This window comes from Triticum aestivum, chromosome 3B (assembly GCF_018294505.1).
Source record: "Triticum aestivum cultivar Chinese Spring chromosome 3B, IWGSC CS RefSeq v2.1, whole genome shotgun sequence".
In the NCBI taxonomy this organism is placed as follows: Eukaryota; Viridiplantae; Streptophyta; class Magnoliopsida; order Poales; family Poaceae; genus Triticum; species Triticum aestivum.
This window is the reverse complement of record NC_057801.1, coordinates 648,879,831-649,024,009: the sequence shown is the minus strand read 5'-3', so window position 1 is coordinate 649,024,009 and position 144,179 is coordinate 648,879,831.

Here is a 144,179-nt window from a genome sequence, read left to right as displayed (position 1 = left end):
ACCATTGATATTAAGGTCATGTTACATGCCTAAAGAGAAAAAGAAAAAAGTTTACATAAGGGAAAGTCTAACACAGGGCCTAAAAATAATAGTTAAAAAACTCCAGTGGTGCCTTGTCGCATGTCTGCGCCGTTTCTCCTTAGTAATAAGTATTTGATGGTTGGGAAATGCTAACCTTAAAAGGATCTCCTGAAACAACCATATAGTAGGTAGGCCTCTTGATGAACATGTAGTGGAAAAAGGTACATGTAGTCTAAATGGAGTCAAGTCGTAGTATGGACCTTTTCTGTAGTGTGCCTCCGGCGCCGCCCAAGGTATTTTTAGTGCATAGTTATGCATGCATGGTACGTAAGCTGTAACCTTATGGGGCAGTTGGCGGAGGCTGAACTGCTAATCAAGGTCTGGATCCATTGATTTATCGCAATTATGCACGGACCGGACTCGTTTAGACATGTCATTGGCTTTATTGCCCGATGAACTATTCGGCTTGATAAGGCCGTCATACACCTCTGCTTCAAGGGCCGCGATGTGCTCTTCAGTACGGTGGGAGTGCTCCATATTTCCATTGACTATAATAACGACCCGAGGTCCAGGCATCTTAAGCTTCAAGTAAGGGTAGTGCAGGACTGCATTAAAGCGGGCGAAAGCAGTTCGTCCGAGCAGTGCGTGATAGCTACTGCAAAAAGGGGCGATGTTGAAGAATAAATATTCACTACTGAAGTTGTCTGGGGAGCCGAATACTACCTCCAGTGTCAGTGAGCCCGTGCAACGGGCCTCCACGCCCGGTATCACACCTTTAAAGGTAGTGTTACTAGGCTTGATTCTTGATGGGTCAATGCCCATCTTGCGGACAGTGTCTTGATAGATCAAGTTGAGACTACTGTCCCCGTCCATAAGGACTCCAGTAAGATGGTATCCGTTAATAATTGGATCAAGTACCAAGGCGGCCAAACCCCCATGACAGATACTGGTTGGGTGATCTGTGTGATCAAAAGTGATCGGATAGGCTGACCATGGGTTAAACTTGGGGGAGACAGGCTCTATAGCATAGACGTCCCTTAGTGCGTGCTTGCGCTCCCTTTTGGGGATGTGGGTGACATAGATCATGTTCACTGTTTTTATCTCGGGGGGAAACTGCTTCTGACCTCGGTGTTCGGCTGGCGGGGCTCATCATCGTCTTCACTTGGAGGTCCCTTTCCCTTGTGTTCGGTATTTATCCTACTGGCCTATTTGAAAACCCAAAAATTCCTATTGGTGTGGTTAGTAGGCTTATCGGGTGTGCCATGAATCTGGCAAGGCCTCTCAAGGATTTTATCCAAGTTAGATGGACCGTCCTTCTTGCCTTTAAAAGGTTTCTTCCGCTGACCGGATTTAGAACCACTAAATCCGGCATTGACTGCCGTATCATCTGTGTCGTCATTGTTGTTCTGACGTTTGTTTTTATTGCGGCGAGGTTTACCATTGCCATCCTTGGCCTCCGAAGTGCCGGGTCTCCTGAGCTATTGCCTCTACGAGCCAACCAGCTATCCTCACCCATGCAGAAGCAGGTCATAAGTGTAGTTAAGGCTGCCATGGTCTTCAGATTTTCATGTCCGAGTGTTGGGTGAGCCATTCGTCCCGGATGCTATGTTTGAAGGCCGCTAAGGCTTCGGCGTTCAGAAAATCCACGATCTAGTTCTTTTTTAATAAGGAATAGATTCCAAAGCTTGCGAGCTGATTCACCTGGTTGCTGGATTATGTGACTCAAGTCGTCAGCATCCGGTGGCCGGACATAAGTGCCCTGAAAGTTGGCCCGAAAAGCATCTTCAAAATCTTCCCAGGTTCCAATGGAGTTTTCTAGGAGGCTATTCAGCCAGTGCCATGCTGGTCCTTTTAGCTTTAGAGGAAGATATTTAATGGCATGGAGGTCGTCTTCGCGAGCCATGTGAATGTGGAGAAGAAAATCTTCAATCCAGACGGCCGGATCCGTCGTTCCATTGTACTGTTTGATGTTTACGGGTTTAAACCATTCCGGAAATTGGTGCTGCATTACCTCATCAGTGAAACATAAAGGGTGTCCAACCCCTCTGTATCACGCAATATAGCGGCGGAGGTCGGCTGACATATGAGTTCAGTTCTGATCCCGAGTATAGTAATGGTCGTCACGCCGGGCTTCATAGCCGTTATCTCGCGCCAGCGCACGACCTCTTAATATGTAGATTGATCTAGTCTAGCCAGCTTTATTGGCCAGGTCACATTGCAAGTCATATGTGTATCCCGCAACTGCAGTTTCCCTGCCTTTTCGGCGAGGGGGTGTGGGCTGGTGTTCGACTTGATATGCCGCATTATCCCATCCATGTGGAGGTTGCTTCGTCGTCAAATTGTGGCAGCAGCTTTCCCTTGGGGTAACTTTTTGTAGGTCACTCGCTGCCGTACTCCCCGGTGGCCAGGACCTTGGTCCACCTTTCATTGAGTGTATCTTGTTCAGCGTTGAGCTGCTGCTGCTTCTTTTTCAGGCTCCGCGCTGTGGCGATGAGCTGTCGCTTGAAGCGTTCCTATTCGAGGGGTTCCTCTGGGACGGTAAAGTCTTCGTCACCGAGTCTAACATCCTCTTTGGAGTCTGGCATATAGTTGCTGTCTTTCGAATCTTCATGATCGGCGTGTTCGGGACTGTACTGACCCTCTTCCCTTTCATCCTGTTCGGATGTGGGCTCGATGGGGTATTCGGGATCTTCGACATCATCTGGAGTCTCATTGTCTCCGGTGCCGGTATTACTATCATTCGCCCGACGCGATCGTGAGCGGCACTGCTGACCCCGACGCTTTGGTGGTTTATCGACAGGTTTGTTCTCCTCAGGGTTCTAATTATCCTCGTCGTCCTTTTTATTAGGAGTGTCCACCATGTATATATCATAGGTTCAAGTGGCCGTCCAACGCCTTGTGACGGGTGGGACTTGGCTCGGTTCGGCGTCGGCATCGTCGTCCATACCGTCGATGTCTTCGGATGCTTAGTCCAGCATGTCAGTTAATTCCTCGACGGTGGCTATTAAGTGGGTGGTGGGTGGGGCATAAAATTCCCCGCTCTCAACCCCCAAGTCGAGCTGGGTACAATTCGGAGGCAAAGCCTTTGTGATGGCGAGAGACTGCATTAATCCCAATGCTTCATCTAGGAGCGTAATCTGGACTGGAAACTGTGGATTTGCATGGGTGAGTTTAGAATGGGACACCTGATCGGACCCAATGAGCGCAGACCTCGACAGTTCGGGGTTATCATCCAAAGGCAAGTCCAAGATTGCATTTGGGTCTTCGGTCGGGAGCTCCATGAGGGGAAGGAGTCCAGCGGGGCTAACGCTCCCATCTTCGGACGATAGGACCCGCCCCGGATCTAAGGCTGGGGCAGGTATGAGTGTTGACCCCTGAACCGGATCTGATCGGGGATCCGAAACTCCTTCTTGATGGGGACACAGAGTGGCAGCCGAGGCCACGAACCCCTCGAAGATTAGATCACCTCGGATGTCAGCGATGTAGTTCAGGTTTCCAAACCTGATATGGTCACTGGGGGTGCAACTGTCGACCTGCTCGAGGCAGCCGATCGAGTTGGCACGAAGCACGAAGCCACCAAACACAAAGACTTTTCCGGGGAGAAAGGTTTCCCTAGACGCGATATCATTGTTGATGAAGAGGCGAGCCATCAATCCTTCTGTCGAAGATACAGCGGAGCTCTCAGTGAAAGCAACAATGTCGGTGTCAAAACTGGCAAATCTCGGGTTGGGGGGCCAAGCTATATGTCTGCGGATTGATGGTAACTATGATCAAAAGGACACGGTGTTTACCCAGGTTTAGGCCTTCTTAATGGAGGTAAAACCCTACTCATGCTTGATTATATTCGAAGGGTGTAGGAGTTACAAGAGTTGATCTATCACAAGATCGTATTGGCTAACCCTAGATTGGCTAGCCTAGTAATGTTATGATCCTGCCTTAGATCTAACCCTTTGGTTTATATAGACACCAAAGGGGCTCAGGGTTGTTCAAAGTCGGTTTAACAGAAAGGAAGTAGCATATCCAGACACCTAAACTTGACATCCATGTATACGGGAGTCCCTACCGGACACAGGAGGTGATCTTCTGTCTTATATCTTGACGGCCCATCAGTCCGGCCCATATCCAATAGACCGGATGCCAGTGGACCCCTTAGTCAAAGACTCCCTCACCTGCGCACTAGACTGCTGGCATGCCTACCGTCATTTCACATAGCTACTCGCACGCCTCCCAATTACACTGCAGCGAGCATCCCTTCGTCAATTCACACACCTACATGCACGCCTCCTGGTCTGCCTGCGCGATGGACTTCTCTCATGCGTCCCGTCAACTCATGGCTGCTCGCATGACACACGGGGCATGGCGGCACGTATATTGTTTTTCTATTTGGATGTTTAATGATGTCGCTTTATTGCTTAGCCGAAGCATGTCACGTATCCATTGTTGGTCTAACGCTCACGGTTCGCATAAATAATTTGTTTGGGATATTGGTTCCCAATTATTAATAATCTCCCGTTTGTAATTAGATAAAGATTACATCAAAACTGGTCTCAAATTTGACAAAAAAAGTACAATGCCACTTTGTATTGGTGTCCATATGACAACACGATAAGTTTCATGAACTTCAAATAAGTTTTAGATGTACTAGAATTTAAAAATCAAGATTCTCAATGTTTGATATTTGTTGCACGTGGAGTAAACATGCACCCAGTGAGACACATGTGTTTTTGCAATCCATTTAGGTGCACTGTCATGTGTGCATGTAGCTCAAATTTGATTTTTGCACATTATACCCATAGAAAATCAATCAGTTAATGTACTAAAACGTCTTAATGATCTCTGTTTTTTCGAAATTAGAACGCCCTTCCTTTTGTAACATAAGTTCACCATGGGATAATTAATTTAACATGGATCGTAGTTGCGGTGGATTCATGGTGTGGGTGTGGGTGTGTGCGTCTGGGGGGTGGCGGGTGGCTCGCAGTACACTACAAGTTGTGAGCCACCATGTGGGTTGGGCGTTTTGTTAGGCAGGATGGTGCCACATCAGAGTCGTGAATTCGTTATTTAAAACATTATACAACCCTTTCATACATACATGTTTTTGGCCACATGCAGTCGATGGTTGTCCTACACGACACTCGATAATCGCATGTGACGCTTTCTGTGGGCCCGCGAGGTCATCGTCCATCACTTTGATGAAAAGTCAGTAGTGAGGTTAATTTGACCAGCAAGGTAGAATCTTTTTTGTTTGTGTTATAGTGGTATATAGTACGTGTCGAAGAGGTGGAGGGGACTAACATATATACTATACATACGCGTCCGTGAACAAGTACACCTCACTCAGTGTTGGGACTTTTCGATTTCCGAGGCACGTGCCACATCAAAATTGCGAAATTGGCTATTCAAACATCCCACAACACCACTTTGGGACATATGCATGCAGGCAGTGGTTATCCTAGTTAGGACACTCACATGTGACACTTCCATCTGTGGGCCCATGAGGCCATCGTCGATGCATGCATCACTTTGACCTACATCGGGAGAGGTTAATTAATTTCACCATCGATGATGATTCTTTTGGGGTTGTATTACAGTAGGAGCATATATATGTGTCGAAGAGGGGGAAGGGGACCATCATATGTAGTACGCTTCATGAACCTCACTCTACGTGGGTGCATGGAATACGGTTTTTGAGGCATGTCGCGCCTCAAAGTTGTGCATTTTGGATATTCACCATATATATGTTTGGCCCACATGCAAAGCGATGATGGTTGTCCTCTCGCACCCACTTAAGCGGTTATCAGCAATATTGATGCTTTCCATCTGTGGGCCTGCTTGGTCCATCACTACTTTTTGCCTGACAATGAGAGAGGTTAATTTGACTTAGGAGGGGATTATTTTTTTTCTTGTAAGACGGTATATATATAGGTCATGCCATGGGATGACATGCATGATACAATTTGAGCACACACGCATGCATGTGTATGCATGAATCCCTCCCATCAAGTCGAAGTGGCTCGTACAACGACACGTCATGAACCGATCTTGCTCAGTGTGGGGAGTGTACGATTTTCGATGCACGCGCCACATCAATGTTGTGAAATGGTATTCAAACATGCATGCATCCATCACCTTCATACATATGCATATAGTGGTTGTCTTCAAACGGTACACTCCCTCGCATGGTTATTGGCGACAAGCCTAGATATTCATGGGCCCGCGTGGACATCCATGATCACCTTGACCGACAACAAGATAGGTTACCATGGCGGATTTTTCATTTGGTTTGTGTTATCGTAGTATAGGTCATGGTGAGATTCATACCAAATTAAGTTTGAGCGCACATACTATGCATGCATGCACGCATGAATCCCCGTTGTCCGCTTGAAGTGTGGTGTAACATACATATGCATCATCAACCTAACCCTCACTCGGTGTGGGGATTTCTAGTTCGAAATCACGGTGCCACATCAAAGTTGTTCCATTGTGTACTAAAAACACACCTCTCCATACATATGTTTGTGCCACACGCATGCAGTGGTTGTCTTCGGGGACTAGCTACTTGCGTGATTATTGACGGCCAACACTTTGGCCAACAACAAGAGAGAGGTTGTACGACCAAGGTGGATTATTCTGGGTCCATTTTATGATCCATCCTGGTGAGATGCCTCTCTGGCCCGCCGACTGAAAGTGTGTGTGTGGGGGGGGGGGCTGCTACTTCGCACTTTGCTAGGTGAACCTCGGTTGGGGGGGGATGCATTCATAGCTTAGGATTCCCTTCATGCTGACACAAGGGTGGGCTGCTAGCTACTTCACACTTTGCCAGGTGAACCTCGGTTGGGGGGCATGCATTCATAGCTTAGGATTCCCTTCGTGCCAACACGAGGGAGGGGGCTGCTAGCTACTTCGCACTTTGCTAGGTGAACCTCTATTGCGGGGGCATGCATTCATAGCTTAGGATTCCTTTTGTGCTGACACGAGGGGGGTGGGGGCAAGCAATACCGTGCGCTTTGCGAGATAGGTGCCACATCGAAGTTGCATTTGGTATTTGAAAATCAGACCACCCTTTGCATACATAAAGTTGGTCCACATGCAAGTGTGTTCGTGTTCTGACCCTCTCCCGCGTCATTTTTCACAAAGTTTATGAACATAGACAAGTCGGATGACGCAAAAGACACGGTACACTCAAACTAACCATGTGCATTGGGATCCACGAGGCTTCCCCTCTCGAAAATATCTACCCGTCTGCAGCTTTTTTCTGTTTGATAAGACACGATTATTGTGTTTCGACCGTGTGTGATGTTTCTTGTTCCCAATCCTGCCTGCATCCCTTGAAAATATCTGCCTGCATCCCTTGAAAATATCTGCCCGCCTCAAGGTTTTTTCTGTTTCATAACACACAGTTCTTATCTCCGGACCGTGTGCGATGCACCAACATAAAAAAATTCAATAGCCCCGGCATTTCACTCCTGCGTTTAACTCTCGCGTAGTAAAATTTTCAATACCCGCTTCATTTTCTCAAACACCCCCCCCATCCACACATACACACACACACACACCAAAACCTCTTCCGGCGCGTGCACACACACACACACACCCTCCCTCAGAAACCCTAGCAAGGTCCCTGCCGCCGCCACCGCCTGTCAACATCTGCCGGTTTACCTGTGCAGCTTACCCACCGATCTCTATACGCAGGCCGCCCTCAGTTTCTTAGATGATGCCTGCCAAACTCCCCCTTTCCCACATATCCCCATCCCCATCTATCAGTGTTCGAGGAACGGGGGTCCCCAGACTTGCCTGCTTGCGGCCTGCGGTGTGGCTCGAGTGGTGGCCCAGTACGGCCCACCTTCATCTGCTCAAGCTCAAGACCCTCGCGAGGGTCCAAGCCTTGCGGGGCGGACGACAGAAGGCTTCCTCAGGAGCGGCCTCGCGAGGCAGGCTCGCAAGGAGGCGAAGAGATCAAGGCAGGGGTACCTCGCGATGTGCCCATGACGCAAGCCATGACGATCGAGGCCAGTCAGGCGCTAGGCGGGTGCCGGCCTATGCAATGTCCTTGTTTCCTCTTTGGTGCAAAGGGGGCAAGCACAGACCAAGGTATCAGGCAAAGGCTACCATTTCGGTGCAACAAGACCAAGACCAGCAGAGCGGCAGGACGGAGGTCACCATGGAGCCCAAGACGGCGTCATCGCCGGTGCCTTTGGCAGTCGAAGACCAACTTTAGTCAGGATAAGTTGTACTAGATGCTCCCCTTCAAAATGGCCGTTATTGGCGCCCTTCCCGCTCAATATTTGGGAAGAGGACCAGGGCCTCTATATATAGGGCTAGCCACCAAAGGATAAGGAAGATGTTGAGTTCATCCACACAACCACAAGAACGCCCCTCGCGAGGCTGTTCTTCCTCTGTACTGTTCATCATCAGCCCCTGAGGCAATCCACGCACCAGACACTGGAGTAGGGTATTACTCCACAATGGTGGCCTGAACCAGTATAAACTTTGCGTCCCTTGTGTTGTTCATCGTGTAACTTCGATTCTCAGCGAGGTGTTAGGACGTGGATTGGTAGGGGAAAGATCTTTGCGCGCACCCCAGAGTTCGAACCTTAAGGGTTTTGCCGGAACCCCACATTTTACATTTGGCGTGCCAGGTAGGGGTGCACCGGAATCTTTCCTCCGCCGTCCCGTGTTAGATCGTTCGTCGCATCCATGGTCGACGCCCGTCGAGCTCGTGTCGAGCGTCGGGCTGCTCTCGCCGCCCACGTCGCCCAGACGGCTCCCGTAGGCGGGCCTCCCCGTCGTTCTCCGTCGCCGCGGCCCACGCCCCCACCGGCCTGGCAGGGAACGAGCAGCAGGCATCATCGCTGCATCCCTTGGTGCGGCGTGAAGGCCGCACCGCCACCCCGTCGCTGACTCCAGCTGGCTCACGGTCGCATGCCCATTGCGCTCCCACGGACGCGCACGCGGTGCTGCTCCTGGGGCGCGAGCTCGTGCACTACCGTCCCGTCGGCAACCTCTACGAAGAATGGCTCGCTCGCATCACCAAGCTCGTCAGCACCGCAGGGGGCTCTCCTGCGTCGACCCTCTTGCTGCCTCGCCCCCCCGTCCTGTGCGGGTAATGTAGTTCCGGAGGTGCCTCCGCTGCCTCCTCCCGAAGAAGGTGCCCTGGCTCCAAGGCGGCCTCTGGACGGGACCCACCATGTCCGGTGCCCGCGCGGCAAGAAGGGAGCTGCCAAGAAATCCCTTGTCCCCAAGAAGGCGCTCGCGTGCTCCCTGTACCGGTGTGCCATGATCGCATTCCAGTGCCAGCGCGTCAAGACCCCGTGCTGCCCCTGGCGGCGGCACACGGGGACCCCCAGGAGCAAGCCCCGCTTTAGCAAAGGGCTCCGGTGGTCACCCTAGGCTGCCACGCCTTCACTACCGAGCTACCCAGTGTCGCCTAGCCAGGCAAGTTCAAGCTAGATCTGCCTCACCGCTATGACGGTACTGCCAACCCCACGGAGTTCCTCCAGCTTTACGAACTGGGCATCGAAGTGACTAACGGAGACATAAAAGTCATGGTGAACTGGTTTCCCATGGCGCTCAAGGATGGTGCCCGCACCTGGCTCTTGAACCTGACTCCCGGCACGATCTCCTCTTGGGATGAGATGTGCACCCGCTTCATCGCCAACTTCCAGGGCACCCGCGGTCGTCCCCCAGTCATGAGTGACTTGCGCCACATCAAGCAGCAACCCAGAGAGACCCGACAGAAGTACATCCAGCGCTTCAACAACGCTCGCCTCAAGATTCCCAAGGTGACTGAGGAGGCCATCATCTCAGCCTTCTCTGTCGGCATCCGTGACGGTGTTCGTGACCCTTTAGAAGACATGTGCACGTCTCTGGAGCTGTTCAACCAGGCGACCAAGTGCACAAGGGCTGAGGAGGTACACCTCTCCCTTCTCGAGCTCTCGGCCACAGACCCTGAAGAGAAGAAGTCCAAGGCTAAGGATGTGAAGCGCAAGGGAGCAGTTGTGCTCGCAGCGGATCCAGAAACCAAGCATGGCAGGGACCAACCAGAGTCGTCCAAGAGTAGCCGGTACTGCGTGTACCACGACCTCCATACCCACAACACCAACGAATGCCAAGAGCTCAGGGGTGTGCGAGAAGGGCGTGCCAGCCAACGCCCCGAGCGTGGCGATCGGGGCTATGGTCGAGGTGGAGGACGATGGGAAAACCGTGGCCCTCGCCAATGGTGGCGTGACCGGCCTCATGAGGAACGCTGGCAAGACCAGCCTCGCGAGGGGGCTTGGAGGGATCCGCCTCGTGAGGATCGCCCGCAAGGCAAAGCAGGCCTTCCTCCTCTACCACCACCACCAAGGAGGAATGAAGACCAGCATCAGGACGAGGGGGCTGGGGGCTTCCAGGAGCCGCGCGCTATCGCTTGCATCTTGGGCGGCGCACAAGCCCCGACCTCTCAACGCATCTTCAAGCAGTTTGCTCGCGAGGTGAATGCAGTCCTCCCAAAGCTCGAGGCCTCGCGCCCTCTCAGGTGGTCCACGTGTGCCATCACGTTCAGCTCAGCGGATCAACTCAAGTGTGCAGCGACAGCTGGGGTCCTCCCAATGCTCTATTCCCCAGTTATCAGTACTGTGCAGGTCACGAGGACCCTCATCAATGGCGGCGTAGGGCTCAACATTCTGTCTGTTGAGACATTCAACAATCTCCAAGTGCCATATGATCAGCTTCAGCCAACCAAGCCCTTCTCAGGAGTCACTGATGGTTCCACCACCCCGATAGGGCAGGTCTGCCTCCCTGTCACCTTTGTACAGTGCAAGAACTACCATACCGAGCTCATCGACTTCGATGTTGCCCACATTCGCCTGCCGTATAATGCCATCCTCGAGTATCCAGCCCTGCCAAGTTCATGGCAGTGACTCACCATGGCTACAATGTCCTCAAGATGCTGGGAAGTGGCAGAGTCATCACAGTCCCCTGTGAGGAGAAAGATGCAGTGTTCTCTCTCGAGCGTGCCTTCCAAGCCGCATTAATCGAGGACCCAGATCGCAAGAGCGAGAACCTTCCCGAGGCAGTTCCCAAGAAGAAGAAGACATCACCTGGCCTGAGGCCTCAGGAGGCAGGCACCTCTGGTGGCAAGGCGCCAGGATCCGCGCCCGTCCAAGGGGCGCCTCCCTCTGTCGCATAGGAAGGCGCGCCCGGCGCCCTCCTCGGGCAAGGCTCGGGGGCTTTCTCCTGGAAGGCCATTGACTTTGCCAAGATCACGAGGGAGGTGCTCGGGCACCACGTGGAGGCGTGCTTCATGGCACGTTTCCCTCAGGAAGGCACGAGGCAAGGAGGGCCCAACCCTCAGGAGTTCATCAGCAAGGTCGCTCAGGAGCTACAGGAATCGAGAGTCATGCGCGGCAACCGCCGCCTGCCCGGTGTAGCTCCCCATCCGAGCGAGGATGGCGGGCTGCGCGTCTGCATCGACTACCTAGGGATTAATCGAGTGGCGTCTCAAGAGTGTTTATGGCCTTCGCGCGTGGGATGTTGCGAGGGTCCGCCCCACAGCTACGTTCACATGACTTTCGGCCTGTCGAACGTGGCTACTGCTCACTAGTGTCTTATGCGAAGCATTCTAGAAGGTTAGAGGCCAGGCATTGCGTGGTCCTGGCAGAGGTGGAGATGGTCCTCGAGGGGCCACCCGGGCCCCCAGGGCCTCCTGAGGCTCAGGGTTCCGAGGGCTCATGAGGACTGGCTTCTTCACCGTGCATCCTCAGCTACTCCAACATCCCTTTGTCTTCAATGATACCAGGTGACATCTTCCAAGTTCCATTTCAGCTGGGAGCGCCCCCAGGGCTGCATTACTCCCAGGTCGCGTGGCTCTGTCCCTGTGGCATGTATCTCTTTTGCTTATGTCCTTAGCTTACCTTGTTGGGGGCGCCCCTCGGGCTGCATCATCCCCCAAGACGCTCGGGCCTGACCCAGTGGCATGTATCTTTCTCGCATCTATCTAAGTTGGTTTGCTCTTTCATGCTCAACCTACCTGTGGTAATCACCTGCTCGATTGACACCAACCTTTGGAGCTGCTCGTTCTGGCATGACGCTTGTGCATGGGTCCGCACCTTCAACTTCGACAAACCTGAGTGGCTGAGCTCTGGCCACGGCAGCCCCGCAAGGCGCCACCTCACTAGGCTCTCAGTGCCCTCATTACTCCCTCGGAGCAACCAGTGGCTGGCCGGCAATCGTAATGGCAATCCTTGTTTTCCTTGTGATTGGTTTACAGGGCCTCTCTAAGGAATAACGTCGGGGGAGGCCTTCGTGAGCTCTCTCTCTCTCTCTCTCACGCGCGAACCGCTTGCGCGTTAAAGGGGGGCACCTGAGCATCACGACTCATGGGCTCTTACTGGCTTTCTAGCCCTCACCCTCCGGCCTTGTCCACGGCATCGCGACCTGGCATACCAGTGGCGGCTGAGCTCACTCGAGGGCCGGGACCTGAGGACGTAGCGCACGAAGGAGAGTGCAGGGGAGAGGGAAGGAGCTCACGAGGGCCTGACCCGGCAACTTCCCAGCAACTTCCCAGCTGTCGACGCGCAGGACTGGCGCCGCGCCAAGCGACGGCTCCAAGCTCCTGAGATAAGTCACGCCCCTGGAACGGCTAGTTAGGGCAACACCAAATCTTCACTCAATGCGGATCTATCACGGTGATGTTTCCTTCCTTTCTCGCCTAGCGGCGGCTGCTTGAGCGCTAAAGGGGACCTCCTGAGCATCGCGCCTCGGGGGCTCTTACTGGACCTCGAGCCGCTCACCTCCTGGCCTTGACCACGACATCGCGACCTGACATACCAGCGACGGCTGAAGCCTGCCGGGGGACCAGGACCTGTCAGCGTAGAGCACCAAGCCCTCGTGAGGTTAGAAAGGAGGAACCAAGCTGAGACATGACAAGCATGTCGCACTGCTTCACGATAAGGATTATATTAATGAAAGACATTACAGACGCTTTACATGCCCCCTCGGGGTATTTCCTTGATTCCTCGCAGGAAGCAAAAGGTGCAAATCCTAAGGAGCCCTAATTGCAGGTGCATCTATGGAGACGCCATCATCAACAGTGGGCCGCTAGGGGCCGGCGCTAGCCTCTTCCAAATCAGCTGTGTCGGCTACCTGGCGCACCAGCCCTACTCCGGGCGCGACGTGAGCTTGGGGGCTCATAGCTATCGTCGCTTGTCTCCGGAGTCACGAGAAGCTCGGGAGAATCGCTGGACCCCCCCGGCATCCCCACTGCTGCCAGAGGAGCTCCTGGGGAATTGGGTGGCAGGCTTGGCCCTCGCCGCTCCGGAGCCCCAGCCGCTGTCCCTGGGACAGCACTCCAGTCGGCGTCCTTCTGTGTCGAAGACCTTGAAGAGCATCAAGGAGGCGCCATCATATTCGAGATGAATCATGAGGGCGCCCTCCGTTCGGCAGACCCGCGCGATCTCACCCCAGCCTCGGGTCATGTAGACCTTGCCCGGAGCGAAAACCTCAACCTCTGCTCCGGTCGCAGGGGTACCGCAGTCGGCGTGCTGCAACCAGAGCTCAGGAGTCCCCCTTGGCGGCATTTCAAAGGCGAAGAAAGAAGGGAGGTGAATCCAAGAGCTTGGAGGCATGGCAGCCTGAAGCACGAGTTCACGAGGGGAGTCCGTGGCGTGGACTCCGGGGAGACGGTGCTTGTTGCTGTGATCGATCAACGTCGCCAGCGGCGCGGGCGGCGCCGCTCGACGTCTTCTTCCCCAGGGCCCTCGTCCTGGGCGTACAAGGGTAGCAGAAACCCCGGCGGAGTCCGCTCGTACCAAGGTCTCGACATCTCCTGCCGAGCGACCTCATCGTGGAACCGGGGACTGGCCGCTTCTTCGGCGGGAGCGAGATGAGCCCCTCTCGGGGAGCCTTTCCTTTCTCTTCGGCTGAGAACCTCCGGATCAGCGCCATTGGCGTCAAGATGGAGGAGGAGCAAGGAAGAAGAAGAGGAGCAAGAAGAGATGGACTGCGAGGGCTCATGCCCCCTGTACTTATAGTCCGGAGGAGGCCAACCGTTGGCCTCCACGATCGCATGTAATCTTGACTCATTTTTGTGTGCTGGACTTGTCAAGTTAAGCAGTTGTCGAGGCTTCATGGGGAAGGAGAGACGCCCATGTCCAATCAACCGCCACGCGGCGCCCAAGGCCGCAAGATGTTGGGGCCCGTGGTGCTCCGCACTTGCCCCTTCGCTTCTCTACTAAGCCAAGTCCAAGCGCACCTTGGGCCCGGGGGCTACTGTCGGCGTTCTGGGAACGGGGGTCCCCAGACTTGCCTGCCTGCGGCCTGCGGTGTGGCTCGAGTGGTGGCCTAGTATGGCCCACCTTCATCTGCTCAAGCTCAATACTCTCGCGAGGGTCCAAGCCTCGCGGGGCGGACGACAGAAGGCTTCCTCAGGAGCGGCCTCGCGAGGCAGGCTCGCGAGGAGGCGGAGAGATCAAGGCAGGGGTACCTCACGAGGTGCCCATGACGCAAGCCATGGCGATCGAGGCCAGGCGGGCGCCAGGCAAGCACCAGCCTGTGCAGTGTCCTTGTGTCCTTTTTAGTACTAAGGGGGCAAGCACAGACCAAGGCATCAGGCAAAGGCTACCATTTCAGCACAACGAGACCAAGACTATCAGAGCGTCTGGACGGAGTTCACTATGGAGCCCAAGACAGCGTCATCGCCAGTGCCTTTGGCAGTCGAAGACCAGCTTTAGTCAAGATAAGTTGTACTAGATGTTCCCCTTCAAAATGGCCGTTGTTGGCGCTCTTCCCACTCAATATTTGGGAAGAGGACCAGGGCCTCTATATATAGGGCTAGCCACCAAAGGATAAGTAAGAGGTTGAGTTCATCCACACCACCACAAGAACGCCCCTCGCGAGGCTGTTCTTCCTCTGTACTGTTCATCATCAGCCCCTGAGGCAATCCACACACCACACACTAGAGTAGGGTATTACACCACAATGGTGGCCTGAACCAGTATAAACCTTGTGTCCCTTGTGTTGTTCATCATGTAGCTTCGATTCTCAGCGAGGCGTTAGGACGTGGATCGGTAGGGGAAAGATCTTCGCGCACACCCCAGAGTTCAAACCTTAAGGGTTTTGCCAGAACCCCACATCCGACACCATCCCCCACTCCAGAGCGTCGCAGCCTAAGCCCGGCTACGTTTCCCATGGAGCTCGAGGAGCGACTGGCCCAAAAGAGGTGTATTGCGGTCTCTTCGCCCGACATCGCCGAGGAAGCTGACGACCATTACTGGTCGCAGACACTCAATTAGTGGGCTAGAGTATGTGGGTATGTCGCGGACGCCGGCTATGACATCAAGGTCATCATTAGCGACGCCCTGAGGTGTTGGGGAACATAATAATTCAAAAATAAATCCTATGGTCATGCAAGATCTATCTAGGAGATGCATAGCGACGAGACGGGAGAGTGTGTCCACATACCCTCGTAGACCGAAGGCGGAAGCGTTTAGTAATGTGGTTGATGTAGTCGAATGTCTTCACGATCCAACCGATCCAAGTACCGAAGGTACGACACCTCCGTGTTCAGCACACGTTCAACACGATGACGTCCCTCGAGCCCTTGATCCAGTTGGGGGCGAGGGAGAGTTCCGTCAGCACAATGGTGTGGTGACGATGTTGATGATGTTACCGGCGCAGGGCTTTGCCTAAGCACTGCGACAATATGACCGAGGTGTTAAACTGTGGAGGGGGCACCGCACACGAATAAGAGAACAACTGTTGTGCTTTGGGGTGCCCCCTACCCCTGTATATAAAGGAGGGAGGAGGAGGAGGCCGGCCTAGGAGGGGCGCGCCTATAGGGGGAGTCCAACTAGGATTCCCAATCCTAGTTGGAGTCCCCTTCCATTACCAAGAGAGGAAGAGAGGGAAAGAGGTGGAAAGGTAGAAGGAAAGAGCGGGGGGGCTCCTAGTCCAATTTGGACCAGCCAAGGGGGGGCGCGGCCACCCTGCGAACCTCCTCTCCTTTCCACTAAAGCCCAATAAGGCCCATTACTTCCCCCCCCCCGGGGGGGGGGGGGGTTGGTAACCTCCTAGTACTCCAAAAAATGCCCGAACCTTTCCGGTGTCCGAACATAGCCTTCCAATATATCAATCTTTATGTCTCAACCATTTCGAGACTCCTCGTCATGTCTGTGATCTCATCCGGGACTCCGAACAAACTTTGGTCATCAAAAACACATAATTAATAATACAAATCGTCATCGGACATTAAGCGTGCGGACCCTACGGGTTCGAGAACTATGTAGACATAATCGAGACACATCTCTGATCAATAACCAATAGCGGAACCTGGATGCTCATATTGGCTCCTACATAATCTACGAAGATCTTTATCAGTCAAACAGCATAACAACATACGTTGTTCCCTTTGTAGACAGTATATTACTTGCCCAAGATTCGATCGTCGGTATCATCATACCTAGTTCAATCTCGTTATCGGCAAGTCTCTTTACTCGTTCGGTAATGCTTCATCCCGCAACTAACTCATTATTCACATTTCTTGCAAGTCTTATAGTGATGAGCATTACCGAGAGGGCCCAGAGATACCTCTCTGAAACACGGAGTGACAAATCCTAATCTCGATCTATGCCAACCAGACAAACACCTTCGGAGAGACCTGTAGAGCATCTTCATAATCACCCAGTTACATTGCAATGTTTGATAGCACACAAGGTGTTCCTCCGGTATTTGGCAGTTGCATAATCTCATAGTCAGTGGAACATGTATAAGTCATGAAGAAAGCAGTAGAAATGAAACTGTAACGATCGTAATGCTTAACTAACAGATGGGTCTTGTCCATCACATCATTCTTCTAATGATGGGATCCCGTTCATCAAATAACAACAAATGTCTATGGTTAGTAAACATAACCATCTTTGATTAACAAGCTAGTCAAGTAGAGGCATACTAGGGACACTTTGTTTTGTCTATGCATTCACACATGTACTAAGTTTCCGGTTAATACAATTCTAGCATGAATAATAAACATTTATCATGATATAAGGAAATATAAATAACAACTTTATTATTACCTCTAGGGCATATTTCCTTCAGTCTCCCACTTGCACTAGAGTCAATAATCTAGTTCACACCGCCATGTGATTTAACACCAATAGTTCACATCTGTATATGATTAACATCCATAGTTCACATCGCCATGTGACCAACAACCAAAATGGTTTACTAGAGTCAATAATCTAGTTCACATCGCTATGTGATTAACACCCAAAGAGTACTAAGGTGTGATCATGTTTTGCTTGTGAGAGAAGTTTAGTCAATGGCTCTGCTAAATTCGGAGCCGTATGTATTTTGCAAATTTTCTATGTATGCAATGCTCTGCATGGAGCTACTCTAGCTAATTGCTCTCACTTTCAATATGTATCCAGATTGAGACTCAGAGTCATCTAGATTGGTGTAAAGCTTACATCGACATAACTCTTTACGACAAACTCTTTATCACCTCCATAACCGAGAAATACTTCCTTAGTCCTCTTAGGTAACTAAGGATAACTTTTGACTCCTATACAGTGATCCACTCCTGGATCACTATCGTACCCCCTTGCCAAACTCATAGCAAGTCACACAACTAGTCTGGTATATAGCATGACATACTTTATAGAACCTATGACTGAGGCATAGGGAATGACTTTCATTCTCTTTCTATTTGCATCTGTGGTCGGTCTTTGAGTCTTACTCAACTTTATACCTTGTAATACAGGCAAGAACCCTTTCTTTGACTGATCCATTTTGAACTTCTTCAAAACTTTATCAAGGTACGTGCTTTATTAAAGTCCAATTAAGCGTCATGATCTATCTCTATAGGTCTGGATGCCTAATATGTAAGAAGCTTCAACGAGGTCATTCATTGACAAACTCTTATTCAAGTATCCTTTTATGCTATCCAGAAATTCTATATCATTTCCAATCAATAATATGTCATCCACATATAATATTAGAAATGCTATAGAGCTCCCACTCACTTTCTTGTAAAGACAGGTTTCTCCAAAAGTATGTATAAAACCATATGCTTTGATCACACTATCAAAGCATTTATTCCAACTCTGAGAGGCTTGCACTAGTCCATAAATGGATCACTGGAGCTTGCACACTTTGTTAGCACCCTTTGGTTCGACAAAACCTTCTGGTTGCATCATATACAACTCTTGTTCAAGAAATCCATTAAGGAAAGCAGTTTTGACATCCATCTGCCAAATTTCATAATCATAAAATGCAGCAATTGTTAACATGATTCGTACAGACTTAAGCATCGCTATGGGTGAGAAGGTCTCATCGTAGTCAACTCCTTGAACTTTTCGAAAACCTTTCGCAACAAGTCGAGCTTTGTAAACAGTAACATTACCATTAGTGTCGATCTTCTTCTTGAAGATCCATTTATTTTCTATGGCTTGCCGATCATCGGGCAAGTCCACCAAAGTCCACACTTTGTTCTCATACATGGATCCCATCTCAGATTTCATGGCCTCCAGCCATTTTGCGGAATCTGGGATCATCATCTCTTCCTCATAGTTCGTAGGTTCATCATGGTCTTGTAACATGACTTCCAAAATAGGATTACCATACCACTCTTGTGCGGACTGTACTCTGGAAGACCTACAAGGTTCGGTAGTAACTTGATCTGAAGTTTCATGATCATCATCATTAGCTTCCTCACTAATTAGTGTAGGAATCACTAGAACTGATTTCTGTGATGAACTACTTTCCAATTTGGTAGAAGGTACAATTGCCTCATCAAGTTCTACTTTCCTCCCACTCACTTCTTTCAAGAGAAACTCCTTCTCTAGAAAGGATCCATTCTTAGCAACGTATATCTTGCCTTCGGATCTGTCATAGAAAGTGTACCCAATAGTTTCCTTTGGGTATCCTATGAAGATTCACTTCTCCGCTTTGGGCTCGAGCTTATCAGGTTGAAACTTTTTCACATAAGCATCGTAGTCCCAAACTTTAAGAAACGTCAGCTTAGGTTTCTTGCCAAACAATAGTTCATATGGTGTCGTCTCAACGGATTTTGACTGTGCCCTATTTAAAGTGAATGCAGCTGTCTCTAATGCATAACCCCAAAACGGTAGTGATAAATCGATAAGAGACATCATAGATCGCACCATATCCAATAAAGGGCGGTTAGGACATTCGGAAACACCATTACGCGGTGGTGTTCCAGTGGCGTGAGATGTGAAACTATTCCACGTTGTTTTAAATGAACGCCAAACTTAACTCAAATATTCTCCTCCACAATCAGATCATAGATACTTTTATTTTCTTGTTACGATGATTCTCCATTTTGCTCTAAAATTCATTGAACTTTTCAAATGTTTCAGACTTGTGTTTTATTAAGTAGATATACCCATATCTACTTAAATCATCTGTGAAGGTCAGAAAATAACGATACCCACCACGAGCATCAACACTCATTGGACCACATACATCAGTATGTATTATTTCCAATAAGTCACTAGATAGTTCCATTGTTCTGAAGAATGGAGTATTAGTCATCTTGCCCATAAGGCACGGTTCGCAATTATCAAATGATTCATAATCAAGTGATTCCAAAACACTAGTAGAAAAAGGGTCAAATCTGAGACACATTAGTACCAGTTTGCATTTGAGCCGGCACTAATGTGTCCATTAGTGTCGGTTCAAATGGCTAGGCGGGAGGAGTTCTTTACTACCGGTTCATTGCGAATCTGTTGTACCAATTCGTGGCACGAACCGGTATTAAAGATGCTGGGGCCCGACCATCACCTTTAGTACCGGTTCGTGGCACGAACTGGTAGTAAAGAGGTTGTGGCAGGCTATTTTAGTCCCACCTCGCTCCCCTAGCAAGATTTTTACCACCTTAAATATGTTACTTCTCAAACTATCACAAGCATTTGGTCTTCATTGAACTCTATGTGTATAATTTGTGGACTCAATATGAGTCTTCACCAGTTTCTAAACCGTTGAGGACTCATATTGACAATTCAGATTGTACACAAAAAGATCATTGATAATCAATGTATTTTTTATGTATATTTTTACATGTTTACGCCCTCACTCTCTCCACTCACTCGGTCTCCCCCTTAATCCCGGCCGCCACTCACTTCAAAACTAGACGCACTCATCTATTACACGGGCACTTCATTTTTTTTAACTTATTTGAACTCCAGACTTTTTTGAGTCGGCATTATGCAACATTCGAAGCGACGTCATCAATTTCCAACACGTTCTGACATCATTTGCTGTTTTTCAGTCACCACTTTGTTTAAATCAGAGCTAAATGACCGTGAATTTGAAAATTACTACAAAACAAACTCTAAAAATGTTGAAGGTATCATCATTTCACCCGCATAGCATGTGCGAAAGAGTAGAGAAGGTCAAGGCAAAACTGGACGCACTTCGTGTACAAACTGGACAATCTCTTTCGGAGTATCAGTGTTTTGGACGAGAACTCATCTGTTACAAGGGCACTTCATTTTTCTAAACTTATTTGAACTCCAGACTTTTTTTGAGCCGGCATTATGCAGCATTTGAAGCGACGTCATCAATTTGCAACACGTTCTGACATCATTTGCTGTTTTTTAGTCATTTACCAATTTGTTAAGAGAGCTAAATGACCGTGAAACAGTAAATCACAACAAAATGAACTCTGAAATGTTGAAACTTGGCATGGTATCCTCATTTCACCCCCATAGCATGTGCGAAGGAGTAGAGAGGGTCACGGCAAAAACTGGACGCACTTCGTGTACAAACTGGACAATCTCTTTCGGAGTATCAGGGTTTTGGACCAGAACTCATCTATTATACGGACACTTCATTTTTTTAAACTTACTTGAACTCCAGACTTTTTTGAGCCGGCATTATGCAGCAATTGAAGCGACGTCATCAACTTGTTTAGAGAGCTAAATGACCGTGAAACAGTAAATCAGAACAAAATGAACTCTGAAAATGTTGAAACTTGGCATGGTATCATCATTTCACCCCCATAGCATGTGCGAAGGAGTAGAGAGGGTCACGGCAAAAACTGGACGCACTTCATGTACAAACTGGACAATCTCTTTAGGAGTATCAAGGTTTCGGACCAGAACTCATTTGTTACACGGGCACTTCATTTTTTTAAACTTATTTGAACTCCAGACTTTTTTTGAGCCGGCATTATGCAGCATTCGAAGCGACGTCATCAATTTGTTTAGATAGCTAAACGACCGTGAAATTGAAAATCACTCCAAAATGAAGCATTATGCAGCATTGAAAGCAACTAAAGCAAAAATATTCACAAAGAAACTAAATACAGCAAGAAAACTACTCAGAAATAAATAGAAGAAAAAAATAAAGCAGAAAACAAATAACTATATAAAAAAATTACGCAAAAATAAATAGAAAAAAATAAATAATGCAGAAAAGAAAAAACTATATAAAGCAAAAATATTCACAAAGAAACTAAATACAGCAAAAAAAAACTACTCAGAAATAAATAGAAGAAAAAATAAAGCAGAAAAGAAAAAACTATATAAAAAAATTATTCAAAAATAAATAGAAGAAAATAAATAATGCAGAAAAGAAAAAACTATATAAAGCAAAAATATTCACAAAGAAACTAAATACAGCAAAAAAATACTCAGAAATAAATAGAAGAAACAAATAAAGCAGAAAAGAAAAAACTATATAAAAATTACTCAAAAATAATTAATGGAGAAAAGAAAAAAACTATATAAAAAATAGTTGGGGCGCTGCTCGGTGGACCTGCCAGACCTAGGTTCTGCAAATTCAGGCCTAGAAGGGCCGGCAGGCTCACAGGGCATCGCGCCCTAGTTAGGCCTAGAAGCCTGCTACATAGAGGAGTTCGAAAGAGCAGCCGTGGCTGGGTTCATAAACCAGTGCGGCTGCCATTCGCTCGGCGAGGTGGGACTAAACATAGTGCACCACGGGTGGCAGCGCACAATCATTAGTACCGGTTGGTGGCTCCAACCGGTACTAATGGGTTGGCCTTTAGTACCGGTTGGTGTAATGCACCGGTACTAAAGGTGCTCATTTTCCCGCCTTTTGGCTGGGCCAAAATTGGCCTTTAGTACCAGTTGGTGGCTCCAACCGGTATTAAAGGCCCCTCCTATATATATGGCACTTACGAAAAATCAGTTCCATATCGACCACTTCTTCTCCACTCGCGTGACATCGCCGCCACCGCCGCACCGTCGACCTCGCCGCCCCGCCGCCCTCGCCGCACCCGCCGCCCGTCGTCGCCGTCTCGCGCCGTCGTCGCCGTATCGCCCCGTACTATGTCGCGTCGCGATCGCCCCCGGCCCGCCGCCCGTCGTCCCGCTGTCCCCGTCGCCGCCCGTACGCCGCCACCCCCGTCGCCGCCCATAGACCGCCGCCCCCGGCCCACTCGTACCCACACATACACACATAGACACACACACACATAGACACACACACACACACAACACACACATATGTACACACGCACACACACACACACAGTACTACACACACATATTTTTTTACTTATTTTCTGTTTTCTATTGTTTAGTTTAATGTTATATGAATTAGATAGAAAAGTTGTTAGCTAGATGAATATATATGACTAGTTTATTTTTAGTAAATGCTTAGTTGAACTAGTTGAATTAATATAACTAGTTTATTTTTAGTAAGAAAATTTAGGTATATGAGATTATTTGAACTAGTTGAATTAATATAACTAGTTTATTTTTAGTAAATGCTTAGTCGAACTAGTTGAGTTAATATAACTAGTTTATCTTTAGTAAGAAAAATTTAGGTATATGAGATTATTTGAACTAGTTGAATTAATATAACTAGTTTATTTTTAGTAACTGCTTAGTTGAACTAGTTGAATTAATATAACTAGTTTATTTTTAGTAAGAAAATTTAGGTATATGAGATTATTTGAACTAGTTGAATTAATATAACTAGTTTATTTTTAGTAAGAAAATTTAGGTATATGAGATTATTTGAACTAGTTGAATTAATAGAACTAGTTTATTTTTAGTAAATGCTTAGTTGAACTAGTTGAATTAATATAACTAGTTTATTTTTAGTAAGAAAATTTCGGTATATGAGATTATTTGAACTAGTTGAATTAATATAACTAGTTTATTTTTAGTAAATGCTTAGTTGAGCTAGTTGAATTAATATAACTACTTTATTTTTCGTAAATGCTTAGTTGAACTAGTTGAATTAATAGAACTAGTTTATTTTTAGTAAGAAAATTTAGGTATATGAGATTTTAATAGAACTAGTTTATTTTAGTAAGAAAATTAATAGAACTAGTTTATTTTTAGTAAATGCTTAGTTGAATTAGTTGAATTAACAGAACTAGTTGAATTAATAGAAGTAGTTGAATTAGTTAAATTAATTGAATTAGTAAGTGTTTAGTGTTTCACCTATATGAACATAGGAAATGTCGTCTGACGACGAAAAAGATTTCATTATGTGCGAATACTGTGAAGACCAACGTAGCCTGTGCGACAGAAATTTCCTTGTTGATGATAGGCGATTCAGCATCAAGCTGGATGAGACCTTCAAATTCGATACAGTAAGTCACAACGTCAAGTCTTTTTTTGTAATTAAGCATGACTTATATATGCTTCATTCGCTTCAGCTTATAATTTTTAATTTTCACTATTCTACTAGCGCATCCCCTGCCATGCAAGAATTTTTTTCTTGGACAAGATAGGTTTCAATGCTATGGAAACTATGGAGGTAAAGAGAGTTTACCTGAAAACTGAGCATGGTTATACTTTCAACGTCAAAGTATACAATGCAGACACGCACACCTATTTTGAATGCAAAACTTGGCAAGCACTATGCAAGGCTTATGCATTTGAGCCTGATATGGTTATCACCTTTGATATTTGTCCGAAAGATGATATTGAAGGTAATAGAGACATCTGGGTCAATGTGCAGATGCCTCCAGTTCTACCATTATGTGTGTTCTTATCAACTATATTTTTGTTTTTGATATTGCTTATTAAAAAATAATTGACAACTAATTTCTATTGACAACTTATTTCCATTCAAGAAAACATGTCCGGCGCTTAGTAGAAAGGACCTACTACTGTCCCGGAGCTGAACTCAACTGCGAGGAGATCAGTCATTATGTTTCATGGATTGAAGATCTTCATACTGTCAAGACAAATTTTCTTCCTGCACTTAGAAATGTTAGTACTCAAAACGTGCGACCAATAGTGATCGTATTGAACTACGGTCACATCTGTTTAGGAATGTTGGTAAGATTTTTACTATTTGTCCTCAATGTATCTTTTGCATACATAATTTTTTTGCTAAACTTTCATTGCTAAGTATATTAATTAAGTACTATACGATGTTCTTCAAAAGGGACTCCCGATGACAGTTGTGCCTTAGGGGATCAAGACTAAAGGTTGCATGTCAATTGTTAGCTTACGACCAAGATATCCTACATTGCACATGAGTGCATTCAGGATTTCTAGATGCGATGAATGCTTAATAGTGAAAGATTGGAGAAAATTTTCACGATCGCAGAGAAGTACTAGGGGGCAGCAATGAGAAGCGCAACCCACGATTAGGAGACAAGTTCATCTGCATGCTCCAGTATGATGAATCAGGAGAGCTATACATGTTCTATGCTATTTTACCTGAGAGAGAGAGAGAGAGCAGCAGGAGTGATTTAGCTAGTTCATGCTCTTAGTACTTGTCCTCTCATGTCCATGTTCTTCGTCCTGAACTTAATCTCAAAGAGTAATTTGCTTTTGTGGTGTTATGAATGCTTATAATATCTCATGACCATCATGTTGAACTTGATGATATTTTTGCTTCTGGTACAAGTGAATGTTTCTTCTTTAAGCTAGTGTTGGTGGTGATTAGATAGCGGTAATGACTATGATGATTAAATAGTGATAATGACGACAACGATGATTTTTAGCTAGCTAGCTAGAGTATATATAATCATGTTGATGATATGATGCAAGAGTTTTTATATTAATATGATGATGATGATGATGAGTTATTTATCATTTAATGAAAGAAACCGCAGATTAGTTTCACCTAGTTGGATCCTAGCTAACACTACAAAAAAATACACTTCTGTGATGATACGTGTTTGTCACAGTAGGTCGCGTTTTTTGTCATGCATGTACATCCATGACAAATTTATGACAGAATCAAGATAGTCATACCTGTGCTTTCGTAGAAGTGTTCCATGACATTAGCAAAATTATCAGCACGGAAGTGTCCACTTCCATGACGATAAATCGCGCGTCATAGAAGTTCTTTTTTCAAGGGTGACCGACACATGGCATCCACCGTAACAGAACGTGTTAAGCTATCGGGTCGGGTTTTGGATCCGATAACCCGTTAACAGCCCCGACCAATGGGGATTTTCCATGTGTAAAATCATCATTGGGTGGAGGAAACACGTGTCGGCTCACTGTTGGGACAGATGTCATCCCCTCATTGGACCGAAGGCGCCTATGATACGGCGACATGTGGCACGGCCCAATAGAGGCCCAGTCTTGTGAAAAGGCCGGCCCGTTTGACTTGGTCAAAAGGTGGTGGGCCGGCCCAACAAAAGCCTGTTAACGGCCTGTTCGCATATATACCATTTACAGCCCGCTAACCCAGGGCCCGTTACACCCTATCCGAATTAGGCCCAGTAGCGTCGTATGGTACGTCCAATACGATTCAACCCGTTTTAACTTCCAGCCCATGTGTGGCCCATGACTTCTTTCGGCCCATATGAGGACCTTTGTAACTCTTGGCCCATTAACGACCCATGGTGAAACTGGCCCATAATGAATAGTGAATCACTTTATACCCACTAACGGCCCGTTATTCCATTGGGCCGTTTCCAGCCCAAGTTATCTTTCGGCCTTCTCAGGGCCCATTGATTCTTGGGCTCATTTGCTGCATTCGGTTACATACGGCCCGTTACTGTCATTTTCTGCTTGTGGGCCAAATTCAGCCCGTCGTTACAATCGGCCCGTTTGTGGACCGTTAATACGTTTCGCCGTTTTCATGTCAAAAAAACCCGTTGGGCTATTTTCATAGAGTTATCAAATACGGCCTATTAACGGCCCGTTATGGTCCATGAATAGTATGGCCCATGATTGGCGAAATGATGATATGCCCCATAGAAGGCCCATGGATCCTACGGCCCGTATGAGGCCCATGGATAGTACGGCCCATAGAAGGCCCATGGATCATACGACCCATAGAAGGCCCATGGACCCTATTGCCCGTAGAAGGCCCATGGACCCTAAGGCCCGTATAGAAGGCCCATGGATCCTATGGCCTGTATAGAAGGCCAATGGATCCTACGGCCGGACGAAGGCCCATGGATTATACGGCCTACAGGAGGCCCATGGTTACAACAGTACGTGTGTTGCCGTGATTATTTTGGCCTAGTTACCAAAAATAGGCTATTGTGGCCACTAGAAAAAAACAAAAAAAAACTGCAATGACTACAAGCAAACAACTAAACAAGACAATAAGGAAATAAATAAGCAAGCAATTAACGCTAGCCTATTACCCCTATTACACATATTAGATCCACTGGGCATCAAAGTTCGCCACCAGTGCAAATATAGGGAACAAAGCAGCACATTACATACACTGGCAATCAAAATTGGCCACCAGTGCAAATAAACGCGGCAGCAAAACAAGAGCATAACTGAAACAACTTCAGAAGAGCTCAAGAAACGTTATCCTGGGTATCCACCATGCTTGCAATAAGCTTAGCAAGCTGATTAGCTTTGTCCTATTTGGTGCTAAAATCCTCCAACGCTTTCTGTTGCACCAGAAAGTATGCATCTGAATGCTCCTGGGACTTCCGTAGTCCTTCCGCTTCTTGTCGTAGCATAGCTGATCGATGTCTTTCAGCTTGTAGTTGAGACTCAACAAACCGAACTGATTCATACAGTGAGTTTGAATAGCTTGTGCAAGCGGTAGTGGCCAGTAACTCGAACACTAAACCAAGACAGGACTTTGGGGTTGTCTCGCTGTCTTCAAGATAGTCTTCCTTAGCTATTTTATCAGCTTTGTTGGAGACCAACAAGGATGTGTCACTATCCTGAACCTTATCTGCATTACTTCCTTTACCATTGCTTAATAAGGCACTCTTCCCCAATATTCTGTCAGCATTCTAAAAGAAGAAACAAGCAGACACATAACAAGTTTAGCATGTACTAGTATATGAAACTCATTTCGGTGAACCAGTTCAGTAGTAAGGTGGACATGATTAAACTACCAAGTCTTCTATTGCCAAGTACTAGTACATAATAAAAGCATCAAACAAACATATATCTATGTCCTATGGTCACTGCATTGTCTTGCCAAATCAAAATAGAGACACGGTTCAAATCATATCAGTTCAAGACAAAGCAGCAGTGAAAGAATACAAAGCGTGGGAAACTACACGGCACAACAAGATTTCAGATGGGTACCACGGGTCTACATGTACAACAACACTATTGGCTTGTTGTGATGCTAGTAATGTGCATGATATGAAAGTCAACTGCATACACAATTGAAATTGAAATCAACAGGGCTATTGATAAGAGCAAACTTGTTAAAGAAACATCCATGAACATACCTGCTGTGCCATTGGAGTTTCGATTGGATCCTTCAATTTAAAAATAAGTTTGTATGAGTAAATACAGTGATACAAGAGCAAAGCAATCATAGTTAAAAAAGGTGCGCCTAAGCGAGCGCTTAAGCGCGCCTAGGCTCTAGGCGTTGGCAAAATGCATTGCGGATAACTATGCATAATCTATGCATAACTGCACATAAGCATGCACTTTGGTCAGTAAAGTGCAAGGCGGTGGAAAAATGCACAATTAACGCCTAGCGCTTTTTTGAACTATGATAGCAATGGAATCTTAAATTAGAAAAGTTGTTCTTCATGTTTAGGCACTTGTTCTACATGAACGGAGTACAGTAAGATGCAAGAATATAATACTTAAAAATAGAAAATGAGCTCATAGACCTTACCACATTCTTGGTTCGGGACCAGTACAGAACAAGGCGTTCCCAGTCATCGTCCAGTAAATGTGTCTTAGGAGAATGTAAGGGAATTTGATGAGTTTCTTTGCCGGTGAAGTACGTTTTCTTCAGGTAATTCCGATTCTGCCACCAAGCATTCTTGAAGATAGCAGAGGTATTAGCACAGGTTACCTCATCCTGAGTTTCCAAATCGGTCCTTCTCTATAGAGAAAATGGGAAAATTTGTTGTATTATAACCATCATGGAGGTAGGATGTATGGGACGAAGCAAAGTAATTGCCATGAATAACATTACTTACACATAACTCCTGGACAAACACCTGCAACTGGCATTTTCCTTCATCTGTAGTATAATATTTCCAAGATGGGAAGATACACACGTATGATTTAACAACATCAAATGCGATAGATGCTAAACTACGACTAGCTGGTTGTGCTTCGTCCACAGGAATAGGCGTACTAACTGGTGGAGTTGGGGTTCGCCGTGATAGTATTGGCCCTTTGGGCAATGGAGCTGCCTTACTAACTGCTCTTGTTTGGGAGCTCTGTGGTGGAGATGGTGCTGTGTCAACAGGAACTAGGTTACTATCGGCTGGGGTTGGGGTTAGATTGGGTGAAGCTAGTTCTCTATCCATCGCAGTAGGGGTACAATCTGCGAGAGTTTGGGTTATGTGTGGTAGGGATGGTTCTTGTGCATGTAAAACCGGGGTGCTATCTCCACCAAGAGGTAGCACTGTTTTATTTGAAGACCGTGTTTTTAGTCCGCTAGATACTGGCATCACTCGCTCCAATTAAAATGGCTGATAAACAGGAAACATACTTGAATGTATAGACATTGTATGAGAGACAGATGCAATAGATAGTGTGGAAAAAAGAGGGCATAAAATAATTCACATGTATATTGTTTAACTAAAATGGATGGCATGACATAATTTCACATATATGATATCTATCTAAACTGGATAGCATAGCATAACATAATTCAAAGATATGATGAATAACTAAACAGGATCGCATGACATAATTCACCTACATGTTATCTAAGTAATCATGATCGCATCATTTAATTCACATATGTGATTTATATGCTAAACAGAGGGCATTCGATATGATGTCTGAACTAAGAACATGGTGTTGAATATTGTGTATATGATGTCTAAACTATGCAATGCAAGACACCGTATGCATGATATGAGCAGTATAACCATGCCAAGTTAGAGCATACACCTGAGTGGGGGAATAGGACTGGTCATCTATCTCTGAATCCATCTCTGAGGATCTATCGGGACCCAACAAGAGATCTGCTTCGACAGGTAGCACTGACTGCTCTGAAGGCCTTGTTTTCACTCCAGATTTTTCCATCTCCCACCCAAATGGCTGATTCACGGGAATAGTAGTTTAATGTACAAACATTGTCGACAAATGGAAATGTAATGAAGAAAAGGATGGGCAAGATATCATTAAAATATATGATGCCTGGTTAAACAGGATGGCATTGCACATTTCACATATATTATGGCTAGCTAAAAGACATGAGACTGCATAATTCCCATATATGATATAGAAACTAAACACGTGGCATTACAGAACATGTCTAAACTAAGCAGATGACATATATGATGTCAAAAGTAGGCACTGCAAGGCAACATATGCATGATATGACTAACATAATCATGCCAAGGTAGAGCAAACACCTTGGGGGGTAAATAGGAGTGGTCAGCGGCGTCTGAAACCGCCTCAGAACAGATATCTTCCTTTGGATTACAATCTGGAGAGGGGTGGGGAGGGTTTGCCATTGAACCCACCATGGAGCGATGTCTGCATGACATTATATTGCCGCACAAAACTCTTCTCTTTTTCTCTACATGTTCAGCATGACTATGTACAATATCTGACATGCATACGAAAAAATATGGTGAGATTATGTAAGGAGAGCATGCAGAAATTTAGAGTGATGGTAACAACCAGTGGATCAATGTTTTTCTGTTGAACCAAAATAGCCCTAATGGATCGACGTGAATGTATAGTAATAAGTGATGCAACAAGTGTACAACCTCTTTGTCGTAGCCTTGTCAACCTCAGCATCATTGGGTTGGTCGCTGAAGCAGTTGAGGCAGAGGTGGCTGTCGGAGGTGTGGAGGAAGATCTGAGGAATCTGTAGACGGCGTCCAGGGCACTGCTCTGTTGTGATGGATCATTCTGTCATTGGAGCAGCTCCGGTGAGCCGTAAGACGTCAAGGCTGAAGCAGCACAAGACAGACATCGTCAATCTCAAGTGGGATTCTAATAGCATCTCCAGTAGATGATGTAAAATGGATGTAAAATTAACATCACCAAAAACCACCTGACTACAACAGATGAGGTAAAAACTGTTGACTCTGAACTTAACTGTCAAAACTGAAATTTACTGTGGAATCTGAATGCTACTGTCGAAACTGAACGCAATGGTAGCAGAGAGGCACTTGACATGTAGTTTAGGGAGGGCCTGCAGTTCATCTTCAACCTGCACCCCCGTGAGCCGCCGGCAACCACCGGCCGAACCGCCGGCCCCAGCGCCGCCTCGCCGCTCCGAAACAACTCGCCACCGCTGCCCCGGCCAGCCCTCTAGGCCCCCGCCCCCACCCTAAACCCTAAGATAGATAGTAGGGTACCTCTCCGGCGATCCCTCGTCCCCGCTGCGAGTGGTTCTTCCTCAACTCCGGCGAGCCCCCCCCCCAACCCCTGAAAATGGACTGACCCAAAAGTCGATTCAGTCGACTGAAGTGTGGCTTAATCAGAGCAGAGCAGCAGCACGAGCGAGGGGGAGAGTAGCAGCAGCAGCTGGGCGAGCGAGCAATGGAGCGAGAGCCGGAACAGCAGCAGCAGCGCGAGCAAGCGAGCGAGAGCCGAAGCAGTAGCAGCAGATCCGGTTGGCATGGACGCCGCCGCCAAAGGGGCCTCGCACTGGGGGAGAGCCGCCATGGAGATGTCACCCGTGGTGCCGTCTTCAAGGTAGCCGCTCCAAGGGGATGCTGGATGGAGCACCCTTGGCGCCGGGAGGTCGGGTTAAGGAGAAGGTACGATGCAATGAGTGTACAACCTCTTTAGTGGCACCGAGTAGGCCTCGTCTTCGTCCGAGGAGTCGGTGAGGATGCTGCGGTTCCGGTGGAGCAGGTTAAGGCGGTGCTGTGGGGATGGAGCAGCTGCGATAGATGAGGCGATCGTCGGAGAAGCTCCTTGGAGGTGGAGGACGGGACGACTGAACCGGCGGGACGGCGAGATGGACGACAGATGCTCATCCGGGGAGGTGGACGAGGGACGTCGAGCTGTTGCGGTGGATGACGTCATCGAGGAAGAGGCTCCGGCTGGGCAGCGGTGATGTGGCGGATGAAGGAGGGTGGGGTTTCGTGGCTGGAGCGGAGAGGTTATGGCAGCCTGGGGTTTCGAATGGCGAAAAGGGGGTGATGGGAGGGGGTGAAGCATGACTTAGGGACGCGCTTGTCCAAAATGTAGGGTGTGTTACAAAAGTACCCCCCACCGGTTTGAACTAGCGTCCCTTCCGACTCAGGGTTAGAAGGGGGATTTTGCGTGTCGGGATTTGGCAGCTGGAGGGAGTTTTCACGCGCATTGTAATTTCGGGATAGCAAGGCGCGGGTTGTGAAGGCGCCAGTTTTGAGAGCACGATATCTGAATTTTCGGGATATAACAAGACGCGGGTTGAATTTTAGGGACAAGCCTAACGTGTAGTAATATTGTACTTGTACGTACCAAATCAATTCACACTTCCCTCAACCAAAAAGAAAACAAAAAAAACTATTCACACCACACAAAGAGAGTCTTGCCCCGTTTTACTATACAAATGCTATTCAAAGCTACTCCCTCCTTCCATCTATATAGGGCCTAATGCGTTTTTAGATGCTAACTTTGAACAAATATTAGAGCAATGATATATGACATGCAACCTACACAAAGCACACCGTTAAATTCGTCTGTGAAAGGTTCTTTCAATGATATAATTTTCATATTGTGCATGTCATGTACTATTAATCTTGTCAATAGTCAAAGGCGGTCTTAAAAATCTCATTACAACCTATATAGATGGAAGGAGGGAGTATGAATCCATGTTATGTCCGATTAAATTTTTTCACTTACTGTATAATGCATGTAACCTACTCATACCAACATTTTAGTGCATTCCAAATGTCTATACTACCACTGCAATTTGAACTAAATTTGATTTCGTTTCTCTATTTCAATAAGAATCTACAATCATGATTGTTGCCAACTTCAACCATCATAGTTTCCTTGCTATCCGCCAGATATAAATCGGGCGGCCTATAATGTAGGATGGCAGGCACACCGTCATCAACAACTCCATTTTTTATAAGAGTAGAGATAAAATATATTAAATGTAGTATAACATGTTCATAACCACACCATGTGTATCACCGTTATATATATTCACACATGCGTCGGTTTAAAACACTATGATAAATTCTTCAAATATCTGAATTCGCTTTTTATAATTAAGTATATATGATCTCTATTCGTCTTTTACACCCACACAACCCTCTTATCTTTATAGCTAGTGCTAACTTTCTCTTGTGCATGCACACGCCCGCATCCCTCTCACCCCCTCAGCATTCTCTAGCTCCATCGCGCAAATTCGTCTTTTCACTTTAGGTCGTTCACCCACGGTGTGTGTAGGCCCCCCAGCTCCTTCTATACGGCACACATCGATCGATATGCCTCTCTAGCCAGGTGTGCCTAGCACAAACACAAGCTTCCCCTCTTCTCTTGTCACCGTCCATGCCTCACTCCCACCACTCTTTTCATTGTTCTCGTACTCGCACACTCCTCCTCCCTCGATATAGTATGCCTCTTGTACTATCTCCTACATGAATCCCTCTCTCTCTCTATCGTTCTCCTCGTGCCTCATTTGCTTCTAACACACACATGCATGTATACCGATCGATCTCCCAACATATACCTAGATCGACTTTAACTACACCCCCCATCGACCGACGTAACTCACTAGTTATGTCTCTCCTTTCTCTAACAAAGGGTTATTGATCTTCCTATGTAGTTAAGTCTGCTTACCACATCCACATCGTCCCCCCTCATCATTCGTGCATGCCTCCTGACCCGTCTCTCACACGCATGTGCACAGACAACAAGCATCCATCTCCTCTCTTATTGATATTGCGGGCGTGCCCCCTGTCTGTCTAGCAAGCCTATCCCACCATTTGTTAGAAGCAACTCCACTACCACCCCCTCCAACACTCTAGCTCTGTCTCTCTCTCCCAACCTTATTCCTCTCCTGCACATATGCATGGATGCCGATCGATCTCCCTTAATACATGAGGCAGATCGATCTCCTTAATACATGTGGTAGGCCTCTCTCCTCCTCCACACATATACCAGCCATTGTACCTCTATAGTTAATTGGGCCTCCCTCTTCCCCCACCACACACTGATAGTCGAGCGCTGCAGGTAAGTATCCATGCCATAGAGACAAACTGCACATGTCCCCTCTCACGTTCCAGTAGGCCAGCCACTCTATATCTTTGACATGGGCACACACAAATTCGATGGCACTCTTTATCGATCATGCGCGCGCGCACACACACACATCATCCCTCTCTTCGATTATATGGACACCTCAAGCTGATGATACCTCCACTCTCTTCTCGTGGATTGCCCCCTCTATATATATGTTATATCCAGGACTCTATTTCACACACATTGCATATGTTACATTTTTTGATTGACCCCCCGCCCCCCAAAAAACTCTCAAGAACCCACACACTATATCTCTATAGGTTTGTATCTCTCTCACACAACCCCATGTAGGTGGTGTATGTATACAAGAAGAGAATGGGTGCACCATGCACGTACTCACGCTTTGTGCCCAGCCACACCTGTGTGGGTACACGATGGCGCTCATTTCTTTACGAAATGGAAGCCCACGTGCTAATTTGAACGCCTGTAGTGGTTGTTTACCTAGGTAGGTCGTGTACCATGCATGCATGAAACAAAGTTCGACTTGACGCATTGCCGCGTTATTTTTAAATAAAGTTATAGCGCTCAATGACACGTACACAGAGTATAAAATGATTTTTATGGAGAAAAAGGTAGTCCGCTCACTATATACAATGGAGCGTGCCTGACTGGTTTGTCGCTCTTCAGAGTATCTCACACATGGATGTGGTGGCCTCTCTTTCTCTCACCGTTGGTCACTAATCCAGCCGCATCCCGTCCGCCGGGGGAAAGGGAGTGCGGTGGCCTCTCTCTCTCACCGTTGGTCACTGATCCGGCCGCATCCCGTCCGCCGGGGAAAGGGAGGAAGTGTATCGTTTCTCCGTTTGACGGTGCCGAGGCAGCACGTCCCGATCTGCAGTACACGCTGTTCTCTCTGACCAAGCTCCGGTGCAGCAGGGCGTACGCCACCTGCTCACAGATTCCGCCCGTCGCCGCTCACCTAGTTACATCCCGACGACCTCCAGGTATCCCCTCCGGCCTTGCTCCACTGCCCGTCTTTCCACGTTGCTGCATGTGGATCTTCCATAGTTCTTTGCCCAAAATGTAGCTCGTCTGGCGTACTTTCCATATTGCATTCTCGTCCTCACCCCGTTTTAGACAAGCACAACCGTGTTGTTATCTTCCCTTAGGATCAGGAATATGCTTATTTTTTGTCGTTGCATGTGTCATCAACTGTTATTGGCCAGTAATTGTTTCCTTTCTACCTCTTTTTTGCAAACAGGGCTATCCATTTCACCTCGTTGCTATTGTGACATTTTGGTGAACTGCACAAATCACTTTTTTCTTAAGAGTGTTTTGTGCAGTTGTACTAAAATGTCACACGGGCAACGTCTGTACATTTCAGTGCGACTGCACAAAGGGAGATTGGTTTTGCTCTATCCTCCTCATCTAACTCCGAGCCTAATCTTCTCCAACTAGTTATTCTTAAGAGAGACCGCAAAGGTGACCGGCTTCTATTTGTCTGTTTATTGTTTCATCAGTAGTCCTCTATTATCGTAATCACACTTAATATCTTTGGAACAGGGATGCTCAACTCTATTTTAGTGGAACTGCACAAAATGATCAGAATGTTGCATGCTCCAGACAGCTACTTTTTTCCCAACATGCCTTGTTGATTTAGACAGAGCTGGGGGTCGTTTCTGCCAATGAAAGCATGGATCAATTTTAATTTAACACCTTCTCACAACTCTGTTTTCAGTTGTGATGTAATTATTAGCTCTGATCAGCTAATAATTGACATGCATTATCAAGGAAGTTAGTTTTTTATTGTTTCCCAAAGAGCATCGATGGCAAGACACGTGAAACAAAAGCTGAAAGCTCACACCATTGTACAATTTCATGTCGCTGGAAAATTATTTGTATAGTATGTCAATTATGTAAACAAATGATGGAAGCTTGATAGCATTGCCAAAAGCCTCTTCATCATCTGGGTCCATGTGCCATGCACAAAATTATACTCCTTCGTTCCTAAATATTTGTCTTTTTACAAATTTCAAATGGGCATATTTTAGAGTGTAGATTCACTCATTTTGCTTCGTATGTGTACTCCCTCCGTTCCTAAATATTCTATTCGTCTTTCTAGAGATTTCAACAAGTGACTACATACGGAGCAAAATGAGTGAATCTACACTCTAAAATATGTCTATATACATCCGTACGTGCCAGTCCATTTGAAATCTCTAAAAAGACAAATATTTGAGTAGTCACTCGTTGAAATCTCTAGAAAGAAAAATACTCTGGAGTATATTTAAGAACCGAGGTGGTAGTGCACAACCGCATGGGAGACTCAGCCCGATTGTTGCACTGCATTAATAGTGAGTAATGAGCAGTCAAATCATAAGCCCCGCCTTTCCCACTATAAGTTGCTCTGAAGAAGCAACCATCAATACGCTCTTCTTTGAATCCGCTCATACTACTCCATCTGTCACTGTTTATACAGCGTGCTTCAGAAAAAAGAAAACAAATCTGTGGCACCAAGGCGACTAGCGATCGGCCTGAAAAATAGCATTGGTAGTTATAGTACGGCGTCTATTACTAGAGGAATAATGCGTACACACATGCATGCAGTGCTTCCACCCCGGGTACACACATGCATGCACGTACTCCACTCCGTAGTAGTACAGAGTACATGGAGAGAAAAGTGTGGACTTGATTGCGGTTACGACACCCTAATTAATTGAGCATTAAACCAAACGCATCTAAAGTCTCTCTGGTGCTGGAAATGCATTGAGAGAAATGCATCATAATGGAGCGTGCCCGGTAAACTGTGACGGAGGGAGGAGTAGTATGAAGGTGCAAAACCAAGTACGCGTATGGCCAGTCGGTCAATGCATCTCCTCTTGGCATATCACTGACATGTGGGACAGGAGTGTGAGCAAATCGATCTCAATTGACGGCAAAGAGCCAACCCGCCGTTCCTTGAGAGAGACGAGGAGCTAGAACACACAGATGGGCTCGCACGGATGCCAAGATATATTCGAGCATGGTTCATTGATCGATATCGTTCATTACATGTTGGGCTGCCATTTTCCTTCCTTCTCCGGAATAAATGTGTACTTTATCAGAGATAAAAAAAATAAGAGTACAGACGCTCCACCATGCGGTTCTAGTAGTAGTACTACTCGTACTACTGTGCTTGGCTCTTCACCTCTTCGTGAAGTCGAACAATGATGGTACTCCGCATGTTGCGTACTACAGTGTATGCCTCTGACAATCTGACACCGAATGGACTGATGCATGTCCACCGAGGGTAGGTTGCATTAGTCAAAAGGCGTAAGCGAGCTTCACCTTGTCCTGCAAGCTTCTCCTCGTTCTGTGAGTTGACGGGACACACCAAAAAGTAGTGCTAGTCCATACTCCCTCCTTTCCGGTTAATATGGCTTAATCTTTTTTGCAGGTAAATGAGAGAGCTTTATTCATATATAAGCATTCTTAGGACGATCATCCAAGACACTGGTCGTTGGACTTCATAATATGCTCATTGCGCTCAATATATATATTTTTTGGTGTTTATACGGTCACTAGCTCACCCTGACTGAGTGTGTGTGTGCATGCACGTGTAGGTTGAGCACTTGAGCATGACCGTGTGTGTTCCGTCGTGTGCTCGGACATGCATGATTAGGGCGTCGCGCCCGTTTTTGTGTCCATGTGTACGTGTGACTGTTGCATACACGTAGGGGGAGTACGTGTAGGGGCCACTAACGAGCAGTCAAATCACACAGTAAGTTAGTCGGAAGAAGGAACCGTCATTTCACTCTTGAATGACACGTACGCAATATAAAATGGTTGATATAGAGAGAAAAATAAAACCACTATATATACACTAGCAGGAGCCTAAGCTACAAGCCTGCTTGCTTAGGTTGCTCTCTTCACAAGCATAGAACGATGGGCCTGATCCTGCAGCTGGGGGAAGGGGACAATGTTCTGTGTAGACGCGGTCGACATCGGCGAGGGAGAAAACCCACAGTCGGTGCATCCCAATCGGGGGTCACCGCGGTATGGGCTGATGCCGCGTCCCAACCGCCCTTCTAGCTACAGCCCAACGTCCCATGTATAGTCCATCTTCCTTTTGGAGTCGGCTTGCTCCACTGTCGTAGCTCGATCTCCATGTCGATCTTTCTCTACTTCTACCGGCTTCTACTTGTGATGAGTTTATGTCTCATGAACTAGTTCCAGTACTATTATTCTAATCACACTTCTTCAACATCTTTGCCATCAAGGATGCTCAGGTCGATTTTAGTGGAACTGCACAAAAGCATCATATGATCCGAGGGTGCCAGCCATCTTTCCTTCGATAGGGTCTACCTGGCCAGGAAATTAAATCATGTTTAGGGTTTAGGGTTTAAGTCGTAGTGACCCCATCAGTAGTTTTTCTTTCGTACACACTCTCACAACTTTTTTTCTTTAGTTGTGAAGTAAATATTGCCTATGATCTATGAATCATTGAGATACATCAGCATGCGTGTTAGTTTTCCTTTGTATTTGATGGAATGTTGTAACGGGGCAACCTTGGAATAGGAATGAAAATGGAGTGGAAAGTTTCCGTTTTTCCGGAGAAAAAATGGAAACGGAGAGAAACCAACGTTTTGTTTTGTTGGATCGTGCCATCGAGCAAAACAAATGTTCAAATCACGCCTGTCGTGTTCGTGTCTCACCCTCCTCCATGGCTCGACCCCACATGGTCGCTCGGCATGCCACTCACCACAAACCGAGTAGTATATGATAACTTTCCCGCCTACTTGTCGATGGACCGCGCCATGGAGTACTAGCACTACTAGAAGAGATTGACGAGTTGGGGGAGGACAGCTAGGTGTAGCACGAACTCCCAAGAACTTTTTACATGCATGTTGTAGCCGGCTATTGCGACCTTTGAACGCAGAGCACCCGCGTGCACCCGGAAGCGGCGCGGGCGACGCTCTCTCGGCCGGCGCGCTGCTTCAATGCTGGCGCTAGTGAGAGGTCCCGTTCGCTCTGGCCGGGCATGAATGCGGCACTGACCATTTCGGGTGGGAAGCACGCACGGGTGATGAAGAGGGTTCGTGTTGGTCAAGACCGGCCGTGGCAGCAGTCCGGACGTGCGCAAACAAGAGATGTTGTACGTTAATATTGCTGCATATATAATTAACAACGTAAATAATGTGCCAGTTGGACAAATATGATTGGAGATGTGTCACGACCGGTTTTTCAATAAAATACTTATTGATAAATCGATCTCTTGATCCCAGTATAGGAAGAGTTATCCTTACTGGTAGACAAATACTTGAATACAGAAGACCAGTAGCATCAAATATATTACAGGGTTGAGCTGAGGTTGCTCAACAATTTATTACAAACACGCCAATATTGTACATAAGGGCAGTTATGAAACAGGGGTAAGGTGACATGCTACTAGCTCGAGATAAAAGTGGTGGTGGATAACTTGACTCCTAAACTGGCAGCTCATCGAGCGTCGAGGAGAGGCTCGATGAATTTATTTCTGGGGTAGCGGAAGCGGGTATAATATAGTGACCAAATCCAGGATCGCACGGGACTGATTGGGACTCCTCTAGGCGTCGGACTCGCTATCGAACTCTTCATCCATGAGATCGCCTTCATCAACATCTGGCCAAATCAACAAGCCAGGTGAGTACTTTGAAAGTACTCGCAAGACAGTTCAGACAAAAGATATAACAAATGCATGCATGAATGCGTCATGAACAAAAATAATAATGCTCATTCAAATAATAAATATTTGCACAACATGATAAGTAAAAAGGAAGTCGGGCGGTAGTCCTCCCGAAATCCCAACAAACAACTGATGACCGATTGGGTGTCTGGAGCGACACCTCGAAAGGTAAACAAATAAATAATCATGCCGCAGTCGGGCGTCTAAGCGACACCACATAAAGGGCTTATATTGAAAAGTAAATGACCAGCGTGCCACAGTCGGACGTCTGAGCGACATCACAGAAAGGGCTTAATCAAAAGTAAATAACAAGAGTGCCACAATCGGACGTCTAAGCGACATCGCAGAAAGGGCTTATCTCGAAAGTAAATAGCAAGTGTGCCACAGTCGGAAGTCTGAGCGACATCACAGAAAGGGCTTATATTAAATGTAAATAACAAGTGTGCCATAGTCGGACGTCTGAGCGACATCGCAGAAAAGGCTTATATCAAAAGTAACTAACAAGTGTGCCACAGTCGGACGTCTGAGCGACATCGCAGAAAGGGCTTATATCAAAAGTAAATAACAGGTTAGTCCATCCACAAGAATAAATTTTTAACCGGACTTAACACTCATGTGGTTCACCGGAGTGTTGTCACTGGGACTGATAATTGACAAGATAAGATGAACACAGTACTTGGACATGTACAAGATGATTCAAAGGATTTTTGACTCTGCAGAGTTTGTACTAATTGCCCACAGCCAACTGATTTCCGTAGTCACGAAGGACTAGTTCCGTTTACAGTATTTCGGTAGAAACACATCTAACCAGTACACACCCATTCCACCTCACGATGCCAGGAATCACCCTAGACAACGTCCAAGAAAAACTTTGAGACAGGGAGGTCACAACCTCGAATAGCATGGGATCAAATTTCTATACGCGCGCTCTAAGGGGTGCCCCCCTCTCGGTCCCAACCGGAAACACCCATGCCCCCTGACCGGATGACGGGCTTTAATCCAGGGCCATGGAACCCTCATCACGGCCTCTCTATTTGGTGTGTACAAGGAAAGCGGTTTGCAACTTACTAAGCCATATTCCTTGCGGAAAACATATGGTAGTACAGGAAGGAAAACGAATGGGAACGTGACTTGATTCACGTTGATACTGAAGTCAAATGGTCTTGCATAAGACTGGCATGCTACAACACTGCCATCTTACCCATTCTCATGCCATCACATGGCCATGCAAACTTATATCCAACAACGTATGGATTTCTGAAACTCACTTGCCTCATCTTTGCACGAAATATAACATTTAACGAAATGCTCATAAACATGCCAAGAAACTAATAAATGCAAACATGCAACAACCACTCATCATATCAAAAGTTCAAACATGCTTGCCTGGTTCGGAGTAGTCGGAGTCTAACTTGGCGAAGTTTGCGGCTCCGTCACCTCCTCCGGTATCTACGGTATAAGAAAACATACATACTTACCGTAATTACCGCGAGTGCACAGAAAAGTGTTCCAAATATTTTTCAAATAAATATGAAAATAAACTAGACAGAAAAATAAAGATGGCAGGAAAATAATCAATCAAAAATCAGTTTCTATTTAAAAGTTATAAAGGTTTTAAGTCCAGGGACTCATCTATAATGAAACAGAAAGTTTCCAAGGGCCAACTTAGAAAAACAGAAAACGGTTCGAAAAAAGAGAAATCACTGACGAGGGGACCCACCCGTCAGGTTTGAAATTTCAAAGGGGGAAAACAGAGCTCGTCGGCGCCCGAGAGCTGCGGTGGTCGCCGGCGGCGATCCACGGCGAGTTAGGATGATCGGAGAGTACCTACGTGCTCAGGGTGTCCTTCCGCGTCAGTGGGTGGTGGTGGTGGTCATTGGCGAGCACCACGTCAACGACGGTCCTTGCTCCGGTGGACGGCGGCTCGGGTGGAGTTGGATCTCGTCGGGGAGGGCTGTAGAGGTCAAATTGAAGCCGGGGTTAGGTCACTGGGTTCCCTAGGAGACTACTGACAAGGTTAGGGCGGCGAGGGTGGCCTCACCGGAGTGGATCGAGCTGGTGGCCGAGGCGGATCGGGGCGGCCGGAGTTGGGGGAGGATACCTCCTCGATGTCCTCCTAGTGGCTTGGCGGGGTACTGGTGAGGTGCAGTGGTGGTGCGTGCTCGAGAACGAGCTCGGGACTCCTTTTGATAGGCGATCCGAGGCGGTGGCCGAGAACTGGGATCTCCGGTGATGGTTACGGCGACGCAGTGCCTGGTCGGGGTGCTTAGGGGGTTGGGCATCAACATGGAGGTCTACGGGTTCCGTATAGAGGCTAACCCAGGTTGGATTTGGCACGCAAGGTTGGTTTCGACAGAACGGGGCGGCGCAGGCCCGTCGACGGCAGAGGGCACGCCCTGTGCTTGCTGGGCCACGGCGACGGTGCTGCGGAGGGCTAGGGAGCATTGGGCGGTGCAGAACGGCGTAGCGAGCCAGTGCTGGCTCCGTTTGCCGCCATAGGTGGCTCTGCCACCGCAAAAGCTGCCGGCATCGGCAATGCTCGCCGCCACCGACACCTGCGTCCGTCCAAGAGGGCGTGCGGTGCTCTGGCCAGGGAGAAGGGGCCGTGCACAAAGCGCCAGGGTGCACGGGTGATCGGTGACAAGTCACTGACGAAAACGACACTGCAGATAACTCCGAATCTGAATTTTTACTGAAAGTGCACTGGAACAGTGCCGGCCAAGTGTTTTATGAAATGATTCGAGCATGAGAAAATTTTATCTGGGGCTGATATTTGGTGTGGTGGTCTCTCAAAGCACCTGGGGGCTGCCTGAATTTTTGTGATTTTTGGAGAAAGGAAAATATGAATTTCATCAAACATGATGAATCTGGTCCAAACTTGCAGAGGTTGAAAGTTGAAAATTTTGAAAAGAGGAAGAGTGGATCTTGATGGGTCCAGGTTGTGGATGCTAAGGACTATCCAGAGGAGTTGGTTTGAGATTAAAACTCAAAGAAAATCAGGCACTTCCTTTGTAAAGCATCTAGGCTTAGAATAAATGACAGAATTGTTTTGGGGAGAAAAATAAATGGAATAAAATCCAAAAATGGATTTAACTTGTTGGGACAGAATGTTTGGATTGCCCCAAAGTGGAGGGAGGGGTTTGGGAGGATTTACCACATGAGGCATGGTAAAACCAAGGATGGTTCAAACCAAAAGAGTAGCTCCAAAATCCTTAGGGTTTCTTTTTTAAAAGCAAATAAATTCCAAGAAATGTTTTTGAGAAGGGAAACTCATAAGAAAGGTTTTTAATAACCAAAAACCAGGGTTGCAGAAGATACAAAAAGTCAAAGCCTTGCCAAGGGGAAAAGTTTTGAGATAGAGAGGTTTTAGGAAGGATTTTAAGTGACCTCCTTCAAACCAAGCAAGGTTTTTGTTGAAAACTTTTAAAAAATTTTGGAGTGTCACAACACCTACCCCCTTAGGAAAAATCTTATCCCCGAGATCTCAGCTGATCCTCAAACAAGCGTGGGTGGTCTGTCCGAAGAAAATCCTCTCTTTCCCAAGTTGCTTCATTCTCGGTGTGATTGCTCCACTGAACTCTGAAAAACTTGATGATTTTTTGTCGGGTCCTCCTTTCAGACTCCTCTAATATTTTTATTGGACGTTCCCGGTAGGTGAGGTCTGGTTGCACGTCATTGTTTTCATGGGATACTTGCTTCTCTGGGTTGCTCACGTACTTCCTCAACTGCGAGATGTGGAACACGTCATGGACATCGGATAATTCTTCGGGTAAGTCTAGCTGGTAGGCTACCGTGCCTCTTCGGGCCACTATACAGAATGGTCCGATGAACCTTGGTGCTAGCTTTCCCTTAACCTTGAATCGTTGCAGGCCCCTCATAGGAGATACTCGTAGGTACACAAACTCTCCGGGTTCAAAACTGATTCCCCGATGCTTTCGATCATAATAACTCTTTTGTCGACTTTGAGCTGTCTTGAGTCGATCCCTAATCATCTTAACCTTTTCCTCAGCCTCCTTCACTATATCTGGGCCGAAGATATGGTTGTCTCCGGTTTCTGACCAATTTAGTGGTGTACGACATCTTCGCCCATACAGAGCTTCAAATGGTGCCATTTGTAGGCTGGCCTGGTAGCTATTGTTGTATGCGAACTCTGCGTATGGTAAGCTTTCTTCCCAATTGGTCCCATAGGTGAGGACACATGCTCTCAGCATGTCTTCTAGAATTTGGTTTACGCGTTCTGTCTGTCCATCGGTCTGGGGGTGGTATGCGGTACTGAATGCTAGTTGAGTACCTAGTGCCTGTTGGAGGTGATCCCAAAACCTAGAGACGAATTGTGTCCCTTTGTCAGATATTATAGTCTTAGGGACTCCATGCAGGCAGACGATACGGGCAAGATAAAGCCGTGCAAGCTTCTGAGTGGTGTGAGTTGACTTCACCGGTATAAAATGTGCCACCTTAGTTAGTCTGTCGGTGATGACCCATATGGCGTCATTTCCGTGTCATGACCGAGGTGGCCCAACAATAAAATCCATTCCAATCTCGTCCCATTTCCACTCGGGTATCTTATTTGGCTGTAATAGTCCGGCTGGTTTCTGGTGCTCGGCCTTGATGCGTTGACAAGAATCACAACATGCAATGAATGTGGCTATGTCCCTTTTCATACCGTGCCACCAAAATTTTTCCTGAAGGTCCTTGTACATTTTTGTTCCTCCAGGATGGATTGAATACGGAGCGGTGTGGCCTTCAGCTAGAATTTGTTGTTTGAGGGCCTCGACATTTGGAACGCAAAGCCTATCTCCGTACCACAATATTCCTTGCTCGTCTATGACAAATTCTGAGGCCCTGCCCAAACTCGCTTTTCTTTTTATGCCTTCAATGTTGGGGTGTCCCCTCCTTAATCTTTTCAATCAGGGTAGGTTGTATTTCCAAATTCAACACACTGCCTTCGGTGACCATTATTAGGTTGAGTTTGGCAAATTCCTGCTGAAATTCTGGTCTCAAATTTGGTATACTGTCGTTGCCCGAGCTGGGGTTCCGACTAAGGGCATCTGCCACTACATTTGCTTTTCCTGGATGATAGTGGATTCCAACATCATAATCCTTCACTAATTCCAACCAGCGTCATTACCGTAAATTGAGTTCCGGCTGTGTGAAAATATACTTGAGGCTCTTATGGTCTGTGTATATTTCACAACGATTTCCAAGTAGAAAGTGTCTCCATTCTTTGAGTGCGTGGATGACTGCTGCCAACTCCAGGTCATGAGTACGATAATATTCTTCATGCTTGCGAAGTTGTCTGGAGGCATACGCAACTACCTTGCCTTCTTGCAACAATACGCATCCGAGGCCCTTCCGGGATGCGTCACAATACACCTCAAAATTCTTGTGTATGTCTGGCACAATTAATACTGGTGCCGTGGTTAATTTCCTTTTTAGTTCTTGGAAGCTTTTCTCACAAGCTTCCGTCCATTCAAACTTCTTGTCTTTCTTGAGTTACTGCGTCATTGGATTTGCTATGGTGGAGAATCCTTCAATAAATCTTTGGTAGTATCCTGCCATTCCCAAGAAACTTCGTACGTCCGTTACGCTGGCTGGTGGTTTCCAGCCAAGTATGGCCTTGACCTTTTCCGGGTCTACTGCAATACCTTCTTGGGTCAGTACATGGCCCAGAAAACCCACCTGTCTTAGCCAAAATTCACATTTGCTGAACTTGGCATACAGTTGATGTTTCCTGAGTTCTCCTAGTACAATTCTGAGATGTTCAGCGTGCTCTTCTGGTGTCTTGGAGTATATCAGAATATCATCGATGAATACCACAACAAACTTGTCCATAAACTTCATAAATACTTTGTTCATGAGGTGAACAAAATATGCGGGGGCGTTTGTTAGTCCAAACGGCATTACTCTGAACTCATACAGTCCATATCTGGAGGTGAAGGCTGTCTTGGGGATATCTTCTGTTCGCACTTTTAATTGATGGTATCCCGACCTTAAGTCAATTTTTGAGAAGACTTTGGCCTGAGCGAGCTGATCAAATAAATCATTTATCCGTGGCATTGGGTATTTGTTCTTGATTGTGACCATGTTAAGTGCTTGATAGTCTATACACAATCTCAGTGTCCCATCCTTTTTCTTGGCAAATAAAATTGGTGAACCCCAAGGTGAGGAACTGGCTCGTATGTATCCTTTGTCCAACAATTCTTTTATTTGCTTCTTCAATTCTACCAACTCGGATGGTGCCATTCTGTATGGTTTCTTGTAAATGGGAGCGGTTCCGGGTGCTAGCTCAATGCTGAATTCTATCTCTCGGTCTGGTGGCATGCCTGGTAGTTCTTCGGGAAATACGTCTGGAAATTCACACACTACTGGAACCTTGCTTAACTCAGAAATGTCCACCTTGTTTAACCTCGGTTGCCGAGATATTTGTCTTTCTTTGGCTGAAACCTTTATTGTCTTCCCGTGATGGTGGGTGAGAATTACGGTCCGGTTGAAGCAGTCAATAAAACCTTTGTTGGTGGTTAACCAATCCATCCCTAGGATGACATCCAGTCCTTTATTTTCCAATACAATAAGGTTGGCGTAAAACTTCAATCCTTCAAATTCAATAACCACACCTTGGCAGTAACTCTGGGTCACTTGCTTAATCCCAGGGGACTTGATGATCATGGATTTTTCCAAGGGAAGCATCGAAAAATTATTTTGCAAAGCAAATCTCTTCGAAATGAACGAGTGAGAAGCTCCAGAATCAAACAAAACCGTGGCAGGTATTGTGTTGAGAGGGAACGTACCGAGTACGATATCCGGGGCATTTTGTGCTTCCTCTTTGGCCACGTGGTTCAGATGACCCTTCATGTGGTTGTTATTGGGGTTGAAATTGTTTCGCTTGGGCGCTGAATTATTGTCACTATTGTTTGGCTTTGGGGTTGAGTTCCTTGGCTTGGGGCACTGATTGGCATAGTGCCCTTCTTCTCCACAAGCGTAGCAAGTAACGCCTGGGCGATATGTGAACTCCTTGTCCCTTGCATGGAAATTCTTGATTGGGTGTGAATTATTCGTCGTGGGTTTGTGTGTCCCACCTTTCTGAAAATCCGTCTTGCTTCGGTGGTTTCGAGCCTGAGTAGTCTGGTCCCTTTTGCGTTTGCGGAAATCCTCCAAGCTGCGCCGCTCATTTTCCAAGGTAATCTCCTTATCCACCAGTGTCTTGAAATCTAGGAAAGTGTGCACAACCAACTGGCATCTAAGCGCGGGTGCCAGGCCTTCCAAGAATTTTTCCATCTTCTTGCTTTCAGTCATACGCTCTTCGTTGGCGTAGCGAGACAGCAGAGTAAACTGGCTGTTGTATTCTGACACCGTCATGGTCCTTTGTTTGAGGTCATCAAATTCTCTCTTCTTGATATTCATAACACTTTTAGGAATGTGTGCCCCACGAAAACCTTCTTTGAATTCCTCCCAGGTTATTTCATTTTCGTTGGGGTGCATGTGTAGGAAATTTTCCCACCAGGATGCAGCTGCTCCAGTGAGATAGTGTGGTGCATATACTACTTTCTCACGGTCTGAACACTGTGCAATAATTAATTTTCTTTCCATGTCTCGAAGCCAGTCGTCGGCCTCAAGAGGTTTGTCAGTATGAGAAAATGTTGGGGGACGCGTCTTCTGTAGCTCAGACAACTTGCATTGTTGTTGATACTGTCCACGGTGATTTCCCATATTGATGACTTGGTTCATCATTTCCTGATGTTGTTGATGACTCTGTTCATAAAGGCGACATACTTGGGTAAATGTTGTTTCACTGTCCTATTGACTTGACTGCCCCTGTGTGAAATTGTTGTTTGGTGGTGTGCCATAATTTTCCTCTGGCGGAATTGGCATGGAGCGCGTCCAAGGACGAGACATCTTTCACTCTGGGGATGTATTTCGTAAAACTCGTAAGAAGAGAAATTGAGTCGCAACAGTCAATATATTCACAAATACGGAAATTTTAAAAGCTCCAGGATTTTTCAAGAAAAATAAACGATTGCGCACGGAGAAGGACTATTGCATATCTTACACGCAAGCAGTAATTATACAATACATCACTCAGGATATGCGTACACATTCCTGACATGTTATTTAGGCTAGTGCACTTCTCCAGACCCTACATGATGCGCAATCAAACTACTTCCCACAACCTATGTACATATAAACATATAGTACAAGTCGGTACATCGCATGGCGGCTAAGCGTACTCAGTCAAAGATGGTGAGGATCTCCCTTGGCCTGCCGAGGGTGAGGCACAGTGAGGCTGGGGACTCAACTTCCTCCTCGCCAATAGGCTCCAGACATGAAGTGTTGCGCTGAGCTGATGGAGCGGGCACCATAGGTGGAGTAACACGAATAGGAGTGGGCGCAATAGGTCGTGCAGAACGAACTGGAGTGGGTGCAATGACTTGGTTGAACTCCTCGGTGGTAGGCAGGCGACGAGCAGTGGCAAGAATAGTAGGTGAATGGGATGCCGAGGACGAGATGAAAGTCAGCGGTGGAGCGGTGTGCAGGAGCTCCCTCCTGTTGGCGGCACAGCCATGGGCTGAGTCCATGCGGGCAGGTACAAGGTCGTCCACCATGCTGTCGAAGGCTGCCTCCAGAGCTCGGAGGTACTCGACAAGCATCTCAAAGGCCTCGTCTCGCTCTCCTCTGGGACAAGCGAATGAGTAATGACAGGTGTATGGCACGTGGCATGGAAGGTAGCGGTAGAGACGAGTCTTCATTGAAGGAAGAACATCCCGGAGACGAGCTATCGCCTCACGGGCAGCCATCTGCATAGCATGCCTCTCCGTAGGCATGGCTCTCCCCAAGAACCGGAAGCGGAGTAACTCAACACGCCCTCCCTTGAATTGCACCGCGGCCTGGTGCATGGTCAGACTGTCGTTGATCATGTGTGGGTAGAGTGTGAAGACTGGGCGCACTGATGGCCCCATCACGACCTGGACGATGAAGGAGAGGAGCTTGACGAACCCCTCAGGCACGTTGGCGAACACCTGTGACTCACAGTCGTTGCCAGCCATCTACAAAAGTAGGCGAAAATTCTGAATGGTCAGATCATAAATTTATGCTGACTGTCAGAAAATGACTACATTTGTAAAAATATGAATGAACTCTACTATGATAATAACCGATTAGCGATCGCACCTAGTGGTTTCCTACAGTCAGCCTGGCTCTGGTACCAAGTTTGTCACGACCGGTTTTTCAATAAAATACTTATTGAGAAATCGATCTCTTGATTCCCAGTATAGGAAGAGTTATCCTTACTGGTAGACAAATACTTGAATACAGAAGACCAGTAGCATCAAATATATTACAGGGTTGAGCTGAGGTTGCTCAACAATTTATTACAAACACGCCAATATTGTACATAAGGGCGGTTATGACACAGGGGTGTGGTGACATGCTACTAGCTCGAGATAAAAGTGGTGGTGGATAACTTGACTCCTAAACTGGTAGCTCATCGAGCGTCGAGGTGAGGCTCGATGAATTTATTTCTGGGGTAGCGGAAGCAGAAATAATACAGTGACCAAATCCAGGATCGCACGGGACTGACTGGGACTCCTCTAGGCGTCGGACTCGCTATCGAACTCTTCATCCATGAGATCGCCTTCATCAACATCTGGCCAAATCAACAAGCCAGGTGAGTACTTTGAAAGTGCTCGCAAGACAGTTCGGACAAAAGATATAACAAATGCATGCATGAATGCGTCATGAGCAAAAATAATAATGCTCATTCAAATAATAAATATTTGCACGACATGATAAGTAAAAAGGAAGTCGGGCGGTAGTCCTCCCGAAATCCAACAAACAACTGAAGACCGATCGGGTGTCTGGAGCGACGCCTCGAAAGGTAAACAAATAAATAATCATGCCGCAGTCGTGTGCCTAAGCGACACCACATAAAGGGCTTTTATTTAAAAGTAAATGACCAGCGTGCCATAGTCGGACGTCTGAGGCGACATCACAAAAAGGGCTTAATCAAAGGTAAATAACAAGAGTGCCACAATCGGACGTCTGAGCGACATCGCAGAAAGGGCTTATCTCGAAAGTAAATAACAAGTGTGCCACAGTCGGACGCCTGAGCGACATCATAGAAAGGGCTTATATCAAATGTAAATAACAAGTGTGCCACAGTCGGACGTCTGAGCGACATCGCAGAAAGGGCTTGTATCAAAAGTAAATAACAAGTGTGCCACAGTCGGATGTCTGAGCGACATCGCAGAAAGGGCTTATACCAAAAGTAAATAACAGGTTAGTCCATCCACAAGAATAAACTTTTTATCGGACTTAACACTCATGTGGTTCACCGGAGTGTTGTCACTGGGACTGATAATTGACAAGATAAGATGAACACAGTACTTGGACATGTACAAGATGATTCAAAGGATTTTTGACTCTGCAGAGTTTCTACTAATTGCCCGCAGCCAACGGATTTCCGTAGTCACGAAGGACTAGTTCCATTTATGGTATTTCGGTAGAAACACATCTAACCAGTACACACCCATTCCACCTCACGATGCCAGGAATCACCCTAGACAACGTTCAAGAAAAACTTTGAGACGGGGAGGTCACAACCTCGAATAGCATGGGATCAAATTTCTATACGCGCGCTCTAAGGGGTGCCCCCCTCTCGGTCCCAACCGGAAACACCCATGCCCCCTGACCGGATGACGGGCTTTAATCCAGGGCCATGGAACCCTCATCACGGCCTCTCTATTTGGTGTGTACCAAGAAAGCGGTTTTCAACTGACTAAGCCATATTCCTTGCGGAAAACATATGGTAGTACAGGAAGGAAAACGAATGGGAACGTGACTTGATTCACGTTGATACTGAAGTCAAATGGTCTGGCATAAGACTGGCATGCTACAACACTGCCATCTTACCCATTCTCATGCCATCACATGGCCATGCAAACTTATATCCAACAACGTATGGATTTCCGAAACTCACTTGCCTCATCTTTGCATGAAATATAACATTTAACGAAATGCTCATAAACATGCCATGAAACTACTAAATGCAAACATGCAACAACCACTCATCATACCAAAAGTTCAAACATGCTTGCCTGGTTCGGAGTAGTCGGAGTCTAACTTGGCGAAGTTCGCGGCTCCGTCACCTCCTCCGGTATCTACGGTATAAGAAAATACGTACTTATCGTAAATACCGCGAGTGCACAGAAAAGTGTTCCAAATATTTTTCAAATAAATATGACAAAAAACTAGACAGAAAAATAAAGATGACAGAAAAATAATCAATCAAAAATCAGTTTCTGTTTAAAAGTTATAAAGGTTTTAAGTCCAGGGACTCATCTGTAATGAAACAGAAAGTTTCCAGGGGCCAACTTAGAAAAACATAAAACGGTACGAAAAAAGAGAAATCACTGACGAGGGGACCCACCCGTCAGGTTTGAAATTTCAAAGGGGGAAAACAGAGCTCGTCGGCGCCCGAGAGCTGCGGTGGTCGCCAGCGGCGATCCACGGCGAGTTAGGATGATCGGAGAGTACCTACGTGCTCAGGGTGTCCTTCCGCGTTGGTGGGTGGTGGTGGTGGTCGTCGGCGAGCACCACGTCGATGGTGGTCCTTGCTCCGGCGGACGGCGGCTCGGGTGGAGTTGGATCTCATCAGGGAGGGCTGCGGAGGTCAATATGAAGCCGGGGTTAGGTCACTGGGTTCCCTAGGAGACTACTGACAAGGTTAGGGCGGCGAGGGTGGCCTCACCGGAGTGGATCGAGCTGGTGGCCGAGGCGGATCAGGGCGGCCGGAGTTGGGGGAGGAGACCTCCTCGATGTCCTCCTAGTGGCTTGGCGGGGTACTGGTGAGGTGCAGTGGTGGTGCGTGCTCGAGAACGAGCTCGGGACTCCTTTTGATAGGCGATCCGAGGCGGTGGCCGAGAACTGGGATCTCCGGCGATGGTTACGGCGGCGCAGTGCTTGGTCGGGGTGCTTAGGGGGTTGGGCATCAACGTGGAGGTCTACGGGTTCCGTTTAGAGGCTAACCCAGGTTGGATTTGGCGCGCAAGGTTGGTTTCGACAGAACGGGGCGGCGCAGGCCCGTCGGCGGCAGAGGGCGCGCCCTGTGCTTGCCGGGCCACGGCGACGGTGCTGCGGGGTGCGCTGGCATGCATGAGGCCACGCGGAGGGCTAGGGAGTGTTGGGCGGCGCAGAACAGCGTAGCGAGCCGGTGCTGGCTCCGTTTGCCGCCACGGGTGGCTCTGCCACCGCAAAAGCTGCCGGCGTCGGTGATGCTCACCGCCACCGACACCTGCGTCCGTCCAAGAGGGCGTGCGGTGCTCTGGCCAGGGAGAAGGGGTCGTGCGCAAAGCGCCAGGGTGCACGGGTGATCGGTGACAAGTCACTGACGAAAACGACACCGCAGATAACTCTGAATCTGAATTTTTACTAAAAGTGCACAGGAACAGTGTCAGCCAAGTGTTTGATGAAATGATTCGAGCATGAGAAAATTTTATCTGGGGTTGATCTTTGGTGTGGTGGTCTCTCAAAGCACCTGGGGGCTGCCTGAATTTTTGTGGAATTTTTGGAGAAAGGAAAATATGAATTTCACCAAACATGATGAATCTGGTCCAAATTTGCAGAGGTTGAAACTTGAAAATTTTGAAAAGAGGAAGAGTGGATCTTGATGGGTCCAGGTTGTGGGTGCTAAGGACTATCCAGAGGAGTTGGTTTGAGATCAAAACTCAAAGAAAATCAGGCACTTCCTTTGTAAAGCATCTAGGCTTAGAATAAATGACAGAATTGTTTTGGGGAGAAAAATAAATGGAATAAAGTCCAAAAATGGATTTAACTTGTTGGGACAGAATGTTTGGATTGCCCCAAAGTGGAGGGTGGGGTTTGGGAGGATTTACCACATGAGGCATGGTAAAACCAAGGATGGTTCAAAACAAAAGAGTAGCTCCAAAATCCTTAGGGTTTCTTTTTTTAAAAGAAAATAAATTCCAAGAAATGTTTTTGAGAAGGGAAACTCGTAAGAAAGGTTTTTAGTAACCAAAAACCAGGGTTGTAGAACATACAAAAAGTCAAAGCCTTGCCAAGGGGAAAAGTTTTGAGAGAGAGAGATTTTAGGAAGGATTTTAAATGACCTCCTTCAAACCAAGCTATGTTTTTGTTGAAAACTTTAAAAAAAAATTGGAGTGTCACAAGATGGAGATGAAAATGGAATTTTATGTAGTAAACATGGATATGCATGTCTATGTCTATGTGTGTGTGCGCGACGACTCTCGCGACCTAGAAGCGGGGGCGTGTGTTTGATCGAGTTTTCTTTCTTGGTACGTTAGAAAATCAGTTTGTCTAATTCACATCTAGATGTTATTTAAGGATATCACATAATCTCCCACAAGTATATAATGTACAGCAACAAGAAACAAAAAAAACTAGGGCAAACAAATAGACCACAAACAGAGTGGACATCAACTTAGATGTGACATAACTATGTCACATCTAGATGTGTCCTAGACAGACCCTTAAAAAAGTGTCCGCCAGTTTTTGTTTCTTTTTTCCGGGAACGCGCGTATTCTATTTAAAACCACTGCCTTCTAGGTGAGTAAGTCATCTTAGGTTGTGCACCATGACCAAGGAGGAGGGGAAAGCGAGAGACATTAATGTTTATTTGCTAATTAATAGCATTGCATGCAATGAACTAACCATGGCATGTCGTGTTTGTAGTCTCAACTCATTAAAAGCATGCACACCCGTCATCTTTTATTGGTTGATATGTCAAGAAACAAGAAACGAGGTAGAAGTTAATGCATCGCGCCTAAGTGTTTTGGGATTATTTGGTTTTCATAAGATGACTTACACACCTAGACAGAGGGATTCCACTAGGTAGATAAGTCTTTGTAGAGATTCCACTAGGTGAACTACATATGGAACAAAATGAATGAATCTACACTTAAAATGCATCTATATACATCTGCATGTGGTCCATGGTGAAATCTCTACAAAGACTTATATTCAGGAACGGAGGAAGTACTAGTATAGTACGTACTGTAATTTATCAGCGAGATAAATTTGTACAATGCTATGAAGCTTCCAGCTTCTGTTACATGTATCTTGCGTCCAAGGTTACCCGTTGCAACATTTCATCAAATACAAAGGAGACTAACATGGATGCTATTGCATCTCAATGATTGACAAATCATAGCCAACATGTACTCCCTCCGTTCCAAAATAAGTGTCTCAACTTTATGCAAACTTTAGTACAAAGTTGTACTACTACTAAAGTTGACACTTATTTTGGAACAGAGGCAGCTAAAGAAAAAAAACGATCCATGCGGTCCCTAGCCCTTGAACCGTAAACCCTAACCAGGCTTAAATTTGCTGGCAACGTGGAGCTACCCAAGAAATGAAGTTTGCAACCTTTTGACCATTGGATCATTTTGTATAGTTTCACCAAAATCGAGATGAGCATCCCTGTGGCAAAGAAATTGAAGAAGCATGATTCGAATAAGACTACTAGGACTAGTTGATTCAAAAATACAGTACGTAGAAGCCAGTAGAGGTATGTGCGGGGCAAAGAAGTAGAGAAATATCCACAGGGAGTGATGTGGGCAGCTGGAGCAATGGTGCAAGCCGGCTGTAAAGGGAGTTGTACTTGAGGAACGTAGCTCAACCTTGAGGAGGGCGGCGGGAGGCGGCAACTGCCCACGTCCCAGCAGTGAGCAAGGGACGAAGGCAACCTCACCGGCTTTGTGAGAGAGAACGGCGGGGACCCCTGATCGGGACGTGCCGACAGTGGGTTTTCGCCGTCGGCGATGGCGACCGCATCTACACTAAGCATCCACCCCTTCCCCCAGCGGACATGATCCACCGGGATGTTAGAGATGTGGCCACAGTCGTTTTGTGCGAGAGAGTGTGAAGAGAGCAACCCCAGCAAGCAACCGTGTTGGCTGGCCCGTTCTGACTATGTATATAGTGGAGCGGTTTCCTTTTCTCTCCATATGAACCTATCATATTGCGTACGTGCCACTGAAGAAAAAAAATTTATTTATAAATGACGCGGCACCTACTACTCGTTCTCCTATAACCTTGCGCTTGGCATCTCCAAAATATTAACCTTGCGATTGGCTCTTCGCCTCTTCGGGAAGTCGGGCAATAATGGTAGTGCAGTATATATCGTTCTAGCTATATTAGACCAAATGAATTGCTGCACGTCCACCACGTGGGCGAGGGTCGAGGGGCGAGGGAGAGTGCTACATACGGAGCAAAATCAGTGAATCTACACTCTAAAATATGTCTATATACATCATTGTTTGGAGTATGTACTAGTAGTTCATATTGAAATCTACTAAAGGACATATATATTCCAAACAATATGATATAATCTCTATAACCAAGGTATTAGTAGGGACGAGGAGTAAACGGAGGGAGTAGTAAATTTTTCTCCTCGTCCTGCGAGCCACCGCGCGCATGGGCGAAGGAGCGGGCATAAGGCGGAGCAAGCTTCACCTCATCCTGCGAGCCACTGCGCCCGTGGGCGGGGGAGACGGCGTACTAAGCAAGCTTCTCCTCGTTCTGCGAGTTGACGGGACACATCAAAATTACTCCGGTGTATAGAGCTTTGCCTCTAAGGTAGGCCCCACATGGTTTGCCTCTTTTTTTAATTTAACATAACGCGTCAAGTCGCAGTTTGGTTGTTCACCCGTGGTAGACGATCCTCCCTCCACCAAGTGTACAACCAGTACACGTGCCAAATTACCACGTGGGCTGCCTTTTTCGTACAGAAATGAGCTCCACCGTGTACCCGCGTGGGCGTGGTTGGGAAAGGGACAGGAGTACGTGCGCCGTGCATGCACCTCTTCTCTTCGTGCATGTCCCCCACCTACGTGGGTGTGTGTCAGAGATACAAACCGCGTTCGTGAGTGTTTTTTGTTTTGGGGTGGGGGTGGGGGTGGGGTGGGGGTTGATTTCGTGAATTATTTGTGGTAATACGTGTCGATGACATCTCAAACAAAATTTTGCATGCAATGTGTGTGAAATGGAGGCCTATCCTTATCATATATAGAGGGTCGGGCAATCCATGAGAAGAGAGGGAGGGGTCATAGCTATCGATAGAGTCGAAGAGAGGATCAAGTGGGTGGGTGCGAGATTGGTGAAGAGAGCCATCGAAATTGTGTGTGTGTGTGTGTGCAACTCAAAGATATAAGGCGATTGGCCCTCTTATTTGATAGAGTTTCTCGCGTCTCGCTCTCTCACCCTCTCCATATCAAAACAAGATGATAGTGTCCACCCTATCTCTCTCCTCACCGGTGGTCACAGATCCGGCCAAATCCCGTCCGCTGTGGGAGATGAGGAGGTGCAGCGTTGATGTTGTCGCCGTCGGCGACGGAGGAAGCCGATGCGCACCGTCCTCTCGGAGCCGGCGCTGGCGCGGACGAAGATCCTCCATGCCCTTGTTCGCTGCCGTCGTGTGGGCAGATCCCGCGCGCCCGCCTAAACGACATCTCGCACACCTGAGGTATAACTTCTTGTACTGGTCCAGCTCCCCAGGTCGCTGCGTGCGGGTTTTCTTCTATGCGACTACTCCCCAGCTCCCCATGCATAGTAGCTAGGGTTCGTCGGCTGGTCCAATGTGACCTACTAGTAGTACTATTATAGAGGAAATGCCACTCGAAAAGTTGTCCTGATTTATGCCTTGGTGGAGGTATACATGTTGTTTCGAAAAAAAGTACATGGTGGTTGTGCGGGCATTGTCCATATGGTGGTAGTACTATCACTTGTTAAATGAAGAAATGCTTTTTTTCTCGGGTATCCTGGTTTAGTTCCCATCAAGATAATTATGATGCTTCTGTTTGTTGGTTTACTTTTCATTAATTCTTATTGACAATTGAGATGTCGTTGCTAACCGTTTTTTATATTTTTGGAAACAGCGATGCGTGTGTCCATACCCGGGCATGTCTTCCTCAATTTTAGTGGAACTACACAAAATTGGATGGCCATTGTTGTTCCGCCTCACTGTGCTCTACCATGTGGTTCTTCCTTCCTCGAGCTTGATTACTAATAAGAAACAGAACACAGTGAGGATTCATCGAACTTCATAGGTGCCTCACCCAAACTTGATGCCAAATGGATGATGCATCACCATGATGACCTATCGATGCCCATGGTTGCGCCTCATGGTTGCGTCAGCTTGTGAAGCTGATCAATTTTCAATGAAAAACAAGTTGTCTTCCATTAGTGCTCTTTGCTTGCTACGCACAAAGATGATATCCTTCGTCAGTTCACCTTGGTTGCGTTGGAGACGCAGTCGTCTTTCACGTTGGTGCAATTTTATCACACAATTGGCTATGAACCAAATGTTTCCTCGAAGAAGGATCGACATTGGTACCAAGAGCATAAGTTTTGTATTGATTTCTAAGCCTTCTCAAAACTTTGTCTCTAGCTCCCCTGTAATTTTATTTGTCCAGCTATTAACTTTGATTTAAAAAATGGCGTGGACTAAAAACCCGGATGGATGTAGTAGCCCTCCATTTTTATTTACTCCGCATATTAGATTTGACTGAAGTCAAACTTTGTAATACTCTCAAACCTTTCCGATAATTGAAATTAAAATTCTTTATTTGTACACACTCTCACACGTTTCTGATAATTTGGCGCATGTGTGGTTGTTCACTTAAGGGAGGGTAGTGTACCACACGTGAAGGACAGGAAGTGCGACCAGAACGCGTGGGCGTGGATCGTTAGTTCATCGGAAGTAGTAGTACTAGTTTTCTTCACTGTACATTAAATAAAGAGTTTCGTTTCATACTTACACAATTTAAAATGATTGTTATGGAGAGAATAATAAAACTACTCCACTATATATTAGTAGTATACACGAGAGTACTATATGGACGCAGCTTCATTGACTTAGTGCACCTGCCTTTGGGTTTATGACAGGTGGGCCCAAAATGTGGCTGGTTCACCTGTCATACAGCCAAAAGCAGGTGCATTGAAGGCACCGGAGCTCAGTTCGTACTACAGTAGTATATATATAAGCGGGAGCCTCAGCGCTTGTTCACTAGGGTTCGCACTCTCCACACGCTCGCCGCACTAAATATATGTTACACGCTGGAGGCTCAGCGTTCATTTGCTAGGGTTTGCTATATTCATAGTCTCTCACCCTCTCTTCACCAGATCTAAACAAGACTGTGTTGGCCTCTTGTCTCTCTCTCCCCCCTCACAGCTGGTGAAGGAGGCGTCCGTATCCCGTCGCACCGGGAAGGGGAGGAGGTGCAGCGTTCACTCTATCGCCTTCGGCGAGGGAGGCAATCCACTGCCGGCTACGCTGTTCTCTTTCACCCAGCGCCTGTGCGGGAGGGCCACCGACCCCTTCTTCCTCGATGTCGTACGTAGTGTGGGCAGATCCAGCCTCCCGCCGCACGCCTTGCCACATCCCGACGACCCTAAGGTATAAGTTTCTTTGAAACCGTCGTTGCTCTAGCTGCATGTGGACCTTTTTCGATCTGTAGTCGAATCTAGGTCTTGGTTCAAAGAGGAAAGAAGGGTGCGCTGGGCTGGAGCAAGAATCTAGGACGTGGTTCAATGAGGAAAGGAGGGGCGGAAAGTAGTATAGACTGGCTATCCAGTCACTTTGTAGGTCTAAAAGGGAAAAGGGGGGTGACACTGTACACACATCTGTAAGGAACCGATCTCTTTGTTGAAAAGGGAAAGAAACTAGGGGGTCGGGTAGTTTGTGCAGGACTAGATTTGCTGCCCTCACATAGGAAAAAAGTTCAAAGAGAACAAATATGTGACCAACGCATATATGCTGCTTGGCTACATACTCTACATCACCCATTTATACGTGTGGACGCACATGGTGCTGGCATGTCCATACAGCTATTTTGCTGTTGTTAATCTAAGAATGCCGCCAGAAAATTGAAGCAATGCCACTGTTAAAAGTAAATTATATTTTTTAACGAATGTTGTTTCAAGAGAATGTCTCTGTTAATATGAATCAATGCAACCGTTTTAGAAATGCTACTATCCTACTTTGTTTTCCATCCAAGATAAGTTAGATGCTTCTTTCTGTCACCGTTTGTTTCATCCTCCTTTATCTGCAAGTAATTGTTTCCTTTTTTGCCTCTGTTAAAACAGGGGTATCTATACAACTTGTTGCTATTGAGACATTTTGCTTCGCTACGTGAAACACTTTGCTTGATTTTAGTGCAACTACACAAAACGAGATTGGATTTCCTATTCGCTCTGGTAGATTCGTATTTTATAATGGCCGTGTCATGAAAGGTCAGTACAGGCCTTCATCCAAATGATTGTGCAGTGTGCTTTGAGATGTTGTACTACTTGTATTGGTACTGTTTTAAATAAATGTTGAATTGAAGCTATTGTATTGATGTCTTTTCCCATTAAGTGGTGAACAAAAATGGGACCAACCCAGACATGATGCTTGTTGCTTTGTTACAACAAACTCTGCATCACCCCCTTTATAAGTAGATGGAAGCACATACTATTGTTGCGGCCACTCTCCCCTGTAACTGTTTATGCTTTTTGTTAATCTAATGTCACTGGTAAAATTAAGCAATGCCACTCTCAGAATTAATTAACTACTAAATCTTAGTTCGAAACTGCAACACTTGTTAGGAATGGTACTATCCTGCTTTGCAGTTCTTTCTACATGTTTAACCAAGGTATTGTTAAGATAATATCTCTATTAAAATGAATCAGTTGCATTGTTTTAGGAATGGTACTTTTCTGGTTTGTCGTTCTTTATACATGTTGAAACAAGGCATTGTTAAGATAATGTCTCAGTCAATATGAATGAATCACACTGATGGAGAATTGCTACTCTCCTGCTTTGTTTCCCATTAAGATAAAGTAGATCGGTAGATGCTTTTCTTCTGGGAGTACAAGTCATCAACCGTTATTTTTCAGTAATTGTTTCCCTTATACCTATTGTTGCTTACAGGGATATCAAAATTAAAGCTCGGTTTTATTCCGACTTCGATTTTAGTTGAACTGCACAAAAGGAGCAAATGTGTCCAAGGAAAACTGCTGCATTACTGGGTCCAGTTGGTCATTCCACTTTGCAGAAAGAAGCAGTCACTGTTTGCGCTACATTACAGAAGGAATGACCGAGAAGCTTTACAGAGTATTATTAGACACCGGTGACATGACTAGTTTGCAGAGACCATTGACAATTTAAGAAGCTACGACAGGACTCCACGATCATAGGCATTACATATTTTGAATGGGAAAAGCTTGTCAAAGTTTAATCATTGATGTTAGCAAGAAGACGTTAGTTTAATATATTGGAATTGGAAAACCTTGTCAAAATTTGCTCATTAATGTTAGCCAGAAGACATGCATTTGATATCTTTGAGTGGGACGCCCTTGCTGTGAGCAGCATCGAGTGTTTTTTCCAATTCTTGGGTTCAGTTTAGAAGTAAATAGTTACTCTGCTGAGATATTCCTGTGTTAAGAGTTTGTTCTGAATATTGTCTATGTAATGCCAGGCCTTGTGTTTGATTGCAAAGTTGAGGTTGGAATGTTGTGGCATGCGGCATCACGAGCTATCCACCGTGCCTCCTGAGAATAATCCGTTGTATTATTTTGCATGTCGATCTAATGCCAATGATTTGCTTGTTAAGAAGATCATCCTCTTCTGTTGTTTCCGTGCTTAAGAAGTTCATCGTCTGATGTTTCATTCATAGCCTATACGACAAGTTGGGTAGGTTAGACATGAAACTATATGATCTTCCAACCAACTCATGACATTAGGCCGTGATTGGATCGTTGTTTATCGACCAAAACCGCTTGTAAAACTGACGCTTATAAATTAAAGCAGATGGTCTCGGGCGAAGGCGCTTGGTTGGTCGATTTCGACTAGTAAAATATCAGAAGTACTTCACACACGATAAGAACGTTGAACGACACTCGGACGATTGCTAATCCAGCCGTTAGCTGTTGTTTCAGCCTTGCTTATGGATGGCACGATACGCATGTCGTGCATGTATCGTCTGGTAATGTCGTCCATATAACAGTGCTCACAAAATATACACTGGTCTCTCAAATTACAAGCGTAACCCGCCGATTTTACTTACAGACCTTGGTCCCTCGGTTTTATTACGCCTGTATTTTACGTGTTGTTTCCGATGACGAGTAAATTACACTTGTGTATGTTAATACAGGTTTGAAATAAACCAGAGCTCCCAAGAGCGGCCTTACCGTTTTATGCCGTCTCAGTTTCTCGAAGGTGCTCATAGGTGTCTGATGATCCCGGCTTCCTGAATGAGCAGTGGGTGCTGTATCAGACCATCCGTAGGGCCCGCGAGGCCCTCTTTGTTGTCCTTCGAGTTGTGGCACTCGCCGTGGCGCCGAGCATTGTTAACATCGTCAACGAACATGAGGATTCAGGAGATGACTTTATTTTGAATGGATGACACTAGGGACCCACTAGGGCCATAGCCGTACGTACGCAAGTGCCTCGTTATTATGTACAACAATTTTTTTTTTGCTTTCTCCTAGTTTCCTGACATCATGGTCCCACACCATTGTCAACATATGTAGTCAATATAAACGAGAGAATTGCACAAGGTGCGGCAGACAGCTGGGACCAAGCAGCTCGAGCAGTATTTGTGTTTTTGAGGCGTGAGCACTGCAGAGTTTTTCTTGGCGATGATTTTGTTGTTGTTCAGAGGAGAGCAGGGTATTAACTGGGCGGGCTATGGCCCGTCTAGCCCAGGCCAGATATCCAGCCCAGATACTAATTTTTTCCAGATGAAAATGGCTAGCCCAGCTATATGTCTTTTTGAGGAATACCCAGGCAAGGTCAACTTGTTATTCTCCGCCCCGCTGGGCTGCAAATCTTTCCTAGGAGGGATGCATTAGGCTTAACAGGAAAATGGGCTTTAAAAAATAATAAATGGGATGTAATTATAAAAATTGGGCAGTAACTATAAAAAATGCACCAAACACGAAATTAGTTTATAAAATATTATTTATGGATTTTGAAAATCTTAAATTTTCATTGTTGCGCGCGCAATGTTTCATTGGATTTTTACGTAATACAAATTTATATTTAATCTAACTAGAAATTTTGGGATAAAAATATTTCGGATCCCATCAAAATGTGGGAAATTTTATTGAATTCTGTCTTCAACGGTTGGTTGAAATTATTAATCGTTGTCCTAGCTAGAAAATGGGATGTACTTTTAACAAACTATAAATGGGTTGTTATAAATTCCATTAGAATTCAAGAATGGGTTGTACATTCTTACAAAACGCAAATGGGCTATAAGTTCTCTGCCACACACTTGTGGTCCTACTAAGTGAAGTGTCCCCTAAAAAATAAGTTGACGTGTATGCAAGGCTTTGTCAACTTATTATAGTCAACACACGGTTCTAGCAGCAGTGGCCGTTGGATGTCTATCCAACGGATGTCGTGCTTCTTCTTCAATCTCGGATATTCTTAGCTTCGGCCGCCCAAAAAATGATTCCTCCCCCTGACATTTGGGGCGCACCGTTTTGGAGGCTGACCTGTGGGCCTACTAAGTTGGAGCGTACCAAGGGCTTTGTCAACTTAGTCAATAATAAATGATTCTAACTTCAGTGACCGTACGATGTCCATCCAACGGCCGTAGTGCTTCTTCAACCTCTGGTCTTCTTGGTCCAGCCGCCCAAAGCAGCGCCGGTCGTGCCACCTGCTCCTGCCTCCCGTGGCTGGCTGTGCTGCCGCGGAGGCCTCACCGCCCCCATACTACTCCCACCGTTGGCCAGTCCATCCCTCCACTCACCCACACCCCATGTTATTCTGTGGCGATGGCAGCCTCACACCGCAGCCGAACCAGTGAGCCCTCATACTCCTCTCCGCGCGGGCTTCCACTGCTGCATCTTCCCCGGCTCCGCGTCGTCCCCTTCCTAGGCCTCGCCGTCGTCCACCGCCCTGGCGCTCTCGGCGCGGCGTGGTCAACATGGTCAACGACCGACTTCCATCGGAAGAGTACTGTACGTGGAGAGGCTGACAGCTGGGTCCACGGCAGCCGCAAGGAAGTGCCTCCTTATTACGTGCAAAATAATTATTACTCCACCTTACAGCAGGCACCCACCGGACGGGCCACCTTATTTCGTGAAAAAACCATTTCCCCCCTGACTGCTGGGACCCACCGGACAGGCCACCGTATTTCGCAAAAAAAATGCCCCGCCCCCCCGCTGTTGCAACCTCTTGAGCACTGCGTTGGATTTCCCCAAAGAGGAGAGGATGATGCAGTAAAGTAGCATAAGTATTTCCCTCAATTTTTGAGAACCAAGGTATCAATCCAGTAGGAGATCACGCACGAGTCCCTCGTACCTACACAAAATGATAACTACTCGCGACCAACGCGATTAGGGGTTGTCAATCCCTTCACTGTTACTTACGAGGGTGAGATCTGATAGAGATGATAGATAATATTTTTGGTATTTTTGATATAGAGATGCAAAGTGAAAAGTAAAAAGCAAAGTAAGAACAAAGCAAAAAATAAAGTAATGGAGATTGATATGATGAGAATAGACCCGGGGGCCATAGGTTTCACTAGTGGCTTCTCTCAAGAGCATAAGTATTCTACGGTGGGTGAACAAACTACTGTTGAGCAATTGACAAAATTGAGCATAATTATGAGTATATCTAGGTATGATCATGTGTATAGGCATCACGTCCGAGACAAGTAGATCGAAATGATTATGCATCTACTACTATTACTCCACTCATCGACCGCTATCCAGCATGCATTTAGAGTATTAAGTTAAAAATAGAGTAACGCCTTAAGCAAGATGACATGATGTAGAGGGATAAATTCATGCAATATGATAAAAACCCCATCTTGTTATCCTCGATGGCAACAATACAATACGTGCTTTGCAACCCTTTCTGTCACTGGGTAAGGACACCGCAAGATCGAACCCAAAGCTAAACACTTCTCCCGTTGCAAGAACTACCAATCTAGTTGGCCAAACCAAATGGATAATTCGAAGAGACTTGCAAAGATAACTCAATCATACATAAAAGAATTCAGAGAAGATTCAAATATTATTCATAGATAAGCTGGATCATAAACCCACAACTCATCGGTCTCAACAAACACACCGCAAAAAAGAAGATTACATCGAATAGATCTCCACAAGAGAGGGGGAGAACATTGTATTGAGATCCAAAAAGAGAGAAGAACCCATCTAGCTACTAGCTACAGACCCGAAGGTCTGAAGTAAACTACTCACACTTCATCAGAGAGGTTATGCTGTTGACGTAGAAGCCCTCCGTGGTATATGCCCCCTCCGGTGGATCTCCGGAATAGGCCCCAAGATGGGATCTCGTGGATACAGAAAGTTGCGGCGGTGGAATTAGGATTTTGGCTCCGTATTTGATATGTCGGGGGTACGTAGGTATATATAGGAGGAAGGAGTACATCGGTGGAGCAACAGGGGGCCCACGAGGTAGGGGGCGCGCTCTAGGGGGGGCACCCCCCACCCTCATGACCTCCTCGGTTGTTCCTTGGAGCAGGGTCCAAGTCTCCTAGATCACGTTCGGTGAGAAAATAACGTTCCCGAAGGTTTCATTCCGTTTGGACAACATTTGATATTCTGTTTCTTCGAAATACTGAAATAGGCAAAAAACAGCAATTCTGGGTTGGCCCTCCGGTTAATTGGTTAGTCCCAAAAATAATATAAAAGTGGAAAATAAAGCCCAATATAGTCCAAAACAGTAGATAAAGTAGCATGGAGCAATCAAAAATTATAGATACATTGGAGACGTATCAAGCATCCCCAAGCTTAATTACTGCCCGTCCTCGAGTAGGTAAATGATAAAAAAGAATTTTTGATGCGGAGTGATACTTTGGCATAGTTTCAATGTAAATCTTCTTAATTGTGGTATGAATATTCAGATCCGAAAGATTCAAGACAAAAGTTCATATTGTCATAAAAGTAATAATACTTCAAGCATACTAATCAAAGCAATCATGTCTTCTCAAAATAACATGGCTAAAGAAAGTCATCCCTACAAAATCATATAGTCTGGCTGTTGCTCTATCTTCATCACACAAAGTATTTAATCATGCACAACCCCAATGACAAGCCAAGCAATTGTTTCATACTTCAGTAATCTCAAACTTTTTCAACTTTCACACAATACATGAGCGTGAGCCATGGACATAGCACTATAGGTGGAATAGAATGGTGGTTGTGGAGAAGACAAAAAGGAGAAGATAGTCTAAAATCAAATAGGCGTATCAACAGGCTATGGAGATACCCATCAATAGATAACAATGTGAGTGAGTAGGGATAGCCATGCAACGGATGCACTAGAGCTATAAATATATGAAAGCTCAACAAAAGAAACTAAGTGGATTGCATCCAACTTGCTTGCTCACGAAGACCTAGGGCACTTTTGAGGAAGCCCATCATTGGAATATACAAGCCAAGTTCTATCATGAAAAATTCCCACTAGTATATGAAAGTGACAACATATGAGACTCTCTATCATGAAGACCATGGTGCTACTTTGAAGCACAACTGTGGTAAAAGGATAGTAGCATTGTCCCTTCTCTCTTTTTCTCTCATATTTTTCTATTTGGGCCTTTTCTTTTTTTATGGCCTTTTTTTCGTCCAGAGTCTCATCCCGGCTTATGAGGGAATCATAGTCTCCATCATCCTTTCCTCACTGGGACAATGCTCTAATAATGATGATCATCACACTTTTATTTTTCTTACAACTCAACAATTACAACTCTATACTTAGAACAAAATATGACTCTATATGAATGCCTCTGGCAGTATACCGGGATATGCAATGAATCAAGAGCGACATGTATGAAAGTTATGAAGGTGGCCTTGCCACAAATACAATGTCAACTACATTTCATGCAAAAAGCAATATGACAAAAGTAATGTGTGTCATATGAACGGAACGGTGGAAAGTTGCATGGCAATATATCTCGGAATGGCTATGGAAATGCCATGATAGGTAGGTATGGTGGCTGTTTTGAGGAAGGTATACGGTAGGTGTATGATACCGGCGAAAAGTGCACGGTATTAGAGAGGCTAGCAATGGTGGAAGGGTGAGAGTGCGTATAATCCATGGACTCAACATTAATCAAAAGAACTCATGCACTTGTTGCAAAAATTTAGAAGTCATCAAAAACCAAAGCACTACACGCATACTCCTAGGGGGATAGATTGGTAGGAAAGGACCATCGCTCGTCCCCGACCGCCACTCATAAGGAAGACAATCAATAAATAAAATTGTGCTCCAACTTCATCACAAAGCGGTTCACCATACGTGCATGCTACGGGAATCACAAACTTCAACACAAGCATTCTTTAAATTCAGAATCACCCCAGCTAGCATTGCTTTGATATTATCACCTCCATATCTCAAAACAATTATCAAGCATCAAACTTATCTTAGTATTCAACGCACTCAAAAGAAAGTTTCACATATCATGAATACCAAGTATATTATCTTTAAGCAAATTACCATGCTATTAACAACTCTCAAAATAATCTAAGTGAAGCACTAGAGATCAATAGTTTCTTTAAAACAAATCCACCACCATGCTCTAAAAGATCTAAGTGAAGCACCAGAGCAAAAATTATCACGCTCAAAAAGGTATAAGTGAAGCACTATGAGCAAAACTATCAAGCTCAAAAGATATAAGTGAAGCACATAGAGTATTCTAGCAAATTCCAAATCATGTATGGCTCTCTCAAAAGTTGTGTACAGCAACGATGATGGTGGTAAATTAACAAGCAAATACGCAAACAATATAAGACGCTCCAACCAAAACACATAACATGTGGTGAATAAAAATATAGCTCCAAGTAAATTACCGATGGAAGTAGACGAAAGAGGGGATGCCTTCCGGGGCATCCCCAAGCTTTGACTTTTTGGTGTCCTTGGATTATCTTGGGGGTGCCATGGGCATCTCCAAGCTTAGGCTCTTTCCACTCCTTGTTCCATAATGCATCAAAAGAATTCACCCAAAACTTGAAAACTTCACAACACAAAACTCAATAGAAATCTCGTGAGCTCCATTAGTGAAAGAAAACAAAAGACTACTTTAAGGTACTGTAATGAACTCATTCTTTATTTATATTGGTGTTAAACCTACTGTATTCCAACTTCCTTATGTGTCAGATTTCGGGTTCCGGCAGACCCACTAGATTCGAACACTGGGGTGCGCGCGGAGATTTCGCCCTCTGTCTACCTGCACCTCTCCGCCTCTCTATGATCTAAGCAATCAAAGGAACAACACAAGAGACACATAGTTTATACTGGTTCAGGCCACCATTGTGGTGTAATACCCTACTCCAGTGTGTGGTGTGGTGGATTGCCTCTTGGGCTGATGATGACCAATACAAGGAAGAACAACCTCACAAGGGTCTGTTCTTGGCTGGTGCGATGAACTTCTAGGGAGAGTTCAGTCGCTCTCTGGATCGATTTCTAGATGCCTCTACCTTGTGGGTGGCTAGTCCTATTTATAGGCAAAGGCCCTGGGCCTCTTCCCAAATATTGAGCGGGAAGGGCGCCAACAATTGGCCATTTTGAGGCGCCCCCAGTCTTCATTGCCCACGCAGGGCGGGGCGTGGTGCACCGAGAAGGACGGCGCAGGGGAGCCCCCTGCAGTGCGAACGAGCTCGGCGACGCGGTCGAGCCACTCTTCGTAGACGCCGTCGATGAGCGCAGCTCGAGCCTCCATGGCCGCGCGGGGCGCGCGGGACAAAGAACCAGCCGGGGCGAGCGAGGGAGTAGAAGTGTGGCCATCTCGCCTCATGGATGGATGCTGGGATGATGCATGCTGCTCGTTCCCCGCCGGGCCGATGGCAGCATTGACGGCAGGCGACGGGGAACAGTGGGGGTGGCCGCCGACGGGGCCGTCTGGGCGACGCGGGAAGCGAGAGTGGCTCGACGCTCGGTGCGGGACCGACGAGCGTCTGACATGGACGCAATGGTCGGTGAAGAACAGGGCAGTGGAAGACGAATTCGGGCGCACCCCTACCTGGCGCGCCAAATGTCGGATTTCGGGTTCCGGCAGACCCACTAGATTCGAACACTGGGTGCACGCGGAGATTTCTTCCTCTGTCTACCTGAACCTCTCCGCCTTGCTATGATCTAAGCAATCAAAGGAGCAACACAAGAGACACAGAGTTTATACTGGTTCAGGCCACCATTGTGGTGTAATACCCTACTCCAGTGTGTGGTGTGGTGGATTGCCTCTTGGGCTAATGATGAACAATACAAGGAAGAACAACCTCGCGAGGGTCTGTTCTTCACTGGTGCGATGAACTTCTAGGGGGAGTTCAGTCGCTCTCTGGATCGATTTCTAGATGCCTCTACCTTGTGGGTGGCTAGTCCTATTTATAGGCAAAGGCCCTGGTCCTCTTCCCAAATATTGAGCGGGAAGGGCGCCAACAATTGGCCATTTTGAAGGGGAACATCTAGTACACTTATCCTGACTAAAGTTGGTCCTCGCCTGTCAAAGGCTCTGGTGGTGACGCCAGCTTGGGCTCCACGATGACCTTCATCCTGCCGTTCTGCTGGTCTTGGTATTGTTGCACCGAAATGGCTGCCTTTGCTTGATACTCTCGCTTGTGCTTGCTCCCTTAGCACCAAAGAGGAAAGGAGGACAATGCGCGGGCTGGCACCCGCCTGGCGCCCTCGGTCGTCATTGCTTGCGTCATGGGAACCTCGCGGGGTACCCCGCCTTGATCTCTCCGCCTCCTCGCGGGCCATCCTGACGAGGCCGTGCCTGAGGAAGCTTACTGTCGTCCGCCCCGCGAGGCTTGGCCCCTCGCGAGGGTCTTGAGCTCGTGCTGATGAAGATGGGCCATGCTGGCCGTCCCTTGAGCCACGCCACAGGCCGCAGGCAGGCAAGTCTGGGGAGCCCCGTTCCCAGAACGCCGACAGTAGCCCCCGGGCCCAAGGCGCGCCCGGACTTGGCTAAGCAGAGAGCCGAAGGGGCAAGTGCGAAGCGCCACGGGCCCTAACAGCCTGCGGCCTCGGGCGCCGCGTGGTGGTTGGTTGGACATGGGTGCCTCAGCAACTGCGTGAATCGACAAAAGAGCGGCATCTTCCTAGGCTTTGCTTCCCTTGCTTCCTCCGGTCATTGCCCAGATCCCCTTTCTTGCGCCCTTCCTTTCTGCCTCTGAAATCTTTAGATCTACCTCGACCGCGCGCCCTAGCAAGACATGGCGCCTCGCCAGACCCCGGCCGAATCTTGGTACTCGCCAGCCTTGGACTTGCCGAACGTGTCGGAGGCGAGCCTTGCCCGGATGCGCCGGATGGTGGCGGCGCAAGGCATCGACGGGTCGAAGGTGTTCAAGGCCAGGTCCGCCCTTCCAAGCCCGAGGGAGCACCTTCTATCCACTCTTCGTAAGCGCCATTGCTGCCAGTCTGGTGCCTCCCTTTTCTGAGTTTTTCTTCTCTGTCCTCCACCATTATGACCTGCAAGCTCTGCATCTCCACCCCAACTCTGTTCTTCTTCTGGCGATCTACGCCTACTATTGTGAGGCTCACGTCGGAGTGCAACCCTCAGTGGCCTTGCTGCGCCACTACTTCTCCCTCCGGACCTCTCGTGCACCATCTTTGCGTGTGCGAGCTTTGTCGCTTATGGCGGCTCCAACGCCATCTCGAAGCCCAGGAAGAGGATTGAGGGATTCAGGAGTAAGTGGGTCATGGTAGATGCTGGGCGCATCCACCCTCGGCTGACCCTGCCCAGGGAGCAGCCCACGAGCTCCGATGATTGGTCTCGCGCAGAACTTGTGGACCCCCGCGCGAAGCCGGTGTTGGAGAAGATGGACGCGGATCTGAGGCCGGGGAACATGGCCACGGCGAAGCTGACTGGTGCGTCGCTCCTGAGGGAGTTCCTGGAGCACCAGGTGGCCCCGCTTAGCAAGTACTCTCTCCCGCTGTGGAGGCCCCACCTGAGCCCCGAGGTCTTGGCCGACGAAAATCTGGCCGTGGTCCTCCAATCTTTGGTCGGAGGAGACGTGGCAAGGCTGGAGGGCACCCCTGTACCCTTGTTTCTTCGAGATGATTGGGAGAAGGTGGTGGACTCCATGCCCGTCTTCAATAGGGACGGGCCCGTGCCCACGGAGGCTCCCGAGGACCCGGCGGCGCAGGCGACGGTGAACGTGTCCTCCAGCGACTCCAGCGAAGATGAGGAAGAAGAGGAGCGGGAAGGTGGGCCTGACTCCGAGGCTACCGACGGGGAGTCGAGAGCGCCCCTCCCACGGCGCAGGTCCCGCGCTCTCCGCCTCTTGCCGAGCAACAACGAGGATTACGGCGAGCGGGGCGGCGAGAGCTTGACCCCGATCCGGAAGAAGTACAGGACTGGGCTGGTCCCCCTCGGGTCTGCCCCGGCTCCGAGGCGATCCGCAGACGTCCCCCCTGCTGCCGAGCCTCTCGAGGCTGATCCCAACAACCGGCTCTCGGGCTTCAAGTACGGCCGGAGGTTGCTAGAGCTCGTGAGCGGTGACTAGTAAGTTCTTGATTCTTGTTTTATTCCTTGCTTTGTCGTTGAGGCTTGATGTCTATATCTCTTGGCTAGGCTGGCGCCTGCGGCAAAAAAACTGAAGGGGGCTCCTAAGGTTCCGTCCGGGGCAGCGCCTCTGCCCACGAAAGAAGGTGGCTGCAAGGCACGGGCCTCTCCTGCCCGGTCGTCCTCGCGAGGCCTGGTGGAGCTGGCTGGGGCGAGCTCAGCCCCCATGGATCAAGCGACTCCTGAGGTATCCTTGCCTGATGCCATCGCCATAGCTGTTGGGGCGCAGCAGGTCCTGCCTCAAGATGTTGTGGTTACGCTGCCGTCCTCCCCTCCTACTCCACCAACTGCTGTCTCTCTGACTCCTTCCACCGTCCTGGATCGCGCTGCTTCCGAACTGGACCGACTGCGGCAAGATCTTCTGGGCGCCGACCCTCGCTTGGTGGCCGGGCGCTTGGAGCTGGCTTCTGGCTGGATTCACTCTGACGCTTCGATTCGAGCGGCGCTGGTTCAGGCCTCGATGGCCTGCGACGAGGAGAAGGAGACCGTCCTTGGGGCGAAGGCCGCTCGCGATGCCGCCTTGGGGGAGGCGGCTGATGCCCGAGGTCGCTGCAAGGCGCTGGAGAGCGAACTGTAGGGTCCGCGTGACAAGCTTGCCGAGGAGGTCCGCATCCTCCAAGAGAAGGAAGAAGACATGAAGGCTCGCGAGGCGGCCATCAAGGACCGAGACGCCAAGCTTAACAAGCGCCGTGACTGCCTGGGCGCACTGGAGCAGGAGTTGGAGGCGCGGAAGGTCGAACTGGATGGCAAGGCGCAGGTCCTTGCCAAGGACTGCGAGGCCTTCACGGAGATGGAAGTGAAGGCTTGCGTCTTGCTGAAGTCGCTTTAGGACAGCGGCCTGGAAAGCCCGCTGGCCAGCGCCAAGGCCGACCCCGCCAAGCTGCTTGCCTTCTTGGTCCGTGCTCTTGAAGATGTCAACCTTGGCCTTGGACCTACGGCTGAGGATGAGGCACGTGTCCTGTCTTCTGCAGCACTGACGCTGGTCCAATGTGACCTACTAGTAGTACTATTATAGAGGAAATGCCACTCGAAAAGTTGTCCTGATTTATGCCTCGGTGGAGGTATACATGTTGTTTCGAAAAAAAGTACATGGTGGTTGTGCGGGCATTGTCCATATGGTGGTAGTACTATCACTTGTTAAATGAGAAATGCTTTTTTTCTCGGGTATCCTGGTTTAGTTCCCATCAAGATAATTATGATGCTTCTGTTTGTTGGTTTACTTTTCATTAATTCTTATTGACAATTGAGATGTCGTTGCTAACCGTTTTTTATATTTTTGGAAACAGCGATGCGTGTGTCCATACCCGGGCATGTCTTCCTCAATTTTAGTGGAACTACACAAAATTGGATGGCCATTGTTGTTCCGCCTCACTGTGCTCTACCATGTGGTTCTTCCTTCCTCGAGCTTGATTACTAATAAGAAACAGAACACAGTGAGGATTCATCGAACTTCATAGGTGCCTCACCCAAACTTGATGCCAAATGGATGATGCATCACCATGATGACCTATCGATGCCCATGGTTGCGCCTCATGGTTGCGTCAGCTTGTGAAGCTGATCGATTTTCAATGAAAAACAAGTTGTCTTCCATTAGTGCTCTTTGCTTGCTACGCACAAAGATGATATCCTTCATCAGTTCACCTTGGTTGCGTTGGAGACGCAGTCGTCTTTCACGTTGGTGCAATTTTATCACACAATTGGCTATGAACCAAATGTTTCCTCGAAGAAGGATCGACATTGGTACCAAGAGCATAAGTTTTGTATTGATTTCTAAGCCTTCTCACAACTTTGTCTCTAGCTCCCCTGTAATTTTATTTGTCCAGCTATTAACTTTGATTTAAAAAATGGCGTGGACTAAAAACCCGGATGGATGTAGTAGCCCTCCATTTTTATTTACTCCGCATATTAGATTTGACTGAAGTCAAACTTTGTAATACTCTCAAACCTTTTCGATAATTGAAATTAAAATTCTTTATTTGTACACACTCTCACACGTTTCTGATAATTTGGCGCATGTGTGGTTGTTCACTTAAGGGAGGGTAGTGTACCACACGTGAAGGACAGGAAGTGCGACCAGAACGCGTGGGCGTGGATCGTTAGTTCATCGGAAGTAGTAGTACTAGTTTTCTTCACTGTACATTAAATAAAGAGTTTCGTTTCATACTTACACAATTTAAAATGATTGTTATGGAGAGAATAATAAAACTACTCCACTATATATTAGTAGTATACACGAGAGTACTATATGGACGCAGCTTCATTGACTTAGTGCACCTGCCTTTGGGTTTATGACAGGTGGGCCCAAAATGTGGCTGGCTCACCTATCATACAGCCAAAAGCAGGTGCATTGAAGGCACCGGAGCTCAGTCCGTACTACAGTAGTATATATATAAGCGGGAGCCTCAGCGCTTGTTCACTAGGGTTCGCACTCTCCACACGCTCGCCGCACTAAATATATGTTACACGCTGGAGGCTCAGCGTTCATTTGCTAGGGTTTGCTATATTCATAGTCTCTCACCCTCTCTTCACCAGATCTAAACAAGACTGTGTTGGCCTCTTGTCTCTCTCTCCCCCCTCACAGCTGGTGAAGGAGGCGTCCGTATCCCGTCGCACCGGGAAGGGGAGGAGGTGCAGCGTTCACTCTATCGCCTTCGGCGAGGGAGGCAATCCACTGCCGGCTACGCTGTTCTCTTTCACCCAGCGCCTGTGCGGGAGGGCCACCGACCCCTTCTTCCTCGATGTCGTACGTAGTGTGGGCAGATCCAGCCTCCCGCCGCACGCCTTGCCACATCCCGACGACCCTAAGGTATAAGTTTCTTTGAAACCGTCGTTGCTCTAGCTGCATGTGGACCTTTTTCGATCTGTAGTCGAATCTAGGTCTTGGTTCAAAGAGGAAAGAAGGGTGCGCTGGGCTGGAGCAAGAATCTAGGACGTGGTTCAATGAGGAAAGGAGGGGCGGAAAGTAGTATAGACTGGCTATCCAGTCACTTTGTAGGTCTAAAAGGGAAAAGGGGGGTGACACTGTACACACATCTGTAAGGAACCGATCTCTTTGTTGAAAAGGGAAAGAAACTGGGGGGTCGGGTAGTTTGTGCAGGACTAGATTTGCTGCCCTCACATAGGAAAAAAGTTCAAAGAGAACAAATATGTGACCAACGCATATATGCTGCTTGGCTACATACTCTACATCACCCATTTATACGTGTGGACGCACATGGTGCTGGCATGTCCATACAACTATTTTGCTGTTGTTAATCTAAGAATGCCGCCAGAAAATTGAAGCAATGCCACTGTTAAAAGTAAATTATATTTTTTAACGAATGTTGTTTCAAGAGAATGTCTCTGTTAATATGAATCAATGCAACCATTTTAGAAATGCCACTATCCTACTTTGTTTTCCATCCAAGATAAGTTAGATGCTTCTTTCTGTCACCGTTTGTTTCATCCTCCTTTATCTGCAAGTAATTGTTTCCTTTTTTGCCTCTGTTAAAACAGGGGTATCTATACAACTTGTTGCTATTGAGACATTTTGCTTCGCTACGTGAAACACTTTGCTTGATTTCAGTGCAACTACACAAAACGAGATTGGATTTCCTATTCGCTCTGGTAGATTCGTATTTTATAATGGTCGTGTCATGAAAGGTCAGTACAGGCCTTCATCCAAATGATTGTGCAGTGTGCTTTGAGATGTTGTACTACTTGTATTGGTACTGTTTTAAATAAATGTTGAATTGAAGCTATTGTATTGCTGTCTTTTCCCATTAAGTGGTGAACAAAAATGGGACCAACCCAGACATGATGCTTGTTGCTTTGTTACAACAAACTCTGCATCACCCCCTTTATAAGTAGATGGAAGCACATACTATTGTTGCGGCCACTCTCCCCTGTAACTGTTTATGCTTTTTGTTAATCTAATGTCGCTGGTAAAATTAAGCAATGCCACTCTCAGAATTAATTAACTACTAAATCTTAGTTCAAAACTGCAACACTTGTTAGGAATGGTACTATCCTGCTTTGCAGTTCTTTCTACATGTTTAACCAAGGTATTGTTAAGATAATGTCTCTATTAAAATGAATCAGTTGCATTGTTTTAGGAATGATACTTTTCTGGTTTGTCGTTCTTTATACATGTTGAAACAAGGCATTGTTAAGATAATGTCTCAGTCAATATGAATGAATCACACTGATGGAGAATTGCTACTCTCCTACTTTGTTTCCCATTAAGATAAAGTAGATCGGTAGATGCTTTTCTTCTGGGAGTACAAGTCATCAACCATTATTTTTCAGTAATTGTTTCCCTTATACCTATTGTTGCTTACAGGGATATCAAAATTAAAGCTCGGTTTTATTCCGACTTCGATTTTAGTTGAACTGCACAAAAGGAGCAAATGTGTCCAAGGAAAACTGCTGCATTACTGGGTCCAGTTGGTCATTCCACTTTGCAGAAAGAAGCAGTCACTGTTTGCGCTACATTACAGAAGGAATGACCGAGAAGCTTTACAGAGTATTATTAGACACCGGTGACATGACTAGTCTGCAGAGACCATTGACAATTTAAGAAGCTACGACAGGACTCCACGATCATAGGCATTACATATTTTGAATGGGAAAAGCTTGTCAAAGTTTAATCATTGATGTTAGCAAGAAGACGTTAGTTTAATATATTGGAATTGGAAAACCTTGTCAAAATTTGCTCATTGATGTTAGCCAGAAGACATGCATTTGATATCTTTGAGTGGGACGCCCTTGCTGTGAGCAGCATCGAGTGTTTTTTCCAATTCTTGGGTTCAGTTTAGAAGTAAATAGTTACTCTACTGAGATATTCCTGTGTTAAGAGTTTGTTCTGAATATTGTCTATGTAATGCCAGGCCTTGTGTTTGATTGCAAAGTTGAGGTTGGAATGTTGTGGCATGCGGCATCACGAGCTATCCACCGTGCCTCCTGAGAATAATGCGTTGTATTATTTTGCATGTCGATCTAATGCCAATGATTTGCTTGTTAAGAAGATGATCCTCTTCTGTTGTTTCCGTGCTTAAGAAGTTCATCGTCTGATGTTTCATTCATAGCCTATACGACAAGTTGGGTAGGTTAGACGTGAAACTATATGATCTTCCAACCAACTCATGACATTAGGCCATGATTGGATCGTTGTTTATCGACCAAAACCGCTTGTAAAACTGACGCTTATAAATTAAAGCAGATGGTCTCGGGCGAAGGCGCTTGGTTGGTCGATTTCGACTAGTAAAATATCAGAAGTACTTCACACACGATAAGAACGCTGAACGACACTCGGACGATTGCTAATCCAGCCGTTAGCTGTTGTTTCAGCCTTGCTTATGGATGGCACGATACGCATGTCGTGCATGTATCGTCTGGTAATGTCGTCCATATAACAGTGCTCACAAAATATACACTGGTCTCTCAAATTACAAGCGTAACCCACCGGTTTTACTTACAGACCTTGGGCCCTCGGTTTTATTACGCCTGTATTTTACGTGTTGTTTCCGATGACAAGTAAATTACACTTGTGTATGTTAATACAGGTTTGAAATAAACTAGAGCTCCCAAGAGCGGCCTTACCGTTTTATGCCGTCTCAGTTTCTCGAAGGTGCTCATAGGTGTCCGATGATCCTGGTTTCCTGAATGAGCAGTGGGCGCTGTATCAGACCATCCGTAGGGCCCGCGAGGCCCTCTTTGTTGTCCTTCGAGTTGTGGCGCTCGCCGTGGCGCCGAGCATTGTTAACATCATCAACGAACATGAGGATTCAGGAGATGACTTTATTTTGAATGGATGACACTAGGGACCCACTAGGGCCATAGCCGTACGTACGCAAGTGCCTCGTTATTATGTACAACTATATTTTTTTTGCTTTCTCCTAGTTTCCTGACATCATGGTCCCACACCATTGTCAACATATGTAGTCAATATAAATGAGAGAATTGCACAAGGTGCGGCAGACAGCTGGGACCAAGCAGCTCGAGCAGTATTTGTGTTTTTGAGGCGTGAGCACTGCAGAGTTTTTCTTGGCGATGATTTTGTTGTTGTTCAGAGGAGAGCAGGGTATTAACTGGGCGGGCTGTGGCCCGTCTAGCCCAGGCCAGATATCCAGCCCAGATACTAATTTTTTCTAGATGAAAATGGCTAGCCCAGCTATATGTCTTTTTGAGGAATACCCAGGCAAGGTCAACTTGTTATTCTCCGCCCGGCTGGGCTGCAAATCTTTCCTAGGAGGGATGCATTAGGCTTAACAGGAAAATGGGCTTTAAAAAATAATAAATGGGATGTAATTATAAAAATTGGGCAGTAACTATAAAAAATGCACCAAACACGAAATTAGTTTATAAAATATTATTTATGGATTTTGAAAATCTTAAATTTTCATTGTTGCGCGCGCAATGTTTCATTGGATTTTTACGTAATACAAATTTATATTTAATCTAACTAGAAATTTCGGGATAAAAATATTTCGGATCCCATCAAAATGTGGGAAATTTTATTGAATTCTGTCTTCAACGGTTGGTTGAAATTATTAATCGTTGTCCTAGCTAGAAAATGGGATGTACTTTTAACAAACTGTAAATGGGTTGTTATAAATTCCATTAGAATTCAAGAATGGGTTGTACATTCTTACAAAACGCAAATGGGCTATAAGTTCTCTGCCACACACTTGTGGGCCTACTAAGTGAAGTGTCCCCTTAAAAAATAAGTTGACATGTATGCAAGGCTTTGTCAACTTATTATAGTCAACACACGGTTCTAGCAGCAGTGGCCGTTGGATGTCTATCCAACGGATGTCGTGCTTCTTCTTCAATCTCGGATATTCTTAGCTTCGGCCGCCCAAAAAATGATTCCTCCCCCTGACATTTGGGGCGCACCGTTTTGGAGGCTGACCTGTGGGCCTACTAAGTTGGAGCGTACCAAGGGCTTTGTCAACTTAGTCAATAATAAATGATTCTAACTTCAGTGACCGTACGATGTCCATCCAACGGCCGTAGTGCTTCTTCAACCTCTGGTCTTCTTGGTCCAGCCGCCCAAAGCAGCGCCGGTCGTGCCACCTGCTCCTGCCTCCCGTGGCCGGCTGTGCTGCCGCGGAGGCCTCACCGCCCCCATACTACTCCCACCGTTGGCCAGTCCATCCCTCCACTCACCCACACCCCATGTTATTCTGTGGCGATGGCAGCCTCACACCGCAGCCGAACCAGTGAACCCTCATACTCCTCTCCGCGCGGGCTTCCACTGCTGCGTCTTCCTCGGCTCCGCGTCGTCCCCTTCCTAGGCCTCGCCGTCGTCCACCACCCTGGTGCTCTCGGCGCGGCGTGGTCAACATGGTCAACGACCGACTTCCATCGGAAGAGTACTGTACATGGAGAGGCTGACAGCTGGGTCCACGGCAGCCGCAAGGAAGTGCCTCTTTATTACGTGCAAAATAATTATTACTCCACCTTACAGCAGGCACCCACCGGACGGGCCACCTTATTTCGTGAAAAAACCATTTCCCCCCTGACTGCTGGGACCCACCGGACAGGCCACCGTATTTCGCAAAAAAAATGCCCCCCCCCCGCTGTTGCAACCTCTTGAGCACTGCGTTGGATTTCCCCGAAGAGGAGAGGATGATGCGGTAAAGTAGCATAAGTATTTCCCTCAGTTTTTGAGAACCAAGGTATCAATCCAGTAGGAGATCACGCACGAGTCCCTCGTACCTACACAAAATGATAACTACTCGCGACCAACGCGATTAGGGGTTGTCAATCCCTTCACTGTTACTTACGAGGGTGAGATCTGATAGAGATGATAGATAATATTTTTGGTATTTTTGATATAGAGATGCAAAGTGAAAAGTAAAAAGCAAAGTAAGAACAAAGCAAAAAATAAAGTAATGGAGATTGATATGATGAGAATAGACCCGGGGGCCATAGGTTTCACTAGTGGCTTCTCTCAAGAGCATAAGTATTCTACGGTGAGTGAACAAATTACTGTTGAGCAATTGACAGAATTGAGCATAATTATGAGTATATCTAGGTATGATCATGTGTATAGGCATCACGTCCGAGACAAGTAGATCGAAATGATTATGCATCTACTACTATTACTCCACTCATCGACCGCTATCCAGCATGCATTTAGAGTATTAAGTTAAAAATAGAGTAACACCTTAAGCAAGATGACATGATGTAGAGGGATAAATTCATGCAATATGATAAAAACCCCATCTTGTTATCCTCGATGGCAACAATACAATACGTGCTTTGCAACCCTTTCTGTCACTGGGTAAGGACACCGCAAGATCGAACCCAAAGCTAAACACTTCTCCCATTGCAAGAACTACCAATCTAGTTGGCCAAACCAAACGGATAATTCGAAGAGACTTGCAAAGATAACTCAATCATACATAAAAGAATTCAGAGAAGATTCAAATATTATTCATAGATAAGCTGGATCATAAACCCACAACTCATCAGTCTCAACAAACACACTGCAAAAAAGAAGATTACATCGAATAGATCTGCACAAGAGAGGGGGAGAACATTGTATTGAGATCCAAAAAGAGAGAAGAACCCATCTAGCTACTAGCTACGGACCCGAAGGTCTGAAGTAAACTACTCACACTTCATCAGAGAGGTTATGCTGTTGATGTAGAAGCCCTCCGTGGTATATGCCCCCTCCGGTGGATCTCCGGAACAGGCCCCAAGATGGGATCTCGTGGATACAGAAAGTTGCGGTGGTGGAATTAGGATTTTGGCTCCGTATTTGATATGTCGGGGGTACGTAGGTATATATAGGAGGAAGGAGTACATCGGTGGAGCAACAGGGGGCCCACGAGGTAGGGGGCGCGCTCTAGGGGGGGCACCCCCCACCCTCGTGACCTCCTCGGTTGTTCCTTGGAGCAGGGTCCAAGTCTCCTAGATCACGTTCGGTGAGAAAATCACGTTCCCGAAGGTTTCATTCCGTTTGGACAACATTTGATATTCTGTTTCTTCGAAATACTGAAATAGGCGAAAAACAGCAATTCTGGGCTGGCCCTCCGGTTAATTGGTTAGTCCCAAAAATAATATGAAAGTGGAAAATAAAGCCCAATATAGTCCAAAACAGTAGATAAAGTAGCATGGAGCAATAAAAAATTATAGATACATTGGAGACGTATCAAGCATCCCCAAGCTTAATTACTGCCCGTCCTCGAGTAGGTAAATGATAAAAAAGAATTTTTGATGCAGAGTGGGACTTTGGCATAATTTCAATGTAAATCTTCTTAATTGTGGTTAATTTCAATGTAAACAATTGCTTGATTACTAATCAAAGCAATCATGTCTTCTCAAAATAACATGGCTAAAGAAAGTCATCCCTACAAAATCATATAGTCTGGCTGTTGCTCTATCTTCATCATACAAAGTATTTAATCATGCACAACCCCAATGACAAGCCAAGCAATTGTTTCATACTTTAGTAATCTCAAACTTTTTCAACTTTCACACAATACATGAGCGTGAGCCATGGACATAGCACTATAGGTGGAATAGAATGGTGGTTGTGGAGAAGACAAAAAGGAGAAGATAGTCTAAAATCAAATAGGCGTATCAACAGGCTATGGAGATACCCATTAATAGATAACAATGTGAGTGAGCAAGGATAGCCATGCAACGGATGCACTAGAGCTATAAATATATGAAAGCTCAACAAAAGAAACTAAGTGGATTGCATCCAACTTGCTTGCTCACGAAGACCTAGGGCACTTTTGAGGAAGCCCATCATTGGAATATACAAGCCAAGTTCTATCATGAAAAATTCCCACTAGTATATGAAAGTGACAACATATGAGACTCTCTATCATGAAGACCATGGTGCTACTTTGAAGCACAACTGTGGTAAAAGGATAGTAGCATTGTCCCTTCTCTCTTTTTCTCTCATATTTTTCTATTTGGGCCTTTTCTTTTTTATGGCCTTTTTTTCGTCCCGGCTTATGAGGGAATCATAGTCTCCATCATCCTTTCCTCACTAGGACAATGCTCTAATAATGATGATCATCACACTTTTATTTTTCTTACAACTCAACAATTACAACTCTATACTTAGAACAAAATATGACTCTATATGAATGCCTCTGGCAGTATACCGGGATATGCAATGAATCAAGAGCGACATGTATGAAAGTTATGAAGGTGGCCTTGCCACAAATACAATGTCAACTACATTTCATGCAAAAAGCAATATGACAAAAGTAATGTGTGTCATATGAACGGAACGGTGGAAAGTTGCATGGCAATATATCTCGGAATGGCTATGGAAATGCCATGATAGGTAGGTATGGTAGCTGTTTTGAGGAAGGTATATGGTAGGTGTATGATACCGGTGAAAAGTGCACGGTATTAGAGAGGCTAGCAATGGTGGAAGAGTGAGAGTGCGTATAATCCATGGACTCAACATTAATCAAAAGAACTCATGCACTTGTTGCAAAAATTTAGAAGTCATCAAAAACCAAAGCACTACACGCATACTCCTAGGGGGATAGATTGGTAGGAAAGGACCATCGCTCGTCCCCGACCGCCACTCATAAGGAAGACAATCAATAAATAAAATTGTGCTCCAACTTCATCACAAAGCGGTTCACCATACGTGCATGCTACGGGAATCACAAACTTCAACACAAGCATTCTTTAAATTCATAATCACCCTAGCTAGCATTGCTTTGATATTATCACCTCCATATCTCAAAACAATTATCAAGCATCAAACTTATCTTAGTATTCAACGCACTCAAAAGAAAGTTTCACATATCATGAATACCAAGTATATTATCTTTAAGCAAATTGCCATGCTATTAACAACTCTCAAAATAATCTAAGTGAAGCACTAGAGATCAATAGTTTCTTTAAAACAAATCCACCACCATGCTCTAAAATATCTAAGTGAAGCACCAGAGCAAAAATTATCACGCTCAAAAAGGTATAAGTGAAGCACTATGAGCAAAACTATCAAGCTCAAAAGATATAAGTGAAGCACATAGAGTATTCTAGCAAATTCCAAATCATGTACGGCTCTCTCAAAAGTTGTGTACAGCAACGATGATGGTGGTAAATTAACAAGCAAATACGCAAACAATATAAGACGCTCCAAGCAAAACACATAACATGTGGTGAATAAAAATATAGCTCCAAGTAAATTACCGATGGAAGTAGACGAAAGAGGGGATGCCTTCCGGGGCATCCCCAAGCTTTGACTTTTTGGTGTCCTTGGATTATCTTGGGGGTGCCATGGGCATCTCCAAGCTTAGGCTCTTTCCACTCCTTGTTCCATAATGCATCAAAAGAATTCACCCAAAACTTGAAAACTTCACAACACAAAACTCAATAGAAATCTCGTGAGCTCCATTAGTGAAAGAAAACAAAAGACTACTTTAAGGTACTGTAATGAACTCATTCTTTATTTATATTGGTGTTAAACCTACTGTATTCCAACTTCCTTATGTGTCAGATTTTGGGTTCCGGCAGACCCACTAGATTCGAACACTGGGGTGCGCGCGGAGATTTCGCCCTCTGTCTACCTGCACCTCTCCGCCTCTCTATGATCTAAGCAATCAAAGGAACAACACAAGAGACACATAGTTTATACTGGTTCAGGCCACCATTGTGGTGTAATACCCTACTCCAGTGTGTGGTGTGGTGGATTGCCTCTTGGGCTGATGATGACCAATACAAGGAAGAACAGCCTCGCAAGGGTCTGTTCTTGGCTGGTGCAATGAACTTCTAGGGAGAGTTCAGTCGCTCTCTGGATCGATTTCTAGATGCCTCTACCTTGTGGGTGGCTAGTCCTATTTATAGGCAAAGGCCCTGGGCCTCTTCCCAAATATTGAGCGGGAAGGGCGCCAACAATTGGCCATTTTGAGGCGCCCCCAAGATTCATTGCCCGCGCAGGGCGGGGCGCGGTGCACCGAGAAGGACGGCGCAGGGGAGCCCCCTGCAGCGCGAATGAGCTCGGCGACGCGGTCGAGCCACTCTTCGTAGACGCCGTCGATGAGCGCAGCTCGAGCCTCCATGGCTGCGCGGGGCGCGCGGGACGAAGAACCAGCCGGGGCGAGCGAGGGAGTAGAAGTGCGGCCATCTCGCCTCATGGATGGATGCTGGGATGATGCATGCTGCTTGTTCCCCGCCGGGCCGGTGGCAGCGCTGACGGCAGGCGACGGGGAACGGTGGGGGTGGCCGCCGATGGGGGCCGTCTGGGCGATGCGGGAAGCGAGAGTGGCTCGGCGCTCAGCGCGGGCCCGACGAGCGTCTGACATGGACGCGATGGTTGGTGAAGAACAGGGCAGCGGAAGACGAATTCCGGCGCACCCCTACCTGTTGCGCCAAATGTCGGATTTCGGGTTCCGGTAGACCCACTAGATTCGAACACTGGGGTGCACGCGGAGATTTCTTCCTCTGTCTACCTGCACCTCTCCGCCTTGCTATGATCTAAGCAATCAAAGGAGCAACACAAGAGACACAGAGTTTATACTGGTTCAGGCCACCATTGTGGTGTAATACCCTACTCTAGTGTGTGGTGTGGTGGATTGCCTCTTGGGCTGATGATGAACAATACAAGGAAGAACAACCTCGCGAGGGTCTGTTCTTCGCTGGTGCGATGAACTTCTAGGGGGAGTTCAGTCGCTCTCTGGATCGATTTCTAGATGCCTCTACCTTGTGGGTGGCTAGTCCTATTTATAGGCAAAGGCCCTGATCCTCTTCCCAAATATTGAGCGGGAAGGGCGCCAACAATAGGCCATTTTGAAGGGGAACATCTAGTACACTTATCCTGACTAAAGTTGGTCCTCGCCTGCCAAAGGCTTTGGTGGTGACGCCAGCTTGGGCTCCACGATGACCTTCATCCTGCCGTTCTGCTGGTCCTGGTATTGTTGCACCGAAATGGCTGCCTTTGCTTGATACTCTCGCTTGCGCTTGCTCCCTTAGCACCAAAGAGGAAAGGAGGACAATGCGCGGGCTGGCACCCGCCTGGCGCCCTCGATCGTCATTGCTTGCGTCATGGGAACCTCGCGGGGTACCCCGCCTTGATCTCTCCGCCTCCTCGCGAGCCATCCTGACGAGGCCGTGCCTGAGGAAGCTTACTGTCGTCCGCCCAGCGAGGCTTGGCCCCTCGCGAGGGTCTTGAGCTCGTGCTGATGAAGATGGGCCATGCTGGCCGTCCCTTGAGCCACGCCACAGGCCGCAGGCAGGCAAGTCTGGGGACCCCTGTTCCCAAAACGCCGACAGTAGCCCCCGGGCCCAAGGCGCGCCCGGACTTGGCTAAGCAGAGAGCCGAAGGGTCAAGTGCGAAGCGCCACGGGCCCTAACAGCTTGTGGCCTCGGGCGCCGCGTGGCGGTTGGTTGGACATGGGTGCCTCAGCAACTGCGCGAATCGACAAAAGAGCGGCATCTTCCTAGGCTTTGCTTCCCTTGCTTCCTCCGGTCATTGCCCAGATCCCCTTTCTTGCGCCCTTCCTTTCTGCCTCTGAAATCTTTAGATCTACCTCGACCGCGCGCCCTAGCAAGACATGGCGCCTCGCCAGACCCCGGCCGAATCTTGGTACTCGCCTGCCTTGGACTTGCCGAACGTGTCGGAGGCGAGCCTTGCTCGGATGCGCCGGATGGTGGCGGCGCAAGGCATCGACGGGTCGAAGGTGTTCAAGGCCAGGTCCGCCCTTCCTGAAGCCCGAGGGAGCACCTTCTATCCACTCTTCGTAAGCGCCATTGCTGCTGGTCTGGTGCCTCCCTTTTCTGAGTTTTTCTTCTCTGTCCTCCGCCATTATGACCTGCAAGCTCTGCATCTCCACCCCAACTCTGTTCTTCTTCTGGCGATCTTCGCCTACTATTGTGAGGCTCACGTCGGAGTGCAACCCTCAGTGGCCTTGCTGCGCCACTACTTCTCCCTCCGGACCTCTCGTGCGCCATCTTCGCGTGTGCGAGCTTTGTCGCTTATGGCGGCTCCAACGCCATCTCGAAGCCCGGGAAGAGGATTGAGGGATTCAGGAGTAAGTGGGTCATGGTAGATGCTGGGCGCATCCACCCTCGGCTGATCCTGCCCAGGGAGCAGCCCACAAGCTCCGATGATTGGTCTCGCGCAGAACTTGTGGACCCCCGCGCGAAGCCGGTGTTGGAGAAGATGGACGCGGATCTGAGGCCGGGGAACATGGCGACGGCGAAGCTGACTGGTGCGTCGCTCCTGAGGGAGTTCCTGGAGCACCAGGTGGCCCCGCTTAGCAAGTACTCTCTCCCGCTGTGGAGGCCCCACCTGAGCCCCGAGGTCTTGGCTGACGAAAATCTGGCCATGGTCCTCCAATCTTTGGTCGGAGGAGACGTGGCAAGGCTGGAGGGCGCCCCTGTACCCTTGTTTCTTCGAGATGATTGGGAGAAGGTGGTGGACTCCATGCCCGTCTTCAATAGGGACGGGCCCGTGCCCACGGAGGCTCCCGAGGACCCGGCGGCGCAGCCGACGGTGAACGTGTCCTCCAGCGACTCCAGCGAAGAGGAGGAAGAAGAGGAGCGGGAAGGTGGGCCTGACTCCGAGGCTACCGACGGGGAGTCGAGAGCACCCCTCCCACGGCGCAGGTCCCGCGCTCTACGCCTCTTGCCGAGCGACAACGAGGATGATGGCGAGCGGGGCGGCGAGAGCTTGACCCCCATCGGGAAGAAGTATAGGACTGGGCTGGTCCCCCTCCGGTCTGCCTCGGTTCTGAGGCGATCCACAGACGTGCCCCCTGCTGCCGAGCCTCTCGAGGCTGATCCCAGCAACCGGCTCTCGGGCTTCAAGTACGGCCGGAGGTTGCTAGAGCTCGTGAGCGGTGACTAGTAAGTTCTTGATTCTTGTTTTATTCCTTGCTTTGTCGTTGAGGATTGATGTCTATATCTCTTGGCTAGGCTGGCGCCTGCGGCAAAAAAACTGAAGGGGGCTCCTAAGGTTCCGTCCGGGGCAGCGCCTCTGCCCACGAAAGAAGGTGGCTGCAAGGCACGGGCCTCTCCTGCCCGGTCGTCCTCAGGAGGCCTGGTGGAGCTGGCTGGGGCGAGCTCAGCCCCCATGGATCAAGCGACTCCTGAGGTATCCTTGCCTGATGCCATCGCCACAGCTGTTGGGGCGCAGCAGGTCCTGCCTCAAGATGTTGTGGTTACGCTGCCGTCCTCCCCTCCTACTCCACCAACTGCTGTCTCTCTGACTCCTTCCACCGTCCTGGATCGCGCTGCTTCCGAACTGGACCGACTGCGGCAAGATCTTCTGGGCGCCGACCCTCGCTTGGTGGCCGGGCGCTTGGAGCTGGCTTCTGGCTGGATTCACTCTAACGCTTCGATTCGAGCGGCGCTGGTTCAGGCCTCGATGGCCTGCGACGAGGAGAAGGAGACCGTCCTTGGGGCGAAGGCCGCTCGCGATGCCGCCTTGGGGGAGGCGGCTGATGCCCGAGGTCGCTGCAAGGCGCTGGAGAGCGAACTGCAGGGTCTGCGTGACAAGCTTGCCGAGGAGGTCCGCATCCGCCAAGAGAAGGAAGAAGACATGAAGGCTCGCGAGGCGGCCATCAAGGACCGAGACACCAAGCTTAACAAGCGCCGTGACTGCCTGGGCGCACTGGAGCAGGAGTTGGAGGCGCGGAAGGTCGAACTGGATGGCAAGGCGCAGGTCCTTGCCAAGGACTGCGAGGCCTTCACGGAGATGGAGGTGAAGGCTTGCGTCTTGCTGAAGTCGCTTTAGGACAGCGGCCTGGAAAGCCCGCTGGCCGGCGCCAAGGACGGCCCCGCCAAGCTGCTTGCCTTCTTGGTCCGTTCTCTTGAAGATCTCAACCTTGGCCTTGGACCTACGGCTGAGGACGAGGCACGTGTCCTGTCTTCTGCAGCACTGATGCGGGTCCTTATCCACGTCTACCTTCACGATCCGAACGTCGACCTCGACAGCCTGCTGGAGACAGCAAGCGGCAAGCTTGCCGCTGCCGCTGCTGAGGCCGTGAAGGGTCGTGCGGAGGCCGTGTTGTCGAAGTTCTGGGCCTTCAGCACCAAGCCGAAGAAAGGCGCTGCCGGTCCTGCGGCTCCACGAGGCGAACCCGCTCTGCGCAGCTCCACCGCCAACAAATGACTCCGTCGTGGCTACTGTCCTGCTTTCAGCTTCTGCAACATGCATCATGCCTCGGGGAGGCGTTTAAACTTGTGTTTGGTGTCATGATAACGGTTATGGACTGGGTGGTAGCGCAGGAGCTCGTTTGCCGCGATGAGCGCAGCTCGAGCCTCCATGGCCGCGCGGGGCGCGCGGGACGAAGAACCAGCCCGGGCGAGCGAGGGAGTAGCAATGCAGCCATCTCGCCTCATGGATGGATGCTGGGACGATGCTTTCTGCTCATTCCCCGCCGGACCAGTGGTAGCGTTGACGGCAGGCGACGGGGAACGGCGGGGGTGGCCGCCGACGGGGGCCGTCTGGGCGACGCGGGAAGCGAGAGTGGCTCGGCGCTCGGCGCGGGCCCGACGAGCGTCTGACATGGACGCGATGGTCGGTGAAGAACAGGGCAGCGGAAGACGAATTCCGGCGCACCCCTACCTGGCGTGCCAAATGTCGGATTTCGGGTTCCGGTAGACCCACTAGATTCGAACACTAGGGTGCGCGCGGAGATTTCGTCCTTTGTCTACCTGCACCTCTCTGCCTCGCTATGATGTAAGCAATCAAAGGAGCAACACAAGAGACACAGAGTTTATACTGGTTCAGGCCACCATTGTGGTGTAATACCCTACTCCAGTGTGTGGTGCGGTGGATTGCCTCTTGGGCTGATGATGAACAATACAAGGAAGAACAGCCTCGCGAGGGTCTGTTCTTCGCTGGTGCGATGAACTTCTAGGGGGAGTTCAGTCGCTCTCTGGATCGATTTCTAGATGCCTCTACCTTGTGGGTGGCTAGTCCTATTTATAGGCAAAGGCCCTGGGCCTCTTCCCAAATATTGAGCGGGAAGGGCGCCAACAATTGGCCATTTTGAAGGGGAACATCTAGTACACTTATCCTGACCTTGGTCCTCGCCTGCCAAAGGCTCTGGTGGTGACGCCGGCTTGGGCTCCACGATGACCTTCATCCTATCGTTCTACTGGTCTTGGTCTTGTTGCGCCCAAATGGCTGCCTTTGCTTGATACTCTCGCCTGCGCTTGCTCCCTTAGCACCAAAGAGGAAAGGAGGACACTGCGTGGGCTGGCGCCCGCCTGGCACCCTTGGTCGTCATGGCTTGTGTCATGGGCACCTCGTGAGGTACCCCGCCTTGATCTCTCCGCCTCCTCGTGAGCCAGCCTGACGAGGCCGTGCCTGAGGAAGCTTCCGGTCGTCCGCCCCGCGAGGCTTGGCCCCTCGCGAGGGTCTTGAGCTCATGCTGATGAAGATGGGCCATGCTGGGCCGTCCCTTGAGCCACGCCGCAGGCCGCAGGCAGGCAAGTCTGGGGACCCCCGTTCCCATAACGCCGACATTATGGTTTATAAACTAATTTAATAGCCATAGATGCATTGAAATAAGAAAGCAACACACGAAAAACAGAATCTGTCAAAAACAGAACAGTCTGTAGCAATCTGTAAGTAACACAAACTTCTGGAACTCTAAAAATTCTACCAAAATAGGAAGTACTGGAAAATGTGTTTATTGATCAGCAGCAAAAAGAATCAATGCAAAAGCACATTTCTGTGATTTATTGAATTTTTTCTCATGAGCGCAAAGTTTCTGTTTTTCAGCAGAATCAAATCAACTATCATCGTAGGTTATCCTATAGGTTCTACTTGGCACAAACACTAATTAAAACATAAAACCACATCTAAATAGAGGCTAGATGGATTATTTATTCCTAAACAGAAGCAAAAACAAAAAACAACAAATAAAATTGGGTTGCCTCCCAACAAGCGCTATCGTTTAACGCCCCTAGCTAGGCATAAAAGCAAGGATAGATCTAGGTTTTGCCATCTTTGGTAGGAAATTCTTCAATGAGGCATCTATCTTTCTTAGAAATTTCTTTCTTTCTAGTAATTATCAAATTCTTAGGTACAAGATCGAAAGATCCATTCATAGAAAATCGTTCCTTAATGATGGCAAAAAGATTGGGATGAACACTTATAGATTTAAGATCCGCAGTTTCCTTACTAGATGATTCACCCTTACTCTTAGGAACATAAGTAAGCTTAGGTTTTTTAGTAGACGAACTTGGAGTGTTTTGTACAGAAGAAAAAGCGGTCCCCAAGTTGGTAATGATACCCTCAAGTTTATCGATTCTTGTGGAATCTAGATTTATTTTCTCGTTAACTATGGGTTCTTTTTCTTTAATATTTTTCAAAGTGGTTCCTACCTTAGATCCATATTGAGTAAGTTGATTGTGGATCTTCTTATCAAGATTTTTAATTGATTCAATTGTAGCAACTTTATTCTCAATAATTTCAAGTCTTTGCATAACATGCTCCGAAGTTAACATAGTTCCATTAATCAAAGGAGGTGGTGAGCCAAATAAATCTATTAAAGCATTGTAAGAATCAAAAGTATGGCTACCCAATAAATTCCCTCCGGTAATGGTATCAAGGATATATCTAAACCAAGGATTAGCACCTACATAAAAATTACGAAGAAGAACTGAAGTAGATTGCTTCCTGGTAGATCTATTTTGAGCGTTGCAAATTCTATACCAAGCGTCTTTTAGATTTTCTCCCTCCCTTTGCTTAAAATTTAAAACTTCATTCTCGGGAGATAACGGAGAAGGTAAGAGACTAGTCATAGTGACAAGGTGAACGAACTAACACACGAGCAAACAAAAAGGAAAACGAGAAAAAGGCGAAAGGGAAAGAGAGGAGGAGATTGGCAAAGAGAGGGCGAATAAAACAGCAAGGGTGAAGTGGGGGAGAGGAAAACGAGAGGCAAATAATGTAATGCGAGAGATAGGGATTGTGATGGGTACTTGGTATGGTTGACTTTTGTGCAAACTCCCCGGCAACGGCGCTAGAAATTCTTCTTGCTACCTCTTGAGCACTGCGTTGGATTTCCCCGAAGAGGAGAGGATGATGCAGTAAAGTAGCGTAAGTAATTCCCTCAGTTTTTGAGAACCAAGGTATTAATCCAGTAGGAGATCATGCACGAGTCCCTCGTACCTACATAAAACGATAGCTACTCGCAACCAACGCGATTAGGGGTTGTCAATCCCTTCACGATCACTTACGAGGGTGAGATCTGATAGAGATGATAGATAATATTTTTGGTATTTTTGATATAGAGATGCAATGTGAAAAGTAAAAAGCAAAGTAAGAACAAAGCCAATAATAAAGTAATGGAGATTGATATGATGAGAATAGACCCGGGGGCCATAGGTTTCACCAGTGGCTTCTCTCAAGAGCATAAGTATTCTACGGTGGGTGAACAAATTACTATTGAGCAATTGACAGAATTGAGCATAATTATGAGTATATATAGGTATGATCATGTGTATAGGCATCACGTTCGAGACAAGTAGATCGAAACGATTTTGCATCTACTACTATTACTGCACTCATCGACTGCTATCCAGCATGCATCTAGAGTATTAAGTTAAAAACAGAGTAACGCCTTAAGCAAGATGACATGATGTAGAGGGATAAATTCATGCAATATGATAAAAACCCCATCTTGTTATGCTCGATGGCAACAATACAATACGTGCCTTGCAACCCTTTCTGTCACTGGGTAAGGACACCGCAAGATCAAACCCAAAGCTAAACACTTCTCCCATTGCAAGAACTACCAATCTAGTTGGCCAAACGAAACGGATAATTCGAAGAGACTGGCAAAGATAACTCAATCATACATAAAAGAATTCAGAGAAGATTCAAATATTATTCATAGATAAGTGGGATCATAAACCCACAATTCATCGGTCTCAACAAACACACCGCAAAAAAGAAGATTACATCGAATAGATCTCCACAAGAGAGGGGGAGAACATTGTATTGAGATCCAAAAAGAGAGAACAAGCGATCTAGCTACTAGCTATGGACCCGAAGGTCTGAAGTAAACTACTCACACTTCATCGGAGAGGCTATGGTGTTGATGTAGAAGCCCTCCGTGGTGTATGCCCCCTCCGGCGGAGCTCCGGAATAGGCCCCAAGATGGGATCTCGTGGATACAGAAAGTTGCGGCGGTGGAATTAGGTTTTTGGCACCGTATTTGATCTGTCGGGGGTACGTAGGTATATATAGGAGGAAGGAGTACGTCAGTGGAGCAACAGGGGGCCCACGAGGTAGGGGGCACGCCCTAGGGGGCGCGCCCCCCACCCTCGTGACCTCCTCGGTTGTTCCTTGGAGCAGGGTCCAAGTCTCCTGGATCACGTTCGGTGAGAAAATCACGTTCCCGAAAGTTTCATTCAGTTTGGACTCCGTTTGATATTCTGTTTCTTCGAAATACTGAAATAGGCAAAAAACAGCAATTCCGGGCTGGGCCTCCGGTTAATAGGTTAGTCCCGAAAATAATATAAAAGTGGAAAATAAAGCCCAATATAGTCCAAAATAGTAGATAAAGTAGCATGGAGCAATCAAAAATTATAGATACGTTGGAGACGTATCAGCTGTCAAATCGGACCCACAGGAAGTGCCTCGTTACTATGCATAAAAAGTTGAATACTCCCCCTGCTAGCTAGGACCCACCTTGGTGGGAGGCTGACTTGTGGGCCTACTAAGTTTATGGGGCGGAGGGTTTGTCAACTTAGTCAATATGAACGATTCTAGCTCCAATGACCGTACGATGTCCATCCAATGGCCGTAGTGCTTCTTCAACCTCTGGTCTTCTTGCTCCAGCCGCCCAAAGCAGCGCCAGTCGTGCCGCCTGCTCCTACCTCCCATGGCCGGCTGTGCTGCCGCGGAGGCCTCACCGCCCCCTACTATTCCCACCGCTGGCCAGGCCCTGCAGCAACGGCAGCCTCACACTAGAGTCGAACGAGTGAACCCTCATACTCCTCTCCACGTGGGCATCCACTGGCGCGTCTTCACCGGCTCTGCGTCGTCCCCTTCCTAGGCCTCGCCATCGTCCACCGCCCTGGTGCTCTTGGCGCGGGGTGGTCAACATGGTCAAGGAACAACTTCCATCGGACGTGGACTTTACGTGGAGAGGCTGACAGCTAGGTCCACGGCCGCAGCAAGGAAGTGCCTCCTTATTACGCGGAAAATAATGATTCCTCCACCTGACAGCAGGGACCCACAGGACGGGGCACCGTATTTCGTGAAAAAAACGTTTCCCCCCTGACTGCTGGGACCCACCAGCTACACCTTCGCACGCAAGGAAGTGCGTCCGGGCAAAAAAAAATGATTTGCCCCCCTGACTGCTGGGACCCACCAACTACATCTTCGCACGCTAGGAAGCGCGTCCGGGCAAAAAAAAATCGCCCCCCTGACTGCTTGGACCCACCAGCTACATCTTCACCGGCAAGGAAGTGCCTCACAGTCGGGACTCACCTGGTCGAAGCGTACGTAGCGTTGTCATTCTGGTCGCGAACGTGTACGTACATATATACTGGTGGATGTAGAGGCGCGCACGTGTCATAGTAGAGGTGCACACGTGTCATAGTAGACGCGCGCACATAGCATGTACACGTACGTAGAGCAGCCAGGGTGCAAGAAAGAAAATACGGCCACATATGTGTACATACGGGCGGGGTCTCGAACGCCTACTTGCGCATATATACGTATGGCCAGGGCTCATGTACATTGGCTGGGTCGGAACAGAGAAACAACGTCGTTGTCATGTTCATGGGGAGCCAACCGGCTGGGTCGGAACGGAATGCATGGTCGTGTTCATCGGGAGGGCTTGGACGGAACAGGCGATGGAAACGAGGCCTGGCGTAGCGCAGAACGGAGGAAACGGCCTTGTGTTCGACCGGCCACGTTCGAAACGGGATTCTGTTCATCGGGAGGGGTCTGGCGTACCGCAAAATGGAGGAAACGGACCTCCTACAGTCGAAACGGGGGTCTTGTTGATCGGGAGGGGTGTGGCGTACCGCAAAACGGACGAAACGAACCTCCTACGGTCGAAACGGGGGTCCTGTTGATCGAGAGGAGTGTGGCATACCGCAAAACGGACAAAACGGACTTGTGTTGGAGCGCTGGTCGAAATGGGGGTCCTGTTCATCGGGAGGGGTGTGGCATACCGCAAAATGGGACTCCAAGGGATACTGTTCATCTCCACCGTCGACCTCCTCCAGCCTCCACGGGCTACTATTCATAGACCGTCGACCTCCTCCAGCCTCCACCTGCGACTGTTCATCCATGGGATCCTTTTCATCCAGCCTCCACCGCGCGCTACTCCATCGGCTACTATTCAACCACCCCTCTCCACGGGCTCCTGTTCAACCACCCCTCCACAGGCTACTGTTCATCCACCCCTCCACAGTCTACTGTTCATCCAGCCCTCCAAACCACGGGGTCCTGTTCATCCAGAGGCAAGGCCACCGCTCACTATTCATCCAACCCCCCCGCAGCGCTCACTGTTCATCCAATCGATCGGCTTCAGTTAGCAGCAGTAGCGAAGGAATCGCTCGATCGGGTTCAGTTAACAGCCATCGATCGATCGCTCGGGTTCAGTAACGCATAGCCTGCAGTGCAATCACTCAGGTTCAGTTAGAGCCCAATGCCTCGCTCGGGTTCAGTTAGAGCCAACGCCTCGCACACACGCGTGTACGTGTATGAGAGAAACGCGCATCGCTTGGCCCCCGACCTCCCACCGTAACCAGGAACTCCCTGAAATTTTCCCCGCCCTCGCTTCTACCACGGTTTTTCCCGTCATGGACGACCCAAGGAATGTCATGCAGCTGCGTCTCCGGCCCGCCCAGGACGAAAAGCCCATTTTCTGTCATGATTTTTTGTCATAGAAGTAGGAGCCCACCACATCTACGATGATACCGGGTTTTGTCACAATTATCGTCATAGAAGTGTCATATGTATGACAGAAAGAAAATTCGTTCGGCCCAAAATGTCACGAATGTGTCTTTTTTACTGTAAGTGATCAAGTATATGCCATATCCATATATATTATACTTGATCACCTAACTAGGTGATCAAGTATAATATGGATATGGCATATACTTGATCACTTATAGCTAGTAGCTAGCTAGGATCCAATGCATCCAGTCGAAACTAATCTGTGGTACTTTCACCTAATGATTTAACAGCTCATTATAATGTAAAACAATCACTAAATTAAATTGAAAACACAAAAATAAAGGAAAAATTAAAAAAACACCCAAACATTTAGTACCGGTTGGTGTTACCAACCAGTACTAATGTTCTACACGCACCCGGGCCTGGCTGGTGCCACGTGGTGGCACTTTAGCGCCGGTTCGTGATGAACCAGTACTAAAGGGGGGGGGACCTTTAGTCCCCACTCTTTAGTGCCGGTTGCCGAACCGGCACTAAAGGCCGTTACGAACCGGCACTAAAGGCCGGTTCTGCACTTGTGAAAGTCCATCTTTATGGAGTTTCTTCATGCGCTATATACTGATATGACCCAAACGGCAGTGCCACAAATAAGTTGCACCATCATTATCAAGTTTGCATCTTTTGGCATCAATATTATGAAAATATGTATTACCATGATCGATATTCCATAAAACATCAACATTGGGTGTATGACCATAGAAGGTTTTATTCATGTAAACAGAATAACAATTATTCTCTGTCTTAAATGAATAACCGTATTGCAATAAACATGATCTAATCATATTCATGCTCAACACAAACGTCGAATAACATTTATTTAGGTTCAACACTACTCCCAAAAGTATAAGGATTGTGCAATTATGATCATATCAATCTTGGAACTACTTCCAACACACATCATCACTTCACCCTCAACTAGTCTCTGTTTATTATGTAACTCCTGTTTCGAGTTAATAATATTAGCAACCGAACAAGTATCAAATACCAAGGGGCTACTATGAACACTAGTAAGGTACACATCAATAACCTGTATATCAAATATACCTTTGTCCACTTTGCCATCCTTCTTATCCACCAAATGTTTGGGGCAGTTCCGCTTCTAGTGATCATTTCCTTTGCAGTAGAATCACTCAGTTTCAGGCTTAGGTCTACCTTTGGGCTTCTTCACAGGAGTGACAACTTGCTTGCCATTCTACTTGAAGTTCCCTTTCTTTCCCTTCACCCTTTTATTTAAACTAGTGGTCTTGTCAATCATCAACACTTGATGCTCTTTCTTGGTTTCTACCTTCGTTGATTTCAGCATCATGAAGAGCTCAGGAATCATTTTCGTCATCCCTTGCATACTATAGTTCATCATGAAGTTCTAGTAACTTGGTGATGGTGACTAGAGAACACTGTCAATCACTATCTTATCTGGAAGATTAACTCCCACTTGATTCAAGCGATTGTAGTACCCAGACAATCTGAGCACATGCTCACTGCTTGAGCTATTCTCCTCCATCTTTTAGCTATAGAACTTGTTGGAGACTTCATATCTCTCAACTTGGGCATTTTCTTCAAATATTAACTTCAACTCCTGGAACATCTCATATATTCCATGACATTCAAAACGTCATTGAAGTCCCAATTCTAAGTCGTAAAGCATGGTGCACTAAACTATCAAGTTGTCATCATATTGAGCTAGCCAAACATTCATAACGTATGCACCTGCTCCTGCAATAAGTCAGTCACCTAGCGGTGCATCAAGGACATAGTTCTTCTATGTAGGAATGAGGATAAACCTCAGATCACGGACCCAGTCCGCATCATTTCTACTATCATCTTTCAACTTAGTTTTCTCTAGGAACATATCAAAAACACAGGAAGATACAACGCGAGCTATTGATCTATAACATAATTTGCAAATACTATCAGGACTAAGTTCATGATAAATTAAAGTTCAATTAATCATATTACTTAAGAACTCCCACTTAGATAGACATCCCTCTAGTCATCTAAATGATCACGTGATCCATATCAACTAAACCATGTCTGATCATCACGTGCGATGGAGTAGTTTTCAATGGTGAACATCTCTATGTTGACCATATCTACTATATGATTCATGCTCGACCTTTCGGTCTCCAGTGTTCCGAGGCCATATCTGCATATGGTAGGCTCGTCAAGTTTAACCCGAGTATTCTGCATGCGCAAAACTGGCTTGCACCCGCTGTATGTGAATGTAGAGCCTATCACACCTGATCATCACATGGTGTCTCAGCACGAAAAACTGTCGCAATGGTGCATACTCAGGGAGAACACTTATACCTTGAAATTTTAGTAAGAGACCATCTTATAATGCTACCGCCGTACTAAGCAAAATAAGATGCATAAAAGATAAACATCATATGCAATCAAAATATGTGACATGATATGGCCATCATCGTCTTGTGCCTTTGATCTCCATCTCCAAAGTACCATCATGATCTCCATCATCACCGGCATGACACCATGATCTCCATCATCTTGATCTCTATCAACGTGTCGTCATATGGTCTTCTCGCCAACTATTGCTTTTGCAACTATTGCTATCGCATAGCGATAAAGTAAAGCAATTATATGACGCTTGCATCTTATGCAATAAAGGGACAACCATAAGGCTCCTGCCAGTTGCCGATAACTTCAACAAAACATGATCATCTCATATAACAAATTATATCACATCATGTCTTGACCATATCACATCACAACATGCCCTACAAAAACAAGTTAGACGTCCTCTACTTTGTTGTTGCAAGTTTTACATGGCTGCTACGGGCTTCTAGCAAGAACCATTCTTACCTACGCATCAAAACCACAATGATCTTTTGTTAAGTGTGCTGTTTTAACCTTCAACAAGGGCCGGCCGTAGTCAAACTTGATTCAACTAAATTTGGAGAAACAGACACCCGCCAGCCACCTGTATGCGAAGCACGTCGGTAGAACCAGTCTCATGACCGTGGTCATTTAACGTCGGTCCGGGCCGCTTAATCCAACAATACCACCGAATAAAAGTAAGACATTGGTGTTAAGAAGTATAACTATTATCGCCCATAAATCTTTGTGTTCTACTCGTGCATAAAACATCTACACATAGACCTGGCTCTGATGCCACTGTTGGAGAACGTAGTAATTCAAAGAAATTCCAATGGTCATGCAAGATCTATCTAGGAGATGCATAGCAATGAGACAGGAGAGTGTGTCCACATACCCTTGTAGACCGAAAGCACAAGCGTTTAGTAATGCGTTTGATGTAGTCGAACGTCTTCACGATCCAACCGATCCAAGTACCGAACGTACGGCACCTCCGTGTTCAGCACACGTTCATCACGATGACGTCCCTCAAGCTCTTGATCTAGCTGGGGGCAAGGGAGAGTTCCGTCAGCACGACGGCATGGCGACGGTGTTGATGATGTTACCGGCGCAGGGTTTCGCCTAAGCACTACAACGATATGACCGAGGTGTTAAACTGTGGAGGGGGGGGGGTACCGCACATGGCTGAAAGAACAACTATTGTGCTTTGGGGTGCCCCCTGACCCTGTAATATAAAGGAGTGAGGAGGAGGAGGCCGGCCTAGGAGGGACGCGCCTATAGGGGGAGTCCAACTAGGATTCCCAATCCTAGTTGGAGTCCCCTTCCTTTTCCAAGAGAGGGAGAGAGGGAAAGAGGTGGAAATGGAGAAGGAAAGAGGGGGGGGGGGCGCCCCCTCCTAGTCCAATTCGGACCAGCCAAGGGGGGGCACTCTGCGGCCCCTCCTCTCCTTTCCACTAAAGCATAATAAGGCCCATTACTTCCCCCGGGGGGTTCCAGTAACCCCCTGCACTACAAAAAAAATACACTTCCGTGATGATACATGTTTGTCATAGTAGGTCGTGTTTTTTGTCATGCATGTACATCCATGACAAATTTATGACAGAATCAAGATAGTCATACCTGTGCTGTCATAGAAGTGTTCCATGACATTACCAAAATTATCATCACGGAAGTGTCCACTTCCATGACGATAAATCGCGCGTCACAGAACTGCTTTCGTCAAGGGTGACCGACACGTGGCATCCACCGTAATGGAACGTCGTTAAGCTATCGGGTCGGGTTTTGGATCCGATAACCCGTTAACAGCCCCGACCAATGGGGATTTTCCACGTGTATAATCATCATTGGCTGGAGGAAACACGTGTCGGCTCACCGTTGGGGCAGATGTCATCCGCTCATTGGACCGAAGGCGCCTATGATACGGCGACACGTGGCACGGCCCAACAAAGGCCCATTCCTATGAAAAGGCCGGCCCGTTTGACTTGGTCAAAAGGTGGCAGGCCGGCCCACAGAAAGCCTATTAACGGCATGTTCGCATATAGCCCATTTACAACCCGCTAACCCAGGGCCCGTTACGCCCTATCCGAATTATGCCCAGTAGCGTCATCTGGGCCGTCCAATATGATTCAGCCCGTTTTAACTTCCGTCCCGTGTGTGGCCCACGACTTCTTTCGGCCCATATGAGGACCTTTGTAACTCTTGGCCCATTAACGGCCCATGGTGAAACTGGCCCGTAATGAACATTGTATCACTTTATACCCATTAACGACCCGTTATTCCATTGGGCCGTTTCTAGCCCAAGTTACCTTTCGGCCTTCTCAGGGCCCATTGATTCTTGGGATCATTTGCAGCATTCGGTTACATACGGCCCGTTACTGTCATTTTCTGCTTGTGGGCCAAATTCAGCCCGTCGTTATAGTCGGCCCGTTTGCGGACCATTAATACGTTGGGCCGTTTTCATGTCAAAAAAACCCGTTGGGCTGTTTTCATAGTGTTATCAAATATGGCCTATTAACGGCCCGTTATGGTCCACGAATAGAACGACCCATGATTAGCGAAATGATGATACGCCCTGTAGATGTCCCATGGATCCTATGGCCCGTATGAGGCCCATGGATAGTACGGCCCGTAGAAGGCCCATGGACCCTATGGCCCGTAGAAGGCCCATTGATCCCTAAGGCCTGTATAGAAGGCCGATGGATCCTACGGCCCGTATAGAAGGCCAATGGTCCTACGGCCGAACGAAGGCCCATGGATCATACGGCCTGCAGGAGGCCCATGGTTACAATAGTCCATGTGTTGCCATGATTATTTTGGCCTAGTTCCCAAAAATAGGTTATTGTGGCCACTAGAAAAACACAGAAAAAGAACTGCGGTGACTACAAGCAAACAACTAAACAAGACAATAAGGAAATAAATAAGCAAGAAATTAAGGCTAGCCTATTACCGCTATTACACATATTACATCCACTAGGCATCAAAGTTCGCCACCAGTGCAAATATAGGGAACAAATCAGCATATTACATACACTTGTCCGTCAAAATTGGCCACCAGTGCAAATAAACGCGGCAGCAAAACAAGAGCATAACTGAAACAACTTCAGAAGAGCTCAAGAAACATTATCCTGGGTATCCACCATGCTGGCAATAAGCTTAGCAAGCTGATTAGCTTTGTCCTGTTTGGCGCTAAAATCCTCCAACGCTTGCTGTTGCACTAGAAAGTATGCATCTGAATGCTCTAGGGACTTCTGCAGTCCTTCCGCTTCTTGTCGCAGCACAGCTGATCGGTGTCTTTCAGCTTGTAGTTGAGACTCAAGAAACTGAACTGATTCAGACAGTGTGTTTGAATAGCTTGTGCAAGTGGTAGTGGCCAGTAACTTTGGGGTTGTCTCGTTGTCTTCAAGATAGTCTTCCTTAGCTGTTTTATTAGCTTTATTGGAGACCAACAAGGATGTGTCAGTATCCTGAACCTTATTTGCATTACTTCCTTTACCATTGCTTAATAAGGCACTCTTCCCCAATATTCTGTCAGCATTCTAAAAGAAGAAACAAGCAGACACATAACAAGTTTAGCATGTACTAGTATATGAAACTCATTTCGGTGAACCAGTTCATTAGTAAGGTGGACAGGATTAAACTACCAAGTCTTCTATTGCCAAGTACTAGTACATAATAAAAGCATCAAACAAACATATATCTATGTCCTATGGTCACTGCATTGTCTTGCCAAATCAAAATAGAGACACAGTTCAAGACAAAGCAGTAGTGAAAGAATACAAAGCGTGGGAAACTACACGGCACAACAAGATTTCAGATGGGTACCATGGGTCTACATGTACAACAACACTATTGGCTCTGTTGTGATGCTAGTAATGTGCATGATATGAAAGTCAACTGTATACACAATTGAAATTCAAATCAAAAGAGCTATTGATAAGAGCAAACCTGTTAAAGAAACATGCGTGAACATACCTACCGTACCATTGGAGTTTTGATTGGATCCTTCAATTTAAAAATAAGTTTGTATGAGTAAATACAATGATACAAGAGCAAAGCAATCATAGTTAAAAAAAGGCGCGCCTAAGCGAGCGCTTAAGCGCGCCTAGGCTCTAGGCGTTGGCAAAACGCATTGCGCATAACTATGCTTGATCTGTGCATAACTGCACATAAGCATGCGCTTTGGTCAGTAAAGTGCAAGGCGGTGGCAAAACACACAATTAATGCCTAGCGCTTTTTTGAACTATGATAGCAATGGAATCTTAAATTAGAATAGTTTTTCTTCAGGTTTAGGCACTTGTTCTACATGAACAGAGTACAGTAAGACGCAAGAATATAATACTTAAAAATAGAAAATGAGCTCATAGACCATACCACATTCTTGGTTCGGGACCAGTACAGAACAAGGCGTCCCCAGTCATCGTCCAGTAAATGTGTCTCAGGAGAACGTAAGGGAATTTGATGAGTTTCTTTGCTGGTGAAGTACGTTTTCTTCAGGTAATTCCGATACTGCCACCAAACATTCTTGAAGATAGCAGAGGTATTAGCACAGGTTACCTCATCCTGAGTTTCCAAATCGGTCCTTCTTTATAGAGAAAAGTGGGAAAATTGGTTGTATTATAACCATCATGGAGGTAGGATGTATGGGACGAAGCAAAGTAATTGCCATGAATAACATTACTTACACATAACTCCTGGACAAACACCTGCAACTGGCATTTTCCTTCATCTTCAGTATAATATTTCCAAGATGGGAAGATACACACATACGATTTAACAACATCAAATACGATTTAACGACTGGCTGGTTGTGCTTCCTCCACGGGAATAGGCGTACTAACTGGTGGAGCTGGGGATTCGCCGTGATAGTACTAGCCCTTTGGGCACTGGAGCTGCCTTACTAACTGCTCTTGTTTGGGAGCTCTGTGGTGGAGATGGTGCTGTGTCAATAGGAACTGGGTTACTATCGGCTGGGGTTGGGGTTAGATTGGGTGAAGCTGGTTCTCTGTCCATGGCAGTAGGGGTACAATCTGCGAGAGTTTGGGTTATGTGTGGTAGGGCTGGTTCTTGTGCATGTACAACCGGGGTGCTATCTCCACCAATAGGTAGCACTGTTTTATTTGAAGACCGTGTTTTTATTCCGCTAGATACTGGCATCACCCGCTCCAATTCAAATGGCTGATAAACAGGAAACATAGTTGAATGTACAGACATTGTATGAGAGATAGATGCAATAGATAGTGTGGAAAAAAGAGGGCATGAAATAGTTGACATGTATATTGTTTAACTAAAACGGATAGCATGACATAATTTCACATATATGATGTCTATCTAAACTGGATAGCATAGAATAACATAATTCAAAGATATGATGAATAACAAAACAGGATCGCATGACATAATTCACCTACATGTTATCTAAGTAATCAGGATCACATCATTTAATTCACATATGTGATTTATATGCTAAACAGAGGGCATTCAATATGATGTCTGAACTAAGAACATGGTGTTGAATATTGTGTATATGATGTCTAAACTATGCAATGCAAGAAACCATATGCATGATATGAGCAGTATAACCGTGCCAAGTTAGAGCATACACCTCAGTAGGGGAATAGGACTGGTCATCTATCTCTGAATCCATCTCTAAGGAGCTATCGGGACCCAACAAGAGATCTGCTTCGACAAGTAGCACTGTCTGCTCCGAAGGCCTTGTTTTCACTCCAGAATTTTCCATCTCCCACCCAAATGGCTGATTCACAGGAAGAGTAGTTTAATGTACAAACATTGTCGACAAATGGAAATGTAATGAAGAAAAGGATGGGCAAGATATCATTCAAATATATGATGCCTGGTTAAACAGGATGGCATTGCACATTTCACATATATTATGGCTGGCTAAAAGACATGAGACTGGATAATTCCCATATATGATATAGAAACTAAACAGGTTGCATTACAGAACATGTCTAAACTAAGCAGATGACATATATGATGTCAAAAGTAGGCACTGCAAGGCAACATATGCATGATATGACTAACATCATCATGTCAAGGTAGAGCAAACACCTTGGGGGGTAAATAGGAGTGGTGAGCGGCGTCTGAATCCGCCTTAGAACAAATATCTTCCTCTAGATTACAATCTGGAGAGGGGTGGGGAGGGTTATCCATTGAACCCACCATGGAGCGATGTCTGCATGACATTGTATTGCCGTGCAGAACTCTTCTCTTTTTCTCTACATGTTCAGCATGACTGTGTACAATATCTGACATGCATACGAAAAAAATATGGTGAGATTATGTAAGGAGAGCATGCAGAAATTTAGAGTGATGGTAACAACCAGTGGATGGATCCAAAAATAATGATAGCAGGCTGATGATTGCTTTACTATTTGTTCCCACCCAAGATGAACAACATAGGCATACCCTAGGTGAACCAGATATTAGACAGACGTACTATTCATTGCTGCCTCGATATGTGCCCCACTACTAATTTAGAACTCAAGTTTGAACATGAATTTGGACCTGAGTTGGGAGTCCAAGAGCTGAACAGGACGATAAAGTAGCAGGTAAGTTTAAGCAATGCATAACATAAGCAGAAACAAAAGAGTACGACCTCTCTTGTGGACCCGTGTACTCCTCAGGTTCATCTGCTGAGTCGATGATGGTGATGCTGTTGGGGTGCGTGCTGGCGGCAGGGAAGGAGATCTGAGGCGGCGAAAGACGGTCAGGAGTCGTGATGTCTAGTTTGGTGGATGCTTATGTCGATGGAGCAGCTCAAGTTAGGTGGACGACGTCGCGGCAAGAGCAGGACAAACCACACAAAGTTCCCTTCGACACGTACCTGTAACTGAAGTAATTCTGCAAGGGCTCATTTGGGTTGCATGATTCTTAAAACGCAGGGATAGGAAAAACACTAGAATAGAATAGGAAAATGCACATGGTAAACAGAGCATTTGTAAACACAGGATTTCTATCAACTTAGATGTTTGGTTTATAGGAATTGGAAGAGCAGAGGAATGCAAAGAAACATGGACAAAATAAAGAGAAACCATATGAAAGTGTGTACAGTTAGAATGTTATTCTGGCCCTAATGCACTTGGTCTTGTTTTCATGCATAGGATTTTGAAAAGTAGGTCCAGGTGGATATTTTGCTTCATTCCTTTCAACAAAATGCATGAATAATTGAATAGTAGAGTGCCATTGGAAAATTCCCTATTGCTATGTTTTTCCATTGAACCAAAATAGCCCTAATGGATCGACGTGAATGTATAGTAATAAGTGACGCAACAAGTGTACAACCTATTTGCCGTAGCCGTGTCGACCTCAGCATCATTGGGTTGGTCGCTGAAGCAGTTGAGGCAGCGGTGGCTGTCGGAGGTATGGAGGAAGATCTGAGGAAGCTGTAGACAGCGTCCAGGGCACTGCTCTGTTGTGATAGATCGTTCTGTCGTTGGAGCAGCTCCGGTGTGCCGTAAGACATCAAGGCTGAAGTAGCACAAGACAGACATCGTCAATCTCAAGTGGGATTCTAATAGCATCTCCAATAGATGATGAAAAATGGATGTAAAATTAACATCCGAAAAACCACCTGACTACAACAGATGAGGTAAAAACTGTTGACTCTGAACTTAACTATCGAAACTGAATGCAATGGTAGCAGAGAGACACTTGACATGTAGTTTAGGGAGGGCCTGCAGTTCATCTTCAACCTGCACACCCCTGAGCCGCCTGCCACCACCGGTCGAACCACCGGCCCCAGCGCCGCCTCGCCGCCTCGAAACAACTCGCCACCGCCGCCCCGGCCAGCCCTCTAGGCCCCCCGCCCCCACCCTGAACCCTAAGATAGATAGTGCGGTACCTCTCCGGCGAGCCCCCGTCCCCATTGTGGGTGGTTCTTCCTTAACTCCGGCGAGCCCCCCCCCCCCCCAACCCCTGAAAATCGACTGACCCAAAAGTCGATTCAGTCGACTGAAGTGTGGCTTAATCGAAGCAGAGCAGCAGCACGAGCGAGGGGGAGAGCAGCAACAGTAGCTGGGCGAGCGAGTGATCGAGCGAGAGCCGGAGCAGCAGCAGCAGCGCGAGCAAGCGAGCGAGAGCCGGAGCAGCACCAGCAGATCCGGCTGATACGGTCGCCGCCACGGAAGGGGCCTCGCACTGGGGGAGAGCCACCATGGAGATGTCGCCCGCGGCGCCGGCTTCAAGGTAGCCGCTCCATGGCGGTGCGGGATGGAGCACCGTCGATGCCGGGAGGTCGAGTTAAGGAGAAGGTGTGATGCGATGAGTGTACAACCTCTTTGGTGGCGCCGAGTAGGCCTCGGCTTCGTCCGAGGAGTCGGTGAGGATACTGCGGTTCCGGTGGAGCAGGTTAAGGCGGCGCTGTAGGGATGGAGCAGCCGTGATAGACGAGGCGATCGTCGGAGCAGCTCCTTGGAGGTGGAGGACGGGGCGGCTCAACCGGCGGGACAGCGAGATGGATGATGGATCCTCATCCGGGGAGGTGGACAAGGGACGTTGAGCTGTTGCGGTGGACGACATCGTCGGGGAAGAGGCTCCGACTGGGCAGCGGTGACGTGGCGGCCGGAGGAGGGTGGGGTTTCGCGGCTGGAGTGGAGAGTTTATGGCGGCCTGGGATTTCGAAAGACGAAAAGGGGGCGATGGGAGGGGGTGAAGCATGACATAGGGACGCGCTTGTCCAAAATGTAGGGTGTGTTACAAATGTACCCCCCACCTTTCGGCTCAGGGTTAGAAGGGGGATTTCGCGTGTCGGGATTTGGCAGCTGGAGGGAGTTTTCGCACACGTTGTAATTTCGGGATAGCAAGGCGCGGGTTGTGAAGGCGCCAGTTTTGGGAGCGCGATATCTGAATTTTCGTGATATAACAAGATGCGGGTTGAATTTTAGGGACAAGCCTAAATTTGAATTCATTTCTCTATTTCAATAAGAACCTACAATCATGATTGTTGCCAACTTCAACCATCATTCATGTATTACCTTAATAACGCACCACATGATTACTATAGAGATAGATATGAACTATGTGTACTACATGAACTCGAATTCAATTTTTTAATACACTTGATGTTGATTCCAAATAATAATACATTTGATGTACTAACTATATATTCATAATCTAAACCATGTTCCATACATACACCGTGTTTATCACACAAAGTATAGAGCCCCACCCCCTATATTATGACAAGTATTTAGACCTGAGTTGCAAAAGCCACACATTAGCCCAAATTATAATCAATGTTGTACATTATGATATCTTCTTCAAGTATCCGTATCCACCTTTTTATAATGAATTATGATCTTTGTTCGTCTTTTACACCTTCACGATCCTCTTCTATTTGTAGCTAGCTAGCGCTAACTTTCTATCGTGCATGCACACGCCCGCCCCCCTCACACACCCTTAGCATCCCCTCCATCGCGCACGTTCATTATTTCTCTTTAGGTCGTCCACCAACGGTGTGTGTAGGCTCCCGGCTCCTTCTTTCTGGCACACACCAGTCGATATACCTCTCTAGCCAAGTGTGCCTACAACAAACACATATATACTTCCCCTCTTCTCTTCTCACCGGCCATGCCCCCATATGTCCAATACGATTCCACACAGGTGCACACTCCCGCCCCTCTTTTCATTAGTCACATGCTCGCACACTCCTCCCCCTTCGACATGGTAGGCCTCTCGCACCACCTCCTAGCCACACTCTCTCCCCCTGTCTGCCTCTCCGGACCTTATTTTCTTCTAACACATGCATGCATGTATATGAACTGATCTCCCTACATATAGCCAGGTTGACTATAATTCATTTTCACCAAGCATCGATACACTTACCTTGCTAGTTATGTCTCTCCTTTTCTCGGACACACGATGGTTGATCTTCCTATGTAGTTACGCATGCTTACCACAATGATATCTTCTCCCCTCATCATCCTTGAATACCTCCCGAGCCGTCTCTCGCACGCACATGCATAGACAGACAGACATCCCCCGCCCTCTCTTATTGATATTGCACTCATACCCTCTGTTTGTCTAGCAGGCCTCTCCCACCATTTGTGAGACGCCACTCCACCACAAACCCTCTAACGCTCTACCTTTGTCTTTTTCCCAACCTTATTCCTCTGCTACACATATCCATGGATGTCGATCAATCTCCCTCAATACATAGCTAGGTCTCTCTCCTTCCCCAGACATATACTAGTCGACTGGTCTCTACCCCCCCCCCCACACACTGATAGTCAACGTTGTAGGTAGGTATCCATGCCATAGAGAAGAACTGCACCTCTGCCCTCTCAAATTCCAGTAGGCCAGCCGCCCTGTATCTTTGACGTGGGAAAACACAAATTCGATGGCACTCTTTATCGATCGCGCAGCCACACACTTCATCCCTGTTTTCAATTCTATCGATATCTCACGTCCATGACTCTGTTTCACACACATTGCATATGTTATGTTTTTCTGATTGAGATATCATCAACACATTGCCTCTGTTTCGCACAATACATCTCTCTCACACCCACCCACGTACGTACCTGCACCTAAAGAAGAAGTTCACGCAGGACGCACGTACTCACGTCTCGTTCCCGACCACACCCGTGCGGGCACATGGTGGAGTTCGTTTCTGTATGAAAAGGCAGCCCACGTGATAATTTGACGCGTGTAGCAGTTGTTTACTCGAAGGAGGGTCGGGTACCACGCCTAGAATATAAAATAATTGTCGTGGGGAAAATGGAAAAATGGGTTTGTCTCTCGTGAGTCTTGTCACACAATCTCACACAAGGCCGCCGTGGCCTCTCTCTCTCAGCGTTGGTTAGTGATCCGGCCGCATCCCGTCCGCTGGCGGAAAGGGAGGATGTGCATCGTCTCTCCATTCGACGGCGTTGAGGCAGCTCGTCCCGATCTGCGGTACCCGCCGTTCTCTCTGACCAAGCTCCGACGCGGTAGGGCCTTCGCCACTTGCTCGCTGCCGCAGTATGGGCAGATCCCGGCCGCCGGTGCCCTCCTAGTAACATCCCGACGACCCTTAGGTACAGCTTCCTGCGGCCTTGCTCCACTGCCCATCTTCCCATGTTGCTGCATGTGGATCTTCTTTAGTTGTTTGCTTAAATCGTATCTCGTCCGGCGTACTTTCCATCTTGCAATCTCGTCCTCAAACCATTTTTGATAAACCACAATGTGCTATCTTTCCCTTTTTACATGGAACATGCTTCTTTTTTGTCAGCGTATGTGTCTTCAACTCGTGTTATTGGGCAGTAATTGTTACCTTTCGACCTCCTTTTGCAAACAGGGCTATCCATTTTCACCTCGTTGCTATTGCAACCTTTTGGTGAACTGCACAAATCACTTTTCTAAAGAGTGTTTTGTGCATTTCCGCCAAAATGTCACACAGGCAACGTTTTACATTTCTGTGGGACTGCGGAAAGGGATATTGGTTTTGCTATCCTCCTCATCCAACTCCATGCCTAATCTTCTCCGACAAGAAGTTAGTCCTAAAGAGAGATCGTAGAGGTGATCGGCTTCTATTTATGTGTGTTATGTTTCATCATCTAATTCCACTATTATTGTAATCACACTGTCTGGATATCTTTGCAAACAGGGATGGTCCGCCTGATTTTAGTGGAGTTGCACAAAATGAACGGATTGTGGTGTCCTTCATACACCTCTTTTTTGGCTACAGAGCTGGGTGAAACTAGCTGCCAAGCAATGAACACTGTGCCAATGAAATGGAGCCATGCCTACGAACATCATCGATCAATTATATTTTTTTCTTTAGTTGTACACCTTCTCACAACTTTGTCTTCAGTTGTGATGTGAATATTGGCGCTGATCTGCGAACCATTGAGATGCATTAGCCATGGTAGTTTCATTTGTATTTGATGGAATGTTGTAACGAGATAATCTCGAGGCAAGACACATGAATCCTAAGTTGAAACCTTTTTTTTCCTGTGGGAACCAGAGTTGAAACCTTCATAGCATCACCGTACAATTTCATCAAAATTATGCGTACATATAAACAGATCCTGAAGGATTGATAGCAATGCTAGAAACAATTCAACTTCCTTTCGCCGACATGTTGGACATCCTTCATCTGGCTCCACCAGCCATGCAACAATATATAGTGCACAACACAACTTCAGGGAAAGATTCACCCCGGTCGTTGCACCGCAGTAGTAATGACTAGTGAGCAGTCAAATCACAGTGCCCCACCTATGCCACAGTAAGTTGCTCGGACGAAGCAACCATCATTTCTCTGTTCCTTGAATCCGCTGGTACTCCCATATTCCCACAGTAAAGTTGCTTGGGCGAATCAACCATCACTATATCCGCTCACTTGTGATGACCACAGGAGCTATCCATTCAGATTGCATGTCAAAAAAAATAAAGGTCGATAACTAATGCGGCAAACTTTCAAAAAAAAAACTAATGCGGCACTTCAGGCCAACACGGCCAGATCGCAATTTGCATGAGAAATTACACACCATGTTTCATTGACATGTGGTCCCGTTCCAACATATCAGTGAGACGACGGTGAGTAGTAGGAGTATTTCCGAACCGACGTGTAGGCCGGGGCGCCCCTTCGTGAACCGTGGCAAACTAGCAACCGTCCACCAACGCTTCGCCTTTCCCTCTCGATTTGGAACTGCTGTCGCACGCTCTTCCTCTCCCTCCTCCATTTTCCTTCAGCCCTTCACGCTTTCTTCTGCCATTGTTCGATCGTCTTCTCCATGGAGGGAACAGGACGGAAACGACCCCGTTATTCTTTCCCCGATCTGAAAGATGACGTTGTGGAGGAACTCATTGACCGGTGCGACGTCATCACCTCGTCTAGCATGGCAGGTTCGTTCAAGCCCATTCTTGACTCAACTAATAACATCATTACAAGGAACCCAAGAGTCAAGGAACGGTTTGATCTCCCATATCTTCTTCGTCGTGACCCTGATGATCGGCACCGTCACGATGGAGGCCTCGCCCTGTGGAAGTTGATGCCGCTTGATAATGATACGTATGATGTTAAGATGCCATCGCTTGAGGGCAAGGCATGGGCAGGCGCAAATGGAGATTGGGTTGTTTACATTGGGTCCAACTGCGAGTGGGAACTTGTGAATGTGTACACTCGTGACCGGGTTCCACTTCCAAAAATCTCAGCAGACTACCCAGAGGTTGAGCACACCGGTATTGCACGCACGTTCAAATACAATCATGGTGACTGTCTTCTACGGAAGATATCAATTTCTTGAGTTCCCACCCGCTCTTGGAATTACAACAAGTATGAAGTTGTTGCTATCTTCGAAAAGCTTGTTGCCGTCCTTGCTGGTTTGACTCGATGGACATTGCTCAAAAATTAGTTTCTGTACACGGATGAGTACTGTGATGCAATTGAATACGAGGGCCTTGTGTTTGTTTCCACCACTCGTGGCACTGTTTTTGCATGGAATCATTATGATTTCGGTACGTTTGTCTTCCACCGTAATTATAATTGTTTCATCCACATGCATGCGGGTTAGCAAGTTTCCCTTAACTAATTAACCTTCTTCTTGTGTTTCCAAGGTCCTGTGAAAATTCCACCACCTATACTTGAAAAAATTTATAACCAAGGGGGAGATGACGATGGTGATGATCACGAGCATGAGGAAACGTGCATTGCAATAGGTTATCGGATGAGGCCAATCATCAACAATAGTAGTACACTATTTGTACTAGATTCACATGCTTCGCGCGTCGTGCGGGTGTTTTTACTGTAGCCATATTGTACTACGTAACCAGCACCTCGAATCCTCAATACTAGTAGTACTATATAGTAAGTAGTAGGAGTAGTAGGGTGTGTTGGGGAACGTAGCAGAAATTCAAAATTTTCCTATGTGTCACCAAGATCTATCTATGGAGAGACCAGCAACGAGTAGAAAGAGAGTGCATCTACATACCCTTGTAGATCGCTAAGCGGAAGCGTTCAAGTGAACGGGGTTGATGGAGTCGTACTCGTCGTGATTCAAATCACCGATGATCCTAGTGCCGAACGGACGGCACCTCTGCGTTCAACACACGTACAGCCCGGTGACGTCTCCCATGCCTTGATCCAGCAAGGAGAGAGGGAGAGGTTGAGGAAGACTCCATCCAACAGCAGCACAACGGCGTGGTGGTGGTGGAGGAGCGTGGCAATCCAGCAGGGCTTCGCCAAGCACCATGGGAGAGGAGGAGTAGGGAGAGAGGTAGGGCTGTGCCAGAACTTTGTGTATAGCTCCCATGCGCCTTCCCACTATATATAGGGGTGGAGGGGCTGGTTTCTTTCCCTCCAAGTCCATTGGGGCGTTGGCCAAGGTGGGAGGAAAGAAATCTCATTATTTCCTTCCCCACCGATTGTTATCCCCCCTTTTTAGGGATCTTGATCTTATCCCTTCGGGATATGATCTTATTCCTTCTAAGGGGGGATCTTGGTGCGCCTTGACCAGGGGTGTGGGGCCTTGCCCCCACTACCCACGTCCATGTGGGTCCCCCCATGCAGGTGGGCCCCACTCCGGAACCTTCTAAAACCTTCCCGGTACAATACCGAAAAATCCCGAACATTTTCCGGTGGCCAAAATAGGACTTCCCATATATAAATCTTTACCTCCGGACCATTCCGGAACTCCTCGTGACGTCCGGGATCTCATCCGGGACTCCGAACAACATTCGGTAACCACATACAAACTTCCTTTATAACCCTAGCGTCATCGAACCTTAAGTGTGTAGACCCTACGGGTTCGGGAGACATGTAGACATGACCGAGACGTTCTCTGGTCAATAACCAACAGCGGGATCTGGATACCCATGATGGCTCCCACATGTTCCACGATGATCTCATCGGATGAACCACGATGTCAAGGACTTAATCAATCCCGTATTCAATTCCCTTTGTCTATCGGTATGTTACTTGCCCGAGATTCGATCGTCGGTATCCAATACCTTGTTCAATCTCGTTACCGGCAAGTCACTTTACTCGTTCCGTAACACATCATCCCGTGATCAACTCCTTGGTCACATTGCGCATATGATGATGTCCTACCGAGTGGGCCCAGAGATACCTCTCCGTTTACACGAAGTGACAAATCCCAGTCTCGATCCGCATAAAACAATAGATACTTTCGGAGATACCTGTAGTGCACCTTTATAGTCACCCAGTTACGTTGTGACGTTTGATACACCCAAAGCACTCCTACGGTATCCAGGAGTTACACGCTCTCATGGTCGAAGGAAGAGATACTTGACATTGGCAAAGCTCTAGCAAATGAACTACACGATCTTTTGTGCTAGTCTTAGGATTGGGTCTTGTCCATCACATCATTCTCCTAATGATGTGATCCCGTTATCAACGACATCCAACGTCCATAGCCAGGAAACCATGACTATCTGTTGATCACAACGAGCTAGTCAACTAGAGGCTCACTAGGGACATATTGTGGTCTATGTATTCACACGTGTATTACGATTTCCGGATAATACAGTTATAGCATGAATAAAAGACAATTATCATGAACAAGGAAATACAATAATAATACTTTTATTATTGCCTCTAGGGCATATTTCCAACAGTCTCCCACTTGCACTAGAGTCAATAATCTAGTTCACATCGCCATGTGATTAGCACTCACAGGTCACATCGCCATGTGACTAATACCCAAGAGTTTACTAGAGTCAGTAGTCTAGTTCACATCACTATGTGATTAACACTCAATGAGTTTTATGTTTGATCATGTTGCTTGTGAGAGAGGTTTTAGTCAACGGGTCTGAACCTTTCAGATCCGTGTGTGCTTTACAAATCTCTATGTCATCTCCTAGATGCAGCTACCACGCTCTATTTGGAGCTATTCCAAACAACTGTTCTACTTGGAGCTATTCTAAATTATTGCTCCATTATATGTATCTGGTCTCTCTACTCAGATCTATCCGGATAGGTGTCAAGCTTGCATCGTCGTAACCTTTACGACGAACTCTTTTACCACCTCCATAATCGAGAAAATTCCTTAGTCCACTAGTTACTAAGGATAACTTTGACCGCTGTCCTGTGAGCCATTCTTAGATCACTCTTGTACCCCTTGACTGACTCATGGCAAGGCACACTTCAGGTGCGGTACACAGCATAACATACTGAAGAGCGTACGTCTTAAGCATAGGGGACGACCTTCGTCCTTTCTCTCTATTCTGCCGTGGTCGAGCTTTAAGTCTTAACTTCGTACCTTACAACTCAGGCAAGAACTCCTTCTTTGACTGGTCCATCTTGAACACCTTCAAGATCATGTCAAGGTATGTGCTCATTTGAAAGTATTATTAAGCATTTTGATCTATCCTTATAGATCTTGATGCTCAATGTTCAAGTAGCTTAATCCAGGCTTTCCATTGAAAAACACTTTCAAAATAACCCTATATGCTTTCCAGAAATTCTACGTCATTTCTGATCAACGATATGTCAACAACATATACTCATCAGAAATTCTATAGTGCTCCCACTGACTTCTTTGAAAATACAAGTTTCTCATAAACTTTGTACAAACCCAAAAATTTTGATCATCATCAAAGCATACATTCCAACTCCGAGATGCTCACTCCAGTCCTTAGAAGGATTGCTGGAGCTTTGCATACTTATTAGCATCTTTCGGGATTGACAAAACCTTCCGGTTGTATCACATACAACCTTTCCTCATTAAAATCGTCGAGGAAACAATGTTTTGACATCCTATCTGCAAGATTTCATAAATAATGCAGTAATCGCTAATATAATTCCAACAGACTCTTAGCATCGCTACGAGTGAGAAAATCTCATTGTAGTCAACTCCTTGAACTTGTCGGAAAACATCTTAACGACAAGTCGAGCTTTCTTAATGGTGACATTTACCATCATTGTCCGTCTTCCTTTTGAAATCCATCTGTACTCATTAGCCTTACGACCATCGAGCCGTTCTGCCAAAGTCTACACTTTGTTTTCATACATGGATCCTCTCTCGGATTTTATGGCCTCAAGCCATTTATCGGAATCCGGGCCCACCATCGCTTCTCCATAGCTCGTAGGTTCATTGTTGTCTAGCAACATGACCTTCAAGACAGGATTACGTACCACTCTGAAGTAGTACGCATCCTTGTCATCCTACGAGGTTTGGGAGTGACTTGATCCGAAGTTTGATGATCAATATCATAAGCTCCCACTTCAATTGGTGTAGGTGCCACAGGAACAACTCCTTGTGCCCTGTCACACACTAGTTGAAGAGACGGTTCAATAACCTCATCAAGTCTCCACCATCCTCCCACTCAATTCTTTCGAGAGAAACTTTTCCTCGAGAAAGGACCCGATTCTAGAAAGAATCCATATTGCTTTCGGATCTGAATTAGGAGGTATACCCAACTGTTTTGGGTTTCCTATGAAGATGCATTTTATCCGCTTTGGGTTCGAGCTTATCAACCTGAAACTTTTTCATATAAGCGTCGCAGCCCCAAACTTTTAAGAAATGACAACTTAGGTTTCTCTAAACCATAATTCATACGGTGTCATCTCATCGGAATTACATGGTGCCCTATTTAAAGTGAATGTGGTTGTCTCTAATGCCTAACCCATGAACGATAGTGGTAATTCGATAAGAGACATCATGGTACGCACCATATCCAATAGGGTGCAACTATGATGTGCGGACACACCATCACATTATGGTGTTCCAGGCGGTATTAATTGCGAAACAATTTCCACAATGTCTTAATTGTGTGCCAAAACTCGTAACTCAGATATTCATCTCTATGATCATATCATAGACATTTTATCCTCTTGTCACAATGATCTGCTACTTCACTCTGAAATTACTTGAACCATTCAATAATTCAGACTTGTGTTTCATCAAGTAAATATACTCAACATTTACTCGAATCATCTGTGAAGTAAGAACATAATGATATTCACTGCATGCCTCAGCACTCATTCGACTGCACACATCAAAATGTGTTACTTCCAACAAGTTGCTATCTTGTTCCATCTTACTGAAAATGAGGCTTTTCAGTCATCTTGCCCATGTGGTATGATTTGCATATCTCAAGTGATTCAAAATCAAGTGAGTCCGAATGATCCATTTGCATGGAGTTTCTTCATGCATATACACCAATAGACATGGTTCGCATGTCTCAAACTTTTCAAAAATGAGTGAGTCCAAAGATCCATCAACATGGAGCTTCTTCATGCGTTTTATACCATTATGACTTACATGGCAGTGCCACAAGTAAGTGGTACTATCATTACTATCTTATATCTTTTGGCATGAAAATGTGTATCACTACGACCGAGATTCAATAAACCATTCCTTTAGGTGCAAGACCATTGAAGGTATTATTCAAAATTAGAGTAACCATTATTCTCCTTAAATGAATAACCGTATTGCGATAGACATAATCCAATCATGTCTATGCTCAACGCAAACACCAATCTCGGTGGTAGAGGGAGCGTGCGATGCTTGATCATATCAACCTTGGAAACACTTCCAACATATATCGTCAGCTCACCTTTAGCTAGTCTCCGTTTATTCCGTAGCTTTTATTTCGAGTTACTAACACTTAGCAACTGAACCGGTATCCAATACCCTGGTGCTACTAGGAGTACTAGTAAAGTACACATTAACATAATGTATATCCAATATACTTCTATCGACCTTGCCAGCCTTCTCATCTACCAAGTATCTAGGGTAATGCTGCTCCAGTGGTTGTTCCCCTTATTACAGAAGCACTTAGTCTCGGGTTTGGGTTCAACCTTGGGTTTCTTCACTAGAGCAGCAGCTGAATTGTCGTTTCATGAAGTATCCCTTTGTTCCCTTACCCTTCTTGAAACTAGTGGTTTCACCAACCATCAACAATTGATGCTCCTTCTTGATTTCTACTTTCGTGGTGTCAAACATCATGAATATTTCAAGGGTCATCATATCTATCCCTGATATGTTATAGTTAATCACGAAGCTCTAGCAGCTTGGTGGCAATGACTTTGGGGAAACATCACTATCTCATCTGGAGGATCAACTCCCACTCGATTCAAGTGATTGTTGTGCTCAGACAATCTGAGCACAAGCTCAACGATTGAGCTTTTCTCCGATGTTCGCAACATCACACACTCCAGACAATCAAAACGTGTATGTCCGATGTTCGCAACATCGACAAACGACGTTGGGGTTCAGCACACTGAGCGGTGCATTAAGGACATAAGCTTTCTACTGATCGCATAATCGCTACTATCAACTTTCAACTATATTTTCTCTAGGAACATATCTAAACAGTGGAACTAAAGCGCGAGCTTACGACATAATTTGCAAAAGGTCTTTTGACTATGTTCAGGATAATTAAGTTCATCTTATGAACTCCCACTTAGATAGACATCCCTCTGGTCATCTAAGTGATCACATGATCCGAGTCAACTAGGCCGTGTCCGATCATCACGTGAGACGGACTAGTCATCATCGGTGAACATCTTCATGTTGATCGTATCTACCATACGACTCATGCTCGACCTTTCGGTCTCCGTGTTCCGAGGCCATGTCTGCACATGCTAGGCTCGTCAAGTTAACCCTAAGTGTTTTCGCTGTGTAAAACTGTCTTACACCCGTTGTATGTGAACGTAAGAATCCATCACACCCGATCATCACGTGGTGCTTAGAAGCGACAAACTGTAGCAACGGTGCACAGTTAGGGGAGAACACTTCTTGAAATTTTGTAAGGGATCATCTTATTTACTACCGTCGTCCTAAGCAAACAAGATGCATAAACATGATAAACATCACATGCAATCAAATAGTGACATGATATGGCCAATATCATTTTGCTCCTTTTGATCTTCATCTTCGGGGCTCCATGATCATCATCGTCACCGGCACGACACCATGATCTCCATCATCATGATCTCCATCATCGTGTCTTCATGAAGTTGGTACGCCAACGACTACTTCTACTTCTATGACTAACGCGTTTAGCAATAAAGTAAAGTAGTTTACATGGCGTTCTTCAATGACACGCAGGTCATACAATAAATAAAGACAACTCCTATGGCTCCTGCCGGTTGTCATACTCATCAACATGCAAGTCGTGAATCCTATTACAAGAACATGATCAATCTCATACATCACATATCATTCATCACATTCTTCTTGGCCATATCACATCACATAGCATACCCTGCAAAAACAAGTTAGACGTCCTCTAATTGTTGTTGCATGTTTTACGTGGCTGCTATGGGTTTCTAGCAAGAACGTTTCTTACCTACGCAAGACCACAACGTGATATGCCAATTGCTATTTACCCTTCATAAGGACACTTTTCATCGAATCCGTTCCGACTAAAGTGGGAGAGACTGGCACCCGCTAGCCACCTTATGCACCAAGTGCATGTCAATCGGTGGAACCTGTCTCACGTAAGAGTACGTGTAAGGTCGGTCCAGGCCGCTTCATCCCACAATACCGTCGAAACAAGATTGGACTAGTAACGGTAAGCATATTGAACAACATCAACGCCCACAACTACTTTGTGTTCTACTCGTGCAAAGAATCTACGCAATAGACCTAGCTCATGATGCCACTGTTGGGGAACGTAGCAGAAATTCAAAATTTTCCTACGTGTCACCAAGATCTATCTATGGAGAGACCAGCAACGAGTAGAAAGAGAGTGCATCTACATACCCTTGTAGATCGCTAAGCGGAAGCGTTCAAGTGAACGGGGTTGATGGAGTCGTACTCGTCGTGATTCAAATCACCGATGATCCTAGTGCCGAACGGACGGCACCTCCGCGTTCAACACACGTACAGCCCGGTGACGTCTCCCACGCCTTGATCAAGCAAGGAGAGATGGAGAGGTTGAGGAAGACTCCATCCAACAGCAGCACAACGGCGTGGTGGTGGTGGAGGAGCGTGGCAATCCAGCAGGGCTTCGCCAAGCACCATGGGAGAGGAGGAGTAGGGAGAGAGGTTGGGTTGTGCCAGAACTTCGTGTATAGCTCCCATGCGCCTCCCCACTATATATAGGGGTGGAGGGGCAGGTTTCTTGCCCTCCAAGTCCATTGGGGCGTTGGCCAAGGTGGGAGGAAAGAAATCTCATTATTTCCTTCCCCACCGATTGTTATCCCCCTTTTTAGGGATCTTGATCTTATCCCTTCGGGATATGATCTTATTCCTTCTAAGGGGGGATCTTGGTGCGCCTTGACCAGGGGTGTGGGGCCTTGCCCCCACTACCCACGTCCATGTGGGTCCCCCCATGCAGGTGGGCCCCACTCTGGAACCTTCTAGAACCTTCCCGGTACAATACCGAAAAATCCCGAACATTTTCCGGTGGCCAAAATAGGACTTCCCATATATAAATCTTTACCTCCGGACCATTCCGGAACTCCTCGTGACATCCGGGATCTCATACGGGACTCCGAAAAACATTCGGTAACCACATACAAACTTCCTTTATAACCCTAGCGTCATCGAACCTTAAGTGTGTAGACCCTACGGGTTCGGGAGACATGTAGACATGACCGAGACGTTCTCCGGTCAATAACCAACAGCGGGATCTGGGTACCCATGATGGCTCCCACATGTTCCACGATGATCTCATCGGATGAACCACGATGTCAAGGACTTAATCAATCCCGTATTCAATTCCCTTTGTCTATCGGTATGTTACTTTCCCGAGATTCGATCGTCGGTATCCAATACCTTGTTCAATCTCGTTACCGGCAAGTCACTTTATTCGTTCCGTAACACATCATCCCGTGATCAACTCCTTGGTCACATTGCGCATATGATGATGTCCTACCGAGTGGGCCCAGAGATACCTCTCCGTTTACACGGAGTGACAAATCCCAGTCTCGATCCGCATAAAACAATAGATACTTTCGGAGATACCTGTAGTGCACCTTTATAGTCACCCAGTTACGTTGTGACGTTTGATACACCCAAAGCACTCCTACGGTATCCAGGAGTTACACGCTCTCATGGTCGAAGGAAGAGATACTTGACATTGGCAAAGCTCTAGCAAATGAACTACACGATCTTTTGTGCTAGTCTTAGGATTGGGTCTTGTCCATCACATCATTCTCCTAATGATGTGATCCCGTTATCAACGACATCCAATGTCCATAGCCAGGAAACCATGACTATCTGTTGATCACAACGAGCTAGTCAACTAGAGGCTCACTAGGGACATATTGTGGTCTATGTATTCACACGTGTATTACGATTTCCGGATAATACAGTTATAGCATGAATAAAAGACAATTATCATGAACAAGGAAATATAATAATAATAAGTATTATTGCCTCTAGGGCATATTTCCAACAGGGTGGCATGGGCCAGAACAAGCATTCAGGCTGGTCACAGTGTGGAGGAACTTAGGAGTAAGATCACACACTCCAATACAACTTAGCTAAGTTACATGTGGTAACTAGCTAAGTTACCGGAACATCACACACTCCAGGAAACAATGAGTATATAACCTAATAAATACATCTTTGCATGACACTACATAGATGTTCCTACCCACTATGGTGGTAGTAACATAGTCTAGGGAAGTGTAAAGTTACTAGCTTATGTTCTTGCCCATTGTGACCAGCCTCATGTCCAGGAGTACGGCACACGCCACCAGCACGACATCCATCTGACACCATATTTCTTGGAGTCCGTGCTAGAGCAATCTCTTCAACCTCATCGTTTCTCTAACTCAGCCATCGCGCGGCGGGCGAGGTGGGGGTTTGCCGATAGTCGGTTTCCTCAACTGCGGTTCCACTTGTAAGGCCAACTCCAACGCTCTATCAATATATGGATGTACTCTTCTTCCCAATACAAAAACTTGCATCCATTCTACTCCCTCCGTTCTACTACCTCCGTCCTGGTTTACAGGTCCCCTTTGTAGTTTGTGTCAAATTTTGACTAAAGATTTAACTAACAAAATGTTAATGCATGTCAAGAAAAATTATCTCATTGGATTCGTATTTGAACATAGTTTTCAAAAATATAATGTTTGGTGACATGCATAGTATTTTTCAAAATATATATGTATCTAGACATGTTTTAGTATATAGGCACATCCATTTTTGGACAAATGGAAGTCAAGTATTTTGGAACGGAGGGAGTACACAATAAAAAAAATGAAGTTAGCACAACAAGTCTAATCCGAGAGCACAACCGAAGATTTGGTCGGGTTCTTCCTCCTTTTGCCGACACGTGGGACATCCAACATCCAGGTCGTGTCATGAAAGAAAATAGAGTGGTAGTTGATAAGTTGAAGCCACGAGATGTGCATCTTGGGTTAAACTGTAAATATAATCTTACTACTCTTGAGTAACTCCAAAAGAGGCCACCGAAGATATTTCTTGGATTTGTTTTTCATCACCAGCACATCGAGGTGAAAGATGTGCAGGTTCAGTGGTTCCTCTTGCGTTTTCACTGACATGTGGGGCCGCATGTGAGCAAACAGACGATGGGCCCTGCGCGTCCGCTGGCTGGCTGAGAAGAGAGATAGAGGAGTGCTGAGCACGGACTGCAGGAAATTTGTTCTACGTAACCAGCACCTTGATATTCGCGTGTGGTTGTTTCTAGAATATAAAAAGGAGGTACCTCTACTTATGTTACTCCCACTACGCCTAGCCTAAGGTTAGTAGGTGACCTTGCGCTTGGCTCTTCGCCTCTTCCGGAAGTCGATGGTTCTATAGTAGTGCTTCTGGCAATCTGACACCAAATGAACTGCTGCACGTCCACCGCTTGTAAGCAAAAGTTTCTCCTCGTGCTGCGAGCCACCGCACACGCGTTGGCAAGGGAGAAGGCGTAATCAGGCTTCTTGTCGTTCTGTGAGTTGACGGGACACATCAAAGTTATTTACTAGTAGTACGTACTCTCTCAAAAAAAGGGCTGACCATGTCATTGCTACCATCCCGTGCTCCGTCATTGAGTACGTGCACTATTCACGTGCCATTCACGTGCCATCGAGGAAAAAATATTGCGTAGGTGCCATCGAAGTGCACGATTCACTTACGGAAAAGGTTTTTCCCCCGCTTCCCCCCCCCCCGCACGACTCACTTACGCACTGCTTATCTGATTATCTCCATTTTCTTGCATGACACGTGCAATTTGATGCTAGATGTCTCGCGTGTTGGGAAAAGGATGAACAAAGCTCACGTAAAAGAAAAGAGTTGAAGAGCATAGATTCCCGACGACCGAGGAGGAGCAAGGAACCTCGCGGTGGAGCGTCTGCAAGGAACCTTGCGCGTTTTCCCCTATTTTTGCCGCCTGCCCACCTATAAACAACTAAAAGAACATGAACTTTTCGCTAACCACTAGAAATGGTACATCAGGATGCTAAGTTGAAGATGTTTTATACTCCCTCCGTTCCCAAATATAAGTCTTTTTAGATATTTCAATAAGGGACTACATACGAAACAAAATGAGTGAATCTACACTCTAAAATATGTACACAAGCGAACGCACTAACTCCATCCAATCCAACTCATGCACATACGCGCACAGCATGGAGCAGACAACGCACGTACACAAGACGTGCATGCACACACGCTCGGCCGCAGAATGCACGTGAATAACACATGCATGCGCACACACTCAGCTGCATGGAGGCGTGCGCCATCCGCGGCGACGTCCGATTCGTCGTGCTACGGCGAAGCTCGCATGCAACAGCGCATACGCATCTCTTGCAGCACCTCTTTGCCGTCGTTGCTCAACTACTAGTCGGAGATGAAGACGACCGCAGCCTCGGCCTTAGAGCTAGCACCGATGGAAAAACACGCACGCTGCATGCACACGAGCACATACGGAGTGCCCACGACGTGGTGGTGGTGCATCCCCAGTCGCCTCTACTCCTTCTGTGCATGTTGTCTATCAAGGCGGTTGCATGTTAATGATGATGTGGGTGAGATCTTCTAGGACTCAGACGATGACGAGGAAAATTATGAGACACAAGGTGACTTACACCGTCAAGGTCCACGGTCAAGGGGGTGCTAGCGAGTGCTTAGAAGTGCTTAGAGCAAGTACAATAGAGATGAGTCAGCGGGCTATAAGGAATAATCCGTATTATATTTCTGCTTAGTTGGAGGAAAGAGAAGAGGAGAGAGAAGGTAAGCGGGCTCTTCGTGAAGAGCCAGCTCTAGCACGTGTTCCTAGGCAATTTGTAGTACATGTCGACTATAAGATGGGCTGTAGGCTTATAGCCAGCAGCTGGCTATACTATTAATGCTCTTTAGATGATGTGCTAAGTGCATTAAATGGCTTAGTAACTCAAGTTTTCAATGCATAGGTGCTTAGTTTATTGGTGCCACATCATATTTTATGCCTACGTGGCAGGCTTAGCAGCTATACATGGTGGAGCTCTGGGAGAGGCCAAGGCTGGTCATAGTGGGGAGTAACTTGTACTGTAACATATTACTATGTTACTCTAAACATCTCTATAAACCGGAAAGGAGGGAGTAGTAACATACACTAGTGTCATATGCAGAGTATTGGAGCACATGATATTTCTCCGTCCGGACCGATCCCAAGTTCGCTTCTCACCTTCTTGGCCCAACAAAAACCCCTCCCCCCTCCCGCGCGCGCTTCCCGCCCGACGCCAGCTGAGCCCGCCGCTCCACATTGATGGCAAGTTAGGGCGACGCGACCTCTCACTGCTTCCACCTTGAAGCGGCCGCCGACCGAGGGCACCGCCCACTGCACGCCCGACATTTCATACTACACAGTGGATAGTAACTTTTAGAGCAAGTACTACTATAATTAGATGACATAAGCAGGCTATAAGGATTTAAAAATAGTATTTGTGCTTAGTTGAAGGAGAGAGAAGAGGAGAGAGAAGAGAAGCGGATTGTAAACGTGTAGCCGGTTGTACTCCAACATACTCTACTTTGTGAGACAAAAGGTGGGGCCATTATTAATGATATTGTATTTATACTAAAGGGACTAACGGACGCCTTAATTACTCCATTTTTTTAGACAAACCTTGGTGGGGCTATTATTGACTTTTTTTGAGCTATTATTGACTTGGACGTGGGGTTTGGGGGCCAAAGGCCTACTATTATACTCCGACCTGACATGCTCTACCCTAGCCGCCGCTGTATCATATGGTTTCGCACCGTTCCAGATCTTAGCGCCGCCACACAATTCTTCTCCAGCCCTCCTTCCGGCATGCACCATGAGAAGGGACAGCAGTCCTCCGAACCCCGCCTTTCGTGATCCTGTACGGGAGAGGAGCGATCAGGTTTTTGGGGAGCACACTCCTGTGACTGCTGCCAGCGAGGACTTCCTCAACGACAGGCTTCTTCCCCGACCTCGGTAACCTCTTCATCAACGACATGAGTGACAACATCAACCACATCGGTTCTGCTCTCGCTGTACAGTATGTGATTCTATCCTCCTGGTTTAGTCCGCATCATTACTTTGATGTTTGCAATTGTCGTCATGATCTATTTACTGCTGATTCGGATTAAATCTCATACTAAATTGCTCATATATTCAACAATCCAATCCAAAAACCTGATCACAGGCAATTTACTCCGAGTTGTTTTGCTGCGCTTTTGAAGCCGCCTACTTTTAAGGGGGTGCAATATAAAAGGTGGCGCACAAGAGCAGTATATTGGTTTCAGATCATGTGCTGCTATGACACCACTAAGGGTAAGCCTGAGGGCGATCTTAATCCTACACAGTAGGAAGCTTTTCAGAACATGGATACCCTCTTCAAAGCCGCCCTGCTGAGTGTTCTTGACGATTCCATTGTGGATTCGTATATGTTGTTTGACAGCGGCAAAGACATGTGGGCTGCGCTCGAGGCCACGTTTGGGCCCTCGGGCGCTGGCAACGAGTTGTACGTCATGGAGCAATTCTGTGACTACAAGATGACTAATGAGCGCTCTGTTGTTCAGCAGACTCATGAGATACTGTCACTCTCTAAGGAACTTGAGTACTTTAAGTGTGTGTTGCCGGACAAATTTGTTGCTGGGACCATCATTGTCAAGCTTCCACCTTCGTGGAACGATTTTGCTACTTCTCTGAAAAACAAGAGACATGAGTTTTCTGTTTTGGATCTCATTAGCACTCTTGATTTTGAGGAGAAGGCGAGAGCAAAAGACACACGTGCTCGGGTCGCCGAGGGAGCTTCTAGTGCCCACATGGTACACGAGAAGAACTTCCAGCCCAACCAGCCCCAAAACAACAAGAACAAATCTCAGGGGAAAGGCAAGTTTGATGCAAAGAACAAGCCGTCACATTCTACCAACTTCAAGAAGAATTCTCATAACGGGAAGGGATACAAACCTCAATTTTGGTAGCACCGCACAAAATTTATATGGCTGCATCTACCTACTGTCAGCTAACCTCATGGTGCTCCAGGTATTCCTACATTCGTAACTAGGTACAATGACCACCGCAAGATGGAATTAGCTTATTCATACGTTGACTTGCTGAATGCAGTGCGGAACGATCCTGTCATGTCTGGAGGAGCAAACAAGCAGTGCAGCCAAAGGTGGAAATCAACCAAGGACTTATGAAATTATATGTAATCTTCCTCAGGCAGGTCAGTATCCCCTTCGTCCAGATGATCGTGTTTTGTCATGCCAAGCTATTGATATGTGCTACTGTTTTGCAACACCATTTAAGTATAGCTACTGTTTTCCTATCTTTTCATATTCAGGACAATGAATAGGATATCAGGGGAACTACACAATATGGACCCATGTTGAGTCATCTCTATTGCCTCATGTGTTTGCTGCAAATGTGTCAGCATCAATTGCAAGATGAGGCAGCTAGATAGCTGTGGAGTTGCCAACATGCTCAAAGTTCTCGCAACATTGAGAAGAAACAAGCATGCCCAGGAAATTAATGCGTGCGCATGGAGGCCCTTTGCTCAGAGAAGCATCGACCGGTTTTATTTATTTCAACACCTGCTCACAGTTTGGTATATTGGTTATAGTATAGTGGATCATTGAGATGCATAGACATGCTGAACTTTTGTTCTCCTGAATGTTAGTTTAATTTGAGTGTCTGCATCCAGTACTGCATCCTCTAATTTGGTGGATGCACACAGAGAAAATAAATGTCCTTAATTTACTCCATAACCATTGAGGGAGTCCTGGATTAGGGGGTGTCCGGATAGCCGGACTATCACCTTTGGCCGGACTCCCGGACTATGAAGATACAAGATTGAAGACTCCGTCCCGTGTCCGGATGGGACTTTCCTTAGCGTGGAAGGCAAGCTTGGCGATACGATATGAAGATCTCCTCCCATTGTAACCGACTCTGTGTAACCCTAGCCCTCTCCGGTGTCTATATAAACCGGAGAGGTTTAGTCCGTAGGACGAACAACAATCATACCATAGGCTAGCTTCTAGGGTTTAGCCTCTCTGATATCGTGGTAGATCCACTCTTGTACTACGCATATCATCAATATTAATCAAGCAGGAGTAGGGTTTTACCTCCATCGAGAAGGCCCGAACCTGGGTAAAAACATCGTGTCCCCTGTCTCCTGTTACCATCCGCCTAGACGCACAGTTCGGGACCCCCTACCCCAGATCCGCCAGTTTTGACACTGACATTGGTGCTTTCATTGAGAGTTCCTCTGTGTCATCACCGTTAGGAAGGATGCCGCACCCCGTCTTTAAAGATGATGCTGTTGCTAAAGGAGCTTTGGCTGTCGGCCAAACTCTCCGGCTAGGCGATTTTTTGATGACCGCTTGTTCGGCCGCCGCGCCGATGATGACCTCTCGGGCCATCGAAAGCAATCTCCACATCAGCTCGGAGCTCGCCGAGCAGTTAGATCCGACGGAGCTCTCTTCCCTGAATGAGCTCTTGGATTGCATTGCTGCCCTGGGAGTCGCTACAGATTACGGCCAGATTGGGCTTAAACCCGATCAGAGAGAGATCGACTCTCCCAAGGTCACCCACCACGTTGAAGTGGTGGAAGAACAATGCGGCGAATCTTCGCCCGCCCTAAGGACCAGATGTGTCCGGATTCCCGACCCCTCCAAGCCGGACACCCGCGGAGGGGAGGATGTTGCCCAAGCCTGAACCTAAAGTCAGGCAGCAGGCCTGATTCATTGAATAATGTCCAAGAAAGCAAGCTTCCGAATTCGGAAACTTCTTGGCCCCTGAATCTTATATCGGGCAAGGTTCCGGATTTAAATCCACCCGCCCACCCAACTATGAGGGATTTATCCCAAATACGGCAAGAGCCCAGGGAAACAGTACACCACTATTGGGCCAGATTCCTCCTGGTTATGAACAGGATAAAGGACTGCCGTGAGAAAGAAGCAATTTCATTCTTCTGTAACAACTGCACGGACATCGGAATCCTCAACGCCATAAGTCGCCGCGAAATTACACGCTTCGCCGACTTGACATCCATAGTACGAAAGTACTGTGCGACAGAAAGCGTTCGGAAAACCGAAGATAAATTCTGGGACAATCCGGCCCTGAATACAACACGAGTCCGAAACAAAAGGGCGCATTATCGCCATGCACCTGAGCCAAACATCAAAAAACAAAAACCCTCTATAGGGTATGGGACCGTACTGGAGGGATGGCTCAATGGACCCTGTAAAATTCATAGTTCAGGGGAAGTCACACCAACTCACAGCCTTAGAGCATGTTGGATACTCCGGCAGGTGGCCAGAAGTGGCGAGGAGCTTCTAACTCCAGAATCCGAAGAACACCACCCCAGAAACGCCAGTACGGTGTCGACAGTCTTCGAGACCTTCGCATCAAACAATGCGAGGAAACGAACGCTCCGCAACCTTACCGAAGTCTACCAAGTAGCAACAATAAACCCATGGAGTGACACGGCTATTACCTTTAATGCCAGTGACGAACCTAAATTCCGGACAGCCCGAGCACCAGCCGATTGGTCCTTAGTCCGATAGTGGACGGCTTCCGACTTACAAAGGTACTCATGGACGGCGGCAGCGGACTTAACCTCATCTACGAGGAAACCCTGCGAAAAATGGAAATAGACTGGAGCCGCATTGAGCGAAGCAACACAACCTTTAGAGGAATAATACCAAGCCGGGAAGCGTGCTGTTCAGGAAAATCACACTGGATGTGGTGTTCGGCACGCCGGATAATTACAGATCCGAGGAGGTCACATTTCAAGTGGCCCCGTTCAGCAGCGGATACCATGCTCTGCTAGGGCGAGAAGCATTTACAATTTTTCAAGCCATACCCCATTATGGGTACATGAAGCTCAAAATGCCCGGACCCAACGGAATCATCACTCTTGCAAGTGATCCGGACACAGCGCTCCGCGCCGAAAACAAGACAGCCGCACTGGCCCTGGAGGCATTATCCGAAGCCCTAGCGGCCGAGGAACTAACTGCATTGCGCTCCAGGGTGGACAGGGATGATGTGATACTAGATAAGAGATCCAAGTCCACCTCTTTCAAACCAGCGGACGAAATAGTCAAATTCCAAGTCCATCCAACGGACCCCACAAAAACGGTCTCCATCGGGGCACAACTAAAACCCGATGTAGACGCCGCACTCAGAGAATTCCTGTGAGAAAATTGGGACATTTTCGCCTGGCACCCTTCAGACATGCCAGGAATCCCACGCAGGCTGGCTGAGCACATCCTGAACATCCTAAAAGGGTTTAAGCCCATCAAGCAGACTCTACGGTGTTTCTCCGAACCCAAGAGACAAGCCATGGGAGAGGAGCTAGCAAAACTGCTGGAAGCCGGATTCATCAGAGATATAAAACATCCGGACTGGCTAGCAAACCTGGTGATGGTACCAAAGAAGGACAAATCATGGCGCCTATGTCTCAATTTCAAAGTCATAAATAAGGCCTGCCCAAAGGATCCTTTCCCACTCCCCCGAATTGATCAAATCATCGATGCCACCGCAGGACACGACTCATTGTGTTTCCTCGATGCATACTCTAGCTACCACCAAATCAAGATGGCAGAGTCAGACCAAGCCGCAACGGCATTCATCACCCCATACTGCCCATTCTGCTTCAACACGATGCCCTTCAGGCTCAAAAAGGTCGGCGCAACATATCAGCGCATGATTCAGACATGTCTGGCCAACCAGATCGGCAAAACAGTTGAAGCATACGTAGATGATGTGGTCGTCAAAACCAAACACGTCGATACTCTAGTAGACGACTTGAGGCTCACATTCGACAATCTCCGAACATATGACATTAAGCTCAACCCGGAAAAATGCGTTTTCGGCATACCAGCCGGAAAGCTCTTGGGCTTCATCGTATCCGGTAGAGGAATTGAAGCAAACCCAGCCAAGATCCGAGCTCTGTCACAATTGGATACCCCAAAAGACCTCAAACAAATACAAAAATTGACAGGATGCATGGCGGCTCTAAGCCGCTTTATCTCCCGCTTAGGAGAAAAGGCATTACCCCTCTATCGCCTCCTGCGGCGCACCGAACACTTCGAGTGGACGGATGCCGCCACGGCCGGACTCGAAGAAATAAAAGCCATACTGGCAACAAATCCGGTCCTGGCCGCGCCCAACACGGGCGAACCAATGCTATTATACATCGCGGCAACCCATCAAGTTGTAAGCGCGGTGCTCGTCGTCGAACAAGAAGTGGATGGACACAAGTTCCCTCTCCAAAAACCAGTTTACTACGTGTCCACTGTCCTAACTCCATGCAAGTCACGGTACCCGCATTATCAAAAGATAGCATACGCGGTGTTCAGGGCATCCCGGAAGCTACGACACTACTTTCAAGAGCGTTCAATAACAGTGGCATCCGAAGTACCTCTTAATGATATTATAAACAACCGCGACGCAACGGGCCGGATTGCCACATGGGCCATCGAGCTCCTCCCGTTCGACATAACTTACAAGCCAAGGCGAGCTATTAAGTCGCAGGTTTTGGCCGACTTCATCGCCGAATGGACTGAAGCCGAGCTCCCTAAAGAGTACGGCGCATACTCCAACTGGATCATGCACTTCGACGGCTCCAAAAAGTTGGCTTGCCTAGGGGCTGGCGCCGTTCTGACGTCCCCAACCGGAGATACAGTCCAATACATACTTTAGATAATGTACACGGATTCCAACAACGCAGCCGAATACGAGGCCCTTTTACATAGTCTCCGGATGGCAGTCTCCATGGGCATTCAACGCCTAGAGGTCCGTGGGGATTCAAACCTCGCAATATCCCAAATAAATGGAGACTTTGACGCCAAGGATCCGAAAATGGTAGCTTACTACAATGCCATCTTAAAGATGCCAGCTCGGTTTGAGGGGCTTGAATTTCATCACATAGCCCGGGAGAATAACCAGCCAGCAGACGTGTTGGCACGCATTGGCGCCAAGCGCGATGCCATCCCTCCCAACATCTTCCTAGAGAGGCTATTCAAGCCATTCGTATCATGGGAGGGAGAGTCCAGAAAGAATAGCCCAGACACAACCACACTGCCCTTCACTGAACACTCTGACACAGTTGGTGGCTCCGCCAACGAAACAACGCCGTCAGCCCACACAATAATGGCAGTCATTGCCCCGTGGACAGAACCATTCCTAGCCTACCTAACTAGGCAGGAACTCCCCGAGGACCAAAACGAGGCCCGCTGCATAGTGCGGCGATCTAAAGCCTACAAAGTCCACGAGGGAGAGCTTTATAAGAAAAGCACAACCGGAGTCCTTCAAAGGTGTATCTCCTAAGAGGAAGGGCGAGCCCTTCTGGCTGAAATTCATGCTGGACTCGGCGGGCACCACACCGCAGCCTGGGACCTTGTAAGCAAGGCCTTCCGTACTGCATTTTATTGGCCAACGGCCCGGGCAGACGCTCAGGACTTAGTGCAGCGATGCGTTGGTTGCCAGTTATTCGCCAACCAAAGCCACATGCCGCCTACCGCCCTACAAACTATACCCATTACCTGGCCTTTTGCGGTCTGGGGGCTTGACATGGTTGGACCCCTTAAAGGAGGAACCCACAAGCAAAAATATTTACTGGTCATGGTGGACAAATTCACAAAATGGATAGAGGCCAAGCCTGTAAAGACGGCCGAATCCGGACTGGTGATAGACTGCATATCCGGGGTCGTACACCGTTACGGCATCCCCCACAACATCATAACTGACAACGGCACAAACTTCACGGCCGATGAAGTTAAACTCTGGTGCTAAACCATGGGCATTAAGCTCGACTACACTTCAGTCTATCACCCTCAAACCAATGGCCAAGTCGAGCGAGCTAACGGTCTCATTATGAGCGGCATCAAACCCAGACTAGTGCGATCCCCCAAGGAATCTAACACGCACTGGGTAGAGGAGCTCGACTCCGTACTCTGGGGGCTGCGGACCATGCCGAATCGCACTACCGGATTCACACCATTTTTATGGTATACGGCGCAGAGGCAGTACTGCCATGCGACATAATTCATGACTCACCTCGAGTGCGCATGTATGAAGAAAGAGAAGCCGAGCTCGATCGGCAGGACAGCTTGGACGCATTGGAGGAGGAGCGCGACGTGGCAAAAGCTCGTTCCGCATTCTATCAACAGCAGGCTCGAAGATATCAAAGCAGAGAAGTACGGGCCAAAACTTATAACGTTGGCGAACTAGTTCTACGCCTGCTGGACAAGAAAAAGGACAAACTAAAGCCCAAATGGGAGGGTCCCTTCATAATCGACCAAGTACTGACTGGTGGAGTGTACCGTCTGTGCAACGCATCGGACAACCGACTCGAGCCGAACCCATGGAACGCAGCACGCCTACGAAGATTCTACGCCTAGCACCGGACTCTGTGTTCGTCTCCTTCCTCCGTCCCCTTTTTATTTTTATTTTTATTTTTTCACATTAGCTGTCCGGGATTTCGCTCCCTCTCCCTAACCTTTTTCTCCCAAGCCCTTAGGGGCTTGCATGTGCGTTGTTCGCACATACCTGACGCGCCACCCGCGCTCATCATACCTAGGGCTTCTTTATCAGAAGTTTATATAAAACGGGCCTCATGCCCAAAACATGTGTGACACTTCCGCATGAGCCTTTTACACACCATTATATGCATCGATATGACTTAAGGTTTGGCCAAGCTAGGTTGCCTGGCTCCTGTGCTTACCCCTACGTTCCCATTCGTTCGGCTAGGTGGTAAAGGGAGCACCTCTGCGATTGTTACTGTCGGGTCAGCCGGATGTTTACCTCAGACTGGGTAAAGCCGAAAGCTAGCATTCTTAAGGGAATATTCGGTCGGTGAACTAAAAGATGATCTTTCGTGTTTATTTATCTGCCCCCAGATGCTTTTCTGCTCTTTTTAGTAGTTCGGACATGCACTTTAGGGCATGCCTCCCAGGGAAAGGAACCCCTAACGGAACTATTCTCCCTGGAAGATGTTTCTTACTAACCATGTAATATAACATAACTAGTTGGGCACTTGTCTGCTAAAGCAATTATGACCCCTACTCCTTGTCTCCATGCATGCCCTGGTTCTTACATAATCGAGAGGGTATTCGGACACACTCCGGACTATAGGGTCCAGAGGTCGAAGCGAAAAGGTCCGCAATGACAAACGATCTACAATCCGGCTAGGAGGCATTCTTCATGTCATTTTAAATTACAGAGTCAATCCGACTCAGTATATTCTTCTTCAATACCATCCAACAGGCGGTCTAATTTACAGTCCTGTTGGGAATACTTTGCAGCCAGCTCTACCTGGCCATATACTAAGCTGACAGGGATCTCCTTTCCGTCAGGACCCATAGGGCCGACCTCGGCCATGTGGTTTGGGTCAGCCTTCGTGTACCGAGTCTTCACCATGGCCCAGGCCTCCCTGGCACCTTGACGGCAGGCCGATATCTTCCACAACCGGAAGCGCTGCCGCACTCCCTCCAGCTTCTTTGTAAGCTCCCCAAGGCCTTCGGGCAAGGAGAGGGATGGCCACATAGCCTGAATGATGCTCTGTATTGCCTGCCGAACTCGTTCGTGCAGTTGCAACAGCTCGGGAAGAAGGTCTCTCATTGAACCGGGCATTTCCTCCACAGGACAACCTGTCAGCAGACCTACAGACATAGCTCTGTCAATCGACTTCCTCGCCGAATTCATTTTTTGAAGATTTGTTCAAGCACTTACTAAAAATGCCGCGTCAAAGTCGCCGATTCTCCTTTATGGAAGCAGACAGCTGAATACGAAAATCCTTTAGTTCCTCGCCCAGCTGGGTATTGGTGTCTTGAAGTTTGTTCTTCTCTTGCCTCACCCTCGTCAGCATGCTCTCGCCAGCCTTTAGTTGGCATAGCAGTTGTTGCTTGTCCGGATTTACTCCAGCCCCATCTGCACTATTATCGTCAGGGTTGCGCACCTGCCGCACTTCATAACGGAATTATCTTTCGAAGCATATATTACCTGAGGGTGTCCCCTTGGCATTTTCTGAAGTGGCCAGTGCGGCCTCGAGTTGGGCCTTGCACTCTTCAAGCTCCTGGGACAGTTTCGTATTCTTATAGCACATGATCCTTAAAACTGTTATCTTCACTGTTTCAAGTCTTGGGGGCTACTGACATATATAACCTTCAATTTCACTCACCTGTATGTCTTTTACATACTGCTCTGTGGCTCTGGCCAGACCATTTTGAGCGGCACGGAGATACGCATCTCCTGTATTAAAGGCGTCCAACGCATCTGGGGAAAAACATGCGTCACGAAGAACAGTCCGGCGACGCCTGTGGTTCAGGGCACTCTCCACCTCTGAATTGGTGGTAGATAGCCCGTCGGCGTCCTCTGTCGGAGGAACGCCCGAGTCGCGCCCCGTGTCCGTCTCCGCTTTCGGACCCGGCCTTGAACCTTGGCCGGTGGATATAGTCCGTCGGGCTCTCTTCTTTCTAAGAAAATCATGAGCGTTAGTAAGACTCAAGGGCGTAAACCCTAGGCGTTAAATTTGCACGCCGTACTGTTGCGCCGGAATCTCGATCTGGTCCGCACTTCTTTTTGGCCCGCTTGGCTTCAGCGCCCTTGTTGGCGGCCCACCGCGGGCCCGGCCTTCCGCCTCAAGGATTTACCCTGCGAAACGAAACACTATTAGTTCACGGCATGCAAGATAAAGCATGGATAGATCTCCTTGAGAATACTGGGACTTAGGTCTCGGTTACCTTTGAGGCTAGAAGTAGTCCGGGATAGTCGGCCGTAATGGCCACTAAGGTATTGTCCTTGCTCAATTGATGAAACACCCCGTTGATTAACTCCACACATAAGTCCGGGTCCTCTTGGTAGCCCAGATCGAGGGACCGTTCCGGGTCCTCGGGTTGTGGAGGAGGGTTGTTTATCTCCTTCACAGTCTGGCGCAGCACCTGCGTTTAACATTGCTAGACTAAGTACTCAACTACGGGAATTTCGAAAGCGGGTAGGCAAGTGAAAGTGTTCCCTCACCCAACTTGGTGGATTGTACATGGAGAATCCGCCCTCCGGGTTGGCACGGAGGAATTTTTCTTCTTCTCCCTTGTACAAAGCGGATAAGATTCTCATTAAAGTGGCGGCCGAAACTGGCCCCTTACGACCGCACCGGGTGGTGTCGTCCTCCCTGTTGAAATCCCACATGGGGTGGCCTCTGTATTGAAGCGGTTGCACCCCTCGCGTAATGCATACGGCAATGACCTTGATCATGGTCAGTCCGGAATGAGCCAACAACCTTATCCGGCTCATCAGGTAAAGGACGTCCCTGTCAGTTTCCCTCTGAGGGTTCCGCGGGCGCCAACTCAGGCGCTTCTTCAATGGAGCATTATTGAACTCAGGGAGGCCGATCCGTACAGGGTCCGGCAGGGGGACGTCATCTATATAGAACCACTCCGAGGACCAGTCTTCGAACATCCTCTTTGGGGTACCGGATAGATATCCGGTTCCGGCGATGCGCCATAGTTCGGCTCTGCCCACTTGATAAATAGACCCCTCCTGAGAACAAGGCACGAGGCAAAACAACCTCATCCATAGCGTGAAATGGGCCTCAACGCCCAAGAACAGCTCGTAGAGGGCCACGAAGCCCGCAATGTGCAGAATGGAGGCTGGCGTGAGGTTGTGTAGCTGGAGGCCGTAGAACTCCAGCAACCCTCGGAGAAACGGATGAATTGGAAATCCGAGTCCTCTCATCAAATAAGGGACTAGGCATACCTGCTCTCCTTGAGAGGGATTGGGGACGCTCTCCGCCTGCTCTCCGCCGCTATAGGTAGCAATCCCGGCTCGAACTGGGACCATATATGCTAAGGGGAGAAGCCCCTTGGACGGAAGCACTACTAACTCGCTATGCGGGACGGAACACCGCCCCCAATCTCCAGGCCGAGGGCTGGAGAGGCGAGAGGAGGAGCTGCACCGACCGGCCATGGTGGAATGGATCCTTGTTGAAGGCACTCTGATGAAGGCTCGCGGAGGGAAGATGGTGTGAATTGGAGCTAAATCCCCGTCTCTTTTATGGGCGGTTCATTAACGCAACCGGGGGGGGGGGGTAAATGAAAAAATCCCCTGGCTTTTTGCATTCGTTTGACACGTGGAAGATGGTCATTATGGGGCACAGAAGCCGAGGAGGGCAGCACGCACTAGAAGCCGGACACTATTCGACGGGTACAGGGAATTTGAAGGAGAACCCGCCTTGCAATGCCGAAGACAATTTGCGCGTCGGACTCATCGTCATTGAAGCCTGGTTCAGGGGCTACTGAGGGAGTCCTGGATTAGGGGGTGTCCGGATGGCCGGACTATGACCTTTGGCCGGACTCCCAGATTATGAAGATACAAGATTGAAGACTCCGTCCCGTGTCCGGATGGGACTTTCCTTGGCGTGGAAGGCAAGCTTGTCGATATGATATGAAGATCTCCTCCCATTGTAACCGACTCTGTGTAACCCTAGCCCTCTCCGGTGTCTATATAAACCGGAGAGGTTTAGTCCGTAGGACGAACAACAATCATACCATAGGCTAGCTTCTAGGGTTTAGCCTCTCTGATCTCGTGGTAGATCCACTCTTGTACTACCCATATCATCAATATTAATCAAGCAGGAGTAGGGTTTTACCTCCATCAAGAGGGCCTGAACCTGGGTAAAAACATCGTGCCCCCTGTCTCCTGTTACCATCCGTCTAGACGCACAGTTCGGGACCCCCTACCCGAGATCCGCCGGTTTTGACACCGACAACCACCCTATTAAATAGGCCTAGTAACAAACCAGGCGCATGCAGTGGCGGGCGGGCACATGCATCCTGCATGCATGGCCAGTCATGCAGCAACGCAAAAGAAGAGAGCGGTTCTTGGGAAAAAGCAAGTAGTTAGTGCAGCGTGCCTTATAAACACGAACAGCTCGCTCTCCCGCTTCCGTCTCCCCACCCAATTCCCCCCGCTCCCCAATCTTCCTCACTCGTCCAGAAAACCCCGCTCACCTTCTTCCTCACTCGTACAGAAAACGCCTGCTCCTCTTCTTCCACTCCTACAGAAATCCCCAGCCCTCCTTCTTCCCCACTCGCACTGCCACTAGGCTCGTCGCTGGCTACTCTGCTCAAATCCGTGAGCTTGGCGCGACGCCCACAAGGAAAATGGAGTCGACTGGCCTCAGCGCCAAGAAGATGAGGCTCCCGCCAACGGCGACGCCGGTTGTAGATCCCGCACCCAGTAGCGCGGGGAGAAGCGGTTAGCCCCCCCCCCCACCCGGATCTGAGGAACCGGTAGAATATCCGGTGGACCGCATCAGCGATCTCCAGGACGTCTTCCTTGAGGAGATCATCTCGCTTCTCCCCACCAAAGATTGCTGCCGCACACAAGTCCTCTCAACTCGGTGGCGCCCTCTATGGCGCACCGCGACCTTCAATCTCGACTGTCGTCAGATATTTGTCCTTCCTGAATTTGATATCATCAGAGCCATCGTCTCTTCTCACCAGCAGGGCCCCGTTCAATGCCTCTGCATCCCGACAAGCTACCTGCTGTCCATACCCGGCAAGGTGGACGCTTGGCTGACATCCCCTGAATTCGGAAAACTCCAGCAGTTTGAGTTCTACCATTACCACGAAAGTTTCATACCATGAACATACCAAGAATTCGTGCCCACATGTCACATCCCTAGCTTTACCCTGGCCATGGACTAGCTTGGTTGCTGCATCATGTTTAAATTCAAATGAAATTTGAACTGAGGAATTCAGAAGCCTCAAAACCCTAATTAAAAGAAGGGCAAGCACCCTTTAAATTGCATTCTGTGAATCCAAAATGCCCTAAAAATAGTTTTGTGAATTTTGGCAAGAGTTATATATCAAACCAAAATTCTGGAATATTTTTAAGGAATTATTTGGTCTCTGAATTTAAATCAATAATCTATTTGAATTTGGGGATATATTCATAATATATAATGAATATATTTTCAAATGCTTTGAAATGTTTTATGTACTTTTGGAATAGTCCAGAGAGGTAACATAAAATATTTCAGAATGTTTTGGCACTGTATGAAATTATTTTGGAATTGAAAACAGTGGCAAAAGATATTAAATAAAACAAACAGAACAGGAAAAAAATAAAAAAAAGAGAGAGTTTTACCTGGCCACTTACCTGGCAGCCCACTGGCCGGCCCAGCACTGTGCTGGTCCGTGCCAGCCAGCTGCTTCCCCTTGCCAGAGCAGGCAGGGAGGTGAGCATGGCGCGCCCGAGCTCGCCACGCACCACCCAGCCTCTCTGCATCGCCCTGGTCGCCGTTGCGCCGCGTGAATCGTCTTCTGGTCGTCGCCCCGACCTCGCCGACACCCCATTCGCCCCCCCCTACGCCTCTCCTCGCCCGTTCCCCGCCATGGCCGAAGCCTCCATGGACGCGTTGCCGTAACCCCGCACCCACAGCCACTGCCCCACCTCTCCGACGTGATCCCGAGCTCCGCCACGACGTCGTCGTCCTCTCCATCGAGTCACGCGGCGCCAGAAGCTCTGCTGCATCTCCAACGCCGCCGTTTCCGACCTCGGGTGCCGGTGATCCCCGCCGTCGATTCGCCGGACCCCGTGCCTCCCCTGCCTCGCCAGCAGCACCAGAAGAACCGCGGTGAGCCGCTGCATCGTTTCCCCCATGCCTCGTTGCCTAATTCGCCCCCTAGCCGCATCAACCATCGGAGCCGAGAGCTCTTCGCCGCCGGCCATGTCGCCGCCGTAGCCACGGTTGCCTAGAACTGCAACCGAGCACGCAGCCGTGCTCAGTGCACCCCCAGGAGGCCATAGCACCCATCCGCGCTCTCTGATGTGCTCCCTAACGCCGACTCCGAGCTCACCCGAACTCCGGCGGCTACCTAGCTCGTCGCCGGCGCCGATTCCGGCCGCCCCGAGCGCAACTGACTCCACCAGGAGCTTCGGCTCGTCCCCAGCTCCTCCTAGATGCCCTCCGCGGCCCATTTGGTCGCCGGAGTGGCCAAAACCACTCTCGCCGCCGCGCTAATGGTCGCCGCCGGCCAGAACTCCGGCGGGCTGACGTGGCTTAGTTAATTAGTCACTAACCCCCCCACTTACTGACGCTGACAAGTGGGCCCCAGGGCTTAGTCAAAGCTAACCAGCCCGGGTCAACGCGGGATTAGTCCCTGTGTCACTGACCAGTGGACCCCACTGGTCAGGTTTGACCCGGGGCAGCCCTGTTGACTTGCTGATGCAAGCATGACGCAGTGCTGATGTCATAACTCATTTTCTGGATTTAACTTAATTCTGAAATTCCAGAAAATGCCTAAAACTTCAATAAATCATAGAAAATTAACCGTAACTCCAAATTAAATAATTTATATATGAAAAATTATCAGAAAAATTCAAGGAATCCATCTGTACCATTTTCATGCATGTTAGAACAACTTATCACTACTGTTTAGCACAAATCAATTAAATGGCATTTGAATAATCACATATGGAGTTTGAATTTGAATCTTGTATTCAAACCAACTTCATTTAATCTATTGCTAGTTGCATTAGCTCAAAACACATTCATATTGCCATGTCATGATCATGCATCATATTGTGCATTGCATTGATTGTGTTCCCTTCTGTGTTGCCGGTATTTGTCCCCTCTCGATAGACGTGATACCGATGATGTGATCGTTGACACTAATGAAGACTCAATGTTATCTTCAGAAGTGCCAGGCAAGCAAAACCCCCTTGTCCATTCCGATACAATCCTACTCTCTCGCTCCTGCTCTCTTTTACTGCATTAGGACAACAACGACATATTTGTTACTTGCTGCGGTAGCTGAACCCCTTTATCCTCTGCATGACCTGTCATTCCACAGTAATTAGATGAAACCCACTAGCATGAGTAGGAGTTGTTTGAGCCTTGATGTGCCTACTCATTCATGCTTGTTTGTCATGCCTGCTACTGCTTAGAGTTGAGTCAGGTCTGATTCATCGGGGATGAATCAGAGGTGTGTGAACATGTCCTACTGTGTGAGCTAAGTGTCTGAACACGATTTGGTAAAGGTAGCGGTGAGAGGCCATGTAGGAGTACATGGTGGGTTGTCTCATTGCAGCCGTCCTCAGGAACTGAGTTCTGTGTTTGTGATCCATGATTCAGCTACTACCACGCATTGGGCCCGAAACCAATGGACCCTCTCGGCTTCTTAATCACCCTTGTCCTCTGTCCAGGAGTTGCAAGTAGTTTCTGGTGTTTGTAGTATGTTGGAGGCCGTGCGCAGCGCTGACCGTAGGGGTGGGCTGTGATGCGGTAGGCACGTGGCCGGGTAAACCGGGCGCCCGTTTGGTGTCACGGAACCCTGTACACATCGTTTGGGGCTGTGAGCGAAACTCCGGCCGGGTCTCCTCATGGATGGAACCCGAATAGGCGATAAACCTGGACTAGAGACTTAGGTGATTAGGCAGGCCGTGGCCGACACCCACGTTGGGCTTCCGCTTGAAGGTTGCCGAGTACATGTCGTGTAAACGGCGGTAAGTGGTGAGAGCGTGTGTGAAGAAGTACACCCCTGCAGGGTTAACCTAATCTATTCGAATAGCCGTGTCCACGGAAAAGGACCTCTGGGTTGCTTATATCAGTTCATAGACAAGTGAAAGTGGATACTCTAAAATACGCAATATAAGCGTGAGTGCTATGGATGGCGTTCTCGTAGGGAGACGGGAGCGGATCCATAGTGGTGTATTGATATGGTGAATATGTGGACTCGTGTGCGCCACCTCAAAGAGTTACATTGCAGTCGTAGTTTAGGATAGCCACCGAGTCAGAGCTGGCTTGCTGCAGTTAAACCCCACCATCCCCTTGTTGAAAATGATGCATATGTAGTTAGTTCTGATGTAAGTCTTGCTGAGTACATTTGTACTCACGTTTGCCTATTTTATGTTTTGCAGAGAGACTTCAGTCTCGCTAGTAGTTCCGCGTGGACTTCGACGTTTAGCTTGATACCTCAGCTACGATCTTGTGCCCTCGGCAGGATCTGATAGATAGTCAGGCTTCTCAGCCTTTTTCATTTATAGATGTCTGTACTCAGACATGATAGCTTCCGCTTGTGCTTTGACTTGTATGCTCTGAGTGTTGGGTCATGAGACCCATGTTTGTAATATCTCGCTCCTCGGAGCCTATTGAATAATACTTGAGTCGTAGAGTCATTTTGTGATGCCATGTTGTATTGCACATATCGAGCATATTGTGTGTATGTTATTGAAATGCTTGGTATGTGTGGGATCTGACTATCTAGTTGTTTATCTTTAGTAGCCTCTCTTACCGGGAAATGTCTCCTAGTGTTTCCACCGAGCCATGGTAGCTTGCTACTGCTCTGGAACACTTAGGTTGGCCGGCATGTGTCCTTCTTCGTTCCTGTGTCTGTCCCTTCGGGGAAATGTCACGCGATGAATACCGGAGTCCTGTTAGCCCGCTACAGCCCGGTTCACCGGAGTCCTGCTAGCCCAGTGCTACAGCCTGGATTCACTCGCTGATGACCAACACGTTCGATGCTGGGTCATGGATACCTGTCCCTGTGAGTCTGTGCCGCTTTGGGTTTACGACTAGTCATGTCAGCCCGGGCTCTTTATCATATGGATGCTAGTGACACTATCATATACGTGAGCCAAAAGGCGCAAACGGTCCCGGGCAAAGGTAAGGCGACACCCGTGGGGATACCGTGCGTGAGGCCGCAAAGTGATATGAGGTGTTACCGGCTAGATCGATGTGACATCGAGTCGGGGTCCTGACAGCGTTGGTATCAGAGCTTGACTGCCTGTAGGATTACCAAGCCAAACTGGTCGAAGTTGAGTTTAGAAATTCTTTAGTTATATAAGGGAATTGATTGTGGGATGGAACGTAAGGCTCTTTTTACTCCTTATACCTTATGAACTTCTGATCTGAGTCATCATCTTCTCTTCTACGGGGATTAAGAACTAGGATATCTCTTCTTTCTATTAGGATCACGTGTTACTAATCAGTAGACTTATAAGTTTGTTGGATTTAAGCCTCAGTTCAGTTTCTACCTCTGTATGTTAATTGTTGATCTCGAAACCTTGATATTGTGCTTCTGAGTGGTTATGCCACCATTTTTGTGAATGTCTCAAATTTTTTTTTGAGCATTTACAGCCGTTATGCTGTCCGAGTCATCCCAGGTTTCTGAGTAGTCTGATGCATTTGCAAATCCTTTCTTCCCGTTTCAATGTTCCCATGGGCCAGATTAACCACACTAATCAGTAAGTTGAGGTACTCCGTTACCTTGACATATATGTTGGAGATATTATTATGACCCTAGGTGTCTTAGGGGATCACCTAGCAATTTAGCCATGATTTGTGTTCCCGGTGTGATGATTCTGGCCATCATTCTCGAAAGCATCCCGTGATGCTACTTAGTAATAGGTATTCTATTCCTGGGTTCTTGAACCCGAGATTCACTCTACTTACTTCATGTTGATAGTGTTTGCTAGTCCCTTTAGGATAGTAGTAACCTTTGCGATAGGTCCTCGAGGTTCGTGGTACATCCTTCTTCCAATTACCATGAACCATTCTTGGCAGGAGTTCTTCTGAACCAAAAGATGACAACAAGAGTGTTGTCGATGAGTTCTCCATGCTACATTGTGACTCTGCCAGCTCTACCTTTCCGCATGGGTTATCCGGAAGAATTATGTTGAACTTGGTTCGACATACTAGTCTATGCATCCACAACTCAGGAAGTTATATGTTCCTTTGAGTTGTCCCTCTTTAGTTGTCTACTGACCCTCGTCTATCAATTGATAGTCAAGAGTGTGCGTGCGTTCGTTTATCGATGCCTAATACTCTTGTGGTCCGTCATGCCATTCTATCGCAGAATGACTAGGAGAAACAAACTCCAGTACCTCTTCCATATCCAGGATTGGGTCAAAGAAGTTGTGCCCCGCAGATCAAATTGCTAATCCAGCCTTTGATCCTGTTCTACCCTGAAGTATTACCATCTTTATATCGGGATTGTTATAGGAATTGCACACCATCCTATGAACTCTTGGTACAGTGATACTTCTTGCCATCATTGTTCATTCCTCGGTTCCGTGTTGTTGCAGCCGGAGTGCCGACAAGTGAATCATGATATGTGAAATCAATACTCCTAGCAACCTTGTTGCTTGGTAGTTAAAGGATAATAATTTCATTCTTAGTATGTTGGTTTTCGAATCATCCTTCTAAGCCTGATCGTGCTACCTAGTCCTTATTTCGGTGCACCCTTCGATTGATGAGTTAGGATCTTGTCAAGTCCTCACTCATTTGATCATATCGTCTTGCCCTCAAAAGCAAGATTGTTCTCGAGCTTAGTAACATACCGGTGGTTCGTGACTTTCCAAATATCTTCTTGGAGGTGTTACCGGGTTGTCACCTGACCGCTATGTTGAGTTCGTGATCAAGTTGGTTTCTTGTGAACCACCTTCTCTCCAAGAATCGGTGTTAGATACCCCTGAGCTAGTTGGTTAAGCTATGCATCAACTTGGAGAGTTGGAAGATAAAAGCTTGTCTGACTTAGTTCGTTCCAAAGGGATATTCTTGTGTAGTGTGTGTTGAAGAAAGATGATATCTTCATCGATTGGTCCTTGTGATCAGTTGCTGGACCTATTGTCTTATCAATCCTTTGATTTGAGTGTGGGCTATCGTCAAATCAAATCAGTACCAACGATGCTCGTAATGTTGTCTTATTCGTGGTTGATCCCTCGAGCATACACCATTATATCTTTTAGGTCTGACCAATGCTATCACTTGTTCACTTAACTATGGAATTCCTTTTAAAAGGAAACCCAGATGAATTGTTGTTGAGCCCATTGACAACATCCTTATCTCCTCCATAATTTTGCTGAACATTAAGCTAGTGTTGGAAACTTTTGAAAGCATTTGTTCATGCTAGCTCATGAAGCATATGTTTGGATGAAGGTAGTGACTTCCTTTAATTCATGTGCATCTGATGCAAGTTGCCGCCGTGGATTCGAGAAAGTCAATGTTGCTTTCTTTGGAATCATTCCAAATCAGTCATGCACACGTGCGAAGAATGCTGTGGTTTGAAGACTTGCAACCTTCAATCTATATGTATCCCTAGCACACCAAGCCACTGATTGATTTGTTCAAGGAGAAGGAGTTCCTCCATAAGAGCTAATCCGGACTTATGAAAGAACTTCGATATCCTCGCTGATGGTTCCCAACCTGAACTCGGTAGTGTTTTATTATAAGACTACTTTGTGGTCATGCTTGTCTTGGACAACGTGTTCACATGTTTGTAGCAGAACCAGCTCATGTTTTGGAGCTTGCTATCGTAGTTCATCTTCCAAGAATCTCGCAACGTCATCTCGTCGATTTGTGTTGCAAACTTTCGTTTTTCTTCCTAGACTCGATGAGTCTGGAATATCCTGACACCAACCAGATCTGAATCTCAGGCAGATATGATGGTTTGGAACATTTCCCAAGAACTATAATATTGGTCTCGCGATAACCGATAAAGTGGATGTCATGGCCAACACACCCAGCCGGAAGACCTGTTATTATAATATCTTGATTGATGAAGTTGGCCACCTTCCCATAAGGACTTCGTAGGATTTACTCTCTAGTTGTGCCTTATGATTTGTTGTGTTCCCGAAGTCCGACCTTTACTTGATGTTCTAGTTATCAAACCGTATCTATGAATGGGATACACTAGCACATCAAGGAGAACATTAGAAGCGGAGTGCTAAATGTCTCTCGGTCGATCATCCAGATTTTGTTCCTTGGCTTCGCTAAGGTGTAATCTGAGAAGGTGTTATCTTCCTTTGCATCTGCATCCTCCATCACCATTCATCATGGTAGTAAGTTGTGTTACCGGACCCTTGACACGGATGTTGGTAAAACCTTGATTAATATGGAAATGCTCAAGTTCTTGAGAGCACGCACAAGCGCTACGTGTTATCATCGGCACTAGCTGGGATTGCCCCAGATTTCCTCGGTTATGCTATAACCACTCCAACAGTGAATTCACTCTCTATTGTTGGGTTCTTCCCTAGTTACCAGAATCGTTCCCAGCATTTGCATTTTGTTCCCAGCTTGCACCACCAATGTCCCTTCCATTTCCGGTGATAAGTAAATTCATCCATTGCGTTGTCTTCAACAAGGTAATCCACATCATCCAAGTCCGAGTATGCCATTCTACCGACCCCGCCAATCGATTGCTTGTGATTGCCTTAGGCTGGTATAAAGAGTTTCAATGATCTTTGAATCAAAGGTAATTCTTTTTGCCACTTAAGGGGATATATCTACGAGTCACCATCCCTAAGATGCCTCGTTGTGGTATCATGGCAATCCAACTCCTCGCTACGTTGACAACCGATCGCCACATTCTTAAGTCTGGAATTGTTGTCTACTTAGCGAACCCTCGTCATTTGTCTTACTCCATTTCTTCGGATCTGTGCTTCGTCTCTCAGCTCAAGAGATGTTGCTATATCTCATTCCATGAGTTGATCCTAAGTTGTTCGGTCTTCTCGAAGATCGATTGTTCTAGAGTTTTCCTTTCCTCTTCTTGTCATGATTAGCTGAAGTTCTTAGAGCAAGACGACAAGACAATGATGGTGTTCGAATCATCGTTTCTATGAAGTGCACCCTGGATCGTGAAGATTATACTAGTCCGCGTTACCCTTCACCTTACCCTACGCTTGAATCTCGAGACGAGATTCTTGTTTAGTGGGGGTGAGTTGTCACATCCCTAGCTTTACCCTGGCCATGGACTAGCTTGGTTGCTGCATCATGTTTAAATTCAAATGAAATTTGAACTGAGGAATTCAGAAGCCTCAAAACCCTAATTAAAAGAAGGGCAAGCACCCTTTAAATTGCATTCTGTGAATCCAAAATGCCCTAAAAATAGTTTTGTGAATTTTGGCAAGAGTTATATATCAAACCAAAATTCTGGAATATTTTTAAGGAATTATTTGGTCTCTGAATTTAAATCAATAATCTATTTGAATTTGGGGATATATTCATAATATATAATGAATATATTTTCAAATGCTTTGAAATGTTTTATGTACTTTTGGAATAGTCCAGAGAGGTAACATAAAATATTTCAGAATGTTTTGGCACTGTATGAAATTATTTTGGAATTGAAAACAGTGGCAAAAGATATTAAATAAAACAAACAGAACAGGAAAAAAATAAAAAAAAAGAGAGAGTTTTACCTGGCCACTTACCTGGCAGCCCACTGGCCGGCCCAGCACTGTGCTGGCCCGTGCCAGCCAGCTGCTTCCCCTTGCCAGAGCAGGCAGGGAGGTGAGCATGGCGCGCCCGAGCTCGCCACGCACCACCCAGCCTCTCTGCATCGCCCTGGTCGCCGTTGCGCCGCGTGGATCGTCTTCTGGTCGTCGCCCCGACCTCGCCGACACCCCATTCGCCCCCCCTACGCCTCTCCTCGCCCGTTCCCCGCCATGGCCGAAGCCTCCATGGACGCGTTGCCGTAACCCCGCACCCACAGCCACTGCCCCACCTCTCCGACGTGATCCCGAGCTCCGCCACGACGTCGTCGTCCTCTCCATCGAGTCACGCGGCGCCAGAAGCTCTGCTGCATCTCCAACGCCGCCGTTTCCGACCTCGGGTGCCGGTGATCCCCGCCGTCGATTCGCCGGACCCCGTGCCTCCCCTGCCTCGCCAGCAGCACCAGAAGAACCGCGGTGAGCCGCTGCATCGTTTCCCCCATGCCTCGTTGCCTAATTCGCCCCCTAGCCGCATCAACCACCGGAGCCGAGAGCTCTTCGCCGCCGGCCATGTCGCCGCCGTAGCCACGGTTGCCTAGAACTGCAACCGAGCACGCAGCCGTGCTCAGTGCACCCCCAGGAGGCCATAGCACCCATCCGCGCTCTCTGATGTGCTCCCTAACGCCGACTCCGAGCTCACCCGAACTCCGGCGGCTACCTAGCTCGTCGCCGGCGCCGATTCCGGCCGCCCCGAGCGCAACTGACTCCACCAGGAGCTTCGGCTCGTCCCCAGCTCCTCCTAGATGCCCTCCGCGGCCCATTTGGTCGCCGGAGTGGCCAAAACCACTCTCGCCGCCGCGCTAATGGTCGCCGCCGGCCAGAACTCCGGCGGGCTGACGTGGCTTAGTTAATTAGTCACTAACCCCCCCACTTACTGACGCTGACAAGTGGGCCCCAGGGCTTAGTCAAAGCTAACCAGCCCGGGTCAACGCGGGATTAGTCCCTGTGTCACTGACCAGTGGACCCCACTGGTCAGGTTTGACCCGGGGCAGCCCTGTTGACTTGCTGATGCAAGCATGACGCGGTGCTGATGTCATAACTCATTTTCTGGATTTAACTTAATTCTGAAATTCCAGAAAATGCCTAAAACTTCAATAAATCATAGAAAATTAACCGTAACTCCAAATTAAATAATTTATATATGAAAAATTATCAGAAAAATTCAAGGAATCCATCTGTACCATTTTCATGCATGTTAGAACAACTTATCACTACTGTTTAGCACAAATCAATTAAATGGCATTTGAATAATCACATATGGAGTTTGAATTTGAATCTTGTATTCAAACCAACTTCATTTAATCTATTGCTAGTTGCATTAGCTCAAAACACATTCATATTGCCATGTCATGATCATGCATCATATTGTGCATTGCATTGATTGTGTTCCCTTCTGTGTTGCCGGTATTTGTCCCCTCTCGATAGACGTGATACCGATGATGTGATCGTTGACACTGATGAAGACTCAATGTTATCTTCAGAAGTGCCAGGCAAGCAAAACCCCCTTGTCCATTCCGATACAATCCTACTCTCTCGCTCCTGCTCTCTTTTACTGCATTAGGACAACAACGACATATTTGTTACTTGCT